General features: G+C 42.7%; 6 protein-coding genes and 1 pseudogene across 8 annotated transcripts; 4 read left to right on the top strand and 3 right to left on the bottom strand.

Moving 5' to 3' along the window:
• Window positions 1–3797: 3797 nt before the first annotated feature.
• LOC311137985 (guanine nucleotide exchange factor MSS4-like) lies at window positions 3798–5691 on the top strand. Its single transcript, XM_084172630.1, has 2 exons — window positions 3798–4309; window positions 4611–5691. The coding sequence occupies exons 1-2, from the start codon at window positions 4157–4159 to the stop codon at window positions 4857–4859; spliced, it is 402 nt and encodes a 133-aa protein (XP_084028756.1). The 5' UTR covers window positions 3798–4156; the 3' UTR covers window positions 4860–5691.
• Window positions 5692–7554: 1863 nt separating this feature from the next.
• On the top strand, window positions 7555–51922 carry LOC311137949 (lysine-specific demethylase 5B-B-like). Its single transcript, XM_084172575.1, has 27 exons — window positions 7555–7640; window positions 7741–7908; window positions 16034–16111; window positions 16715–16837; window positions 17024–17194; window positions 20212–20337; window positions 22485–22584; window positions 25435–25535; window positions 25775–25933; window positions 26243–26362; window positions 26565–26723; window positions 27123–27304; window positions 27589–27751; window positions 27892–28011; window positions 28229–28426; window positions 30418–30599; window positions 30975–31099; window positions 31423–31573; window positions 31888–32008; window positions 32388–32743; window positions 45983–46121; window positions 46411–46590; window positions 46770–46928; window positions 47233–47761; window positions 47945–48153; window positions 50564–50821; window positions 51031–51922. Exons 2-27 carry the CDS (start codon window positions 7756–7758, stop codon window positions 51163–51165), a joined length of 4497 nt encoding a protein of 1498 aa, XP_084028701.1. The 5' UTR covers window positions 7555–7640; window positions 7741–7755; the 3' UTR covers window positions 51166–51922.
• Window positions 51923–55383: 3461 nt separating this feature from the next.
• Window positions 55384–62397, top strand: LOC311138450 (negative elongation factor C/D-like). Of its 2 annotated transcripts, none has more exons than XM_084173131.1 (15): window positions 55384–55630; window positions 55826–55935; window positions 56018–56127; window positions 56282–56391; window positions 56590–56697; window positions 56840–56992; window positions 57410–57540; window positions 59483–59648; window positions 59975–60109; window positions 60313–60452; window positions 60586–60700; window positions 61241–61336; window positions 61452–61592; window positions 61749–61878; window positions 61970–62397. In XM_084173131.1, the coding sequence occupies exons 1-15, from the start codon at window positions 55574–55576 to the stop codon at window positions 62002–62004; spliced, it is 1737 nt and encodes a 578-aa protein (XP_084029257.1). In that variant the 5' UTR covers window positions 55384–55573; the 3' UTR covers window positions 62005–62397. The 2 variants fall into 2 exon arrangements, with proteins under 2 accessions (XP_084029257.1, XP_084029256.1); XM_084173130.1 differs by having other exon boundaries at window positions 55403–55630; window positions 55823–55935.
• Window positions 62398–64420: 2023 nt separating this feature from the next.
• LOC311139069 (cathepsin Z-like) lies at window positions 64421–75757 on the bottom strand. Its single transcript, XM_084173930.1, has 6 exons — window positions 75600–75757; window positions 67709–67872; window positions 66877–67056; window positions 66564–66714; window positions 65956–66121; window positions 64421–65194 (listed from the first exon to the last, which is right to left on the bottom strand). Exons 1-6 carry the CDS (start codon window positions 75713–75715, stop codon window positions 65069–65071), a joined length of 903 nt encoding a protein of 300 aa, XP_084030056.1. The 5' UTR covers window positions 75716–75757; the 3' UTR covers window positions 64421–65068.
• Window positions 75758–85103: 9346 nt separating this feature from the next.
• On the bottom strand, window positions 85104–102901 carry LOC311138625 (putative aminopeptidase NPEPL1). Its single transcript, XM_084173386.1, has 12 exons — window positions 102706–102901; window positions 100068–100253; window positions 99469–99639; window positions 99089–99178; window positions 98743–98824; window positions 96761–96903; window positions 96417–96494; window positions 96189–96289; window positions 95762–95885; window positions 86155–86331; window positions 85845–85955; window positions 85104–85434 (listed from the first exon to the last, which is right to left on the bottom strand). Exons 1-12 carry the CDS (start codon window positions 102853–102855, stop codon window positions 85270–85272), a joined length of 1578 nt encoding a protein of 525 aa, XP_084029512.1. The 5' UTR covers window positions 102856–102901; the 3' UTR covers window positions 85104–85269.
• A 203-nt stretch (window positions 102902–103104) lies between these two features.
• LOC311137955 (syntaxin-16-like) lies at window positions 103105–120589 on the bottom strand. The gene is made up of 9 exons (XM_084172584.1): window positions 120135–120589; window positions 112696–112707; window positions 112442–112549; window positions 111897–112037; window positions 110397–110559; window positions 110082–110170; window positions 109254–109397; window positions 105773–105853; window positions 103105–105645 (listed from the first exon to the last, which is right to left on the bottom strand). Exons 1-9 carry the CDS (start codon window positions 120264–120266, stop codon window positions 105544–105546), a joined length of 972 nt encoding a protein of 323 aa, XP_084028710.1. The 5' UTR covers window positions 120267–120589; the 3' UTR covers window positions 103105–105543.
• A 3476-nt stretch (window positions 120590–124065) lies between these two features.
• Window positions 124066–124876, top strand: LOC311138822 (EEF1A lysine methyltransferase 3-like; annotated as a pseudogene). The gene is made up of 2 exons: window positions 124066–124211; window positions 124479–124876. The product of its transcript is annotated as an EEF1A lysine methyltransferase 3-like (transcript).
• Window positions 124877–127671: the final 2795 nt, after the last annotated feature.

Below are 127671 nucleotides of genomic sequence, written 5' to 3'. Positions count from 1 at the left end.
AGAGCAACTGCAGAAACTTGCAGTCAAAATTTCATGACCTTTGATCACATTATTTTTGTTAAGTTCATGCAGTCGACATGTAGCCGCAAGTTGGACAATTGTATCCCCATAATGCAACACACTTTGAAGGGCGTTGGTCACCGACTTCACAAAAGTGATCCGCTCGAACGTGCCCAATAACAAGGCATTCTGCCTTATCCCAAGGGTTCTCAGCTATTAGCGCAGCTTACTGGAGGGACCAAGTGAACTACATATGGTACTTATCTTTCATATAAGCGAGAAAGAATCTTTCAAATAACAAAGATACATTTACCGTAGCAGAATTGCATAGATACATATGGCTGTGTGCCTCCAGCCGACGAACTACACTTCCACTACACTTTCTCCTGCTGACTACACTTTCTCCCCAGCGCACGCTAGGTCAGGTGGTCATCTCCACCTGAGGTCTCCCTCCAGCAGGCGGCGATTCTTTTATTGTTTCGCCCACCAAGCGAGTTCAATGAGAGTGTCAAATTTATTTGATCCAATAGAAGTTTCGTAATGGTTAAGTTGTGTTGAGTGTACTGATATAAGTAGGACACGTGACATCCCTGCAACGTTGAGAAAAAACGCTTTATATCGGAATCTCGAGATGGCTATGCATATTCATGACATGAGGCTACTAGCATAGCATCTCTCTCCATTGAATACAGGCGGTTGACGTCAACAACGCTCATCGAATATTCAAAATAGGATTACAATTATGTGATGTATCCACCAATCCAAAGAAAGCATAGGCGGGAGCTAGACAGCCTGCCGTGCCGCTTTGTAGACAACGATTCCCATTGTTAAGGCCGCGAGACATGTACACTATATATACAAAAGTATGTGGACACCCCTTCAAATTAGTGAATTTGGTTATTTCAGCCACACCCGTTGCTGACAGCCGAGTGCTGAAGCGCATAAAAATGGTCTATCCTCGGTTGCAACGCTCACTACCGAGTTCCAAACTGCAAGCTTCATGAAATGGGTCTCCATGGCCGAGCAGCTGCACACAAGCCTAAGATCACCATGCGCAATGCCAAGCGTCGGCTGGAGTGGTGTAAAGCTTGCAGCCATTGGACTAAGGAGCAGTGGAAGTGCTTGCTCTGGAGTGGAGTGATGAATCACGCTTCACCATCTGGCAGTCCGACAGATAAATCTGGGTTTGGCGGATGCCAGGGGAACGCTACCTAGCCCAATGCATAGTGCCAACTGTAAAGTTTGGTGGAGGAGGAATAATGGTCTGGGGCTGTTTTTCATGGTTCGGGCTAGGCCCCTTAGTTCCAGTGAAGGGAAATCTTAACGCTACAGCATACAATGACATTCTAGACTATTCTGTGCTTCCAACTTTGTGGCAACAGTTTGGGGAAGGCCCATTCCTGTTTCAGCATGACAATGCCCCCGTGCACAAAGTGAGGTCCATACAGAAATGGTTTGTCGAGATCGGTGTGGAAGAAGTTGACTGGCCTGCACAGAGCCCTGACCTCAACCCCATCGAACACCTTTGGGATGAATTGGAACGCTGACTGCGAGCCAGGCCTAATCACCCAACATCACTGCCCGACCTCACTAATGCCCTTGTGGCTGAATGGAAGTACAGTGAGGGGAAAAAGTATTTGATCCCCTGATGATTTTGTACGTTTGCCCACTGACAAATACATGATCAGTCTATAATTTTAATGGTAGGTTTGTTTGAACAGTGAGAGACAGAATAACAACAAAAACCCATGTCAAAAATGTTATACATTGATTTTCATTTTAATGAGGGAAATAAGTATTTGACCCCTCTGCAAAACATGACTTAGTACTTGGTGGCAAAACCCTTGTTGGCAATCACAGAGGTCAGACGTTTCTTGTAGTTGGCCACCAGGTTTGCACACATCTCAGGAGGGATTTTGTCCCACTCCTCTTTGCAGATCTTCTCCAAGTCATTAAGGTTTCGAGCCTGACGTTTGGCAACTCAAACCTTCAGCTCCCTCCACAGATTTTCCATGGGATTAAGGTCTGGAGACTGGCTAGGCCACTCCAGGACCTTAATGTGCTTCTTCTTGAGCCACTCCTTTGTTGCCTTGGCCGTGTGTTTTGGGTCATTGTCATGCTGGAATACCCATCCACGACCCATTTTCAATGCCCTGGCTGAGGGAAGGAGGTTCTCACCCAAGATTTGATGGTACATGGCCCCGTCCATCGTCGCTTTGATGCGGTGAAGTTGTCCTGTCCCCTTAGCAGAAAAACACCCCCAAAGCATAATGTTTCCACCTCCATGTTTGACGGTGGGGATGGTGTTCTTGGGGTCATAGGCAGCATTCCTCCTCCTCCAAACACGGCGAGTTGAGTTGATGCCAAAGAGCTTGATTTGTCTCATCTGACCACAACACTTTCACCCAGTTCTCCTCTGAATCAGTCAGATGTTCATTGGCAAACTTCAGACGGCCCTGTATATGTGCTTTCTTGAGCAGGGGGACCTTGCGGGCGCTGCAGGATTTCAGTCCTTCACGGCATAGTGTGTTACCAATTGTTTTCTTGGTGACTATGGTCCCAGCTGCCTTGAGATCATTGACAAGATCCTCCCATGTAGTTCTGGTCTGATTCCTCACCGTTCTCATGATCATTGTAACTCCACAAGGTGAGATCTTGCATGGAGCCCCAGGCCGAGGGAGATTGACAGTTCTTTTGTGTTTCTTCCATTTGCGAATAATCACACCAACTGTTGTCACCTTCTCACCAAGCTGCTTGGCGATGGTCTTGTAGCCCATTCCAGCCTTGTGTAGGTCTACAATCTTGTCCCTGACATCCTTGGAGAGCTCTTTGGTCTTGGCCATGGTGGAGAGTTTGGAATCTGATTGATTGATTGCTTCTGTGGACAGGTGTCTTTTATACAGGTAACAAACTGAGATTAGGAGCACTCCCTTTAAGAGTGTGCTCCTAATCTCAGCTCGTTACCTGTATAAAAGACACCTGGGAGCCAGAAATCTTTCTGATTGAGAGGGGGTCAAATACTTATTTCCCTCATTAAAATGCAAATCAATTTATAAAATTTTTGACATGCGGTTTTCTGGATTTTGTTGTTGTTATTCTGTCTCTCACTGTTCAAATAAACCTACCATTAAAATTATAGACTGATCATTTCTTTGTCAGTGGGCAAACGTACAAAATCAGCAGGGGATGAAATACTTTTTTCCCTCACTGTAAGTCCTCGCAGCAATGTTCCAACATCTAGTGGAAATCCTTCCCAGAAGAGTGGAGGCTATTATAGCAGCAAAGGGGGCACCAACTCCATATCAATGTCCATGATTTTGGAATGAGATTTTCGGCGAGCAAGTGTCCACATACTTTTGGTCATGCAGTGTATCTTGTCAGTATATCTATCATCGTATCTTCTGTCTGTCTTCCGTAAACAAGCGCTGTAATATGGAGATATGGCCGTGTGGAAACACTAACCTTAACGAACGATTTGTGCAGTATCAGACACATGCTGGCATCTTATATATTGTTGACCTTACTGGTAAACTGGGTGGATATGATTATTACTGTCACAAGTGTCTGTCAGTTGTGATCTTATCCAAAGTAAAAACAAAATGGTTTTAACTATATTTGAGCTATAGTAGACTTATTGTTTCCCTAAAATAGTATATTATAGTGATTCGATGAAATTACATTATTTAAAAAAAGTATCTCTAGATAAAGAACAATCTAGCAGCAGTTATTTAAAAAAAACCAAACGTCCTACACGACGGAGGAACGCTATAATTTAGCGATGTGGTTTTCTGAACGGAAGTTTCAGCGGGTGCACACTGTCCAGCAACGCTTGTTGTTTGATATAGCCGAGTGTTTTAAATACAATTTAGTTACATTATTTGTACTACCGTTTGAAAGTACTTTAGGCGTACTCTAGCCATTATTTATAGGGAAGGTTGTTAAGCCCAATGTACAGCAAAAAGGTGAGTTGACGCCTCGAAGTTCGCATTAGCCGATATTAGTTAGCTAGCTAGCTAGGTGGGTACTGTTTGCTCGGTAAAGCAACAAATAGTTGCAAAACATATATAGAGCAGTGGTTTGACTATAGTTAACAATCTTAGCATTCGCTTTATATGTGTACTATAGTCACATAAGTTGCCTTCTATTCGCGTTCAACATGGACAACCACGAACAGTGCTCTCCCTCTGAAGGATGCGTCGACCGGTCTACGCTGGTGTCAGAGGATGGAAAGAATATCAAGTCAGTTTTGTGCCAACGTTGTGGATCGAAGGTCCTCTGCCCAGGGATGGCGGTGTTTGCAGAGAAGGAGGTAAGGTTCACCTCAGACAGGAGTAACCCCTAAAGACAAATTACCTAAAATGACTAGTTATAGCATAAATAAGTATTTTCCTATCCGAATGGGCATTCATCATAGTTGCTTTGTTTTCAGCGTAGTGCAATGTCTAACCACCACCAAATGCACGAAATTATATTGTGCATACAATGTGAAATTTGCTATGCCAAGATGTGACTAAATGTCAGGGAGTGAAATCACTTCTGTTTATCTATTCATATTAAGGCTCATTGACATGATGAATCTTGTCTTTTATTTCCTCCCCAATATGCTCCAGTTGTTCCTGCCCTCAATGCGGAAGAAGACCACTATCACCCAATCACAGGGATCCGTGGATAGGGACAAACTGACTGCCCACTGGTTAGTCGATGATATGTACACCTTTGAGAATGTGGGCTTCACCAAGGACGTGGGCAGAATCAAGTACCTAATTTGTGCAGACTGTGAGATTGGACCCATTGGCTGGCACTGCCTGGATGACAAAAAGAGCTTCTATGTTGCATTGGAAAGAGTCAATCATGCCTAATGTGGCCCATCATAAGAACCTGGGGAAACATCAGAGGGTGTACAATTTGGAACTGAAGGACAAGACAGACCAACACGAACGTTGGCCATGTGCAGTAGATTACCTTCTGGGTTTCGGCGGACAGTGGCGTTTCAACATGTAGAACAGTTGGGAAATGAACAGAAAAGGACGGCCAATGTTCTGTGGTCAGAGGCAATAGAGCGGTCACCCGCTGGGATGGCCGACATTTGTGTTGGTCTGTCTTGTCCGTAACTCTTTACTCCTTCTCTTCCCCCTTCTGGCTGGTGCTGGATGCTGTCTCGGTTATGATGACTCCTTAGTTCAGCAAGACCAAGTGTTCACTTCTATCACTTTTTGTTCTCTACTGATAAACAATGGTATTGATGTGGTTCTCTGGACAAATGTTATTCAATCCAATACTTTAACTAACCCATATTATGGTGTTATGCTTTGGTCTGAGGTTAACCCTACAGCCTCTGCTGAATTGTATTACTTGTATAGGCCTACTTATTACTTCCTACTTCTGAAATATTACTACTAATACTTATTGCAGATGGTAATATGAAATGATGTGCAGCATTTGAACTAGTTAGTGTACTTATCCGCTTGGCACACCCTTCACCTTGCATGCTGAGTAATGGGAGTGGTTTTTTACCAGTTTGTGAGTTCTAGGATGGAGTACACCCTCGTTGACGTGATTGCATGGGAAATAGGATGTCAGTGCTGTTAACTCAAAACCCCCTGTGGTTGATGGAATTAATTATATTTATTATACTTTCATTGGACAGTCGCTTCGGAACAGGTTTATCTAACTTAAAGATGTATTCACTATTGGTTCGAGTAGCCTATTGTTTTTATTTATGGAATAGCTTGCCAATTTTACATGTACACTGAGTGCACAAAACATTAGATCACCTTCCTAATATTGAGTTGCACCCCCTTTTGCCCTCAACAGCCTCAATTTGTCGGGGCATGGACTCTACAAGGTGTCGAAAGTGTGCCACAGGGAAGCTGGCCCATGTTGACTCCAATGCTTCCGACAGTTGTCAAGTTGGCTGGTTGTGGCTCTCTACTCCAACTAGCTCATTCCATCTCATCCCACAGATGCTCAATTGGATTGAGATGTGGTTATTGGGCAGGCCACTGAAGTAAGATTACATTTTTACATTTGTAATTTAGCAGATGCTCTTATCCAGAGCGACTTACAGTAGTGAGTTCATACATTTTCATACTTATGTCATGTTTGTGGAACCATTCCAGGACAATCCTAGCCTTGTAGCATTGGGCATTATCTTGTTGAAAAAATGAAGAGATGCACCTGATGATTGGCAATGATGTTCAGGTAACCTGTGGCATTCAAATGTTGCTCCACTTTTATCAAGGGACCAAATGTGTGCCATGAAAAGACATCACACCACCAGCCTGCAAAGCGGCATGATGGCTGCATGTACTCGTGGTTTTCTCCATACCCTAGTCCTCCCATCAGCATGAAACCGCAGGAACCGTGATTCATCAGACCAGGCAATGTTTTTCCAATTGTGCAGTATCCAGTGTATTCGTTCCTTAGCCCACTGCAACCGCAGTTTCTTGTTTTTTGTTGAAAAAAGTGGAACTCTGTAAGGTCGTTGGCTACCATACCCTATTCGTGTCAAGGTACGACGAGTTGTGCATTCTTTTATGGGTCTTTGGTCACCAATGTTGCGCTGGACTGTCAGTTGACTAACTGTAGCCCGTCTGTCGCGCTGCACAATGTGTGTCAGCCTCCTTTGTCCTCTTTCATCAATGACCCATTTTCGACCAGTGGCCTGCTTTTGGTTGGATGTCCTTTCGGTGGTGGACCATTCTTGATACACACAGGAAACTGTTGAGTGTGAAAAACTCAGCAGCATTGCAGTTCTTGACACACTCAAACCAATGCGCCTGGCACCTACTACCATATCCTGTTCAAAGGCACTTACATATTTTGTCTTGCCCTTTCACCCTCTGAGTGGCACACGTACACAATCCATGTCTCAAGGCTTAAAAATCCTTCTTTAACCTGTCTCCTCCACTTCATCTACACTGATTGAAGTGGATTTAACAAGTGACATCAATAAGGGATCATAGCTATCACCTGGCCAGTCTCATGGAAACAGCAAGTGTTTCTATTGTTTTGTACACTCCGTGTATCACTTGTAAAGTCTCTGGCCCTGGTCTCCGCACCCTACTGCCACCAGAATTGAAGGAATGACACCCAATCAACGAGTCCATCGGGTCCATTTAAAAAACAAGTCCCGGTCACCACGAGGTTTTAGTATGAATGCGCTCATCTGTTTCACTGCCACTAGAGTGCATAACTCAAAAGATAGCATATACATTTGTGTACTATAGGCTGAAGAAAGAAGAATCAAAATATATTTGATTTGCTTATTTATTCGTTTTATTAACTATATAAAATACAGTTATTTTCTTGGTCGGACCAATTTTAAATGACAATCGGTAGGTTGTGTACACCATATTTTGATTACGTGTAAAAAACAAAACAATATTATTTACTGACCATTTGTTTCTTATTTGCAGCAATCAGTTGAGATGTAATCTAGTGCGTTGACAATGCGATATTTTTGTATATAAACCCCAAAAATGGCATGCCATGACTGAAGCAACGGTGGGTAGTTATTTGTAAAAAAAAAAAAAACTATTTGAATGTTTCGTAGCTAGTCTGTGTGTAGTGGTCTCTATTTTCTCAAGCGGAAGTAGGTGCTGTTCCCCGACCAGCTAATGCGCGTGAGACTTCAATGAGTGAGTGGTGATGTTCTTAATTACTGAGTTAAAGGGTGCAGTTCTTCAAAGACAGCTTTCATTTAACTTTAATTAATACTTGCAACTCGCCGCTATTTAGAACGAAGATGCAACGATGACCCAGCCTCGGCCCAACGAGTTTATTGCTCCACCAGAGTGTCCTGTTTTTGAGCCCAGTTGGGAGGAATTTGCCGATCCATTTGCGTATATCAACAAAATACGGCCTATTGCAGAGAAAACGGGCATCTGCAAGGTCCGACCGCCGAAGGTGAGTGTCTTTAATCAGGGTAATATTTCAAACTCCTGCTAAAATATTTTCTATAGGTTGTTGGTGACATTTTGTCGTTTACTTATCTTTTTAGACAGATTTTCAACATGGCGGCTTGAGTTGAATTACCAGCTTCGTCTGTGTATATTATGTGTGCATGTACACGCACGCGCCCAGTGATCTATGTGCAGACAGACGCCCGACAAAGTTCCAATAAAGTATCGCCTATGTTCCAGAGAGTACGTTACATTGTATTTGGATGGGTCTTTAGAGGCTATTGGTCAAATGAATGGGTGAAAAGGTTGGTTAACTTTTCTCTTCCTGGGAGTTGTTCATTGTAAAATGACACAGAAATAATACATTTGACCAAGTCACTTAAATGCCTTCCAGTTTATCAATGTTGTAATGTGAAATTGGAAGATATTTATAAAATAGCCTTCCATATTGCTGGTTATATCGACATCACAATGTTTTGATGCTGGATTGCCGTGTGACGGCTACGTGCATCATGACAACCTAGATTATTTGATAACTGGGAGTGGGGTTGATTTTAGAGGCCTGTATATGTTGATGTTGTAGGCGTGTCTCCTACCTTGGTAAATGTCCTCCATGTTGTCTTTGTGGTAGTGGGTGTGTTTTAAAAACTGGATTGTGTGTACAAATCAAGTAACTTTTCCTTTTGGAGTTTTAACAATGTAACACTATATTAAATAATAATCGGTGGCAGGTAGCCTAGCGGATAACGCGTTGGGCCGGTAACATAAAGGTTGCCAGTTCGAATCCCCGAGCTGACGAGGTGAAAAGTCTGTGGATGTGTCCTTGAGCAAGGCATGGTCTTCTTTGATCATGTCTGACCCCGGCCGTGACCCCACTCTTCGAGGGTGTCTCGGGGTTGTGATATGCAAAAACACATTTCTATTTCATACTTGTATAATTAAGCAATGAGGCCTGAGTGGGTGTGGTAAAAGGTCAATATACCACAGCAAAGGTCTGTTCTTAGGCACGATGCAAGGCAGCCCTTAGCCGTGGTATATTGGCCATATATCACAAACCCCCCCAGGTGCCTTATTGCTATTATTAGCTGGTTACCAACGTAATTAGCAGTAAAAATAAACGTTTTGTCATACCTGTGGTATATGGTCTGATATACCACAACTGTCAGCCAATCAGCATTCAGGGCTCGAACCACCCAGTTTATAATACACATTTGTACATGTGTGAAACAGGACAAATATAAGCACCCACCTTTATTATTATTATTATTATTAATCAGATTTTGCTAGGGATATTTGTTAATTCATCTGTGTGAATAATTTGACCCCTTTTCTAATGGTAACTCAATGGTTTTTGAAGGGCTGGCCCCTGAACATTGATTATCAAAACAATTTCCTCAAAGTAGCCTATGGTAATAACTTTTTTTACTGCGGTATGCATGCATTATTGCTGTCGTTTGCAATAAAAAGTATTACTACAAGGTTTGATAGTAGTTCATTAAACATAGTAATTTGGGTAACACTTTACATTAGTAGTTATACCTTTTTAGTAATACTGTAATTGCACTTTGTAGGCTGTTGTCGCATACCATAGTAAATGCATTCTAGCCTAATTGAGTTGAGAATTGTTTTATTAGACAACAGGAATAGGGACTGTCCCGCATACCACAACAAAATATGGTCATTTACAATCAATTACTAAAATACTATGCAATAACAATGTTGTACACCTAAAATAACCTACATTTAAAATATTTGAGAAACAACCTAGGCAACCTGTTTTTATGCATTAACATTGTTTACCAGCACATTGTTTAGTCCCCACCATTTGTTTTGTATTATTTAAACAGTTTTGTTCCCCTCTTTACAGTCAATAATGCGGTTTTCACTTTGCTTCTTAATATAATTCCACTAGCGTTCTATTACTACACTATTAGTCTGTGTTTCTTACATCAGCAAACAACTAGTTTGTCTTTTCTTAGCAAGTTAGGCTTAAATCTTGTTAATCGCTAATGCTAACTAGCTAATAAATGTACTGAGAGCAAATGTAATTAGCTATACAGCCTGATAATACCAGTGATGGTGTAGATCTAAATCAGCATGTTATTTGTGTGACAGTATCTTCTAAATCAAAGAGGAATACGCAAAGCAAGAATTTGTTAGCTACATGAAGTAGCTAAAATAAAACATTAAATGTAGCTAAAGTTTATAGGGTCCCCTAGGAAACATTTATCAACACTTTAGTTCCTATTCTGTCACAGTAATGCCTCTCTGGCATTTATGTCAAACAACACTGTATTCAAAGTGGCCAATATTATATTCTAACTATAGCATTAGAACAATCTTTATATTTCCATGATTCCAACAGTTCACCCAAGTGTTTTGCTCTAAATCGCAAGTCAAATCACAATTGCGACATTTTATAAAAGATAAGGCCTAGATTGTTTGCCCATATCATGCATCCCTACGTGGCAGTGTGGAAAGGATCTCCAAGAATGCAGAAATTGATGAAAATGCTGAAAATAATTTTTTGTTGAATTTAATAATCAGAGGGGGGGGGGGGGGGGGGTTGGGGTAGAAGGATTACTTTATCCTATCCCAGGTATTCCTTAAAGAGGTGGGGTTTCAAATGTCTCCGGAAGGTGGTGAGTGACTCCGCTGTCCTGACGTTGTGAGGGAGCTTGTTCCACCATTGGGGTGCCAGAGCAGCGAACAGTTTTGACTGGGCTGAGCGGGAACTATGCTTCCGCAGAGGAAGGGGAGCCAGCAGGCCAGAGGTGGATGAACGCAATGCCCTCATTTGGGTGTAGGGACTGATCAGAGCCTGAAGGTACGGAGGTGCCGTTCCCCTCACAGCTCCATAGGCAAGCACTAATGATGGCTGAATTTGGCTAGCTGTTCAGAGGATGGAAGGTGTTTTGCGGAATGGGAGTGCTTATGCAATGTGCAGAATGGGAGTGCTTATGCAATGGGCCTGCCTGTTGTCATAGCTCCACTACTCCACAAAGGGGCTGATGGAAATGCAACCAGAGCTGTTTTCATAAACCATGTCCCCATCTGGGCCATGCACTGCAGACAGAGCGTGCAGGGTCAAAGTGTCATCTATGGAGGCTACATTTATGGCAGTCTCATCAACACCCCTCCCCGGCCCCAGGGGATACATATTTTTTTCCAGTAATTTTTGATGACTCGAGGGCAGTTAGATTCGTCCACATCCCCAGCTGGTTCACTTCTCAGTCTGATGTGACAGTTAGGTTTTCTTGTTTAGGGAGTTGGGTTTTAGGATGGATTCTTCCACATTTGATCAAAAAGGGTTCTATGTGTTGCTTGGTCTGAATTTACAGAATTGCAGTGAAATAGTCTGAGAGCCTCTCACTTGTGTAGCCTATTTTAAAATGATACTGTTCTGTATTCCTGAGTTATCATGCACATTCAAACAGGCATGCTGGCACTCTGAGATGCCATGCAAGGTCACAGTGTAGTCTCCAAAGGTAAGGATGCTGTACTAGTGCACACTGAGTTTCCTGTTGATTCTTGTCAAACAGTCTCTCTCTCTCTGAACCCAATGTTAAATAGAAAATGAGAGGACTGGAAATACCAACTTTACTCAGAGGGCCCATATCAAAGAAAATACGTTAAAGAAAGGCCTTATGTGCATCAAATACTGTATTGCAGCTGCTGGTCCAGTGCCAAAATAAGACTTGGTGATATGCACCATGAAAGTCTATGGTTACTCAAATGTGTAGGTCTATTTGTAAATATTAACATTGTTAATCAGCATCACCTGAGTAGAGTTGGTAACTATTAACCGGGTGCCTGTGTCTATTGACATTGTACAGTTACAGTGAGGGAAAAAAATATTTGATCCCCTGCTGATTTTTGTACGTTTGCCCACTGACAAAGACATGATCAGTCTATAATTTTAATGGTAGGTTTATTTGAACAGTGAGAGACAGAATAACAACAAAAAAATCCAGAAAAACGCATGTCAAAAATGTTATAAATTGATTTGCATTTTAATGAGGGAAATAAGTATTTGACCCCTCTGCAAAACATGACTTAGTACTTGGTGGCAAAACCCTTGTTGGCAATCACAGAGGTCAGACGTTTCTTGTAGTTGGCCACCAGGTTTGCACACATCTCAGGAGGGATTTTGTCCCACTCCTCTTTGCAGATCTTCTCCAAGTCATTAAGGTTTCGAGCCTGATGTTTGGCAACTCAAACCTTCAGCTCCCTCCACAGATTTTCCATGGGATTAAGGTCTGGAGACTGGCTAGGCCACTCCAGGACCTTAATGTGCTTCTTCTTGAGCCAGTCCTTTGTTGCCTTGGCCGTGTGTTTTGGGTCATTGTCATGCTGGAATACCCATCCACGACCCATTTTCAATGCCCTGGCTGAGGGAAGGAGGTTCTCACCCAAGATTTGACGGTACATGGCCCCGTCCATCGTCCCTTTGATGCGGTGAAGTTGTCCTGTCCCCTTAGCAGAAAAACACCCCCAAAGCATAATGTTTCCACCTCCATGTTTGACGGTGGGGATGGTGTTCTTGGGGTCATAGGCAGCATTCCTCCTCCTCCAAACACGGCGAGTTGAGTTGATGGCAAAGTGCTCGATTTTGGTCTCATCTGACCACAACACTTTCACCCAGTTCTCCTCTGAATCATTCAGATGTCCATTGGCAAACTTCAGACGGGCCTGTATATGTGCTTTCTTGAGCAGGGGGACCTTGCGGGCGCTGCAGGATTTCAGTCCTTCACGGCGTAGTGTGTTACCAATTGTTTTCTTGGTGACTGGTCCCAGCTGCCTTGAGATCATTGACAAGATCCTCCCGTGTAGTTCTGTGCTGATTCCTCACCGTTCTCATGATCATTGCAACTCCACGAGGTGAGATCTTGCTTGCATGGAGCCCTAGGCCGAGGGAGATTGACAGTTCTTTTGTGTTTCTTCCATTTGTGAATAATCGCACCAACTGTTGTCACCTTTTCACCAAGCTGCTTGGCGATGGTCTTGTAGCCCATTCCAGCCTTGTGTAGGTCTACAATCTTGTCCCTGACATCCTTGGAGAGCTCTTTGGTCTTGGCCATGGTGGAGAGTTTGGAATCTGATTGATTGATTGCTTCTGTGGACAGGTGTCTTTTATACAGGTAACGAGCTGAGATTAGGAGCACTCCCTTTAAGAGTGTGCTCCTAATCTCAGCTCGTTACCTGTATAAAAGACACCTGGGAGCCAGAAATCTTTCTGATTGAGAGGGTTCAAATACTTATTTCCCTCATTAAAATGCAAATCAATTTATAACATTTTTGACATGCGTTTTTCTGTATTTTTTTGTTGTTATTCTGTCTCTCACTGTTCAAATAAACCTACCATTAAAATGATAGACTGATCATTTCTTTGTCAGTGGGCAAACGTACAAAATCAGCAGGGGATCAAATACTTTTTTCCCTCACTGTACATGCACACAATAATGCGATTATTGTGGATAATCAGATTAATGTAATAGTTTGATTAAAACGTTTACATGCTTTGCAAAACGATTTCCTTAATAATCCTGTTTACATGGACACATCTGAAATCAGGCTACCTGATGGCACTCTGATAAATGCAGAAAATCGCCAATCAAAATATACATTCTACCACAGCGACCATGTTATTTTTGCGAAGCATCTTTTATTCTGAGTTACGACATAGGAAGTTTGTATGTGAAAACTACTTCTAAGACGCATGCATTGTTGTTCCATTAACACTACATGTTAATGTTTTTAAATGTATGTAAATTGTAAAGTATGTTGTCTGTAATGTCTTTTTCGTTATGTCCGATCCCAGTAAGACTAGCTGTCGCCTTTGGCGTCGGCTAATGGGGATCCTAATAAATCAAACTGACTTCACTCGCGCTAAAGAGGGAGGCTCGCTCAGCTGGTGCTAGCACATGAACAGATCAAATACACAGCTGGAATGTTGATTTAAGGTGTGTCGTGACGTGCCTTTCATTATTGTGATGACTATTATTTATCGAATAATTACCTAATATGTTTAATTGTTACTAGATTAAATTAATCATGTAACAATTAACTCATTATGAATTTGGGGCACCACGGGAAAAGTTGTTTAACGAGTTACCGTTTCCAGAATTAACACTAAAGATATCTCATCATTTAACAGTCATTAATTAATCGTTTACCTCATATCAGTCTCATTCTGAAAGTCGTAGGCTCTTAAGTCTGCGCGAACCCGGGTCTTACTGATCATTCCGTACCACACAAATTGATTTAATTATTTACTTACTAATTAAAAATGATAACACGATACAAACACATACACAGTATAGGTAGGGATTAGAAACTTAATACAATGAAAACGGGTCCCTCGCGGACTAACACAATATGACACTTGTTACAAAAGATAGTGAGAGAGAAACACTTGGAAACACATGGACCTAAGCTCATAGTAATCCTAATACTTTGCCAGAACTGCCGCCCATTTGGTAAGAAGTAATGCATGTATTTACGTGTTTGTCTTCGTCTCTGTTGGACCCAAGCCTTCGTGGGAAGGGTCGATTGGGCCTTCTCTTTTCGGATGGCCTTTTACATGTAAGGCTCAGATGTAAGGCTCAGATTGTCCATGAGGTTTGTCGTCTGTTTACTTTCACTCGTTCTGGAAGTGGTCTTCTGAGGACGGCTAAGCAGCCGTGTTGATGATCCCCTGTGGGGTGATGAGAGCAGTGTAGTAGACGATGGTTTGAAGAGAGTGACAGGATGGTCCCACTTAAATTCACCTTCTTAGATACAGTACATAGAACAGCTACTCAGCCGTAACATTGATTGTTAGTGGAGGCAATTTTGTCGTCTTCACCTCGTTGATTTTCAGGGTCAGGACCAATATGGACAACAGCTGCAGCTTGAGGTCCGTCTAGTCTGATCTGATAATTCTTATCTCAGTCTTTTATGCACTCTGGTAAAGAGGGGCGTTTCCATCATACTGACATGCTCTCTGAGCTCCCTCTGGCGTGGCTAGTTACGAGGCAAAAGTATTATTATCACTATGATTTTGTTAGAAAGCTAAAATCACATTCCTATCTTCACGGAAACATTGTCTTCCTCCTTGATATTTTCTACCCAACATAAAGGATGCAAGCCTGATATCCACAGTGTAAAAGCTCTTCAAGTCACAATGTTTTCGTTATAACACCTTTTATACCATTTTTAATGATGTCACAAAATAGACATTAATTTTCCATATTCCATTTCTCATCATTCCCAACATTTTAGATGTTGAAATATATTGTCCCAATGTTCATTGTTGGATGTTGAAGTTTTGGGTGGCAAAAGTCTCTGAAACAAAGGACATTCCTTTCACCATACTAGAGGCCAGAGATAGATTCCCCTATCTCTAATCTATGGCAGTATTAAGGTGTCAAGACTGGCACAGCCCCCCCCCCCCCCCCCGTGATTAAGAGGGTCTGGTTGTTGTCGGCGATTTGCCAAGCTGATATGAGGCCTTTGATCCTCACCCAGGGAGAGTCATGACAGGTGTTTACATGTCCTAATAATTCGAAAGATTTCTCAGAAGTCCAGGTGTTTTAATTGGCGTATGCTTACTTTGATTTTGACCTTACGCTGATTAAGGTAAACGGAGTAAGGTGTTTACATGACTATTGCATAATCTGCCTACTGCCATAATCAGTTTAATATATAATTATTACTTTGCATGTATATGTACTCAAGTGTGTCTGTCATGCGCCCGTTTGTAAGATATGTTTCATATCCACTCCAGGTTTTTATTCAAATCCATCAGGATCAAATTGTTTTAATGTGATATTGAAATCATTTTCATATATTTTACTCAGGTTTGATTGGCATTTAGGGTAGTGTTAATTAGGAATAATGTAACCAGAGGAGATATCAAATATGGATTTAGTTTGAGGATGAACAGCCTATGTGACTTTCTGTATGGAACATAACCGGTCATGTCACAATGTTCCTAAACACTGCAGTATAAATAACATATTTAAACATGTATTCAAATACAGCATAGACTGTTGCTCAATTGATCATGATTTTCCTAAATGGAAGCTAGGAAAAAGGTTAGTGACTCCTCAGTCAGTTTAACAAGCTGGTGTTGTTTACTCCTGCAGGGATGGCAGCCACCGTTTGCATGTGACGTGGATAGTCTGCACTTCACTCCCCGTATCCAGAGACTTAATGAATTGGAGGTACGTTAATTTCCCTGCTTAACTGGTTTATCCATTACAATACTGAGTGAAAATAGCATCTACTTACCTTATTATGAACAACTGGATATGTACGTAACCAAGTTTTTATTACTTTTACAATGAGGTTCCACAGATATTTTGGGATTTGGCCTCTTCTACATTTTCTAATTATCCCACTCTTTTATAAGTGCTAAATAAATCAAATAAAATTGACAAATACATTAGTAGGCAAATGCTTTAGGCCTAATCTAAGGTGACTCGGAAGGCTACTTTGGTGCATCGAGTGACATTGTCAGTAGAACAGTGGCTTCAGCAGGCTTACAACCCACAGCAGCAGGGTGTTTATTGAAGCCAGAGTGCTGATGACATCAGGTCAAAGGTCCCTTGTGACCCCCTCCGATGAGCTAGTTAAAATGTAAATGTCCTGTCATTTGCAATTAAAAGTAGCACAGCAGGGGATGTATTATTATAAACAATGTTGATAAGGGCATATAAAACACCATAAAAAAACATCTTATCCAAGTGTGATCAATGTTATTTGTTTTATGTTGGCAATGTGTAAAATGTACCATATCTTATTATGTTTATCTTCATGTTGAGTAGGCTCAAACCAGAGTCAAGCTCAACTTCCTGGATCAAATCGCAAAGTTCTGGGAGCTACAAGGGTGCACCCTGAAAATCCCTCATGTGGAAAGAAAGATTCTGGACCTATACCAACTCAACAAGGTATGTAGCTACAACTTCTGGCACTCCCTGGATGCAGGAAACTGGCCAGCTATTCTTGGATAGGATCCAGTGTGCATTTGTGTTATACAGTCATATAAGCATGGTGCGTTCTATATGCTTCTTATGTTGACAAATTTGAACACCCACACAGTAAAAACATAATTAATTGGAGTGCTCCTTTCCCAGTTGGTGAACGATGAGGGGGGTTTTGACGCGGTTTGCAGAGAGAGACGCTGGTCTAAGATAGCCCTCAAGATGGGCTTTGCTCCAGGCAAGGCCATAGGCTCTCATCTGCGCTCCCACTATGAGAGGATCCTTTACCCCTACAACCTGTTCCAGACTGGAGCCAACCTTCTGGTGAGTGATGGGTCTTTCTCGCTCTGTCTCTCTCCCCCCTATGTATAGTCTACATTCTCTCTCTTTTCTTTCTCACTATCGCTCTCTCGCCCTCTCTCCTGTGTCTCCCAGTACTCTCTCTGCAGAGTCATCTTCCACCCCTCCCTCTCATCCTCTTTGTCTCTCTCTCTCCCGATGGGTAGCCTTGTCTTGGTCCTCTGCTCTGGGCTGTTTACTAATGTGCTCATATCTCGAGTTGAGGTCTGAGGTTGTGCTGAGTCAAAGGTGTTGATATTGTCCTTAGCGACATGGCAGGTAACAAAAAAGAGGAAAATCTCAATTTAATTCATCCATGTTTTTGCTGTTGATATAATTGTAGAGCATCACCCTAAATTAAGCTAATACCAGCCAACCTCATTAACTGCCCTAACACTGTAGAGAAGGCACTTCAGAATTGAACTGGCACTCATGTAGCCTCTTTTACACAATACTCAATAAGTTTGATATTTGGCCAGAGATGATGTCAAATTATTTGTTTCTCGGTATATGATGATGAGTTGAAGGATCCTGGGTTTTGCACACAAATTAAGTTATAGGCTAGATGAGGCCTGGGATGTTTAAAAAGCATGACTGGAATCCTGAAAATAAACCAACCATTTTCATAGCTAGCTCTCCTCCCCATTGGGTTATTTTTGTAAAATGTAGTACCGGTTGCCTCTTGTCTCCGTGTTTATTTTCATTGAAGACCTCAGTTGTCTCTTGCAGCTTCCCAGATTGTGCCTTGGGGTCAGGTTTGGGGAGGACTAACAGATTAGATGTAATCCGTTACATGTAAGGGATAAAAAAATATTTTTTTTACATTTTTAGTCATTTAGCAGACGCTCTTATCCAGAGCGACTTACAGTTAGTGAGTGCATATATTTTTCATACTGCAAAAATATTGTAATCAGATTACAGATACTTCTGAGAAACTAGACAATTACCTCGAAGATCTGCAAAGAGGAGTGGAACAAAATCCCTCCTGAGATGTGTGCAAACCTGGTGGCCAACTACAAGAAACGTCTGACCTCAGTACTTGGTGGCAAAACCCTTGTTGGCAATCACAAAGTCATGTTTTGCAGAGGGGTCAAATACGTATTTCCCTCATTAAAATGCAAATCAATTTATAACATTTTTGACATGCGTTTTTCTTGATTATTTTGTTGTTATTCTGTCTCTCACTGTTCAAATAAACCTACCATTAAAATTATAGGCTGATAATTTTTGTCAGTGGGCAAACGTACAAAATCAGCATGGGATCAAATACTTTTTTCCCTCACTAATATATATATCTTATAAATACCTCATGAGCTTAGTTCAACTGTCACACTCCATGAGAACCAGAAATATAAGCTTGTTTTTCTCCAATGTTTGTAAACATTGTAAATGTAAACAAACACTGTATAGCCTCATAATATGGTTAAAACAATAATTTTGATATCATGGATGGTCAGACCTTGCATCCATAGCTCTGTCTATTAATCTGAGAGTGGTTACATTTCTCCAGGCCCATCCCTCAGCTTTTTACCAAAACAGAGGCGGGTTGACCGTTTTGTTATTGTTTCATCTGTGGATTTACCCTTTAAACAGCTGCATATTATCAAGATATCAAAGTGTCACCAACAAAAAGGTAAACAATAGGCCTATAGCAAATTCAGCGTATGGCATTCATTTTTCACATGTAAACACAGTTTTCAGTAGTGCTCAAAGCATACCATTCCATGAGCACAGCATTTATTTTTCAACTCGAATCAATGAGCCCAATCAGTCCTCCATGACAAGAAAATCATAAACAGAGTAGGGCTGGCTAATAAGTCCTTAGTTTTGGGGTTATGCTCAGGTAAAAAATGTCTAGTCTATACTTCCATATTTCCAAGGCCTATTCTTGAAGATCAAGGTGTATAACATGTATTGGAATGACTGGAATTCTGATAGTCTTTGGTTTTTAATGTATAGATATAATTTAGTCGTATTATTATATGTAGTAGAAAGCGATGGGTTAGAAGAAGCCTACATAACCAACCCATAAAGTAAAATTTAACATCCATATATGGCCAGCTATGTAAACTTTAACATTGATATATCCTGCAATAGATGTTGTTCAATTGGTAACATACATTTTTGTCTTTCTTCTAATGCCTCTTAAGGGGAAAGTAATCTAAAAGTAACTGAATGTAATCAGATTCCATTACTGCATTTGGGTAATCCAAAAGTTACGTTACTGATTACAATTTTGGACAGGTAACTAGTAACAAACGGATTACATTTAGAAAGTAACCTACCCAACCCTGCTTGGGGCCCTGGTTGGGTTTTGTGGTTAGCAGCAGCTCATCCTCTCTGCAGTGCTGCATGCCTCTCTCGCTCTCAGCCTTCTGGCCTTGACCTCTCCTGTTCCCTCCTCCCTCTTGCCCCACACTCCCTGTAGCAAAGTTAATGAGCTAAACACTGTCCTCCTGATATACCAGAGAGCAGAGCGTCAGTGTTCCCAACCCCCACCTCAACCGACAGTGTTGCTGCCTGTCTTCCTCTTTTGTCGTGTGTGGTGTCAACAGAAAGACCAGAGACCACATGTGTTGATCTGGCAAGACAAAAACAAGTATCAACAGTTGAAGCCCGTGTGTAGTGGTGGGTAGAGGTTTGAATTGGAAGATTGTATTTATAATCAAGCCATGGTATTCAAAAACTCCATTACAATTGTTTTGTTCAAAGGCAACAATGAAAGATTTGAAATGGAACCCCCAGGGAACTGTCAGACAACTAGGCACCTAAACAACCACATGGCCCTGTTGTATATAGATGCCTGGTTTGTTTTTGGCAAATTTAATTTATCACAGCATAATAGTAGTAGGCGTGGCAAGGAGCTAGCAAAGCTCTTTCTGTTCAAACAGAATGATTGTCCTTTTCTTCTCATTTTCTGACAAACACATCAGTTTGAGATTGGTGTACTTTGTACTAGAAAGCTCTACATGCCCACTCACTCCCCCATGTCTCCCCTACAGAAGCCCACCCTGACCAACGACACAAAGGACACCGACTACATCCCCCATGACCTTCCCCAGCGACAGTCTGTTCAGCCTCTGGAGACCTGCAGCATCGCCCGCAGAGCCAAGCGCATGAGAGCTGAGGTGGGCCTCTTCCTGGGTCCCCATAAGTCACAGTTATACTTCTAGTTCCCCATAAGTTACAATAAGCCCATTCTAAAAATGTTCATGCCTCTGACATGCGGTAATAATAAAAAGTGGTGTAATAGCCTACAGTTTTCTTGACATTTTGTTTTAATTATTGTGATATGCTAATGTTTTACCGGTACAGCGTACCCCCACTATTTATTTTGCCGGGACGCCGTATCGCCTTATTTCACCCCTGACTATAACCCACAATAGTTCCCTGGTCCTCATAAGACACAGCTCTACCCGAGTCAGTGGATGAATTAACACCCTATAAAACAAAAGCCCAGTTACCCAATTTACCAATGCAGACAAGCGGTGGTTTGCAGCTTTGCATGTACAGTACCAGTCAAAAGTTTGGACACATACTTATTCAAGGGTTTTTCTTTATCTTTACTATTTTCTACATTGTATAATAATAGTGAAGACATCAAAACTATGAAATAACACACATGGAATCATGTAGTAACCCAAAAAAGTGTTAAACAAATCAAAATATATTTTATATTCTTCAAAGTAGCCACGCTTTGCCTTGATGACAGCTTTGCACACGCTTGGCATTCTCTCAACCAGCTTCACCTGGAATGCTTTTCCAACAGTCTTGAAGGAGTTCCCACATATGCTGAGCACTTGTTGGCTGCTTTTCCTTCACTCTGCGGTCCAACTGGGGTTGAGGTTGGGTGATTGTGGAGGCCAGGTCATCTGATACAGCACTCCATCACTCTCCTTCTTGGTAAAATAGCCCTTACACAGCCTGGAGGTGTGTTGGGTCATTGTCCTGTTGAAAAACAAATGATAGTCCCCCTAAGCGCAAACCAGATGGGATGGCGTATCGCTGCAGAATGCTGTGGTAGTCATGCTGGTTAAGTGTGCCTTGAATTCTAAATAAATCACAGACCGTGTCACCAGCAAAGCACCCCCACACCATCATACCTCCTCCATGCTTCACGGTGGGAACCACACATGCGGCGATCATCCGTTCACCTACTCTGCGTCTCACAAAGATATGGCGGTTGAAACCAAAAATCTCAAATTTGGACTCCAGACCAAAGGACATATTTCCACCGGTCTAATGTCCATTGCTCATGTTTCTTGGCCCAAGCAAGTCTCTTCTTCTTATTGGTGTCCTTTTAGTAATGGTTTCTTTGCAGCAATTCGACCATGAAGGCCTGATTTCACGGAGTCTCCTCTGAACATTTGATGTTGAGATGTGTCTGTGACTTGAATTCTGAAGCATTTATTTGGGCTGCAATTTCTGAGGCTGGTAACTAATGAACTTATCCTCTGCAGCAGAGGTAACTCTGGGTCTTCCTTTCCTGTGGCAGTCCTCATGAGAGCCAGTTTCATCATAGCGCTTTATGTTTTTTGCGACTGCACTTGAAGAAACTTAAAGTTCTTAATTTTCCGTATTGACTAACCTTCATGTCTTAAAGTAATGATGGACTGTCGTTTCTCTGTGCTTATTTGAGCTGTTCTTGACATAATATGGACTTTGTCTTTTACCAAATAGGGCTATCTTCTGTATACCACCCCTACCTTGTCACAACACAACTGATTGGTTCAAATGCATTAAGACAAATAAATTCCACAAATTAAGTTTTAAGGCACACCTGTTAATTGAAATGCATTCCTTGCGACTACCTCATGAAGCTGGTTGAGAGAATGCCAAGAGTGTGCAAAGCTGTCATCAAGGCAAAGGGTGGCTACTTTGAAGAATCTCAAATATAAAATATATTTTGATTTGTTTAACACTTTTTTGTTTACTACATGATTCCATATGTGTTATTTCATAGTTTTGATGTCTTCTATTATTCTACAATGTAGAAAAATGTATGCACTCACTAAAACTGTAAGTCGCTCTGGATAAGAGCATCTGCTAAATGACTAAAATGTAAATGTAGAAAATAGTAAAAATAAAGAGAACCCCTGGAATGAGTAGGTGTGTCTAAACATTTGACTGGTACTGTATTTCTGGACACCAAACCAAAGAGCTTTTGTGTGTGTGTATGCAATTGTGAGCTCATAAAAAGGATTTTGCTGTTCCTGATTTTCCTGTCGTGGTCCACATGGCATGAACCCCTCTTTTCTCTTTCTCTTTCTGGCAGGAAGGCTGTATGAAGACGGTGACCGAGGAGGACTGTGAGAACCGGCCCAACCTGAGGAGGAGGATGGGCTCCTACGTGGCCAAGCCAGAGCCACAGCCTGGTAAGCACTGACCTCTGGCGAAGTTTAGTGCAATGTGAAAGAACTGAATATTTTTCATGAACAAATGAAAATGTTTTTCTGGTTTAATTTAAGTCTTGGGAATGATTGCGTTTTGAAATAAATATTTAATGTTTTACAAGTAAAATTATGAAGAAAATGTACATTTTATAATATTTTAAATCTATACTGAACAAAAATATTAACGCAACCATTTAAACGATTTTACTGAGTTATAAACTCAGCAAAAAAAGGTCCCTTTTTCAGGACCCTGTCTTTCACAGATCTTCATTGTAAAGGGTTTAAACACTGTTTCCCATGCTTGTTCAATGAACCATAAACCATGAATGAACATGCACCTGTGGAACGGTTGTTAAGACACTAACAGCTTAGACTGTAGGCAATTAAGGTCACAGTTATGAAAACTTAGGACACTAAAGAGGCCTTTCTACTGAAAGAAAAACACCAGAAGAAAGATGCCCAGGGTCTCTGCTCATCTGTGTGAACATGCCTTAGGCGTGCTGCAAGGAGGCATGTGGACTGCAGATGTGGCCAGGGCCATAAATTGCAACGTCCGTACTGTGAGAAGCCTAAGACGGCGCTACAGGGAGACAGGATGGACAGCTGATCGTCCTCGCAGTGGCAGACCACGTGTAACAACACTTGCACAGGATCGGTACGTCCGAACATCACACCTGGGGGACAGGTACAGGATGGCAACAACAACTGCCCGAGTTACACCAGGAACGCACAATCCCTCCATCAGTGCTCAGACTGTCCGCAATAGGCTGAGAGAGGCTGGACTGAGGGCTTGTAGGCCTGTTGTAAGGCAGGTCCTCACCAGACATCACCGGCAACAATGTCGCCTATGGGCACAAACTCACCGTCGCTGGACCAGACAGGACTGGCAAAAAGTGCTCTTCACTGACGAGTTGCGGTTTGGTCTTACCAGGGGTAATGGTTGGATTCGCATTTATCGTCGAAGGAATGAGCGTTACACCGATGACCTGTACTCTGGAGCGGGATTGATTTGGAGGTGGAGGGTCCGTCGTGGTCTGGGGCGGTGTGTCACAGCATCATCGGACTGAGCTTGTTGTCATTGCAGGCAATCTCAACGCTGTGCGTTACAGGGAAGACATCCTCCTCCCTCATGTGGTACCCTTCCTGCAGGCTCATCCTGACATAACCCTCCAGCATGACAATGCCACCAGCCATACTGCTCGTTCTGTGCGTGATTTCCTGCAAGACAGGAATGTCAGTGTTCTGCCATGGCCAGCAAAGAGCCCGGATCTCAAATGCATTGAGCACGTCTGGGACCTGTTGGATCGGAGGGTGAGGGCCAGGGCCATTCCTCCCAGAAATGTCAGGGAACTTGCAGGTGCCTTGGTGGAAGAGTGGGGTAACATCTCACAGCAAGAAGTGGCAAATCTGGTGCAGTCCATGAGGAGGAGATGTACTACAGTACTTTATCTGGTGTGGCCACCAGCTGCATTCTGACTGTTCATTTTGACCCCCCCCCCCCCCCTTTGTTCAGGGACAGATTATTCAATTTCTGTTAGTCACATGTCTGTGGAACTTGTTCAGTTTTTTTTTTTCAGTTGTTGAATCTTGCTATGTTCATAAACATTTTTACAGAAAATAAACGCAGTTGACATTGAGAGGACGTTTCTTTTTTTGCTGAGTTTAGTTCATATAAGGAAATCATACAATTGAAATAAATGCATTAAGCCCTTATTTATGGATTTCACATGACTGGGAATACAGATATGCATCTGTTGGTCACAAATTCCTTAAATAAATTCCACCATTTTGCCTCATGCAGCGTGACACTTCTCCTTCGCATATAGTTGATCAGGCTGTTGATTGTGGCCTGTGGAATGTTGTCCCACTCCTTTTCAATGGCTGTGCAAAGTTGCTGGATATTGGCAGGAACTGGAGCACACTTTCATACACGTCAATCCAGAGCATTCCAAACATGCTCAATTGGTGACATGTCTGGTGAGTATGCAGGCCATGGAAGAACTGGGACATTTTCAGCTTCCAGGAGTTGTGTACAGATCCTTGCGACATGGGGCCGTGCATTATCATGCTGAAACATGAGGTGATGGCGGCTGGATGAATGGCATGACAATGGGCCTCAGGATCTCTTCACGGTATCTCTGTGCATTGAAATTGCCATCGATAAAATGCAATTGTGTTCGTTGTCCATAGCTTATGCCTGCCCATACTATAACCCCACCTCCACCATGGGGCACTCTGTTCACAACATTGACATCAGCAAACCGCTAGCCCGCACGACACCATACATGTGATCTTTAATTGTGAGGCCGGTTGGACGTACTGCCAAATTCTTTAAAATTACGTTGGAGGCGGCTTATGGTAGAGAAATGAACATTCAGTTCTCTGGCAACAGCTCTGGTGGACATTCCTGCAGTCAGCTTTCCATTTGCACGCTCCCTCAACTTGAGACATCTGTGGCATTGTTTGACAAAACTGCACATTTTAGAGTGGCCTTTTATTGTCCCCAGCACAAGGCGTGCCTGGGTAATGATCATGCTGTTTAATCAGCTTCTTCATATGCCACACCTGTCAGGTGGATGGATTATCTTGGCAAAGGAGAAATGCTCACTAACAGGGATGTTAACACATTTCTGCACAACATTTGAGAGAAATAAGTATTTTGTGCGTATGGATCATTTCTGGGATATTTTATTTCAGCTCATGAAACATGGGACCAACACTTTACATGTTGCATTTATATTTTTGTTCAGTGTTTATTAGAACAGGGTTGTTTATATTAGTACATACTGTATGCCTTAGCCTCCATTTAACAATGTGATAAATGTATTTCAGTGAAAGAGTTACCTGTTCAGGTGAAACAGGAAGCCACAGAGCATGAGGAGCCAATAACAAGTGACAAAGAAAACGTGCTGACTAAGAAAAACGACCCCACAGTGAGCAAAGTACCTTTTTTAAATGCTAATATATTTGATCTAATCAGGGCAAATTGTCTCTTCATTATTACTGTGATGATGGTAATGATTATAATAACCATAATGGATAGAATTTATACAGGTCAGGTCTCTCACAAAAGTAACTCGTCCCATCCACCCACCTGGTTGACACATGGCAGCCATTTTGCAACGTTTTAGCTGAAAAGTGTATAAGAAGCCTCATGGTCTGGTCTCCTCAGGTGGACCAGTACATGTGTCTGGTGTGTGGCAGCGGGAGCGAAGAGGACCGCCTGCTGCTTTGTGACGGCTGTGACGACAGCTACCACACCTTCTGTCTGATCCCGCCCCTCCACGATGTCCCCAAAGGAGACTGGAGGTGCCCCAAATGCCTGGCTCAGGTGACAGACATGCTCCCTCTCTCGTCCTGCCTCAATTACCATACTACACTGTCACTCTGTCAACACACTCCACCCACCCTGTCCACTGGGGAAGCTAGCTGAACACTGCAGCAGCAGTAGTCTGGAAATGGGAACTCAATATTGTTTTAACTGTTAAGGCTAACACACAGCTAGACAAAAGCATGCTCAAATTCTGCTCGTCTGTATGTTATTTTCTGTAGCTACTCAATGGAATACTTCCCTCCTGTTTAGTTTTTTGTTTACATTTGCTGTATTAGTGCTTACTTCTCATTCTTGTCTTCCCTACAGGAGTGTGGCAAACCTCAGGTAGCCTTTGGTTTCGAGCAGGCTGGGAGGGACTACTCCCTACGCACTTTTGGGGACATGGCAGACTCCTTCAAGTCAGACTATTTCAACATGCCGGTTCATGTAAGTTGGGAAGCAGATGTGGTGTTTAGTAGAGAGAAAACAGGAAAATATTCGTATTAAACAAGTTTTAGACGGAGCCTCCATTTCAGAATATTTTCTCAGTGGCTCGCTTCTGAACTCCAGTCTGATTGGCTGTATTAGATGTAGCTCATCCATGCTCAGTCAGAAGTTGAGGTAACTGTTTTTTCTCTCTGTCTATCAGATGGTTCCAACAGAGCTAGTGGAGAAGGAGTTCTGGCGCTTGGTCAGCACCATCGAGGAGGACGTCACTGTGGAGTATGGGGCTGACATTGCCTCCAAGGAGTTCGGGAGTGGCTTCCCCATCAGAGGCGGACGATTCCAAGTCTCCCCTGAGGATGAGGTACAAAGGCTCTCCTCTTACAGGTTAACATAGGCTAGGTATTGGGAGGATTCTGAAGTTTATTGTACCACAACATCATGGCAACAGTACATCATCTAAGGCCAAGAGAGCTGTTTGCCACCTGAAGATAATTATTTTATTTTAGAATCTGCTTCACAACATTCTCTATAGATCGATAATCGAGACAATTATTAGCTAGCGAGTAGCTACATCACAACCTCCCAGAAATCTATGCCCCTCAGAGACCTTGGTATAACTTGTTGCTTGTATTTATGGTGATATTGGAGTTCTAATGCAGATTAAACCCTTCCCAGTAAAGTAGCATCTCAGACCCAGTGTCTTAGACTGTCACCCTGAGGTCAGTCAAGCCTTAACTTGTGCCCTGTCTCTGACCCTTAGGATTACCTGAGCAGTGGCTGGAACCTGAACAACATGCCCGTGATAGACTCCTCGGTGCTGACTCACATTACGGCTGACATCTGTGGGATGAAGTTACCCTGGCTCTACGTGGGCATGTGCTTCTCCTCCTTCTGCTGGCACATTGAGGACCACTGGAGCTACTCCATCAACTACCTGCACTGGTACATATAGGCTGCTTCTTAAGGCCCCACAGGCCACCAGTATAGTATAATATGACCTTGTGGCTGGACCCAGGAAAACTCTTGGCCCTAGGTATAAAGCATTGTGTAGAGGTCTAAGCAAATAGTCTCTGCTTCTTTCATTTTGAGGAATCTTTTCAAACCCATATGCTTACTTAGTATTGGAGTTAGTTTATTGGTTGAGGTGGTATTAAACACACAAGAATACACCTCAAGCTTAAGTGATAACATCAGTGTTTTTGAGAAAATGGTGTCTGTGTTCTCAGGGGAGAGCCCAAGACATGGTACGGGGCTCCAGGATATGCTGCAGAGAAGCTGGAGGGGGTGATGATGAAACTGGCCCCCGAGCTGTTTGAGTCCCAGCCTGACCTCCTGCACCAGCTGGTCACCATCATGAACCCCAACACACTCATGAACCACGGCGTCCCCGTAAGTACCACACCCCAACACACACACAGTGATGAAGACCAACAGTTATGAAGGCAGGTGGGCAAGTAAAAAAATTAAATAAAAAATGTGTGTAGGTATACTATTGATCTAACCGTGACTTCATACCCACTCTTCTCTAGATTTATCGCACCAATCAGTGCGCTGGCGAGTTTGTCATCACCTTCCCCAGAGCCTACCATAGTGGATTTAACCAGGGATTCAACTTCGCTGAGGCTGTCAACTTTTGCACCATGGACTGGGTAAGATGCCTTGAAGGACCTTATCAATACCATACAGAAGCTAGTAATTAGCAAAGATGCTTCTAATGAGCAGTGGACAAAAGCCTGTATACCTTGTAGCTCTATGGATCAAGTTAGGTTATTACTGATGTAACCAGCACTGTGTACGGCTCTTGTCGATAGTGTTAAATCGATAGTAGTGTATAGTTCTAACCCAAAGCCTCCTGCTGTTTTTCAGATGCCCATGGGCCGCATGTGTGTGGACCACTATCGGCGGCTGAATAGGTACTGCGTCTTCTCCCACGACGAGATGGTCTGCAAGATGGCGTCCAAGGCGGACACCACCATGGATGTGGCCCTGGCCTCGGCTGTGCAGAGGGACATGACCGTCATGCTCCAGGAGGAAGACAAGCAGAGGGACAAAGTCCGCAAGATGGTGAGAGGCCTCTCATACCGGCACATACAGTGCATTCGGAAAGGATTCAGACCCCTTCCCTTTTTAGTTACAGCCTTATTCTAAAATAGATTTATTTATTTATTTAATCTATCTACACAATAACCTATAATGACAAAGCAAAAAACAGGTTTTTAGAGATTTTAGCACATAAATTTAAAAACAGAAATAATCTAGACCCTTTGCTATGAAACTTGAAATTGAGCTCAGGTGTATCCTGTTTCCATTGATCATCCTTGATGTTTCTACAACTTGATTGGAGTCCAACTGTGGTAAATTCAATTGATTGGACATTATTTGGAAAGGCACACACCTGTCTATATAAAGGTCCCACAGTTGACAGTGCATGTCAGAGCAAAAACCAAGCCATGAGGTCGAAGGACTTGTCCGTAGAGCTCCGAGACAGGATTGTGTCGAGGCACAGATCTGGGGAAGGGTACCAAAACATTTCTGCAGCATTGAAGGTCCCCAAGAACACAGTGGCCTCCATCATTCTTAAATGGAAGTAGTTTAGAACGACCAAGACTCTTCTTAGAGCTGGTCGCCTGGCCAAACTGAGCAATTGGGGGAGAAGGGCCTTGGTAAGGGAGGTGATCAAGATGGTCACTCTGACAGAGCTCCATAGTTCCTCTGTGGAGATGGGAGAACCTTCAAGAAGGACAACCATCTCTGCAGCACTCCACCAATCAAGCCTTTATGGTAGAGTGGCCAGACGGAAGCCACTCCTCAGTAAAAGGCACATGACAGCCCACTTGGAGTTTGCCAAAAGGCACCTAAAGGACTCTCAGACCATGAGAAACAAGATTCTCTGGTCTGTGAAAACAAGATTGAACTCTTTGGCCTGAATGCCAAGCGTCACCTCAGGAGGAAACCAGGTACCATCCCTACGGTGAAACGTGGTGGCAGCATTATGCTGTGGGGATGTTTTCAGCGGCAGGGACTAGGAGACTAGTCAGGATCGAGGGAAAGATGAACGGAGCAAAGTACAGAGAGATCCTTGATGAAAACCTGCTCAGGACCTCAGACTGGGGCAAAGGTTCACCTTCCAACAGGACAACGACCCTAAGCACACAATCAAGACAATGCAGGAGTGGCTTCGGGACAAGTCTCTGAATGTCCTTGACTGGCCCAGCCAGAGCCCGGACTTGAACCTGATCGAAAATAGCTGTGCCGTGACGCTCCCCATCCAACCTGACAGAGCTTGAGGATCTGCAGAGAAGAATGGGAGAAACTCCCCAAATACAGGTGTGCCAAGCTTGTAGCGTCATACCCAAGAAGACTCGAGGCTGTAATCTCTACCAAAGGCGCTTCAACAAAGTACTGAGTAAAGGGTCTGAATACTTATGTAAATGTGATATTTCAGTTTTTAGTTTTTAATACATTTGCAATAATAAAAATAATAAGGGTTTTGCTTTGTCATTATGGGGTTTTGTGTGTAGATTGATGGAAAAATAAATAATAATAGTAAACTCTATATATATATATATATATATATATATATATATATATATATATATATATATATATATATATATATATCCATTTTAGATTAAGGCTGTAACGTAACAAAGTGTGGAAAAATCAAGGGGTCTGAATACTTTCCGAATGCACTGTACATCCCATTTATTTATACTCCAGACTCCGACATTGCTCGTCCTAATATTTCTATATTTCTTAATTCCATTCTTTAACTTTTTAGATTTGTGTGTATTGTTAGATATTACTGCACTGTTGGAGCTAGGAATACAAGCATTTCACTACACCCGCAATAACATCTGCTAAATATGTGCATGCGACCAATACAATTTGATTTGAAATGGCCACAGTAAACTTTCCTCCACTAGTGTATGTGCACAAGTCGTCCCTGTCTCTCCTCATAGTATGGCACTAGGTGTCTGTGATCTCTTTGACACTACTAATCTGTGGTTGTGTCTATGACCTTACTTATATGATGTGTATCTGTGTGTTCCCAGGGCGTGCAGCGTTCCCAGCAGGCGGAGTACGACCTGCTGCCAGACGAGGAGCGCCAGTGTTCCAAGTGCAGGACCACCTGCTACCTGTCTGCCCTCACCTGTCCCTGCAGACCCGGCCAGCTGGTGTGTCTGCACCACGCCCACGAACTCTGCTCCTGCCCCCCCAGCAACCTCACACTCAAGTAAGTCTATCCACAGCCAAATTAGTTCTAAATGCCCACATAAGAATGTTAATATTCATCATGTCCCCCTCATTACGTACGTCCCATGTTTTACAGAAGCTCATATGCTAATATTGCCATACGTTTTACAGATCCCATGCACAAATTATAAATAAATTATTCTGTTTTTGAGTAAAATGCCCCTTTTTAAGAACATGGATGAACTTAAAGTAAGGGGCAAAGTCAGGGTGCACAGCATTGAAATGTCTAAAGGCCTACTAGACCTTCAAAAATAAAAATAAACATCACCTGGCTAGAAAATCACCAATTGTGACAGCTGTTGCTCAGCCAGGATTAGTCTTCAGAAACACACTAGACCTGTGTCTTGCACTACAGCTACAGGTTTACCATGGCTGAGCTCTTCCCCATGATGGAAGCAGTCACGGTGCGTGCAGAGTCCTACACAGACTGGGTCTCCCATGTCAGTGACATCCTGGAGGCCAAACAAGACAAGAAAAGTGGTAAGTAGGATACATCTTTGGGTTCAGGTGTCTATGGAATTCAAATTGGTCATTACGTAACAAAACTTAATGTTATGGTTGCTTATTTGCGTAACCCCAAGTAGACAGGTTGTTCTTAAATGTCTTATGGAATGTTTTGTGCTCCTAGTCACCCAGATATGTTGCCTTTGTTTAAGGATGCACACAAAATACCAGAATATAATAAAATAGATGATTATCTACCCTTTGTTAATTGTACAGCTTACTTGATCATTGGACCATGATTCTTCGAATGAATTGATGACTGTGTTTAAAGCAGTGTTTGTTTATTTATGTATGTTCAGGCTTGGAAGAGCTGCGCTCCCTGGTGGAGGAGGCGGAGGTGAAGCAGTTCCCTCCGAGTGACCTCCTGCGGCAGCTCCGCACAGTCACCTTGGATGCTGAGAAGTGTGCTGGGGTGGCCCAGCAGCTACTCATTGGGAAGAGGCAGACCAGGTAGACACACATGATTTCTGTTATTGTATTATCATGCTTTCTAATGTTAAAATCCTTTACCACGCCTGATTCTTGTATTCTTAGCCACATGGTTAGCCAAATGGTAACTAATTCTGAAAGCAATAATGTATGTAAGTAGCCTTGCGCAAGCCTTGGCTAGTGCGAGCCGGAACTGCTCATAGGGCAGGAGCCTAAGGCAGCTTTATGTACACCACCTGGACAGGACGCTAATCTATCGCAGGGCCAATGTGCTTTTATTTCAGCTTATGTGCTCTGTAGGTTAGCCGTGTCTCTGATCTAGAGTGTGTTGTCAGGTATCGTTCAGGTGGAAGGAAGTCCCAGAGCCAGAATCTGCTAACGGTGGAGGAGCTCAGGTCGTTTGTAAGGCAGCTGCACAACCTGCCCTGCAGCATCCGCCAGGCCCCCTTACTCAAGGTAGGAGTTAGGAAGGTTTTACTTGCAATGACTGTGATATGTGGTTGTCTTAACTACCTTAGTTGAATGCACTGGTTGTAAGTCACTCTGGATAAGAGTGTCTGCTAAATGTAAATGCATGGTACTTTAGGGCTGGAGGACCTACTACCGCTACAGTTTTATTTGTATTTAACCTTTATTTAACCAGGTAAGACCCATTGACAAGTACTTTGTTTCTCACTTCACTAACACCTGACTCAGCACAGTCATGATGACTTCATTGATTAGATGTGGCATTAGGCTGGGACAAAAGCCTACCTACAAGCCACAGGAGAACCAGGAGAACACTGAACATTTTTAATTGATTAACGCTTTAACCTGCTTGTATCTCCCCCCCCAGGACCTGCTGACCCGCGTGGATGACTTCCAGCAGAGCAGTAAGCAGCTCCTCTCTGACGAGGCCCCCAGCCCAGCGGCGCTGCAGGGCCTGCTGGACGTGAGCTTGGGCCTGGATGTGGCGCTTCCCCAGCTGGCCCTGCTCAGGGAGAGGCTGGAGCAGGCTCGCTGGCTGGACGGGGTTAAGGAAGCAAGCGGCCGGCCCCACAGCCTGTGTCTGGACACCATGCGGAGGCTGATAGACCAGGGGGTGGGCCTGGCCCCGCATGCCTCGGTGGAGAGGGCTATGGCCCGCCTGCAGGAGCTGCTCACCATGTCTGAGCACTGGGAGGAGCGGGCATGCCGCCTCATGGAGGCCAGGTGAGAGAGAGGCAGGGGAGGAGCAGGAGAGTGGCTTAGACAGTACTGTAGTTGAATATGCAATTTGACAGGTTCTATCCAATTAGTTATATAGACACTAGATGACTGATAGGGGGCGCTGTGTTTAAGCCACCATGCCGCCATCTTGGCACTAAGTCCCCATTGTAAAAAAATATTTTGGAAGCTATAGAAATACATTTACTGTCTACATTATTCTATTACAGACACCTTAATGCATACTTTTAAATTATATTATGTGAGCTAAACATAAATATATACATTATATAAACATTTTCTTTAGTATCATTTTTAGAGATTACTAATTTTACTGTCCCCACTACAACAAAAAATACTTAAGTACATGTGATTTTGTCCTTGAAACATTTTATTGAAATACTGTAGAATTCCATTCAGCCTCTCAATGGCCAATACATAGCATCAGCAATCCAGGGTTTATATACACTGAGTGTACAAAACATTAGGAACACCTTCCTAATATTGAGTTGCACCCCCTTTTGCCCTCAACAGCATCAATTTGTCGGGGCATGGACTCTACAAGGTGTCGAAAGCGTTCCACTGGGATGCTGGCTTATGTTGACGCCAATGCTTCCCACAGTTGTCAAGTTGGCTGGATGTCCTTTGGGTGGGGGACCATTCTTGATACACACGGGAAACTGTTGAGTGTGGAAAAACCCAGCAAATGTGCAGTTCTTGACACACAAACCGGTGCGCCTGACACCTACTACCATACTCTGTTCAAAGGCACTTACATCTTTTGACTTGCCCATTCACCCTCTGAATGGTACACATACACAATCCATGTCTCAAATGTCTCCAGGCTTAAAAATATTTTAACCTGTCGCCTCCCCTTCATCTACACTGAAGTGGATTTAACAAGTGACATCAATAAGGGATCATAGCTTTTACCTGGTCAGTCTGTCATGGAAAGAGGTGTTCCTAATGTTTTGTACACATCATTGGTTCTATCCTACATGAAACAATGTACATGGAAAACTCTTGGTTCAGTTGTCACCTTTCTTTCTTGCCCTGAGACATGGCTGTAGACGGCTAGCTGTAGTAGGAGTCTACAGCCATGTCTCGGGTTAACTTCTTTCCTGGCTTGAGTAATACATGTCTTTTTTTAAGCGCAACTGAACCGAAACAACTACTTCTCTGGTTGAAAACAGCCTATGTGGCATCGATATGAGTCAGAAAAATGTATTCTAGTGTCAAAATTTACTACGAAGTGTAAATGGTATAATTTTGGTCTTAAAGTCGGCATCATCTAAAACAGAGATTTGCGAGATGTAAGGAATCTAGTATGTAACATATATTTCCTTGGTTTGGGCAGCACCATAATGGCGCCGGAGGGAATGGCGGCCGTTTTACGGGCTCCTGACCAATTGTACTATTGTGTTTTTTTGTGCTGGTCTTAACTTTTCTTGTACATAATGTTTCCGCCATCGTTTCCTATGACTGAAAATAGCTTCTAGACATCAGAACAGCGATCACACACCTCCATTTGGATGAGGACTTCATTGAGTCGGAGGCGAAAGACATTGATTATCGCGGACCAGGCCCAAATCCCAGACACTCGGAGGAGACAGTACTATAGAGGCCGGCGTGCAGGATACCTGACGAGACTACGTCGGAGAGTGGATCAATCGCCTCTACCCTCCGTTCTATTGGCGAACGTGCAATCACTGGAGAATAAACTGGATGAGCTCCGTTCGAGACTATCCTACATTTACATTTACGTCATTTAGCAGACGCTCTTATCCAGAGCGACTTACAAATTGGTGCATTCACCTTATAGCCAGTGGGATAACCACTTTACTTTTTTTTTTTTTTGTGGGGGGGGGGGGGTAGAAGGATTACTTTATCCTATCCCAGGTATTCCTTAAAGAGGTGGGGTTTCAAATGTCTCCGGAAGGTGGTGAGTGACTCCGCTGTCCTGGCGTCGTGAGGGGAGCTTGTTCCACCATTGGGGTGCCAGAGCAGCGAAGAGTTTTGACTGGGCTGAGCGGGAACTATGCTTCCGCAGAGGAAGGGGAGCCAGCAGGCCAGAGGTGGATGAACGCAATGCCCTCGTTTGGGTGTAGGGACTGATCAGAGCCTGAAGGTACGGAGGTGCCGTTCCCCTCACAGCTCCATAGGCAAGCACCATGGTCTTGTAACAGATGCGAGCTTCAACTGGAAGCCAGTGGAGTGTGCGGAGGAGCGGGGTGACGTGAGAGAACTTGGGAAGGTTGAACACCAGACGGGCTGCGGCATTCTGGATGAGTTGTAGGGGTTTAATGGCACAGGCAGGGAGCCCAGCCAACAGCGAGTTGCAGTAATCCAGACGGGAGATGACAAGTGCCTGGATTAGGACCTGTGCCGCTTCCTGTGTAAGGCAGGGTCGTACTCTCCGAATGTTGTAGAGCATGAACCTACAGGATCGGGTCACCGCCTTGATGTTAGCGGAGAACGACAGGGTGTTGTCCAGGGTCACGCCAAGGCTCTTCGCACTCTGGGAGGAGGACACAACGGAGTTGTCAACCGTGATGGCGAGATCATGGAACGGGCAGTCCTTCCCCGGGAGGAAGGGCAGCTCCGTCTTGCCAAGGTTCAGCTTGAGGTGGTGATCCGTCATCCATACTGATATGTCTGCCAGACATGCAGAGATGCGATTCGCCACCTGGTTATCAGAAGGGGGAAAGGAGAAGATTAGTTGTGTATCGTCAGCGTAGCAATGATAGGAGAGGCCTTGTGAGGATATGACAGAGCCAAGTGACTTGGTGTATAGCGAGAATAGGAGAGGGCCTAGAACTGAGCCCTGGGGGACACCAGTGGTGAGAGCACGTGGTGCGGAGACAGCTTCTCGCCACGCCACTTGGTAGGAGCGACCGGTCAGGTAGGACGCAATCCAAGAGTGAGCCGCGCCTGAAATGCCCAGCTCGGAGAGGGTGGAGAGGAGGATCTGATGGTTCACAGTATCAAAGGCAGCAGACAGGTCTAGAAGGACAAGAGCAGAGGAGAGAGAGTTAGCTTTAGCAGTGCGGAGAGCCTCCGTGACACAGAGAAGAGCAGTCTCAGTTGAATGACCAGTCTTGAAACCTGACTGGTTTGGATCAAGGATCTTGGGGGGGGGGGGAGAAGGATTGAGCAGAGGGAAGAGATGATAGGATGGAAGAGGAGAGAGTAGCGGGAGAGAGAGAGCGACGGTTGCGGCGGCGCATTACCATCTGTGTAGGGGCAGAGTGAGTAGTGTTGGAGGAGAGCGAGAGAGAAAAGGATACAAAGTAGTGGTCGGAGACATGGAGGGGAGTTGCAGTGAGATTAGTAGAAGAACAGCATCTAGTAAAGATCAGGTCAAGCGTATTGCCTGCCTTGTGAGTAGGGGGGGACGGTGAGAGGGTGAGGTCAAAAGAGGAGAGGAGTGGAAAGAAGGAGGCAGAGAGAAATGAGTCAAATGTAGACGTAGGGAGGTTGAAATCCCCCAGAACTGTGAGGGGTGAGCCATCCTCAGGAAAGGAACTTATCAAGGCGTCAAGCTCATTGATGAACTCTCCAAGGGAACCTTGAGGGCGATAGATGACAAGGATATTAAGCTTAAATGGGCTAGTGACTGTGACAGCATGAAATTCAAATGAGGAGATAGACAGATGGGTTAGGGGAAAAATTGAGAATGTCCATTTGGGAGAGATGAGGATTCCTGTGCCACCACCCCGCTGACCAGATGCTCTCGGGGTATGCGAGAACACATGGTCAGACGAGGAGAGAGCAGTAGGAGTAGCAGTGTTTTCAGTGGTAATCCATGTTTCCGTCAGCGCCAAGAAGTCGAGGGACTGGAGGGTAGCATAGGCTGGGATGAACTCTGCCTTGTTGGCAGCAGAACGGCAGTTCCAGAGGCTGCCTGAGACCTGGAACTCCAGGTGGGTGGTGCGTGCAGGGACCACCAGGTTAGAGAGGCAGCAGCCACGCGGTGTGAGGCGTTAGTGTAGCCTGTGCGGAGAGGAGAGAACAGGGATAGGCAGAGGCATAGTTGACAGGCTGCAGCAAATGGCTACAATAATGCAGAGGAGATCGGAATGAAATGAACTAAACATCTGGGAAAGGAGAGAGCGGGGCCTCCCTCACCACAACTCCCAAATATGACTCTCCCAACTTCCACCTCAGAAACTATAATTGTTTCACTGAAACACCCGAATATAACTCTCCCAACTTCCACTTTAGAAATTATAATTGTTGTAAACTACAGCGGTTCAATGTTTCTAGGAATAGACTCTGACTTACTTTATTCAGCTAGCTAACTTGGTACAGTATTCTTCCATGAAAACCGCCCAGGGCACCGTATCCTATGACACCATAGCTAACTAGCATGCTAGCATCCAATAACACACGGTTTAGCACCAATACTTGGTTACAACAAACTACCAATAGTGTGTTAACACACTAAACAGATAATTCGTGTCCGTGTCTAGTTCCTTTCATAACGCAGCAATAATTAAACGTGATCTATCCTATCAACGTGATCTGAAGTACTGTAATATCCTATGTTTCTGAGTCGTGGCTGAACAAGGATATGCTAAATATAGATCTAGCTGATTTTTCTATACATTGGCAGGACAGAAAGGCTGCGTCTGGGAAGCTCAGACGAGTGGGTGTGTCTCTTTGTTATAAGGAAGTCTCAAGGTTCTGCTCACCTGAGTTAGAATACACTATATATACAAAAGTATGTGGACACCTCTTCAAATAAGTTGATTTGGCTATTTCAGCCACACCCATTTCTGACAGGTATATAAAATTGAGCACACAGCCATGCAATCTCCATAGGTGAACATTGGCAGTAGAATGGCCTTACTGTGAAGAGCTCAGTGACTGTCAACGTGGCACCGTCATAGGATGCTACCTTTCCAACAAGTGAATTCGTCAAATTTCTGCCCTGCTAGAGCTGCCCCAGTCAACTGTAAGTCCTGTTATTGTGAAGTATGAAAAATGTATGCACTTACTAACTGTAAGTCGCTCTGGATAAGAGCGTCTGCTAAATGACTAAAATGTGAAGTGGAAACGTCTAGGAGCATCAAAGGCTCAGCTGCGAAGTGGTAGGCCACACAAGGAGTGCTGTAGCGCGTAAATATCGTCTGCAACACTCACTACCGAGTTCCAAACTGCCTCTGGAAGCAACGTCAGCACAATAACTGTTCATCGGGAGCTTCGTGAAATGGGTTTCCATGGTCCAGTAGCCGCGCACACAAGCCTAAGATCACCATGCGCAATGCCAAGCGCTGGCTGGAGTGGTGTAAAGCTCGCCGCCAGTGGAAACGTTTTCTCTGGAGTAATGAATCACGCATCTGGCAGTCCGACGGACTAATCTGGGTTTGGTGGATGCCAGGAGAACGCTACCTGCCCGAATGCATAGTGCCCACTGTAAAGTTTGGAGCAGGAATAATGGTCTGGGGCTGTTTTTCATGGTTCGGGCTAGGCCCCTGAGTTCCAATGAAGGGAAATCTTAACGCTACAGCATACAATGAGATTCTAGACGATTCTGTGCTTCCAATTTTGTGGCAACAGTTTGGGGAAGGCCCTTCCCTGTTATTCCTCGTGCACAAAGCGAGGTCCATACAGAAATGGTTTGTCGATCGGTGTGGAAGAACTTGACTGGCCTGCACAGAGCCCTGATCTCAACCCCATCGAACACCTTTGGGAGGAATTGGAACGCAGACTGCGAGCCAGGCCTAATCGGCCAACATCAGTGCCCGACCTCACTAATGCTCTTGTGGCTGAATGGAAGCAAGTCCCCGCAGCAATGTTCCAACATCTAGTGGAAAGCCTTCGCATAAGAGTGGAGGCTGTTACAGCAGCAAAGGGGGGGAACAACTCCATATTAATGCCCATGATTTTGAAATGAGATGTTTGACGAGTAGGTGTCCACATACTTTTGGTCACCTCATAAGATGTAGGCCACACTTTATCATTTTTTTGTAGCTGTCTATTTACCACCACAAACCGATGCTGGCACTAAGACCGCACTCAACAAGCTGTATAGGGCCATAAGCAAACAAGAAAATGCTTACCCACCGGCACTCCTAACTTTAATGCAGGAAAACCAAAAATTCGTTTGACCTCATTTCTGCCAGCATGTCACCTGTGCAACTAAGGTGAAAAAACTCTAGATCACCTTTACTCCACACACAGACGCATACAAAGCTCTACATTTGGTGAATCTGACCATAACTCTATCCTCCTGATTCCTGCTTACAAGCAAAAACTCAAACAGGAAGTACCATTGACGTGCTCAATACGGAAGTGGTCCGATGAAGCAGATGCTAAGCTACAGGACTGTTTCGCTAGCACAGACTGGAATATGTTGCGGCATTCATCCGATGGCATTGAGGAGTTTACCACATCAGTCACCAGCTTTATTAATAAGTGCATCGATGACATTGTCCCCACAGTGACTGTACGTACATATCCCAACCAGAAGCCATGGATTACAGGCAACATCCACACTGGGTCGAATCCTACTACACCGGCTCTGACGCTCGTCGGATGTGGCAGGGCTTGCAAACTATCACAGATTACAAAGGGAAACCCTGCTGCGAGTTGTCCAGTTTATGCGAGCCTACCAGAAGAGCTAAATATCTTCTATGCGTGCTTCGAGGCTAGAAACACTGAACTATGCATGAGAGCACCAGCTGTTCCGGACGACTGTGTGATCATGCTCTCCGTAGCCGATGTGAGCAAGACCTTTTAAACAGGTTAACATTCACAAGGCCGCAGGGCTAGACAGATTACCAGTACACATACTCGGAGCATGCGCTGGCCATTGACATTTTCAACCTCTCCCTGACCCAACAGAGCCATTGATGTCGCAATCTCTATTGCACTACACACTGCCCTTTCCCACCTGGACAAAAGGAACACCTACGTGAGAATGCTGTTCATTGACTACAGCTCCCCTTTCAACACCATAGTGCCCTCAAAGCTCATCGCTAAGGACCCTGGGACTAAACACCTCCCTCTGCAACTGGATCCTGGACTTCCTGACGGGCCGCCCCCAGGTGGTAAGGGTAGGAAACAACACATCTGCCACGCTGATCCTCAACACGGGGGCCCCTCGGGTGAGTGCTTAGTCCCCTCCTGTACTCCCTGTTCACCCATGACTGCGTGGCCAAGCACGACTCCAACACCATCAAGTTTGCCGACGACACAACGGTGGTAAGCCTGATCACCGACAACGATGAGACAGACTATAGGGAGGAGGTCAGAGACCTGGCAGTGTGGTTCCAGGTGATCGTGGACTACAGGAAAAGGAGGGCAGAGCATGCCCCCGTTCTCATCGACGGTGCTGTAGTGGAGCAGATTGAGAGCTTCAAGTTCCTTGGTGTCCACATCACCAACAAACTATCATGGTCCAAACACACCAAGACAGTCGTGAAGAGGGCACGACAATGCCTATTCACCCTCAGGAGACTGAAAATATTTGGAATGGGTCTTCAGATCCTCAAAAGGTTCTACAGCTGCACCATCAAGAGCATCCTGACTGATTGTATTACCGTCTGGTATGGCAACTGCTCGGCCTCTGGCCGCAAGGCACTACAGAGGGTAGAGCGTACGGCCCAGTACATCACTGGGGCCAAGCTTCCTGCCATCCAGGACCTCTATACCAGGCGGTGTCAGAGGAAGGCCCTAAAAATAGTCAAAGACCCCAGCCACCCTAGTCATAGACTGTTCTCTCTGCTACCGCACGGCAAGCGGTACCGGAGCGCTAAGTCTAGGTCCAAAAGGCTTCTTAACAGCTTCTACCCCCAAGCCGTAAGACTGCTGAACAGCTAATCAAATGGCTACCTGGACTATTTGCTCCAGCTACTCACTGTTTATTATCTATGTCTAGTCACTTTGCCCTTACCTACATGTACATATTACCTCGACTAACCTGTACCCATCATTTACAACAATCGCGATGAGGCAAGCTGGCTGTGAACTCTAGCACGCTTCACACATCCAAGGTGAATGTGACTGCAGTCAAGCTCAAGTTTGTTTATTTGTCATAAACACATGATATACATGGAGTACACAGTGCAATTAAATGCTTACATGCAGGTTCACCTCTCGACAGTGCAACAACAATAGAAAAAGTAAATGGGTAAAGAAAGGGTAATAACACATTTAATTTCATTAACTAAATGGGATAGAATAGTCATTTAGCAAGAATATAATACAAGGCACTCAATGAATTAAGACTGATATTTACAACATGTGCCGGGGAATTGCACAATGATAGTAGGCAAGGCATTGTGCAGTATAATAAATAGGAGTCCAGTAACAGCAGTCTAGACGCTCATGTTCTATGTGTGTGAGTGAGGAGGTGCAGAGTCATCAAACATTGTAATGGTAAAACGTTTGCTATAATTTTTGCCTGACATGATCCCTTTGTCTACTCCTAATTCTTGCCGAATAAGTCCATGCATAATCCTTTTTTGGGGTACAAATTCGGTTATTTTCTTCAAAAATTGTCCCGGCCTTAACCAACAGGAAAAACACTGGTAATTTCATGCGAGGCCTTAAGATGCATCACTGGTGTTACAGTTTATAGTAATTTTGATTTAAAATAATTTACACTGAACAAAAATATAAACGCAACATGCAACAATTTCAGATTTTACTGAGTTACAGTTCATAAAAGGTAATCAGTCAAAATCAATTCATTAGGCCTAATCTATGGATTTCACATGACTGTGCAGGGCCGCAGCCATGGTTGGTGGGCCTGGTTGGGCATAGGCGTACCCACTTGGGTGCCAGGCCCAGCCAATCAGAATGAGTTTTTCCCCACAAAAGGGCTTTATTACAGACAGAAATACCCCTCAGCAACCCCCAACCAAATTTGAGTGGCCTTTTATTGTCCCCATCACAAGGTCCCCTGTAGCTTTGTTGGTAGAGCATGGCGCTTGCAAAGCCAGGGTTGTGGGTTCGTTTCCCACGGGGGGCCAGTATGAAAATGTATGCACTCACTCTGGATAAGAGCGTCTGCTAAATGACAAAAAAATCAAGTGCACCTGTGTAATGATCATGCTTTTTAATCAGCTGCGTGATATGCCACACCTGTCAGGTGGATGGATTATCTTGGCAAAGGAGAAATGCTCACTAACGGGGATGTAAACAAATTTGTGCACAATTTTAGAGAAAAGCTTTTTGTGTGTGTGGAACATTTCTGTGATCATTTATTTCAGCTGATGAAACATGGGACCAACACTTTACATGTTCCGTTTTATATTTTTGTTCAGTATACAATTTAACATTCGGAATGCCGGAATTCTATAACTACTAGAATGGCCTTGACGGTCATTCTGAACATTGATATTTCAATTGTGTAATATTCCATAAATAATAAATTGCTAAATTAATGCATTTATTAAGTTAAAATAGGTCATAAGAAACCTCAGGACACCAAATGTAAATTGTAATTAGTCAGAAAATGTATTGATTGAGCCAGAAGCGCATGGACTGAAAATACTAAAATAAGACGATAGTGTATTTTCTGACTGTAAAACAAGTTGCCTGCCCAACTGGCCCATCCAAACTACACCTAAACTTTATTGAAACTAATTTCACTTATTCTAATAATAATAGTGGCCTAAAGACCAGATTAAATTGACAACAGACAATATTATCAATTGTCAAATTGAGAATGAAGAGACTGATGACCAGGGCAGCGTGCATTGATAAAGACCTTTACAAAAAAGCACTTCTTCCAGATTATCCTACAGCGGTCCATGCAGGCCAGAGGTTTTATTTGCTATACCCCGTCGGAAAGAGCATATTCTAAGGTTTCTAATTAACCTAGTTTTGCCAAACAACTCTACAAATTGTGCGGATGGTCTCTGTTTCAAAATATAACTTTTTCCTTTAACAACCGCGGCTCCATGCGTTCCTCATGTGACTAGGACTACTGGTGACAATCGGCAATAGCCATTTGGGAAAAATATCCTTTCTATTTTGTTATTACATTATGTTGACTGTCTGCTAAATGAACAAGTTGATTTAATTGGCATGGTGCAGCCATATATAGCCTCGGCTACTAAGCTCAGATAAATAAAACTCAAAACATACTATTCTGTTTTTATAAATAAATAGTCTTAGTATTGTTACAGGCTTTGGTTTTTCCATTTATGTTTTGAGGTTGGGCTTCAGCACATTAGCACGTAGGGTGCACCGATTGGTGTCACCTCGTTAGTCAGTGTGTTTCACCTGTCCTGGTCCAGGTGCTATTTAAGAGCTGCTGGCCCAGTGCTCCAGGGTCTTGATAGACACGAAGGGTTAACACCTTTTTAGTTGGAGCTCCCTATTTTGATTTCTAGACAAACAATCCTTTATCTGATTTCTTTGATTTCGTTTTGCTCCACCTTTTTGGTTTGCTTCCTGTATTTAAGTTGGGCAAATTTAGTGGGCGCTCATGGTGGGTGTCTTTTAGGTTCCAGTTGTTGTTGCTAGTCAACTTTTAGTGGACACCTCCATGAGTGTCTTTCAGAACCCCTCCTAAAACCCCCACCTGTTTCATTTTGGTTGTTGGTCAGTGACTCTTTGTTAGTTCCCCCTTCTGTTTGAGCGACATTTGTTTTTTTTGCTGGGGAACGTAACAGTATCATATTTTTTATGACCTTCCTAAACCAAATATTAATGGATGTTTTTGTGTATATTTAAATTGATTTATTAGACTGGCGACTATTGGTACTCGTCGAGGCCCGACTATTCTACTGTTAAATTTGCATACGGTCATTTTGACCGTCATGTGTGCTTTAAGGATGAAATGCTAAAAGTTTTTGTCTTTTATGATATTTATGTCAAAGTACTGCTAGTGTAAAAAACACATTTAGGAAAAGTCAGGGACAGTTGGGTTCAAGGTTTTTATTGAAATGAAGTTATTGAAAATACAACATTGAAAACAGTCAGATTGACTGTCTTGGCGGTTCTAGTGTTAAGAAGTGTGGTTTGAGCTACTGTAGCTGCCATCTTAGCTATGCTATCTTGTCTGCAGATTTGTCACTGGTGTTACTGTTCCTGCTGATGTTAATAGTAGTCTTAGTGTTACTGGTCACTGGTGTCAACTTTACACAACTGTTTTAGACGCCTCCCAGGTCCTCAACTGGCAGCTTCATTAAATAGTACCCGCATAACACCAGTCTTAATGTCTACAGTGAAGAGGTGACTCCGGGATGCTGACCTTCTAGGCAGAGTTGCAAAGAAAAAGTCCAGTGTCTGTGTTCTTTTGCCCATCTTAATCTTTTCTTTTTATTGGCCAGTCTGAGATATGGCTTTTTCTTTGCAACTCTGCCTAGAAGGTCAGCAACCCGGAGTCACATCTTCACTGTAGACATTGAGACTGGTGTTATGCAGGTACTATTTAATGAAGCTGCCAGTTGAGGACCTGTGAGGTTTCTCCAACTAGACACTAATGTATTTGTCCTCTTGCTCAGTTGTGCACCGGGGCCTCCCACTCCTTTTTCTATGCCGGTTAGAGCCAGTTTGCGCTGTGAAGGGAGTAGGACACAGCGTTGTACGAGATCTTCAGTTTCTTGGCAATTTCGCGCATGGAATAGCCTTTATTTCGCAGAACAAGAATGGACTGATGAGTTTCAGAAGAAAGTTATTTGTTTCTGGCCATTTTGATCCTGTAATCGATCCCACAGTTGCTCCAGATACTCAACTAGTCTCAAGAAGGCCAGTTTTTATTGCTTCTTTAATCAGCACAACTGTTTTCATCTGTGCTAACATAATTGCAAAAGGGTTTTCTAATGATCAATTAGCCTTTTTAAAATGATCAACTTGGATTAGCAAACATAACGTGCCATTGGAATACAGGACTGATGGTTGCTGATAATGGGCCTCTGTACGCCTATGTAGATATTCCATTAAAAATCAGCTGTTTCCAGCTACAATAGCCATTTACAACATTAACAATGTCTACAGTGTATTTCTGATCAATTTGCTTTTCTTTCGAAAACAAGGACATTTCTAAGTAACCCCAAACTTTTGAATGGTAGTGTAGGTCTAGATTATTTATGAGTTGATCATATAGAAATATCAAAACATTCTTTCAGCTCCAAAGCAATTTCCTGTCTATTGCGCTGGAACCACTGACTCGCTGCCTTTTTCTATAATCAAGACACCTGCTGGTAACTCTTAACTGGGTAGCACAGCTCATGAGGTCTCCTAAATATCTGTCGACTAGGTGTGACTCTTATGACTAAAGAGGCTTCATGCATAGTTTTTATATTTTACTGATAAGAGTGAAGTCAAATGTCTCTTCTCAGCACTTATGACCAATTTTCTACTCTGAGATGCTTTGTGGATACGGGACCTGGTTAGACTGTTTCAAGTTGTATAGAAGGGTGAGTGAATAACTCTGTTTTGGCAGAGTGAATGTACAAACGCTTCCCACGTTCGAATACACATGAGACGGACGCCTCAAAGACCCAAATCTTGTTCTCAGTTGCATTTCCTAATGAGAAAGTTTGAAACCGAGGCTAAATCAGTCAGTTCATCCCCCCCTTTAGTAGTAAAGCCATATAAATAATGTTTTCATTAGGAAATGGCTACGAGATACACAAAACAAGTTAAATGAAATGGACACATAAAAAACAAAATAAGGCACACTGACACAGTACATAAATAGCACTGACACCTACCTTGCAAAAGCTGCTTAGAAGTTCAACCAGCAGAGAGTGAAAAGTGCAAGGTTTGCATTTGGAGTTGAAAGCTGCTTCCTGGTGTATTAACTGGATCAGTGGGTTGGGACAGTGCTCTGCTCTGCTGGCTTATGCCACAGTTTACACATAGATGGTAGTCGCATTGCATGGGCCCATAGCCATTAGGGTAAACTGTGGCAGTGGCAGTGGCCTGTAGTGAGACATCTTGGACCAGAAGGTCATTATTTGACAACTGAACTTCAGTCAACGTTTTGAATAGTGACATGGTGTACGGAGCACTAATTCCACTGTTTATAAGCAACATTGCTTCAAAGAGTTGTCTATTGTTTTAGTTAGCTCTTTTCAGACAAGTTGAACTCGAACTCCATATAGTGCTAATGTGTTAAGTGACTACTGTAGAGCCATATGAACTGTGAAATTAGTGACTCATTTGTACCACCTGGTTTGGGGAAGTTATGAAAAGGTCATGACAGAACTTGACACTGAAGATAAAAGCAGTACTGTGCATATTTTAGTGTTTTTTAAACCTAGCTTCTATTATCTCCAGGCCCCGTCACTGTGTGGAAACTCTTGTGGCAGCTCTGCAGGAGGTGGATAGTATCCCTGCCTATCTTCCCAACTGTCTGCTGCTGAAGGACACAGTGGACCAGGCTAAAGACTGGCTTCAGGAGGCAGAGACCTTACAGGTATGAGCCTCTTAGGTTGTGCCCCAAATGCACCCTATTCCCTATGTAGTGCACTACTTTTGACAAGGGCCCTAGGCAAAAGTAGTGCACTGCATTCTAGTTTATGATCCCATGTAATCTGAAAATCTCTGAATATAGTTATATTCTATATTGGTATCTTTTTAAATAACAATACAACTGCTTCTGGTTAGCCGGACTGAAAAGAAGAAAGGGAGAAGAGAAAAGGAAAGAAAGACAGACTTATAAGAGTGTATCTTTATGCTTGTGTGTGTCTGTTTTTTGTGTGTAGCTGGGAAGCCGTATCCCTGTGCTGGATACCCTGACTGACCTGGTGTTCCGGGCCAAGGCCATCCCAGTCTGGCTGGACCCCCTGGCTCGACTGGATTCCCTGGTGTCTGACGTGCAGGCCTGGAAGGAGAGCGCCGCCAAGACCTTTCTAATGAAGAACTCCCCTTACTCCCTGCTGGAGGTAAACTATCTACAACAATCTAATGCCAATACACATAATCAGACACTTTAGGTGTTGTCAAAAGTAGTACACTATAAAGGAAATAGTGTGCCATTTGGGAGTTAGTCTTAGAATCACTCATAATATAATATCCAGAGATCCTGAGGTTTTTGGGATGTGGCTGTCTTTTGTGTGTTTAGGTGCTGTGCCCCCGGTGTGAGGCTGGGACGGGGCCTCAGAAGTCCAAGTCTAAAAGGGCAAAAGATGCGGCCCAGTGCAGCAAGAGAAATGGCGCCAGGCTGGACTGCCTGAGTGATGTGGAGAGGGCCCTCTCAGAGAGCAAGGACTCCGCCTCTGCTGTACGTGCTGCTCTCTCTATCTCTGTCTATGTACATGTTTAAAAAAAAAAAAAGCTGACCTTTGAACTCACATATTAAGTTCCACTATATTCTAAAGACACTCACCACACCCAACTATTGCAATCAGTGAACCCCTCTAAATGAGGACCGATGATATGAAGGTGCATGACTAAATGTATGGTTTGATACAGTATTGTAATTCCATATACTGTAGCTGTGTAGGTTACTGTCTGGTTACATGTATGTTGATGTAGTGAGTATTGCGTGTTGACATGCCAACCTGTGCTTGTTCCCCTTTCTGTAGATGGCCACTCTGGCCGAGGTACGTCAGAAGGAGATGGAGAGTCTGCTGGCCCTTAGGGCCTCCAACGAGTCCAAGCTCCTCCCGGCCGGCGACTGTGGGGCATTGAGGGTGTGCTTGTGCCACAAGGCTCCGTCAGGCGCCATGCTGCAGTGCGAGCTCTGCCGTGACGCCTTCCACCGCGACTGCGTCTTAGGCTCTAACCAGGACTCCTTCCCCAACCAGGCCTGGCTGTGCCCCCCGTGCCAACTCTCAGAGAAACCCCCTCTGGACCGGGTGCTTCCCCTGCTGGCCTCCCTGCAGCGCATCCGGGTGCGGCTGCCTGAGGGTGACGCCCTACGCTTCCTCATCGAGAGGACGGTCCGCTGGCAGCACCGCGTGCAGCAGGCCTCCGCCGAGGGGGAGCTGGGGGAGGGGGTGGCCGTGATGACGTCACATCAGCGCTGGGCCTCGTCCAGTCCCACATGGGCTCTGAATCAGGAAACAAACAGCACATCGTTCTACACGGAGCACCAGTGCATTCCTCTGCAGGGTCAGTGTCGGACTAGGAACAACATCTAATACCCCAATCTCTCATAACAATTCTAATTGCTATCAATGAATAGTTCTATCAAACAAGTCACATTTCTATCATATTTATCAAATTAATGACACGTAAAAATTTTACAATTCCGGAAAGGGCTGTGTTGAACCTTGTTATTGGTGTGTGTTTCAGGACTGAGCCCTGAGCTGGAGGAGCTGATGGTGGAGGGCTTCCTGCTGCAGGTGACTCTGCCTGAGACCCAGCAGCTGTACAGGTCCCTCCTCATTAGACTGGACCCCCTCCTCCAACACCACCACACAGACAGCCCCTTTCCACAGCACAGCGCAGAGCAGGACCAACACCAGCACAACTCTCAGGGAGGGAGCCCCCCTCACAACCAGGTAACATACTAGTCTACTACTTCAAAGCAGATCTCAGGTAGCAGGCTAACCACTTGATATAATGGTTATATTGATGTATTTGTGAAGTTTCTGAAAATGTGTCCTTCATGTTGACATTAATTTTTTTGATATAATTTATTTGAGTAATAAATAATACAACAAGATGTGCATTGGATCCCAGAGGATGGCACTTAAACGCATTAATTAAACTACTTATTTCCAAAGTGGTCCTCGATGGTAAAACAAACATCTAATGATTAAAAGATGACAGTTACAAAACAAGCATTATTCAAACCAAAACATCACATTCATATGTATGACTTTAGAGATCCTATAGAAGTGGTAAAGGAGTCAATGGAATGCAGATGTTCCCTGTGTAGCTCAGTTGGTAGAGCATGGCGCTTGCAACGCCAGGGTTGTGGGTTCGATTCCCACGGGGGGCCAGTATAAAAAAAAAAAAAGGTATGCACTCACTAACTGTAAGTCGCTCTGGATAAGAGTGTCTGCTAAATTACTAAAATGTAAATGTTCCATTGACCAGATTGGCCCACATTCAACAACTCTGATCTAACAAAGTGGATATTCATCAAATCTGTCATGATTTATGTATTGTAACAGGCCCACAAGTTAGATTTGGCTGTTTTCGCTGCATAACATGTAGAAGTTGTCCCTTTTCAGGTTTAGAAGAAGTGACTGCTAAATGCTAACTCCCGCTCGTATCAGTTGGTTAGCATAGCTAGCATACAGAACTCGTTGATGGTAGTCAGTCATTTTTAACTAATGCAGTTGATTGGTAACGATGACATGAACATGTGTTGGGGTTGACATCCATACAAGCATTATACTCCAATTTTTACTTCAACATAGTGTGAAAACACATATAAAGAATAGCCAAAATGTAGACTAATTTTGCTGGGGTGCAATAGAGCAAACAGGGAAATTGTTCCAATCATTTTTCCCATAGGGAATTTTAGAAACACTTAAAATAGGAGCTGTATTTCGTGTAGGCTTACCCTGGCGTGACATTTTGATAACCATGTAAATCTCTCTCGGACAAGGTGACTTTTATCAATATATTCAGATCTATTTACTCTGACTCAAAAAACGCTAATTAGCGTCAAACTGGACATCATGCAAGACAACAAATCCCTGCAAGCTCCTGCACGTCATCTCTAGCTGACACTTTTGCTAACAGGTATTGTCAATTTAAAACTTGCACAAGACAGTTCACAGAATTGACAATTTAAAGAAATGTTGCCAATTTATGCATTACTACATTTCCAGAGATTCTTACCTTTGCCTCGATTCGGCAGTCTCGTCCAGATCATCATGGCATTTGTAGTTCTTTATGATAGCTACATTAGCAGCTAATTAGCGTTTCATTTTGGGGGGGGGGGTAAATACAGACAAATATATTGATAAAAGTCACCTTGTCCTAGAGAGATTTACATGGTTATCAAAACGTCACGCCAGGTTAAGCCTACACGAAACACAGACTTTATTTTAAGTGTTTCTAAAATCCCCTATGGGGAAAAATGAATGGTGGAAAAAACATTTCCTTGTTTGACCGCTAGGTTTTATTGGTATTATGACTCCTAATGTGGTACTCTGAGGAGACTGGCAATGAGGAGACTCGGGATCTTTACCCCACAAGATTCCATGGCATTTCCATTGTTTTGGTAGAGTTCGATTGACCTCTTTACCGCATCTATTAAATTACTAGAGGGAAATGTCATAAACCCTCAAAGTTCCATAATGGGGGCGAAAATGGCAGCCATCTTGGTCAGCGAGAAGTCCAAAACCAGTGTAATTGGAATGAAGGGCAGTAGAGGCATTGGTAAAGCATTTCCTGCTTTTACTTATGCAGGAAAATAAAAGTAAGGCATGTGATGGATCAGAAATTGTGTAATGGAATTATAGTCAACCTAAAATATTGTCATATAATTATATGTGCAGTTTGTACAGGTTTTATATACACATTTCTGTATAAATAGCCTGTAAAATATATGTAAACAGACCATAAAAGTCTGATTTTTGTTTTCTTGGAAAGCTGAGAGTGCTATTATAATGATACAATATCAGTACTTGTTGCATTTACAACATGTCTAAATCCTATCAACTGATTTCAGCCAGTGTATGGCTGTGGATTGACTGCATTGTTTGAATGGAATGTTGGCATATTGGCAGTTAATTTGAAAAATTTATGGAATTATTCCTCTAAAACTGGCTGGCTAGCTAACACACATACAGTGCAGATGCATTACTACAGCACTGGCAAATCATGGTTGACCAACTCCCTGACCAACATGGCTGACCTTTGGACCATCATAAGAAGGTTTATGTCCATTCTAGTATTCTAATTCTTAATTCTATGTGTATGACCTTCATGTGTGGTTACTGTTTTCACCAGAACGGAGTAGCCTGTCCCAAAAAGGAGGCTGTGAACGGAAAGAGGACCAAGCGGCACATAGAGGAGGAGGGCCCCGAGCGCAAGGACAAAGCCAAGAAGCCCCGCAAGAAGAAGCCCAAGATGAACAAGGAGAGGAGCCAGGAGTCCAAGGGGACCTCTTCACCCACCGCCACCCACTCTGACCTCTCCCTGTCGGACTCGGATGAAGACTTCACCCTGTGCGCTGCACCATGGTGCCGAGAGCCAGAGGGGAAACAGGTTAGCATTACACCCCCCTCCACTGCGTTATGTTGTGGGTCATTTCAATGTGTTTTCCCTCCCCTCATATCAAATTGTTTTAGAGATCGACTAAGACATATTGTAGTATATTCAAAATAGTATGTAGTATAATTTGTATAAAGTACATATACAGCAACAAGAACTCATACAGAAGCTGACCAGTGTCTATTTCCCTCTCTTTTTATCAGGTGAACTGGGTCCAGTGTGACGGAAGCTGCCAGCAGTGGTTCCATCAGGTCTGCGTGGGAGTGTCTGCAGAGCAGGCTGAAAAAGAGGACTACATCTGTATCAGCTGCACACAGCCAGACCACACCAGGGAGTGAAGACTAAAAGGAAAGGTTTTGAAGGATCATCAGTTTAGTTTAACTCACAGCTTTGGGTGCATAACCACCCAGTGAACTCCCTTTCTTCGCTGTGCTCTGGTCCCACTGCCTCCTCATTGACCTTCCTGGTCTGGCGACAACGGTGCTACTTCCTCCTTGTTCCCAGCCCAGACTGCTTTTCAGAGCTATTGAGGCTCTTCCATCACTGTTTTGTTATAGTGGCTGGCTTTACAGCCAATCAATTTCATATTTCCAATCAACTACATGATGCAGATTGTACTGCATGAGGTTCCAACTTTTTACGGAGAATAAAGTGGAGGAAACAATACTTTTTCACTTGACTGACTTGACTTGCATGTGTAACAAGATGACAATGCAGGGATTTTTCAACCAAAATAAGTCAATTGGACAACATTTTTGGAACCCAGTTTTTGTACATGCATCTGAAATGTGAACCATTTTTTTCTTATGTAGAGCTAATATTATTTATCTGAGCAAATACTGAACTGCTAAATAATTGGAGTTCAGCTTTCGTCTGAGCTATGTTTGTGCTTAGAAATGGTTCTATACTAGAACATAGAAAATACCCTCCTAGGCTGTAGGTTGAAAGTGATGCGTGTTTGACTTGCAACCTAGCTAACATAAGGAACTGTGCGAATTAACTGCCACATGGTATCATTTGACTTTTTTCCTCCTTTGGGTAAATATGAATCGTATGTTGCAGTTTGCATAAGGAATAAAATAATTTTTCCCACAAGTGTATGTTGTCCTTTTATTTTTGGAAGCTATCTAAACTCTTAACTCATAGTAAGTAGGCATCTAATACCTGTGAGTCTCTCTCATGGACAAATTATATTTAATTATAGAAAGAATAATGGGATTATAATGGCTGAGAATTATTAGAATAATCCATAGTGGCGTACTGTGAGTAGAGGGTCATTTGTTTTGGTAATATTTATTACTTTCAAGGAAATATTGGATATCGTCCAAAGACTTGAAATAAGCCCTAATATCAGTAAACATTCAAATGAATGAAAATATTACAATATGTATTCTTATGAAGCGCACGCTATGATGCTGGGCTATTTCCTTCCATATTTGTATCCCAATAAATACTTAATTTCATTCCCAGCATCTTTTCTTTAACCTCAACGGGATCGGTGTCCCGTATACGGGACGGTTGAGCTAACGTGCGCTAATGTGATTAGCATGACTGTTGTAAACAACAGCAAACTTTCCAGGACATATACATGTCTTATATAAAGCTTAAATTCTTGTTAATCTAACTGCACTGTCCAATTTACAGTAGCTATTACAGTGAAAAAATACCATGCTACTGTTTGAGGAGAGTGCGCCATAACAAAAAAACGTATCACGGCAACTGGTTTGATACATTCACCTCTGAAGGTAAATAATGTACTTACATTCAGTAATCTTGCTCTGATTTGTCATCCTAAGTGTCCCAGAGATAAAATGTAGCATAGTTTTGTTTGATAAAATCAATTTTTATATTCAAATGTAGGAACTGGGTTCTACAGTTTGAACCCCTGCTGTCTCTGGCTCCACACCCACCCCGCCCGGCCATCTAGATGTGTGAAAGTTAGTGTACAGTTGTGGTCAAAAGTTTTGAGAATGAAACAAATACTAATTTTCACAAAGTCTGCTGCCTCGGTTTTGATGATGGCAATTTGCATATACTCCAGAATGTCATGAAGAGTGATCAGATGAATTGCAATTGATTGTAAAGTCCCTCTTTGCCATGAAAATTAACTTAATCCCCAAAAAAACAATTCCACTGCATTTCAGCCCTGCCACAAAAGGACCATCTGCCATCATGTCAGTGATTCTCTCGTTAACACAGGTGAGAGTGTTGACGAGGACAAGGCTGGAGTTCACTCTATAATGCTGATTGAGTTAGAATAACAGACTGGAAGCTTTAAAAGGAGGGTGGTGCTTGAAATCATTGTTCTTCCTCTGTTAACCATGGTTACCTGCAAGGAAACATGTCCCGTCATCATTGCTTTGCACAAAAAGGGCTTCACAGGCAAGGATATTGCTGCTAGTAAGATCGCACCTAAATCAACCATTTATCGGATCATCAAGAACTTCAAGGAGAGAGGTTCAGTTGTTGTGAAGAAGGCGTCAGAGCGCCCAAGAAAGTCCAGCAAGCCCCAGGACCGTCTCCTAAAGTTGATTCAGCTGCGGGATCGGGGCACAACCAGTGCAGAGCTTGCTCAGGAATTGCAGCAGGCAGGTGTGAGTGCATCTGCACGCACAGTGAGGCGAATACTTTTGGAGGATGGCCTGGTGTCAAGAAGGGCAGCAAAGAAGCCACTTCTCTCCAGGAAAAACATCAGGGACAGACTGATATTCTGCAAACGGTACAGGGATTGGACTGCTGAAGACTGGGGTAAAGTCATTTTCTCTGATGAATCCCCTTTCCGATTGTTTGGGGCATCCGGAAAACACCTTGTCCGGAGAAGACAAGGTGAGCGCTACCATCAGTCCTGTGTCATGCCAACAGTAAAGCATCCTGAGACCATTCATGTGTGGGGTTGCTTCTCAGCCAAGGGAGTGGGCTCACTCACATTTTTGCCTAAGAACACAGCCATGAATAAAGAATGGTACCCATCCTCTGAGAGCAACTTCTCTCAACCATCCAAGAACAGTTTGGTGACGACCAATGCCTTTTCCAGCATGATGGAGCACCTTGCCATAAGGCAAAAGTGATAACTAAGTGGCTCGGGGAACAAAACATCTACATTTTTGGTCCATGGCCAGGAAACTCCCCAGAGCTTAATCCCATTGAGAACTTGTGGTCGATCCTCAAGAGACAAACAAAAACCCACAAATTCTGACAAACTCCAAGCATTGATTATGCAAGAATGGGCTGCCATTAGTCAGGATGTGGCCCAGAAGTTAATTGACAGCATGCCAGAGCGGATTGCAGAGGTCTTGAAAAAGAAGGGTCAACACTGCAAATATTGACTCTTTGCATAAACTTAATGTAATTGTCAATAAAAGCCTTTGACACTTATGGAATGCTTGTAATTATACTTCAGTATACCATAGTAACATCTGACAAAAATATCTCATAACACATTTACGTCATTTAGCAGACACTCTTATCCAGAGCGACTTACAGTTAGTGAGTGCACACATTTTCACACTGGCCCCACAACCCACAACTCTGGCGTTGTAAACGCCATGCTCTACCAACTGAGCTACACGGGACTACTGAAGCACCTACATTTGTGAAGACCAATACTTGTGTCATTCTCAAAACGTTTGACCATAACTGTATAAGCTAATGTTCCATCATGTATGACTTTCCTGGGAGTGTGTAAACTTATGTTTTGTATTACCATATCATTTTTGTATGTTCTCTATAGTTATGTACTTGAAAATGTATCAATTGACCAATTCGGCACATTTGGACAGACTTGATACAAAATAGTCCAGTATTGTGATGCTTCACTGGATCAATCTGAAACGTTGCACACACCGCTGCCATCTAGTGGCCAAAATCTAAATTGCGCCTAAACTGCAATATTATATTGTGGCCTTTCTCTTGCATTTCAAAGATGGAACCAAAAAATAAATACAAAATGTATGTTTTTTTGTTTATATTATCTTTTACCAGAGCTAATGTGTTATATAGTCCCCTGTAGCTCAGTTGGTAGGTAGAGCATGGCGCTTGCAACGCCAGGGTTGTGGGTGTATGCACTCACTAACTGTAAATCGCTCTGGATAAGAGCGTCTGCTAAATGACTAAAATGTAATATTCTCCTACATTAATTTCACATTTCCACAAACTTCAAAGTTTTTCCTTTCAAATCGTATCAAGAATATGCATATCCTTGCTTCAGGTCCTGAGTTACAGGCAGTTAGATTTGGGTACGTCATTTTAGGCGAAAATTTGAGAAAAAAAGGGTCCAATCCTTAAGAGGTTTTAACCGCTGCGAGTGAAGACAGGACATTTAATTCCCCAATGCTCTATTTTCCACCATTTTGTTTTCTCTTGTCCTAAAACCGGTTACCAAAACTGTTACATATCGTTATTTTTTTTACTCCCATTGTTTACCCCCCAATCGTGCATCTCTAGTTAAAGTAAGCGCACAACAATATGCCTATTATTTTAGAGGGCAAATCAACCGGAATTAATCAGTATTTGTGTCTCGGTCTGTCTACAGAAACATGCATTTATTCTGCCGAGCCACAAGGCGGCGTGTGTTCTATAGATCTTCAGTTATCCGACTGAGAACTTGTTTGTTTTTTTAAACTAGCCAGTTAGCTAGCTATCTTAGCCAAAGTCTAATTGTTTTGTTTTCAAAATTATTAGCGAGACTTGCTTTATTATAGCTTGCTGGGTGCTTCACATTGTAAAGCTACTCACTCTCTCGTCATCATGGACGAGGAATATTACGAAAGGAATATTGGAGACTGGGATGGTCCGGATGGCAATGTAAGTATAATCTGTACAATGTAGCTAGTGAATGTACAATGTTACAACAAAATTGTAACGTTAAGGGAGCTAGCTCTATATTGTTGCTGACTGTTGATTCATTGCTTGACAGACAAATCGCAAATGTATATGGTGATTGCTACAATCTTAGGATGTTCCTTCCTTGGCTGAAGTGATGTGACTTTCATCTAGCAGGACGACTATGTTGAAGGGGAGAACGATGGTAAAGTTCAGGAGGACTGCCTACAGAAGTTCTCCAGCAGAGATTACATCATGGAGCCTGCTGTCTTCAACACCCTCAAAACGTAAACACATTATTGCATTTGTGTGTGTCTAGTAGTGTGTGAAGAGTCAAACCATTTCCTGAAGAGACTTCTGTTTCCACAGATATTTCCAGGCTGGTGGCTCCCCTGAACATGTCATCCAGCTCCTGTCAGAGAACTACTCAGCTGTGGCCCAGACTGTCAACCTGCTGGCAGAGTGGCTCATCCAGATGGGTAAACAACACTGGACTGAGCTGCAAATGGCACCCTATTCCCTATGTTTTGGGCCGTTTGGGACCAAGGCCTGGACTCGTCCACAATCACTGAAAATGTGTTTTGGTTTCTCACACTGTTTGAGACACACAGCCCATCTTTCTGTGTATTTCAGGTGTAGAGCCAGCTCAGGTGCAGGAGCGGGTAGAGAATCACTTGAAGAGTCTCCTGATCAAGCACTTTGACCCCCAGAAGGCAGACTCCATTTTTACTGTGGAGGGAGAGGTGAGATCTCTGTCGCCAGTGATAGACAAACTACTAATGCTTTGGAAGTGACAGATGGCTGAAAAGTGGCGATCTCCTGCTTGCTTGCTGTTTTTTCCCACTCTTACTGTATTTTTTCACTCTTACTGTTGTTTCCCTCAGAGGATAGTCGTAACCCTATAGTATACAGAGTAACCCTGTCCTTCTGTGTTTGTTCAGACTCCTGCCTGGCTGGAACAGATGATCGCCCACACCACCTGGAGAGACCTTTTTTACAAGCTGGCCGAGGCCCACCCTGACTGTCTGATGCTCAACTTCACTGTCAAGGTACTGATGATCACCCAGCAGTTAATACCTTATATAATTATGGGTCAAACAGTGCCATGTTTCTCCTCTCCTTGCTGACTGTGTGTGTGTGTGTGTGTGTGTGTGTGTGTGTGTGTGTGTGTGTGTGTGTGTGTGTCCTCAGCTCATCTCAGACGCAGGCTACCAGGGGGAGATCACCAGTGTGTCCACGGCTTGCCAGCAGCTGGAGGTGTTCTCCAGGGTCCTGAGGACCTCTCTGGCCACGCTGCTGGATGGAGGAGAGGATAACCTAGAGAAGAACCTGCCAGAATTCGCTGTGAGTCTCACCCAGCCACATGCAGATTGTGGGCCTGTAGAGAAGGATTGCTGATCTCGGATCAGGTCCCCCCTGTCCATATATTTATATTGATTAGGATGTAAAAGTCAATACTGATTATAGTTCAGCACTCCTACTCTGAGTCACTTTATGAATACCGGCCCTGTTGTTCCCAAGAATAAGATCTAGGCCTATCTGTCATTCTCACTCAATACAAAATCCTTGGTTTGATGGTTTTGAAAATGTGATGTATTTGAGGTTTTGATTCATTTGAAAGCGATCCTACAATATGGAATTGCATGGACATGGGTAACACAACATGATATTACAGGCTACCTGTCTTTTGGCATGAGTGTCTCTGTTGGTGTGGTTGGTTTGGAGCTGAACTGTTCTCTCCTCCTTTTCTGCATTCCACAGAAGATGGTGTGTCACGGGGAGCACACATACCTGTTTGCCCAGGCCATGATGTCCATCATGTCTCAGGAGGAGCAGGGGGGGTCGGCCATGCGCAGGATCGGCCAGGAAGTACAGAAGTCTGCACATCAGAGGTATCCTGTCCTTTACATGATTTTTCCAGCATTGACTTATCTTGGCTCTTATAAACAGCAAAGGCCGTTGACGAATGTCATCCATCTTGGCAGCATTTTGCCAGAATTACATATTGATTAGAGGAAATGTACAGTACCAGTCAAAAGTTTGGACACACCTACTCATCCAAGGGTTTTTCTTTATTTTTACTATTTTCTACATTGTAGAATAATAGTGAAGACATCAAAACTATGAAATAACACATATAAAATCATGTGTTAAACAAATCAAAATATATTTTAGATTCTTCAAAGTAGCCACCCATTGCCTTGATGACAGCTTTGTACACTCTTGGCATTCTCTCAACCAGCTTCACCTGGAATGCTTTTCCAACAGTCTTGAAGGAGTTCCCACATATGCTGAGCACTTGTTAGATGCTTTTCCTTCACTGCGGTCCAACTCATCCCAAACCATCTCAATTGGGTTGAGGTCGGGTGATCGTGGAGGCCATGTTATCTGATGCAGCACTCCATCACTCTCCTTGGTCAAATAGCCCTTACACAGCCTGGAGGTGTGTTGGGTCATTGTCCTGTTGAAAAACAAATGACAGTCCCACTAAGCGCAAACCAGATGGGATGGCGTATCGGTGCAGAATGCTATGGTAGCCATGCTGGTTAAGTGTGCCTTGATGTCTAAATAAATCAGACAGTGTCACCAGCAAAGCACCATCACACCTCCTCATCCATGCTTCACGGTGGGAACCACACATTTTGGAGATCATCCGTTCACCTATTCTGCGGCTCACAAAGACACGGCGGTTGGAACCATACATTTCAAATTTGGACTAATCCACCAGTCTAATGTCCATTGCTTGTGTTTCTTGGCCCAATCAAGTCTCTTCTTCTTATTGGTGTCCTTTAGTAGTGGTTTCTTTGCAGCAATTCGACCATGAAGGCCTGATCCACGCAGTCTCCTCTGAACAGTGGATGTTGAGATGTCTGTTACTTGAACTCTGTGAAGCATTTATTTGGGCTGCAATTTCTGAGGCTGGAAACTCTAGTGAACGTATCCTCTGCAGCAGAGGTAACTCTGGGTCTTCCTTTCCTGTGGCAGTCCTCATGAAAGCCACTTTCATCATAGCGCTTGATGGTTTTTGCGACTTCACTTGAAGAAACTTTCAAGTTCTTGAAATTTTCCAGATTGACTGACCTTCATGTCTTGAAGTATTGATGGACTGTTGTTTCTCTTTGCTTATTTGAGCTGTTCTTGCCATAATATGGACTTGGTATTTTACCAAATAGGGATTATCTTCTGTATACCAAACCTATCTTGTCACAGCACAACTGATTGGCTCAAACGCATTAAGAAGGAAATAAATTCCACAAATTAACTTTTAACAAGGCACACCTGTTAATTGAAATGCATTCCAGGTGACTACCTCATGAAGCTGGTTGAGAGAATACCAAGAGTGTGCAAAGCTGTCATCAAGGCAAAGGGTGGCTACTTTGAAGAAACTCAAATATAAAATATATTTTGATTTGTTTAACACTTTTTTGTTTACTACATGATTCCATATGTGTTATATCATAGTTTTGATGTCTTCACTATTATTCTACAATGTAGAAAATTGTAAAAATAAAGAAAAACCCTTGAATGAGTAGGTGTCCAAACTTTGGATTGGTACTGTATTTAATTTAATTGATTCCTGCGTTTTGTAAAATTATTTTATTATTATTTGTAAAATTCAGTGTTACAATAAACATTGAGTGAGCAGCTTTGTGGAACAGGCTGTGTAATGAAATTATGGTCTCAACTATCACACTCTCAACTGAATGGGTATTGTAATATTGTATGGTAGCTAATTTTATTACAGTCTATATGTTCCTCCAGGAACAAAGCGGTTTAAGTACGTAAGTTCATTTGAGTGTTTTACTGTTCCTTGTGATGTTGTTTTAATTTCAGGGGCCATGATGCCAGTCAGATCACTCTGGCATTGGGCACAGCAGCAGCCTACCCTCGAGCCTGCCAGGCCCTGGGCGCAATGCTGTCCAAAGGGGCACTCAACCCTGCCGACATCACTGTGCTCTTCAAGATGTTCAGCAGCATGGACCCACCTCCCGTAGAGCTGGTTAGTGTGGAGCATCAAGCCACTTTATAAACTCTAACCTAGGTTGCGCCCCAAATGGCACCCTATTCCCTATATAGTGCAGTACTTTTGATCAAAAGTGGCGCACTACATATGGAATAAGGTGCTATTCTCCAAGTTAAATAGATGGAGGGATATTTTCAACGGCCTTGCATGTTGGACGTGACAATAAATGTGACAATAAACACAAACAGATGTGGGACTAGGCTAGCCTTACCAAGATGCTAAACAGAGAATTGCTTGTCTTTCAGCTGTTGCTATTGTCTTTTGAGATGGAGTGGGTGAAGTATTTTCTGTTGTCTCTTCAGATCCGAGTGCCTGCGTTCCTGGACCTGTTCATGCAGTCGCTGTTCAAGCCAGGCTCAAAGATCAACCAGGACCATAAACACAAATACATTCACATCCTGGCCTACGCTGCCAGTGTGGTTGAAACATGGAAAAAGGTACCAGAAACAAAAACATCCTTGACATAAATCCCTCATACTAGCAAGTTTATCAGATTTTCTGTCGTAGCTCATACGTGTGTGCAAAATGTGAAATGTTTTTTTTACCGGTATGTGAGAATATTTTATTCAATGACACGTTGTTTTTTCCCCAAGTAAAAACATCCAGATAACAGTATGGCTCTCTTTTCATCCATCCACAGAACAAGCGAGTGAACATCAACAAGGACGAGCTCAAGTCCACCTCCAAGGCTATTGAGACGGTCCATAACCTGTGTTGCAATGAGAATAAAGGAGCCACAGAACTGGTGGCTGAGCTCAGCACCCTGTACCAGTGCATCCGGTGAGCCCAGCAGCCAACCTAATGAGCCCATGGGTCTCCAATATGTAGCTAACAGGATTCCAAGAATGTAATTGGTTACCACTGTCGATTGAGACTTCCTTTGGGTGACCATCGTCACTATGTCCATTTTCAGGTTCCCAGTTGTTGCCATGGGGGTACTGAAGTGGGTTGATTGGACGGTCTCTGAGCCCCGCTACTTCCAGCTCCAGACAGACCACACCCCTGTCCACCTAGCACTTTTGGACGAGGTAGGGGTTGCGCTTTTCCTCTGGTTGAGGGAGGATTTTGTTGTGGTATTATGGTATACTCACAGTACCTGTGATATGTGAGTCCCAAATGGCACCCTATTACCTATATAGTGCACTACTAATGCCCTATGTGCCCTGGTCGATAGTAGTGCACTATATAGGAAATGGGGTGCCATTTGGAACGGATCAAAGTAGTGCACTATATAGTGAATCGGGTGCCATTTGGGACGCACACACAGATTGTGCCTTTAACTGTCATTCTTGGAATTGTTTTGGTGGTTAAAGACTAGGGCCAGGTTTCAATCCAATCACCCCTTTTCAACTATGCACCATTTAAAGGCAATGTTACCGCAGTCGCAGAGATCGCGTTCAAAGTAAACGCTGCAGATGTCGGCTCAATCGGAAATTACCTTTAAACATTAACCGCACTACAACGCGGATCTTCTGCAGTCCGGATTGAGTCCTGGCCTTGGACTGATCCCCAATCAGGTGTTAAGGACAGAGAGTAATGAGAACATCATGTTTGTTTTTATTCCCCAGATCAGCACCTGTCACCAGCTCCTGCACCCACAGGTCCTCCAGCTACTGATCAAGCTATTTGAGACAGAACACTCCCAGCTCGATGTCATGGAGCAGGTGTGTGTGTGTTTTGCATGCGTGCGTAGGCTTAATCTGAGCCCATGCAATCACCCCATAGACTTTCAGTGGATTACTTCTTAGCTGACTGTATGAGTGTTGTTGTCCCTGTCAGATGGAGCTGAAGAAAACCCTGTTGGATCGTATGGTCCACCTGCTGAGTCGAGGCTACGTGCTGCCTGTGGTCGGATACATCCGCAAGTGCCTGGAGAAGCTCAACACGGACATCTCTCTCATCCGCTACTTTGTAACAGAGGTAAGGCCCACTTTGAGCCAGAAATGACTGGCACTGAGGTCCCATTTAAAGAGAAGTGAAACATAAAAAAAAAATCATCCAGCACCTGATCGGTCCAACGTAGTTGCGCTTGACGAATTGGTAGTGGAATATTTATATTTCTGTTTGCCCTATCAGGTGTTGGATGTGATTGCCCCTCCGTACACGTCAGACTTTGTCCAGCTGTTCCTGCCCATCCTGGAGAATGACAGCATCGCTGGCACCATCCGCACAGAGGGAGAACACGATCCTGTTGCTGAATTCATAGGTCAGTCTCTTATACCATGTTTTTCATGGCCCAAAACTATCTACATATTGATTATATGACTAAATATAATTATCTTTCTGCTCTGTTTCAGCTCACTGCAAATCCAACTTCATCATGATGAACTGAGAATGACGCTGGTGGGTCTACCTTGGATGAGGATATAGCGGGAAGACCAGGGAGGGGCAGATGCTCTTGGTTATGAGCCAATCATCCCTGGACGTGTTCTGCTCTGGACTGGTGGACGAGGAATGGAACATTGTCAAATTTGAGGCAATTTGCATATAGACTTTGACCTTGCGATTGAGTTCTTTTCAAATGTGGCGTAAACACAAATTACTTTGAGAATTAAAAGGATGTAGTAGTGTATCATTGCTTATCACAGTTAATAAGTGTCTGGGGGTTTGAGGAGAACTTGTTTTACAGTGCAGCTCCATCATTGGTTTCATTGTAGTTTCCATTGGTATGTGCCAAGGTTTCACTGTCCATTTTCTGTTGCTTTTTATAAATGTTAAAATATGACTGACTGCTCAAAAGGTTTGTTGAAATTTGCACTCTAAAGGTTGGGCCTGTTTCATAGTTCCCCTTTTCAATTTGACAAGAATCTTGACACAAATCTTGGTTTTATTAGTGTCACACCTAGTGACAGTTAATTGTACATTGGTAAGTGTAGATCACCTGTGTATTTATACGACAAGACAATGAGTTCCATTCATCCACCATTCTGCATCATTTCCTTTGAGGTGGTTCAAGGAAAGTTAAAGTTTCAGAAAATTAATCAAATATCAAAACAAGTTTCCATCTGGCCTCTATTCAAGCACATCACTAGTGCCAACACATTGCACAATTTCTGATGTTAGTAGAGATCACATTTGCGAAAAACGCAATGGAGGAAGACAAGCGTAAATTACCTTTAAAAAGTAAAGTGCATTGAGATTGATGGAGCAATTTCAGTGCCAACAGAAATTGTATTTTAAATTCCATAATTTTGGATTTGAATTTAATATTTTTGAATTTGTAATGCAAATTCTATCATTTAATTCATAAATTGAACTTGTATTTCATGATTTAGAAGGGAGTCACAAAAACCACAATTTGGCCCCCATAAGAAAACAGTTGAATAGCCCTACTAAGGATATCCTTTCCACTCCCTATTAAATCTTGCTCTTGTGACTGACCTGGGTTTGAGCCAGTTCTCCTGCATGTCAAGACTGTAAGCCCACTTAGCTTCCTGAACTCATCCCTACGGGCTTTAGCGAACACAAGTCTTCAAGTCTCCAGCAAGGTTACTCATTAAATGAGTGTGGTTCATCAAACCACCTCACATTTCACCCCCCTTTGACCTCATACTCAGATCACAGCACCAATATAAGTGACTGGGTTCTAAAATCAGGCCTACTGCGCAACACTTTGTAGCAAACAAGCAGAAGGATCAGTGCACCTCATTTAATGAGTGCAACAGAGGTGGTTTGGTGATCAATGCATGTGATGAGCAACCTTGTCTGAGACCTGAAGACATGTTAGTTTGATGGGGTTCTAACTCAGGTCTCCTGTGTGCCAGACAATGCAACTTTTCAGGTCTCCGATATGTTATGCATCACATGATCATGGTCACCGAACCACCTGTTACACTTCAACCCCCTTTGACATTCTCCTTGAAGAGACCCATCTAAGTCACATGACCAATGCCTTTAGCTCAACAGGCTAACAGTCTTAATCCAGTCAGTCACATGTTAACCTTATGACTACCTTTGCCAGAGACGTGAAACTAACGTCTTCAGGCAAGGTTCTCATCACATAAGCTTGGATCACCAAACCACGCTCTTTTGATGAGTAACCTTGCTGGATGTTGAAGACTTGTGTTGCAGATGTGGATCTGTGAAACTCACTCAGCCTGAAGTGCCGACCCTTGCGCAACTGAAGAACGCCATTTTCAATAGTACGGTGGGTTAGAACACTTCAGGAGGGTGGTCATGCGTGTTTGTGAGGCGGAGGTCCTGAGTTCGAGTGTCGGTATGCGCTGAATCAGGGGGAAGCGGGACTCGTTAAGCAAGCAGCATGTTGTCCTTTACATTAATTTATCCCTATAGGCTTTATCTAAGTGGGCTAACAGTCTTGTGACATGCAGGAGACCTGGTTCGAACCCAGTCAGTCACAAGATTAAATAGGGAGTGGAAAGGCTATCCTTCTGGGGCCAAATTGCAGTTTGTGACACTCCCTTCTGACGCAGCCTGTGATCAGAGGGAACTAGAATGCAGGTCCATGTTCCAGAGAGTCTTAGCTTTCAGGAATGGGGTCATAATAGCCTAAACGATTCAAATGCTAGGAAGAAAATTCAACATGCCACATTGGCTTCAGAAACCGCCAGAAGTGTCAGTTTACCACAGTGAGTGTTTGAGTCGCTCGGTTCGCTACCCTTCCTGGCAGGCAAAGGCCCAGGATGTGGTCTCTGGTTTTAAATCTGAATGCATCTGAGATGTTGAACATATGAAACTGATGAACTTGAAGTGTTAGTTTGTAAACTTCACAGACAATGAAAGCAATCTACCATCTTGAAACTCAAATATTTACTTTTTAAAGCGCAATATTGACTCAACTCAATTTAAAATACAAGTTCAATTTATGATGTCAATATTTGAATTGAATGCACAAGTTGAATCATTAAAATCAATAATCTAATACAAAATTGTGTAATTCAAATAACATCTGTTGGCACTGAAGTCACACCATAGATGTCATGCCTTCCTGTGGGAATACTGATACAATCATTCAGTTAATTAGCATAGAACAAAAGACATGTGGCATCTGAATTGAGCAACACTACCACTTCACCCAACATTTACAGCATAAATTTGTTTTCTTACTGGCATTGAGATCTTTGGCTAATTGTGCACCTAATATTGTGGGCATCTGCATTTGTACTTGTTCCAAAGGCAAAGCACATAGTGGCTTGTTCTGTCACATTGTTTAAGAAAAATATCACAAACGAACATGTAAAAAAAAAAGGAAGAACTTTTCAATGCAAATATATAAAAATAAAAGAACCTGATATTTATTCCCTTTTCCTGATTTTACAGTAGTACAGTGTTAAAATGTGGACGTAGCCTGAGATAGTCATAGAAAACTGTAGATATGCATAGAATAGACAGCTTCTGGTCTTTAAAATAAACTGGTTGGCCCCACTGCCTGTGGTCTACAGGTAGGCCTTGGGAACGATGGGATCTCCGTACATGCAGTCTTCCTCCAGGGCCAGGTTGTACTGACTGCCACTTCCTCCCTTGTAGGCGCTGGTCACGATCCTCAACCAGCCCTTCTCACCCTGGCAAGAAAACAGAAACTACCTCAAATCTGGAGTTTCAGCTAGATAAATATGCTTTAAGGTACATGAGCAATAGAAAGTCAAGTTGAAGAAGTCAAGTTACCACCCCTAAATATCCCTGCACAACGTCTATTTGCGCCTCTACCGGATGGAAACTACAAGTGTAACGGCTGCGCTCAATGCAATGGCACTTACAAATGTAGATCCTTCAAAACACCCCCAAACAGGGAAACGGATCCCAATCAAAGGTGTTATTATGTGCTCCACTAAGGCTGTTACTTAGCTTATAACTTGTCCTTGTGGTAAAAATGATGTGGGTAAAACAAAGCGCAAGTACGAATCTCGGCGCATCGTAGCACCATTAGGTGCAAAAACTCGACATACCCAGTCGCTGCCCACTTTCTGGAAGCAAACCACTCAATTTCGTCCCTACGTTATATCGGCATCGAACATGTCACCCTCCCTAGGAGAGGGGGTGACCTCGACAACTTATTGTTAAAACGAGAGGCTGCCTGGAACTTTAATTTAAAGACCCTTGCTCCCGTCGGTCTCAACGTAGACTTTGATTTGAAGCCATTCTTGTGATTGTGATTTTGCTATTCATTGTAAAAGCTATAGGCTAGGTTTGTTGCCTCATCTTGATCACAATGCAATTCTGTAGCAGAACAGGATTATCTGTTGTAGTTTCCATGCAAGATCACTACAGACTACCAGATAGATATAATATGGCATGCATAGTGTTCATTTGATAAGGATCTTACCCAGGGCTCTCCCCATGAGTTGCGGACGATCCAGAATTCCACACCAGTCTCATCCATGCCCCAGCCGGCAACGGACACAATGTGGTTGATGTAGGGCTCCTCTACATACTCAGAGTACAGGCCTCCAGTGTAGGCATCCAACTTGTCCGTCGCCATGATCCCACAGCTACCAAGGACAAAAAAAAAATATGGCGACTGTATTTAGTTAAAGCGACACTTTTGTGTATGTTTTTGGAAGAGCAGGAAGGGAAAGAGAATACTTTGAATGAGTTGCATTTCTGCAGTAAGCCAATGAAAATTAAGCGCCAACTCCACACAAAATGAATGGCTCCTTCACTAACTTAAATCATAGTGCTACTACAGTCATTTTGTTTCACGTCAGACATGGGCAAACTGCCACGGAGGTAGAGGTAGGTGCCCGTTTGACTGACTTGGCTCTACTTCTCATGCAAATCCATACACCGTCCGGACAGGTGGAGCTCATGAGAAGAGAAACAGTCACAATGTTGACTCAGTCCAGTTCCAAATGGCACCCCATTCCCTACACTATATAGTGAAAAGGGTGCCTTTTGGGACACAGCCCATGTTGACCAAGTCCAGTTCCTAACCTGATCGGTCCGCCAGCGTAGATCTCAGCCATCATCTTCTCCCTCCCACTGACAGCACCGAAGTCTCCGACCTTCCACAGGGTGTAGTTCTGGATGATGTTGCAGACCCCGAATGTGGTGCAGGTTCCACACTGGTTGAACGGTTTGCACTCTGCAAGACAATATGGAGAACATGGGAAGTCTGAGAAATGGCAAATTAACCACATCAATCTTAATTGTGTGACAAAGTCTTGTGGCCAAATCTATAATGGGAAAGACTGTTCAACCAAGTAAAGTGAATGATCAGCTGGGAGATAAGTTATTGAGGCCTTACGCTGATCCTTGGCCTGGTAGTTGTTGCAGGTCTCGTCAGGGATGCCATGTTTGTTGGCGTACTCCCACACCCCAGAGTGATCACCTCCATGACAGGAGCCAGCCTCGCCACAGTCCACCACATTCTGGACTGACAGATAGGCAGAGGGCCAGGCTCCCTTCCGCTTGATGTTTATGCGATCTGACAAAAGGAGCACACCAAAAACCAGTCCATTAATTCAGTACTTGTTCCAGAATCTGCTCATTAATGTTGCAAGTCACCAAACTTAGTAGTAAGGACAACTCCAGCATTCTGAAGTCATTGTATTATGATAAAGGACTACTTGTATGTGCAAATGAGGAAATTACCTTTGCATTCTAAAATAAAAACTGATTTACAGGAAACCATGAAGCTTCAACTGCACATGCCAGCACATTCAGGGGTTGCCACAAACTTCCCTGCCATACACCCCCCCCCCCGGAATTTGAGTCAGTGAGTGAGTCGTGTTAAATGCCTGACAGGTATTCATGTTTGAACAATTGCAATATTTACTCCATCTACGTTATAAAATCTAGTTTCCAAGTGACTTTAGATTGGTAAACCATCTTTATGACAGTCATCTTGAAGATGAATTACCAAGCTTTGCAACACTGTTGTAACTTGTCAAAAGTCTGCAGACATCCATGGCCAAATAGAATAGCATTTTACAGTCTGATCTTCATCCTGTCCATTTGTGCCGTGTTCCTTTCAGATGCAAAATAATCTGTAAAGTACCAAGTAAACTGTATGCTTTGTTCATTTCTATGAGCTGTACAAGTCTGACAGCAGAAAGGCGAGCTGGAGGTTAGGCTACCTGCCATGGCGCTGGTGCTGCCGTGTGCCCAGCAGGAGCCACAGTACTGGGGGATGTGCTGGTTGCGGGTAGTGCTGACGTAGTTGGTGCCGTTGATGTTCCTCCAGTCCCAGGCCTTGGGGAGCTCATTGAGTTCAAGAAACTCGTGGGGTCGGGGCATCGTCCTGATGACATGACATCAGGGTATAAGGTTCTCTAGATAGAATTCTAAATGTAGAGCGGCACAAACAGACTCTGCAAGCATGACGAATATAAGCACTCATAAAGGCCCCATAGCACGATGGGACAATGCAAAACCTGACCAGATCGAGCTTGGCAGATCTGCCTCTCCAAGCACAAGCATTCTTTCAAAACTCAACTACCCCTGAAAAGGGCCATGCATGTTTCTGGAGACATCCAGTTTTGTCAAATTATATATTCAGGGGGGTAGTATTGAGTGCCCAATAGCAAAATGGGATGATTCACTTTAAATGACAGGTCAAACAAATAAATTCTGCCCATACTACTGTCATCTCCTTCCACCCACAGACAAGTCAGAACCCTTGTCTCCACCCTCGGCTTTGATTGCTTAATTGATTTCAAACTTTGGATAGCCTCTGAATAACACTTGAGGGGTTAACATTTTTTATTTATTTATTTTATTCAGGCTGTTGTGTGTTGGCAATATACCACAAACCAAGGTGCCTTATTGCTATCATAATTAGAGCAGTAAAAATAAAATGCTGACATACTCGTGGTATACGGTCTGATACCACGCCGCTCAGCATTCAGGGCTCGAACCACCCAGTTTATAATTCTATATAAGCTATTTTACGCTACCTTTTATATGGTTGATACTAGTGATATAGGTGTAAAACAGCCGAGGTGATAGAGCAACGACCCTGGAATAAATACAAAATGTGTGTGGGTGGCGAGAGGGTTGGTTTTACGCGCTCTGGATTGTCAGTACTGCATGTATTCTTGGCGCTCATGCCATGGCAGTCGATTGTAAGTTAAACTTAGGTATTCCTTTATGGGTAGTGTGATGGGTGGCAGTATTGAATTATGTTCTCATGGGACTGGCCATATTTCCCTCTGGCCTACGCCAATTACCTTAGGACGCAAAGGTGCGTCATGAGTCAGGGAGATGGTCTTAGTGACAGACCGAGATGATATGGGGAGGTTTACAAAGTTGCAGCTATAGGGACACTTAATCATCATGGTGCTTTTTAATGGTAAGTTTACATTTCAGTCATTTAGCAGACGCTCTTATCCAGAGCGACTTACAGGAGCAATTAGGGTTAAGTGCCTTGCTCAAGGGCACAGACAGATTTTTCACCTAGTCGGCTCGGGGATTAGAACCAGCGACCTTTCGTTTACTGGCACAACGCTCTTAACCACTAAGCTACCTGGTTGTGGTAAGTATAATTGAAACATGGGTATCATTATGGTTAGTGGGGAAATAAGTATAGGCAGTTACAATTGTAATGGCTTAGCAGATTTCAATTTTTACCTGGCTAAAAACAAAAGAACATAATATCTATTGTTTATAGGAAACTCACTCTCCAAATATAGATGAGGTAGGGTGGAAAAAGGACTGGAGGGAGAAATATATTTTTGTAATGGGCAAAGAAACTCAAAAGGGGTGATTATACCAATTAATATGGGCGGCGCACAATTGGCCCAGCGTCGTCCAGGGTAGGGGAGGGAATGGCCGGCAGGGATGTAGCTCAGTTGATAGAGCATGGCGTTTGCAACGCCAGGGTTGTGGGTTCGATTCCCACGGGGGGCCAGTATAAAAAAAAAAAATTATTCACTAACTGTAAGTCGCTCTGGATAAGAGCGTCTGCTAAATGACTAAAATGTAAATGTAATAAAAATGTTGATTCGATTGTGCAAACAGATACTCAAGAAAGAGGGATTATTTTAGATATGCTATTGGACCAAAAACAGATCTGGCTACAGTGGGGAAAAAAAGTATTTAGTCAGCCACCAATTGTGCAAGTTCTCCCACTTAAAAAGATGAGAGAGGCCTGTAATTTTCATCATAGGTACACGTCAACTATGACAGACAAAATGAGAAAAGAAATTCCAGAAAATCACATTGTAGGATTTTTTATGAATTTATTGGCATATGATGGTGGAAAATAAGTATTTGGTCAATAACAAAAGTTTCTCAATACTTTGTTATATACCCTTTGTTGGCAATGACACAGGTCAAACGTTTTCTGTAAGTCTTCACAAGGTTTTCACACACTGTTGCTGGTATTTTGGCCCATTCCTCCATGCAGATCTCCTCTAGAGCAGTGATGTTTTGGGGCTGTCGCTGGGCAACACAGACTTTCAACTCCCTCCAAAGATTTTCTATGGGGTTGAGATCTGGAGACTGGCTAGGCCACTCCAGGACCTTGAAATGCTTCTTACGAAGCCACTCCTTCGTTGCCCGGGCGGTGTGTTTGGGATCATTGTCATGCTGAAAGACCCAGCCACGTTTCATCTTCAATGCCCTTGCTGATGGAAGGAGGGTTTCACTCAAAATCTCACGATACATGGCCCCATTCATTCTTTCCTTTACACGGATCAGTCGTCCTGGTCCCTTTGCAGAAAAACAGCCCCAAAGCATGATGTTTCCAACCCCATGCTTCACAGTAGGTATGGTGTTCTTTGGATGCAACTCAGCATTCTTTGTCCTCCAAACATGACGAGTTGAGTTTTTACCAAAAAGTTATATTTTGGTTTCATCTGACCATATGACATTCTCCCAATCCTCTTCTGGATCATCCAAATGCACTTCAGACGGGCCTGGACATGTACTGGCTTAAGCAGGGGGACACGTCTCGCACTGCAGGATTTGAGTCCCTGGCGGCGTAGTGTGTTACTGATGGTAGGCTTTGTTACTTTGGTCCCAGCTCTCTGCAGGTCATTCACTAGGTCCCCCCGTGTGGTTCTGGGATTTTTGCTCACTGTTCTTGTGATCATTTTGACCCCACGGGGTGAGATCTTGCGTGGAGCCCCAGATCGAGGGAGATTATCAGTGGTCTTGTATGTCTTCCATTTCCTAATAATTGCTCCCACAGTTGATTTCTTCAAACCAAGCTGCTTACCTATTGCAGATTCAGTCTTCCCAGCCTGGTGCAGGTCTACAATTTTGTTTTTGGTGTCCTTTGACAGCTCTTTGGTCTTGGCCATTGTGGAGTTTGGAGTGTGACTGTTTGAGGTTGTGGACAGGTGTCTTTTATACTGATAACAAGTTCAAACAGGTGCCATTAATACAGGTAATGAGTGGAGGACAGAGGAGCCTCTTAAAGAAGAAGTTACAGGTCTGTGAGAGCCAGAAATCTTGCTTGTTTGTAGGTGACCAAATACTTATTTTCCACCATAATTTGCAAATAAATTCATTAAAAATCCTACAATGGGATTTTCTGGATTTTGCTTTCTCAATTTGTCTGTCATAGTTGACGTCTACCTATGATGAAAATTACAGGCCTCTCTCATCTTTTTAAGTGGGAGAACTTGCACAATTGGTGGCTGACTAAATACTTTTTTTTCCCCACTGTAATTAATCTATATGGGCCAAATAATGATGATCCACATTTCCTCGAAAATATAGATAATAATCTATTGAGCTCACAAGCAACGAATGAGTCTATTATGGTGGGAGATTATATACACATTTAAGTACCTCAATGGTTCGTAAAGGAAAACACAGTACAAACTATCACCCTCAAGCACTTTAGGAGAACACGAATACATTGGAACTAGTGGATATATGGAGGCTACCCTGACCTAGTGAGATATACATGGAGGCTTAAATCATGCTAGCAGTCTTGATTACTTCCTGGTCTCATTCTCGCTGGTATCAAAAGTAAAAAATAAAAAGGTATTAATAGACCTAACGAGGTCGGCCCACCATCTAACTCTTACAGAATTTCCACGTGAATATTGGAAATTTTAATCAAATCCTATTGATGACAATTTGTTCTTAACTAAGACAAAATAATTCATAATTGACTTTTTTCCTGCACAACATAGGTACAGCAGATCCCCTTATTGTATGGGACACTTAAAATTGTACTTTGAGGCCATACAATACTCATCATTAAAGCAAAAGCAGTTTAGAGCAAAAGGGACTAGACTAAAGGAAATAACAGCACAGATAGATGGTAATGGAAACTGTACTATAGGTACAAAATAGGGTTGAGGAAAAACAAAAAGAATCGGAGGTACTTATTCAAGAACGATCAAGTGTAATGTATTACGAAAATAATGAGAATTGGATAGAAAAAAATGTGAAGAATGCACAAAATGTCTCTGGAATCGTCATAGAAATGCTACCAAAAAGAGGAACCAAAATATTTTAAGCATACGTTTTCTTTTCAGTCTCCTCCATTTCCACTGAATGATGTTAACTGTAAGGATTTCTTTCCTAATAATAAAACAATTTACAGAAAGACCTGTGTGAAGGCCAACTTACAGAAGAGGAACTTGGAGGCAATTAAATATTTTCAGTCTGGAAAAACACCAGGGCTTGATGGTATACCAGTAGAGGTATATCAGACCTTTATTTAATGTACCCAAAAGATACATCAGCATGTTTTAATTACTCCTATAAAAATGGTAGACTTTCAGGTACTCAACAAGGTCTGATTTCATTACTACTAATGAAATCAACTGGACGCCTCTTACACTTAAAATGTTGTGATGTGAAAATCCTGGCGAAATGCATAGCACATAGAATAAAAAAAAGTTACACCAGATGTTCATCCTGATCAGACAGGTTTTTTACATGGACGATATATTGGAGATAATATACGACAATTACTTGAAACAATTGAACATTATGAAACAAAGATAGCAGGCCTGATCTTCATAGCAGATTTTGAAAAGGCATTTGATAAAGTACGACTAGAATTTATATATAAATGCCTGGATTACTTTAATTTCGGTAAATCTCTTATACAATGGGTTAATGTTATGTACAGCAACCCCAAATGTAAAATAATAAATAAATGGTTACTTCTCAGAAAGTATTGAGCTTTTAAGATGAGTAAAACAAGGCTGTCCGTTGTCTCCATATCTATTTATTATGGCCATTGAAACGCTAGCTATTAAAATTAGATTCAACAAGAACATCAAGGGGTTAGAAATCCAGGGAACAATAACAAAAAAAGTGTCAATGTATGCCGACGACTCAAGTTATCTGGATCCCTGCCCAGTCTCATTGAAGATCTTGATCACTTTTCTAGCCTCTCTGGACTAAAACCTAATTATGACAAGTGTACCATATTACGTATTGGATCGTTAAAGAGGACAGTGTTTACACTACCTTGTAGATTACCAATAAAATGGGCAGATGTGAATACCAAGTATGTCTACTTCACCATCTCAAAATATAAATGAACTCACAATCAATTTCAATAGAAAGTATGCAAAAATAGATAAGATTCTGCAACCATGGAGAGGTAAATACTTGTCCGGGTAGCCATGATTAGCTGTTCAGGAGTCTTATGGCTTGGGGGTAAAAGCTGTTAAGAAGCCTTTTGGACCTAGACTTGGCGCTCCGGTACCGCTTGCCATGCGGTAACAGAGAACAGTCTATGACTAGGGTGGCTGGAGTCTGAATGTTTAGGGCCTTCCTGACAACGCCTGGTATAGAGGTCCTGGATGGCAGGAAGCTTGGCCCCAGTGATGTACTGGGCCGTACGCACTACCCGCTGTAATGCCTTGCGGTCGGAGGCCGAGCAGTTACCATACCAGGCAGTGATGCAACCAGTCAGGATGCGCTCGATGGTGCAGCTGTAGAATTTGAGGGTCTGAGAACCCATGCCAAATCTTTTCAGTCTCCTGAGGGGGAATAGGCTTTGTCATGCCCTCTTCACAACTGTCTTGGTGTGTTTGGACCATGATAGTTTGTTGGTAATGTGGACACCAAGGAACGCAAGCTCTCAACCTGTTCCACTACAGCCCCGTCGATGAGAATGGGGGCGTGCTCAGTCCTCGTTTTCCCCCCTGTAGTCCACGATCATCTCCATTGTCTTGATCACGTTGAGGGAGAGGTTGTTATCCTGGCACCACACGGCCAGGTCTCTGACCTCCCTATAGGCTGTCTCATCGTTGTCGGTGATCAGGCCTACCACTGTTGTCGTGGGCAAACTTGATGGTGTTGGAGTCGTGCCTGGCCATGCAGTCATGAGTGAACAGGGAGTACAGGAGGGGACTGAGCACGCACCCCTGAGGGGCCCCCGTGTTGAGGATCAGCGTGGCAGATGTATTACCTACCCTTACCACCTGGGGGCGGCCCGTTAGGAAGTCCAGGATCCGATCCAGTTACAGAGGGAGGTGTTTAGTCCCAGGGTCTTTAGCTTAGTAATGAGCTGAGGTCACTATGGTGTTGAACGCTGAGCTGTAGTCAATGAATAGCATTCTCTTGGCCAGGTGGGAAAGGGCAGTGTGGAGTGCAATAGAGATTGCATCATCTGTGGATCTGTTGGGGCGGTATGCAAATTGGAGTGGGTCTAGGGTTTCTGGGATAATGGTGTTGATTGGGAGGCTCATCCTTTGTTCAAAAATGGCCTTTATACAGATTACAACTTCTCATTTCCGACTAATTGAAAATGACATTTTGTTTATAGTATCGCCCTTTCTTAAACAAGCCATACAAAGCTGGTTACAATTTCCGTTTTATCCTCCAGAAAATATCAAATAAATGTTAAGGTTAAACGCAAATATACTGATTAATAAAAACCATTGTTTATGGGAAAAAAAGTTAAATGTGTATTATATTTATTAATGATATGAAGAATATAAACTGGAGTTGTCACATATGCAGCTATCGAAAATATATGGGAATGTCTGCTCAATCCCAAACGTATAACCAACTGAGAGCAGAATTACCATACAAATGGAGGCAAGTGGAAAGAGGTACGGAACTTGTTTGCCTGCCATTTATTAAAAGATACAAACTGGCTGAAAGGAGTTAACATAAATAGAAAAATATACCAGTTTCATTTGTGGACAGAAATGTTGACAGCTGCGCCATACAGGTTGCAAAATAAATGGGAGATTTGCGATGTACCGATTCCATGGCACATGGTTTATGAAGTGGTACAAAAAACACGAGTCAACACTTCGAGTTTTTGAATCTAAATTATACAAAATTCTTGTCACCAACAGAATGATATATAGCTCATATGGGGCATACAACAATCTCAGCTCTGTAGATTTTGCTGCGAAGAGAACGAGATCATTTATTCTGGTATTTTCCCTATGTAGCTTGTTTCTGGATACTAGTTCAGGATTGGTAAAATAAAGCCATAGTCAGTCTATAAATAATATAATAATACTCGTAAGAAAAGTTGTCATCTTTAGCTCACAATCTGTGGATACTATACAATTAGAAAGGTTCAAAATGTTTGTAAAACATCACAGCACAATTGAAAAATATATGGCACATGTAAACCAAACGAGGGTGATCTATCGTGATAGGAGGGATGGGCTGAGAGGAGGGATTAAAGAGTTTGTTTGGTAATGTATTATTGTAAGTATTATGGACAACAAACTCACTCAGTGACTAACTAATAATATCAGTTGAGTGCAGAACATGCAGGCAATGTCCGCCTGAACAACACACACACAAACAAAAATCAACACTACACAGTTGAAGCCACTGGAGGCAAAAGATAAGCATGCGCTTGCCCTACTTCCCATAGATGGCTATTTTATATATATATATATAATGCAGTGTTGCGCCCATACATAATAACTGACTATCTGTAGACACAGCCGTGGGGAAAAAAAAAATCTACTACTACAATCATGTTGCAACAACTAGCTACTATTTATAGCTCGAGAGTAATCACTAGACAGCAAACATATCAAATTAGGTGATAGAAGACATCCCGGCTAAAGTTACCTGAATCCATCGTGTTTGTTCAGCTTGGGTCTATAGCAAGGCTGTTTTTCGTTAAAGTAGCGTCCAGCAAAGACACCTGACACCATAAACACGAATAACAACAGTGCTCGAGCCATGTTGAAAAAGATCAATCATATGACTTCTTAGGAACTGGGTGTGATTTTTATACTGTTTCACCACGAGGGTCAACCTGAACAAGGCGCAGGCGCGGCGCAGACTCGCTGATCTTTATGTCATAAGGATTATACTTCCCTGCCATTGATTACTGCTTTTACAGGCAGCACGAGATGATTTATAGATCAGTGCTCACTGCAGTTCGACCTAAGTGAACAACCACATAGCAAACGGCGTCCCGTGATTAGTTACTCACTACAGTACACTACACACATAGGAACAGCTGAATTGATTTTGTTTTACAAACATTGCACCTTCTAATTAATTAATCAACCAACAACGGAACACTGCCCTTGGCTTTAATCATGATTAATCGTTTCAGAAAAGTTACATTTTGGGCAGGGGGTAATATTGCCGAATGGACATACAAAATGGGCAGAACCTGCACTTGCAACATCCAGAAAGTGATACACTGATATGTTACAATTTGAGGCTTGCCAAAATATAACATTACCATTTTACAGGCTTGACAACATGTTTTATTGCAAGTTTCATTCAAGAGCACTATTGATACAATGTTAACAATTTTATAGGCTTGCCTGCATCAATGAAGCTCAAATGATCAGTGGTGGAAAAAGTACCCAATTGTCTTTACTTTTACTAAAGTAAAGACACCTTAACAGAGAATGACTCAAGTAAAAGTTAGTTACCCAGTAAAATACTACTTGAGTGAAAGTCTACAAGCATTTGGTTTTAAATATACTTAAGTATCAAAAGTAAAGGTATAAATAATTTCAAATTCCTTACACAAGCAAACCAGACCGCACCATTTTCTTGTTTTTTAGTCAGGGGCATACTCAGACATAATTTACAAACAAAGCATTTGTGTTTAGTGAGTCTTCCAGATCAGAGGCAGTAGGGAAGACCGGGGATGTTCTCTTGATAAGTGTGTGAATTGGACCAATTTCCTGTCCTGCTAAGCATTCAAAATGTAACGAGTACTTTTGGGTGTCAGGGGAAATGTATGGAGTAAAAAGTACATTATTTTCTTTAATGTAGTGAAGTAAAAGTAAAAGTTGTCAAAAATATAAATAGTAAAGTACAGATACCCCCAAAAACTACTTAAGTAGTACTTTAAAGTAATTTTACTTAAGTACTTTACACCACTGCAAATGATATAGGGCACGTTCCTCTGCCTAGGCGTTGCTGCCAGATCTTACAACGCCTGGATAGGTTTTACGTATCAGCAAAACACAATACAGCAAGCTGTCAAGTTGACGACAGTCAATGTGCCAGGCAACCATTGATGGATGCGTGCAACAACTGAGCAGGGGAACACGACCACAGCTTGCCTGCTACTTATAAAAGTATTCCACATTACCAGGCAAGGTTGTCAACTTTTGTATTTCATGCAGTTATCATTTTACAAGGAATAAGACAAAGCATATAAGATTACTCAATGTTTAATTCCAAGAAAGCAGAAGACAAATGTCCATCTCGCGTGGACTAATAAAGTATATCTTATTCCAAATATCCAGCTTTACTATTCACATGGGTTATCCCCAATGGCCAGAATGACAAGTTTGGCTCAGTGGCTAGGCTATGGATAAAAACCAAAGTATGTGTTTGCCTGTTACCTAAACAAGCTAATTTGCTCAAGAAAGACATTGAAACAGAAAAGGGAACCATCACTTACCAAACAGGATCGAATACCTTATTCAGTTACTTAACCATTTAAGACTGTGTATTTTGATTTCATTATAGCTATGGTGAATTTAGGAGAATTGTGATAATGCTCTGGTAATATATATTATGATTATTTTTTAAGGGGGTAGATCAGCTTTAATATTGCAGATAGATTGTAACTTCCATCAATGTAATTGTCTGCATCACTTCCAATTCCCCATATGTTTTTCTTTCTTGCAAATATATATATATATATATACACACACACACACATATATATATATATATATATACACACACACAGTGGTGTGAAAAAGTGTTTGCCCCCTTATTGATTTCTTATTTGTTTGCATGTTTGTCACACTTAAATGTTTCAGATCAAACAAATTTAAATATTAGTCAAAGATAACACAAAATGCAGTTTTGAAATGAAGGTTGTTATTATTAAGGGAAAACAAAATCCAAACCCACATGGCCCTGTGTGAAAAAGTGATTTCCCCCTACAACCTAATAACTGGTTGGGCCACACTTAGCAGCAACAACTGCAATCAAGCGTTTGCGATAACTTGCAATGAGTCTTTTACAGCGCTGTGGAGGAATTTTGGCCCACTCATCTTTGCAGAATTGTTGTAATTCAGCCACATTGGAGGGTTTTTGAGCATGAACTGCCTTTTTAAGGTCATGCCACAGCATCTCAATAGGATTCAGGTCAGGACTTTGACTAGGCCACTCCAAAGTCTTCATTTTGTTTTTCTTCAGCCATTCAGAGGTGGACTTGCTGGTGTGTTTTGGATCATTGTCCTGCTGCAGAACCCAAGTTCGCTTCAGCTTGAGGCCACAAACAGATGGCCGGACATTCTCCTTCAGGATTTTTTGGTAGACAGCAGAATTCATGGTTCCATTTATCACAGCAAGTCTTCCAGGTCCTGAAGCAGCAAAACAGGCCCAGGCCCAGACCATCACACTACCACCATCATATTTTACTGTTGGTATGATGTTCTTTTTCTGAAATGCGGTGTTACTTTTACGCCAGAAAATCACATTGTAGGATTTTTAATTTATTTATTTGCAAATTATGGTGGAAAATAAGTATTTGGTATTTGGTCAATAACAAAAGTGTCTCAATACTTTGTTATATACCCTTTGTTGGCAATGACACAGGTCAAACGTTTTCTGTAAGTCTTCACAAGGTTTTCACACACTGTTGCTGGTATTTTGGCCCATTCCTCCATGCAGATCTCCTCTAGAGCAGTGATGTTTTGGGGCTGTCGCTGGGCAACACAGACTTTCAACTCCCTCCAAAGATTTTCTATGGGGTTGAGATCTGGAGACTGGCTAGGCCACTCCAGGACCTTGAAATGCTTCTTACGAAGCCACTCCTTCGTTGCCCGGGCGTTGCCCGGGCGGTGTGTTTGGGATCATTGTCATGCTGAAAGACCCAGCCACGTTTCATCTTCAATGCCCTTGCTGATGGAAGGAGGTTTTCACTCAAAATCTCACGATACATGGCCCCATTCATTCTTTCCTTTACACGGATCAGTCGTCCTGGTCCCTTTGCAGAAAAACAGCCCCAAAGCATGATGTTTCCACCCCCATGCTTCACAGTAGGTATGGTGTTCTTTGGATGCAACTCAGCATTCTTTGTCCTCCAAACACGACGAGTTGAGTTTTTACCAAAAAGTTATATTTTGGTTTCATCTGACCATATGACATTCTCCCAATCCTCTTCTGGATCATCCAAATGCACTCTAGCAAACTTCAGACGGGCCTGGACATGTACTGGCTTAAGCAGGGGGACACGTCTGGCACTGCAGGATTTGAGTCCCTGGCGGCGTAGTGTGTTACTGATGGTAGGCTTTGTTACTTTGGTCCCAGCTCTCTGCAGGTCATTAACTAGGTCCCCCCGTGTGGTTCTGGGATTTTTGCTCACCGTTCTTCTGATCATTTTGACCCCACAGGGTGAGATCTTGCGTGGAGCCCCAGATCGAGGGAGATTATCAGTGGTCTTGTATGTCTTCCATTTCCTAATAATTGCTCCCACAGTTGATTTCTTCAAACCAAGCTGCTTACCTATTACAGATTCAGTCTTCCCAGCCTGGTGCAGGTCTACAATTTTGTTTCTGGTGTCCTTTGACAGCTCTTTGGTCTTGGCCATAGTGGAGTTTGGAGTGTGACTGTTTGAGGTTGTGGACAGGTGTCTTTTATACTGATAACAAGTTCAAACAGGTGCCATTAATACAGGTAACGAGTGGAGGACAGAGGAGCCTTTTAAAGAAGAAGTTACAGGTCTGTGAGAGCCAGAAATCTTGCTTGTTTGTAGGTGACCAAATACTTGTTTTCCACCATAATTTACAAATTAATTAATTAAAAATCCTACAATGTGATTTTCTGGATTTTTCTTTCTCAATTTGTCTGTCATAGTAGACGTGTACCTATGATGAAAATTACAGGCCTCTCTCATCTTTTTAAGTGGGAGAACTTGCACAATTGGTGGCTGACTAAATACTTTTTCCCCCCCACTGTATATATAAACCCCAGTTGTACTTTATTAAATGCCTTTTCGAAGTCTGCTATGAATAGCAGGCCTGGTTTCCCAGATTTTTCATAGTGTCCTATTGTTTCCAGTACTTGCCTTATATTATCTCCAATGTATCGTCCATGTAAAAAACCTATCTGATTAGAATGAATAATGTCCGACAATACCTTTTTAATTCTATGCGCTATACATTTTGCTAGAATTTTTGCATCACAACACTGAAGTGTAAGGGGCCTCCAATTTTTTTAATGGACTGGATCTTTATATTTTCCACTTGTATCCTGTTTCAGTAATAATGAAATCAGACCTTCTTCTTGAGTGTCTAATAATCTACCATTTACGTAGGAGAGGTTATGTCACGACTTCCGCCGAGGCTGCCTCCCCTCCTTGTTCGGGCAGGCTTCGGCGTTCGTCGTCACCGGCTTACTAGCCACTGCCGCTCCATATATCATCATTCCATTTGTCTTGTCAATTACACACAACTGGTTCATATCCCCTCATTGGTCTGTGTATAAGTGTTCCCTCTGCCCCCTTGTCCTTGTGGGTGATTGTTTTATGTGAGTTGAGTGTAGCTCGGTGGAGCTACTTGTACCTTGTATTGCCATGGTAGATTATTCCCCTGTGCCTGTATTTTGTTGGAACTACCCGTAACTTGTATTGCCGGGGTAGATTGTTCCCCTGTGCCTGTATTTTGTTGTCGCTATCCAGCGCAACTGTGTACGACGGAATAAACTCTGTATTCGGTGATTTACCCTCCTGCGCCTGACTCCTTCTAATCACACTCATCACAGGTTAAAACATGCTAATAACGGTCTTCTGAGTATATCAAAAAAGGTTTGGTATACCTCGACTGGTATGCCATTCAACCCTGGAGTTTTCCCGGACTTAAAGTCTTTAATTGCATCCAGAAGTTCCTCCTCTGTAATTTCACCTTCACATGAGTCTTTCTGTATGGCTGTTAATTTAACATTATCAATAGAAAAAAAATCTCTACAATTAGCTTCAGTTAGAGGAGATGGAGACTGAAATGAAAACATTTTACATTTTAGTCATTTAGCAGACGCTCTTATCCATAACGACTTACAGTTAGTGAGTGCATACATTTTCATACTGGCCCCCCGTGGGAAACGAACCCACAACCCTGGCGTTGCAAGCGCCATGCTCTACCAACTGAGCTACAGGGGAAAACAAGTACTTGGTTTCCTCCTTCAAAATAGAATTTGGTGAATCATGGGTGACTCCGTCATTTGTAACCAGTTTCAGTAAATAATTTTTTGGTAGCATTCCTATGTTGAAGATTAAAAAAGAATTTGGTGCATTTTTCCCCATATTCCATCCAGTTTGCTTTATTTTTATAATATATTGCACTTGATCTTTCTTGAATAAGTTTCTCCATTTCTTTTAGTTTTTCCTCTAATTTATTCTGAGCCTCTATGTTACAGTATTTATTGCTATCTGTTCTGTTAGACCTTCTATTTCCTTTGTTAGTATGGACTCTTTCGACCTAAATTGCTTTTGTTTTCGAGATGAGTACTGAATTGCATGGCCTCTAAAGGCACATTTAAAGGTGTCCCATACAATAAGGGGATTTGCTGTACCTATGTTATGTTGGGAAAAAATCAGTTATAAATTCCTCTGTCCTAGTTAAAAACAAGTTATCATCCAATAGGCTTTGATTACATTTCCAATATCCTCGCCCACGTGGAAATGCAGTAAGAGTAATGTATATGCCAATTATATGATGGTCCGACCGCATTCTGTCCCCTATCAACACTTTTTAAACTTTTGGTGCCAACGAGAATGACATAAGAAAGAAGTCAAGACGACTAGCTTGATTGAGTCTCCGCCATGTATATCTCACTAGATCAGGATATTTAAGCCTCCATATATCTACTAGTTCTAATGTATCCATGACATTCACCATTTCCTTAAGAGCATGTTTGTAGTGTGATTTTCTTTACGGTCCATTGAGCTATTTAAAACGGCATTATAATCTCCCACCATAATAATAGTCTTGAATTGCTTGCAGGGTTGATAATTTATTATATATATTGTCAAAGAAGTGTGGATCATCATTATTTGGTCTGTAAAGGTTAATGAGCCATATCTGTTTATGGTCCAATAACATATTTAAAACAATCCATCTACCTTGCGTATCTGTTTGGGCAATTTGCTCATTCGGATCGAAATTACTGTTCATTAATATCATCACCCCTTTTGAGTTTCTTTGCCCATGGGAGAAGTATATTTCGCACCCCCATTCCTTTTTCCACACAACTTCATCTAGAATTGTTGAATGAGTTTCCTGTAAACAATAGATATTATAAAAAAAATTAAGGGAACACTTAAACAACACAATGTAACTCCAAGTCAATCACACTTCTGTGAAATCAAACTGTCCACTTAGGAAGCAACACTGATTGACAATCCATTTCACATGCTGTTGTGCAAATGGGATAGACAACAGGTGGAAATTATAGGCAATTAGCAAGACACCCCCAATAAAGGACTGGTTTTGCAGGTGGTGACCACAGACCACTTCTCAGTTCCTATGCTTCCTGGCTGATGTTTTGGTCACTTTTGAATGCTGGCGGTGCTTCCACTCTAGTGGTAGCATGAGACGGAGTCTACAACCCACACAAGTGGCTCAGGTAGTGCAGCTCATCCAGGATGGCACATCAATGCGAGCTGTGGCAAGAAGGTTTGCTGTGTCTGTCAGCGTAGTGTCCAGAGCATGGAGGCGCTACCAGGAGACAGGCCAGTACATCAGGAGACGTGGAGGAGGCCGTAGGAGGGCAACAACCCAGCAGCAGGACTGCTACCTCTGCCTTTGTGCAAGGAGGAGCAGGAGGAGCACTGCCAGAGCCCTGCAAAATGACCTCCAGCAGGCCACATATGTGCATGTGTCTGCTCAAACGGTCAGAAACAGACTCCATGAGGGTGGTATGAGGGCCCGACGTCCACAGGTGGGGGTTGTGCTTACAGCCCAACACCGTGCAGGACGTTTGGCATTTGCCAAAGAACACCAAGATTGGCAAATTCGCCACTGGCGCCCTGTGCTCTTCACAGATGAAAGCAGGTTCACACTGAGCACATGTGACAGAGTCTGGAGACGCCGTGGAGAATGTTCTGCTGCCTGCAACATCCTCCAGCATGACCGGTTTGGCAGTGGGTCAGTCATGGTGTGGGGTGGCATTTCTTTGGGGGGCCGCACAGCCCTCCATGTGCTCGCCAGAGGTAGCCTGACTGCCATTAGGTACCGAGATGAGATCCTCAGACCCCTTGTGAGACCATAGGCTGGTGCGGTTGGCCCTGGGTTCCTCCTAATGCAAGACAATGCTAGACCTCATGTGGCTGGAGTGTGTCAGCAGTTCCTGCAAGAGGAAAGCATTGATGCTATGGACCGCCCGTTCCCCAGACCTGAATCCAATTGAGCACATCTGGGACATCATGTCTCGCTCCATCCACCAACGCCACGTTGCACCACAGACTGTCCAAGAGTTGGTGGATGCTTTAGTCCAGGTCTGGGAGGAGATCCCTCAGGAGACCATCCGCCACCTCATCAGGAGCATGCCCAGGCGTTGTAGGGAGGTCATACATGCACGTGGAGGCCACACACTACTGAGCCTCATTTTGACTTGTTTTAAGGACATTACATCAAAGTTGGATCAGCCTGTATGACCTTTCCACTTTAATTTTGAGGGTGACTCCAAATCCAGACCTCCATGGGTTGATAAATTTGATTTCCATTGATAATTTTTGTGTGATTTTGTTGTCAGCACATTCAACTATGTAAAGAAAAAAGTATTTAATAAGATTATTTAATTCATTCAGATCTAGGATGTGTTATTTTAGTGTTCCCTTTATTTTTTTGAGCAGTGTATATAGCTATTTAAAAATATATATCTATTCAAATATCTTGCATATCTTATTTTCCATCATTATCAATTAATATGCGTAATCATGTCGGCAGTTCATGTGTAGGATTTTAACCTATAACCCGGATAGCCATTGTATTACATTACATTTTTGACAAGCAATTATTATTTTAGCAAACAATTATTGTGGTTCATCCTATATTCTCCCTAACATCCTTACCCCCTTGCAACAGATGGGGATAAACACACACGCACATACTCAACCCCTTTCCTCCACAATCAACCATAAGATCAGATGCTCAACGGTTGTTACATCCCAGAGCCCAACTCAAGAAAGGACCCGATTTACGAATGCATATACAGTTACAGCTTTTCGAGAAAGCATGCAAGATTGAGCAAAAATTGACAACAATGTGAGATTTGATTAATCTATTTAATCTATGTAAAGTCCTAGGTGACGGAGATCAGATCCACCCTCTTCACCTGAGACACAAACACTCTGGTCCCCCGTTGTAACCATTTTTACCAAGCATCTCCGTGCAGTCAGACCTTTGATTATTTTGTGCCACCTGGGCCACAATAATAAGCCCCCTCTCTGATTGTCAGAGTGTGACCCCCTCCCCATGGGTTACTGCAGCTAGTGTTTCCAGCACTGCCACTACCTGGGTGGAGGTAACCCACCAGAATCCCCACCGGCTAGGTACAAGGTTGTCAAGGTTCTCATTAGCAGCTTTGAGAATTTCCTTGTATATAATGCTCTACCATCAGGGGGCTCTGGCTTTGTAGGACCAACCCTGCCAGGCAGGCTCAGAATCTTGAGGGTGCGGTGCTGCTCAAGTAGGTTTCTGACCGCATTTATTTTTCTGTTTAGGCAACTCACAGCAGGTCCATAAAACAGATTGGACTTCTCTTTGGTGTATGGGTCGCTCAGGTGGGTTTCTAGGATATAGGGTTGGGGATCGTTCCATCATGATAGGACAATAAAAAAAGAGATTAGATGTATACTATATTTTAAAATGTATATCCCTCATCTGCACAAAATTGAAAGCTCTCTCTCACAACCCTGATCACAGATACACGTTGGTTCTGGGATATGCAACCATTTCCTTTCTCACTCACTTAACGCTCTGGTAATTCATTTAAGGAAGGCAAAACCTTCAAGTGTAAAACATGCTATAAACATTTGCATATTCATCATCCCTCCCAATTCTTTGTGGGCCATCTGAGACAAAATTAAAAGACTGTCATTTAAATACAACGTGAACAAATTTGAGAGAAGTTCTAGCCACCTGCTCTTTTTTCACATTTTATTCACTGCATTGTGAAGGAGTCGAATAAGAATTGAGGATTGGAAATGCTTTCTAGGTGATCAGTGTATGTCAGCGTAAAGAGTGGAGGTGTGTGGGTCCGGTGAGGCTGTGCAGTTGGTAAGTCCAAAGGTAGCTGCTTGGAGGTTTTACACCAGTCTCCTCCTCTTGCAGTCGCGCTCCATCGGGTCCCTGGATGCAGCATTTATGCAAGCAGCCCCCAGAGGAGACACCTGGTTGAGCATGGGGTCATCTGAGGCCTGGCCGAACAGGGCCATGAGCAAAGCCACGCCGAAGCCGGTAGCGCGCTCCCCCTGCAGAGAGAAAGGGAGGGAAAACGCGAGAGAGGACAGGTTACACCATGACTCAACTATATTTTGGATCCCAGCCCCCCTTCCCTTAGCTCTAGCTCCTACACATTTTTTCACCGATCTGTAAGCACTAGATAGATAAAGTATACAGAGGAAGATCCTTTGTTTATACGAGTCAGTCGAGATCTGTGAGGGGCTGAAATTGATTTAATAGAGCATGTCTAGTCTATACTTTCTAAATATTGAATGAAACACTTTAAAGAGCGGTTTCCAGACACATTAAGCCTAATGCTGGACTAAAAAGCATTTTTTTATGTGAGGATTCTCCATTGGGTTTGCTTTTTAGTTCATGACTAGGCTTAATCTGTGTCCAGGAAACCGCCTCCACTAAACTAAAATATCCAGTCACTCACAGCATGGACGGGGGAGGCTATGTCCACATGGACCCAGACGCCAGGCCAGTCAAAACCCAGGTGAGAGCCGATGAAGAGGCCGGCACAGGAGCTCGTGGCGTTTTCCCTGTCCTTTCACAGACACAGCAAAAACATGCATTTACATTTTAGTCATTTAGCAGACACTCTTATCCAGAAAAATATATATAAATTGGCTGAAGGAAAATGATCAACAATCACAATAGGCTGTAGAAGCTCCTTGATTGTACTCAGATCCAGGATTAGGACCTGCTAGAGACTGGGCATACTGTGGAGTAGTGGTGCCACTCACAGCCACAGAGTTCTTCATGTCTGCCACGGCTGAGGTGAACTCGTTGAAGTGCAGCTCTGGGCAGTAGACCAGGGGATGAGCCAGGTCTCCACTGCTGCGGCCCGCCCTCACACATGCCGTCTCCCACTGCTCACTGTTGGTCATCACAGCACAATGGTACTTCCCTGTGGAAATCCCCTAGGAGAGCCACACACAAATTCAACCATTTTTAGAAACATATACTCATATCGTCATTTGTTATACACAAACTATGGTTATTCACTAAAGTGAAAGAAGGTGAGAAGACATAGTTGAAGTCTGAAGTTTACATGCACCTTAGCCAAATACATTTAAACTCAGTTTTTCACAATTCCTGACATTTAATCCTAGTAAAAATTCCCTGTCTTAGGTCAGTTAGGGTCACCACTTTATTTTAAGAATGTGAAATGTCAGAATAATAGTAGAGCTAATTATTTATTTCAGCTTTTCTTTCATTCATCACATTCCCAGTGGGTCAGAAGTTTACATACACTCAATTAGTATTTGGTAGCATTGCCTTTAAATTGTTTAACTTGGGTCAAACGCTTCGGGTAGCCTTCCACAAACTTTCCACAATAAGTTGGGTGAATTTTCACCCATTCCTCCTGACAGAGCTGGTGTAACTGAGTCAGGTTTGTAGGCCTCCTTGCTCGCACACGCTTTTTCAGTTCTGCCCACACATTTTCTATAGGATTGAGGTCAGGGCTTTGTGATGGCCACTCCAATACCTTAACTTTGTTGTCCTTAAGCCATTTTGCCACAACTTTGGAAGTATGCTTGGGGTCATTGTCCATTTGGAAGACCCATTTGTGACCAAGCTTTAAATTTCTGACTGATGTCTTGAGATGTTGCTTCAATATATCCACATAATTTTCCTTCCTCATGATGCCATCTATTTTGTGAAGTGCACCAGACCCTCCTGCAGCAAAGCACCCCCACAGCATGATGCTGCCACCCCCGTGCTTCACAGTTGGGATGGTGTTCTTCGGCTTGCAAGCCACCCCCTTTTTCCTCCAAACATAACGATGGTCATTATGGCCAAACAGTTCTATTTTTGTTTCATCAGACCAGAGGACATTTCTCCAAAAAGTACGATCTTTGTCCCCATTTGCAGTTGCAAACCGTAGTCTGGCTTTTTTTATGGTGGTTTTGGAGCAGTGGCTTCTTCCTTGCTGAGCGGCCTTTCAGGTTATGTCGATATAGGACTCGTGTACTGTGGATATAGATACTTTTGTACCTGTTTCCTCCAGAATCTTCACAAGGTCCTTTGCTGTTGTTCTGGGATTGATTTGCACTTTTCGCACCAAAGTACGTTCATCTCTAGGAGACAGAACGCGTCTCCTTCCTGAGCGGTATGACGGCTGCGTGGTCCCATAGTGTTTATACTTGCATACTATTGTTTGTACAGATGAACGTGGTACCTTCAAGCCTTTGGAAATTGCTCCCAAGGATGAACCAGACTTGTGGAGGTCTACAATTTCTTTTCTAAGGTCTTGGCTGATTTCTTTTGATTTTCCCATGATGTCAAACAAAGAGGCACTCAGTTTGAGGGTAGGCCTTGCAATACATCCACAGGTACACCTCCAATTGACTCAAATGATGTCAATTAGCTTATCAGAAGCTTCTAAAGCCATGACAATTTTCTGGAATTTTCCAAGCTGTTTAAAGGCACAGTCAACTTAGTGTATGTAAACTTCTGACCCACTGGAATTGTGATAAGTGAAATAATCTGTCTGTAAACAATTGTTGGAAAAATTACTTGTGTCTTGCACAAAGTAGATGTCCTAACAGACTTGCCAAAACTATAGTTTGTTAACAAGACATTTGTGGAGTGGTTGAAAAACAAGTTTTAACGACCCCAACCTAAGTGTATGTAAACTTCCAACTTCAACTGTATGGTGATATGTTTATATTGAATATACAGTTAACAAAAATATAAACGCAACATGTAAAGTGTTGGTCCCATGTTTCATGAACTGCAATAAAATATCCAAGAAATATTCCATACGCACAAAAAGCTTATTTCTCTAGAATGTTGTGCACAAATTTGATTACATCTCTGTTAGTGAGCATTTCTCCTTTCCCAAGATAATCCATCCACCTGACAGGTGTGGCTGGATAAACAGCATGGTCATTACACAGGTGCACCTTGTGCTGGGGACACTAAAAGGCCACTTTAAAATGTGCAGTTTTGTCACAACACAACGCCACAGATGTCTCAAGTTTTGAAGGAGCGTGCAATTGGCATGGCATGCTGACAGCAGGAATGTCCACCAGAGCTGTTGCCAGAGAATTGAATGTTCATTTCTCTACCATAAGCTGCCTCCAACGTCGTTTTAGAATTTGGCAGTACTTCCAACCGGCCTCACAACCGCACACCACATATATGGCGTTGTGTGGACGAGCGGTTTGCTGATGTCAACATTGTGAACAGAGTGCCCCATTGTGGTGGTGGGGTTATGGTATGGTCATGCATAAGCAACGGACAAGGAACACAATCACTTTTTATCGATGGCAGTTTGAATGCACAGAGATACCGTGACAAGATCCTGGGGCCCATTGTCGTGCCATTCATCCGCCGCCATCACCTCATGTTTCAGCATGATAATGCACGGCCCCATGTCGCAAGGATCTGTACACAATTCCTGGAAGCTGAAAATGTTCCAGTTCTTCCATGGCCTGCATACTCACCAGACATGTCACCCATTGAGCATGTTTGGGATGCTCTGGTTGATGTGTACAACAGTGTTCCAGTTCCCGCCCATATCCAGCAACTTCGCACAACCATTGAAGAGGAGTGAGACAACATTCCACAGTCCACAATCAACAGCCTGATCTATGCAAAGGAGACTGACTGGTTTTCTGATCCACATCCGAACCTGTTTTTTTAAAGGTATCTGGGACCAACAGATGCATATCTGTATTCCCATTCATGTGAAATCCATAGACTAGGGCCTAATGAATTTATTTCAATTGACTGATGTCCTTATATGAACTGATGTCCACATCTGACGCTCGTCGGATGTGGCAGGGCTTGCAAACTATTACAGACTACAAAGGGAAACCCAGCCGCGAGCCTACCAGACGTTAGCCTACCAGACGCGCCAAATGCCTTTTATGCTAGCTTCGAGGCAAGCAACACTGAAGCATGCAGGAGAGCGCCAGCTGTTCCGGACAACTGTGTGATCACGCTCTCCATAGCCGATGTGAGCAAGACCTTTAAACAGGTCAACATTCACAAGGCTGCGGGGATAGACGGATTACCAGGACGTGTACTCAGAGCATGCGCGGACCAACTGGCAAGTGTCTTCACTGACATTTTTCAACCTCTCCCTGACCGAGTCTGTAATACCTACATGTTTCAAGCAGACCACCATAGTCCCTGTGCCAAGAAAGTGAAGGTAACCTGCCTAAATGACTACCGCCCCGTAGCATGAAGTGCTTTGAAAGGCTGGTCATGTCTCACATCAACACCATCATCCTGGAAACCCTAGACCCACTCCAATTCACATACCGCCCCAACAGATCCACAGATGACGCAATCTCAATCGCAATCCACACTGCCCTTTCCCACCTGGACAAGAGGAACACCTATGTGAGAATGCTGTTCATTGACTACAGCTCAGCGTTCAACACCATAGTGCCCTCAAAGCTCATCACTAAGCTAAGGACCCTGGGACTAAACACCTCCCTCTGCAACTGGATCCTGACAGGCCACCCCTAGGTGGTAAGGGTAGGCAACAACACATCTGCCACGCTGATCCTCAACACGGGGGCCCCTCAGGGGTGCGTGCTCAGTCCTCTCCTGTACTCCCTGTTCACCCACGACTGCGTGGCCATGCACGACTCCAACACCATCATTAAGTTTGCCGACGACACAACAGGTGGTAGGCCTGATCACCGACAACGATGAGACAGCCTATAGGGAGGAGGTCAGAGACCTGGCCGTGTGTTGCCAGGACAACAACCTCTTCCTTAACGTGAGCAAGACAAAGGAGCTGATCATGGATCAGGGTCGAGAGTTTCATGTTCCTTGGTGTCCACATCACCAACAAACGATCATGGTCCACACACACCAAGTCAGTTGTGAAGAGGGCACGAAAACACCTTTTTCCCCAGATCCTCAAAAATGTATACAGCTGCACCATCGAGAGCATCCTGACCGGTTGCATCCCCGCCTGGTATGGCAACTGCTCGGCATCCGACCGTAAGGCGCTACAGAGGGTAGTGCGTATGGCCCAGTACATCACTGGGGCCAAGCTTCCTGCCATCAAGGACCTATATCCTAGGCAGTGTCAGAGGAAGGCCCAAAAAATTGTCAAAGACTCCCAAGTCATAGACTGTTCTCTCTGCTACCGCACGGCAAGCGGTACCGGAGCGCCAAGTCTAGGTCCAAAAGGCTCCTTAACAGCTTCTACCCCCAAGCCATAAGACTGCTGAACAATTAATCAAATGGCCACCTGGACTATTTGCATTGATACCACCCCTCCCCTCCTTTGTTTTTACACTGCTGCTACTCGCTGTTTATTATCTACGCATAGTCACTTTACCCCTACCTACATGTACAAATTACCTCGACTAACCTGTACCCCCACACATTGACTCGGTACCCCCTGTATATAGCCTCGTTATTGTTATTTTATTCTGTATTTATTTTTTATATTCTTTACTTTAGTTTATTTATTAAACATTTTCTTAACTCTATTTCTTGAACTGCATTGTTGGTTAAGGGCTTGTAAGTAAGCATTTCACGGTAAGGTCTACACCTGTTGTATTCGGCGCATGTGAAAAATAAAATTGGATTGGATTTGAAATTGTTGCATTTATATTTTTGTTCAGTATAGAGTTTGTTCAGTATAGATTCAAACCTTTTCTGGTGAGCAACAAAAATCAGCCCCAATTTTGTGCTGATCACACCTCAGTGACAAATGTTTCACTTGCGACTAGCTACTTCACTGGGTAGCCCAAAAAAATCTAAATGTGGTGCATCATGTGGTGTTTTTCAGAATTAGCCAAATCAGCACATCATGAGGGTTACCACAGGATGTGGCGTTATCATCAACTGCACGAGGTGTGTTTCGAGATAGGCTAGAGAACGACTGTTCTAAGGAAAATCTCAAATGTTGTAGGCCTAACAATTTTGTGTGACACAAACACCCTTGATAACCGTTGTTTTGAGTTTCTCATAGAGAATGTGGAGAGTTTTAGCTTTAGCTCACGACAATGTCAGTGAGTGCAAAGATCAACGAAAAGTTAAACTTTTGTTAGTAGGTATTATGTCGGTCACAAGCCCTGTTAACCTTTACTCTGATCAAAGTGCAGTGACTGTAAAACAGTCCCAACTGGCTTTTATGAGTGTTTCAACAATGTGATGACTAATGTCTTGTGGTGTGACTTCCTTGAGCTAACTTTTTTTATTTTTCTTCTTTTTTTTAGGGGGTAGATCAGCTTTAATATTTCAGATAGATTGTAACTTCCATCAATGTAATTGTCTGCATCACTTCCAATCCCCATATGTTTTTTTTCTTGCAAATATATACACTGCTCAAAAAATAAAGGGAACACTTAAACAACACAATGGAACTCCAAGTCAATCACACTTCTGTGAAATCAAACTGTCCACTTAGGAAGCAACACTGATTGACAATAAATGTCACATGCTGTTGTGCAAATGGAATAGACAACAGGTGGAAATTATAGGCAATTAGCAAGACACCCCCAATAAAGAAGTGGTTCTGCAGGTGGTGACCACAGACCACTTCTCAGTTCCTATGCTTCCAGGCTGATGTTTTGGTCACTTTTGAATGCTGGCGGTGCTTTCACTCTAGTGGTAGCATGAGACGGAGTCTACAATCCAAACAAGTGGCTCAGGTAGTGCAGCTCATCCAGGATGGCACATCAATGCGAGCTGTGGCAAGAAGGTTTGCTGTGTCTGTCAGCGTAGTGTCCAGAGCATGGAGGCGCTACCAGGAGACAGGCCAGTACATCAGGAGACGTGGAGGAGGCCGTAGGAGGGCAACAACCCAGCAGCAGGACCGCTACCTAAGCCTTTGAGCAAGGAGGAGCAGGAGGAGCACTGCCAGAGCCCTGCAAAATGACCTCCAGCAGGCCACAAATGTGCATGTGTCTGCTCAAACGGTCAGAAACAGACTCCATGAGGGTGGTATGAGGGCCCGACGTCCACAGGTGGGGGTTGTGCTTACAGCCCAACACCGTGCAGGACGTTTGGCATTTGCCAGAGAACACCAAGATTGGCAAATTCGCCACTGGCGCCCTGTGCTCTTCACAGATGAAAGCAGGTTCACACTGAGCACGTGACAGAGTCTGGAGACGCTGTGGAAAACGTTCTGCTGCCTGCAACATCCTCCAGCATGACCGGTTTGGCGGTGGGTCAGTCATGGTGTGGGGTGGCATTTCTTTGGGGGGCCGCACAGCCCTCCATGTGCTCGCCAGAGGTACCCTGACTGCCATTAGGTACCGAGATGAGATCCTCAGACCCCTTGTGAGACCATATGCTGGTGCGGTTGGCCCTGGGTTCCTCCTAATGCAAGACAATGCTAGACCTCATGTGGCTGGAGTGTGTCAGCAGTTCCTGCAAGAGGAAGGCATTGATGCTATGGACTGGCCCGCCCGTTCCCCAGACCCGAATCCAATTGAGCACATCTGGGACATCATGTCTCGCTCCATCCACCAACGCCACGTTGCACCACAGACTGTCCAGGAGTTGGCGGATGCTTTAGTCCAGGTCTGGGAGGAGATCCCTCAGGAGACCATCCGCCACCTCATCAGGAGCATGCCCAGGCGTTGTAGGGAGGTCATACAGGCACGTGGAGCCCACACACACTACCGAGCCTCATTTTGACTTGTTTTAAGGACATTACATCAAAGTTGGATCAGCCTGTAGTGTGCTTCACACACTTTGAGGGTGACTCCAAATCCAGACCTCTATGGGTTGATAAATTTGATTTCCATTGATAATTTTTGTGTGATTTTGTTGTCAGCACATTCAACTATGTAAAGAAAAAAGTATTTAATAAGATTATTTCATTCATTCAGATCTAGGATGTGTTGTTTAAGTGTTCCCTTTCTTTTTTTGAGCAGTGTATATACACATACAGTGGGGAGAACAAGTATTTGATACACTGCCGATTTTGCAGGTTTTCCTACTTACAAAGCATGTAGAGGTCTGTAATTTTTATCATAGGTACACTTCAACTGTGAGAGACGGAATCTAAAACAAAAATCCAGAAAATCACATTGTATGATTTTTAAGTAATTAATTTGCATTTTATTGCATGACATAAGTATTTGATACATCAGAAAAGCAGAACTTAATATTTGGTACAGAAACCTTTGTTTGCAATTACAGAGATCATACGTTTCCTGTAGGTCTTGACCAGTTTTGCACACACTGCAGCAGGGATTTTGGCCCACTCCTCCATACAGATCTTCTCCAGATTCTTCAGGTTTCGGGGCTGTTGCTGGGCAATACGGACTTTCAGCTCCCTCCAAAGATGTTCTATTGGGTTCAGGTCTGGAGACTGGCTAGGCCACTCCAGGACCTTGAGATGCTTCTTACGGAGCCACTCCTTAGTTGCCCTGGCTGTGTGTTTCGGGTCGTTGTCATGCTGTAAGACCCAGCCATGACCCATCTTCAATGCTCTTACTGAGGGAAAGGAGGTTGTTGGCCAAGATCTCGCGATACATGGCCCCATCCATCCTCCCCTCAATACGGTGCAGTCGTCCTGTCCCCTTTGCAGAAAAGCATCCCCAAAGAATGATGTTTCCACCTCCATGCTCCACGGTTGGGATGGTGTTCTTGGGGTTGTACTCATCCTTCTTCTTCCTCCAAACACGGCGAGTGGAGTTTAGACCAAAAAGCTATCTTTTTGTCTCATCAGACCACATGACCTTCTCCCATTCCTTCTCTGGATCATCCAGATGGTCACTGGCAAACTTCAGACGGGCCTGGACATGCGCTGGCTTGAGCAGGGGGACCTTGCGTGCGCTGCAGGATTTTAATCCATGACGGCGTAGTGTGTTACTAATGGTTTTCTTTGAGACTGTGGTCCCAGCTCTCTTCAGGTCATTGACCAGGTCCTGCCATGTAGTTCTGGGCTGATCCCTCACCTTCCTCATGATCATTGATGCCCCACGAGGTGAGATCCCCATAGAAAATCTTTGGAGGGAGTTGAAAGTCCGTGTTGCCCAGCGACAGCCCCAAAACATCACTGCTCTAGAGGAGATCTGCATGGAGGAATGGGCCAAAATACCAGCAACAGTGTGTGAAAACCTTGTGAAGACTTACAGAAAATGTTTGACCTGTGTCATTGCCAACAAAGGGTATATAACAAATTATTGAGAAACTTTTGTTATTGACCAAATACTTATTTACCACCATAATTTGCAAATAAATTCATTAAAAATCCTACAATGTGATTTTCTGGATTTTTTTTCCTCATTTTGTCTGTCATAGTTGACGTGTACCTATGATGCAAATTACAGGCCTCTCATCTTTTTAAGTGGGATAACTTGCACAATTGTTGGCTGACTAAATACTTTTTTTCCCCACTGTATATGATGGTCCAACCGCATTCTGTCCCCTATCAACACTTTTTAAACTTTTGGTGCCAACGAAAAAGAAAGAAGTCAAGACGACTAGCTTGATTGAGTCTCCGCCATGTATATCTCACTAGATCAGGATAGTTAAGCCTCCATATATCTACTAGTTCTAATGTATCCATGACATTCACCATTTCCTTAAGAGCATGAGGGTGATTGTTTGTAGTGTGATTTCCTTTACGGTTCATTGAGCTATTTAAAACGGTATTATAATCTCCAACCATAATAATAGAGTCTTGAATTGCTTGCAGAGTTGAAAATGTATTATATATATTGTCAAAGAAGTGTGGATCATCATTACTTGGTCCGTAAAGGTTAATGAGCCATATCTGTTTATGGTCCAATAACATATTTAAAACAATCCATCTACCTTGCGTATCTGTTTGGACAATTTGCACATTCGGATCGAAATTACTGTTAATTAATATCATCACCCCTTTTGAGTTTCTTTGCCCATGGGAGAAGTATATTTCGCCCCCCCATTCCTTTTTCCACGCAACTTCATCTAGAATTGTTGAATGAGTTTCCTGTAAACAATAGATATTACATTCATTCTCTTCGAGCCATGTAAATATTGTTATTCTTTTGTTATTATCTGCAAAGCCATTACAATTATAACTGGCTATACTTATTTCACCACATACAATAATGGGATACAAGTTTCATTATATATTATATATCATTATATATGTTTGTAAATTTACCAATAAAAAATACCATAGCGATTGAGCTAACATTTATTACCAAACCATCACTTCTGAATTTTTTTGACCGACTCAATCTTATAGAAATAAAAATATATCAAATGTAAGAGGCCTAAATCTATTCTATAAGAGCAAAATTATATAAATTGCTTGCTGCACAATGACAAGTGATTAAAGAAGTGTGTGACATCAAAGTAATGTAGGCGAATGTTGTTGCCAAAGCTGCAGTGCTGTGGCCCTAGAGGAGGCCGCCCGTCACACACCTGTGCCCCTGTCAGAGTGGCCATATCCAGGATGATGTCAGCAGAGAGGTCCTTGCTGGCATACACCACACCATCAGAGAGCACTAGCCTGCCTTCAGCATCAGTGTTGTTGATCTCCACTGTCCTTTGTGAGAAAGTTAGCAAAACAAGAGAACAAACTATTATTCAGGCCATCAATTCTTCAATCAGAAAGGCAGCAAAAAGAGAACAAACGGCTATTCAAACCATAAATCAACCACAAACAAACTAAATGTAAGCCAATAACGTAATAATGAATCCTTGCTCAAATGTCAGCCAATTGTTTCTTTCCCACACAAAGCCCATCAGAAGGAAAATCTTGAATTACCTCCCTCAGGTTGCCATCATATTAGCCCGTTTCCCATTACCTTGCCTAACTGGTTTAAATGCTCTTCCAACGGCTACTCACTTTCCAGAGTAGAGAGTGTGGATGTCATCTGGCCGCGTGGCAGTGGGTCCGACTGCATTCTCCGCCAGGCAGAATATGGCATGGAGATTGTCCTTGAAGCCCTGAAATAAAGACATATTTCAAAAGGTTTGCACACAACTTCAACAGCTCTCCTAACAGGATCTTATGTTTCAAATAAGAGGTTGATTTGAAAGAGTAACCAGGGGTAGTAGGTACAGTAGACCTCACCTGTTTAACAGTAGCTTTGAACGCTCCTAAAATGGCTGCTGCCCCACCACAGTCTCTCTTCATCCCAGGCATGTTGGTCTTGATGCAAAAAAAAAAAAAAAGTACATTCATCCTTTACCACATTGTAATTTAATAGTTATTTGGCTGGCAACTCCCTAACATCCATTTAATTGGACAGAATAATCACATTAAGGACCCGTTCCAAATGGCAGTCTATTCCCTTTATTGTGCACCACTTTTGACCAGGGCCCAGATAGGGCTCTGTTCAAAAGTAGTGCACTATAGGGAATATGGTGCTATTTGGGATGCAGCCCAACTGAACAGCCACAAGCATGCCTTTTTACCTTTCCCTTGATGCTGAGGCCTCCAGTGTCGTACACGATGCCTTTGCCCACCCATGCAATAGTCTGGGTGGCACCATCTGGTTTGTGACTCAGGACTGCCAGGGCAGGAGGGTTCACCGCTGCCTTGCCCACTCCATAGATTCCTGAGGGCCCAAACAGTCCAAAGTGATCGAGTTGATGACCACAGAAACTAATATTGTGTTATCAGTCAAAGAACCATGATGAGTGTATGTGCATCATGACAACTCATAACAAACCAGAATACACACTTTGTTCCAATGTAGGAAAACGATTTAATTTGACATTACTTTTTGCCTAAATCTCTTGGGTCCCATTAAATTAGCTAGCTTTGCTGAGAAAGTAACAAAGCAGAATAGAAACGTTGCACATTCAAAGACAAATGAAGAGGAGAACCACCGAACGAACCTACAGTGCCATGAAAAAGTATTTGCCCCCTTGCTAATTTTCTCTACTTTTGCATATTTTTGATACTGAATGTTATCAGATCTTCAACCAAAACCTATTAGATAAAGGGAACCTGAGTGAACAAATAACACAACAATTATACTTAATGTATTTCATAAACAAAGTTATGCAACACCCAATTCCCCTGTGTGAAAAAGTAATTGCTCCCTTACACTCAATAACTGGTTGTGCCACCTTTAGCTGCAATGACTCCAACCAAGCGCTTCCTGTAGTTGTTGATCAGTCTCTCACGTCGCTGTGGAGGAATTTTGGTCCACTCTTCCATGCAGAACAGCTGTAACTCAGCGACATTTGTGGGTTTTCAAGCATAAACTGCTCATTTCAAGTTCTGCCACAGCGTCTCAATTGGGATTAGGTCTGGACTTTGACTAGTCCATTCAAAAACTTCAAATGTGTTGCTTTTTAGCCATTTTCATGTAGACTTGATTTGTGTGTTTTGGATCATTGTCTTGCTGCATGACCGAGCTGCGCTTCAACTTCAGCTCACAGAATTCTCTGATACAGAGCAGAATTCAAACACTGCATTCCACAGTAAGAACCTCATACCAATGGTCAAGCATGGTGGTGGTAGTGTGATGGTTTGGGGATGCTTTGCTGCCTCAGGACCTGGCCGACTTGCCTTAATAGAAGGAACCATGAAATCTGCTCTGTATCAGATAATTCTACAGGAGAATGTCAGGCCATCCGTCTGTGAGGTGAAGCTGAAGCGCAGCTGGTTCATGCAGCAAGACAATGATCCAAAACACACAATCAAATCTACATGAAAATGGCTAAAAAGCAACACATTTTAAGTTTTTGAATGGACTAGTCAAAGTCCAGACCTAATCCCAATTGAGATGTTGTGGCAGGACTTGAAACGAGCAGTTCATTCTTGAAAACCCACAAATGTCAATGAGTTAAAGCAGTTCTGCATGCAAGAGCGGGCCAAAATTCCTCCACAGCGATGTGAGAGGCTGATCAACAACTACAGGAAGTATTTGGTTGCAGTCATTGCAGCTAAAGGTGGCACAACCAGTTATTGAGTGTAAGGAGGCAATTACTTTTTCACACAGGGGAATTAGGTGTTGCAAAACTTTTTTTTGTTATTTGTAAACTCAGGTTCCCTTTATCTAATATTAGGTTTTGGTTGAAGATCTGATTCAGTATCAAAAATATGCAAATATAGAGAAAATCAGAAAGGGGGCAAATACTTTTTCACAGCAATGTACCAAGAAAACTCCAAGGGAAGTGGAAGAAAGTGTGTAGTCCACACGTGACCCGATACATACAGTATGTATTTATTTCTGTTGTTGTTTAAACACCGCACAAGAGTATAGCAAGTTTGAAAAAGGCTTTTCTAACTGGCCCACACATTAGTCTGTGTGATGGCAAGCAAAGAACCCAACAGATTGGAGTCCCAATCCATCACTAAAATGGCTTCAAATAGAAGCATAACACATAGCCAAGGCTTTGGATGCATGGCCATTATAACAAGCCTTCTTCTCCTGATACAGTACCTCCAAATCCTTTCTGTTTCAGTTCCTCTCCACGAATGATAACAGGAGTAATGCCCAGTTCAGTCCCCACTGCCTTAATCTCCTGAAGACAAAAAGACATACCCAGTCAAATAGAGTATATATGGTTTAAAATAAGTTGTTTAAAGATGTAACTGTTGATTTTGGTGACATTATTTGGGTCCTATTGATTGCGTTGATGTCCGCGTCCTAAATGGCACCCTATAACCTATATAGTGCACTACTTTTGAGCAGAGCACATTAGGGCTCTGGTCAAAAGCAGTGCACTATGTAGGGAATAGGGTGCCATTTGGGGTGCAGATGATAATACCATTAGGCTCTCACTTGCCTCTAAGAAGTGATCAGTATTCATCTCGTTGCACGGTGCATCCACAATCCGTGCTGCCAGTCTCACTCCATCCGCAGCATTGGCAAGACACTGGCATGAACCAAAGCATACATCAGTACACATAACATGTAAAGGTACTTTAGATCTACATTAATGCATGTACAAACCACCACAGACAAATCAACACATGGGACATTTGTTCAGTAAATCATATCATAGAAGCACTCCATCTAGATCTTGGAGTCAGTTTGGTCAGCCAGCAACATAACCAGTCCGTGGCAGCAACAACAGTGGCTGATATAGGCCTGAAGCTCAAGTCCACAATGGCTCAGGCAATGAGACAGATACACACAATTCACTATTATAGAAGTTAGAGGTACCTGCAGTACAGTGAGGGTCAGAGGTCCGTTGTCTTCGCCAACAGTGATAAACTCCACAGTGACTTGAGTCTTCTCGGTCCTGCGGGAGGAGGCAGAGCGACGGGAGAATATGGGGAAGGCCCGTGAGATGGCACAGGCCGAGGCAAACACATCAGACTGCTCACACACCATCTGAACAGACAGGAACAAACACACTTTTACTGTCTGATAACAAAATGTAACAACGGTCAGTCTAAAATGATCAATACAGTGTGTCAATCACAAAGCAGGCATTGGCATATTGTCTTAGAAGTAAAACCACATGTAGGTAACCTAGATTTGTTTGAGAATTTGGAAAGCTGTAGGGGCTGATCTATGGCTTAATGATCACATTAACACTAAGGATCTAATAATAAATGTCTGGTGTCTAATGCATAATGGCAGATAAGGTCAGCAGCGCCGTAAACTCCACAGGCCTGTTTCCCGCCACATTCTCAATGTATAATTTCCATTGAAAGTGCTTTTAAATCCAGGACTAGGCTTAATCAGTGTCTGGGAAACCGGCCCTGTATAGCTCCAAATTAGCCTTTAATCCCAGTGAGTACGTTGAACTGACTGACCAGGATGCATCGGCTCGTCCCTCTAGGCAGGCAGGTGCGGACCAGACGGGAGAGGAAGTGGGCAGAGGAGGGGCTGTTGTGTCTGCTAACCCGGGAGGGCAGGGCTGCCACGGCTGCATGGCTCAAGTAAAGAGGGCAGCTGTCCGTAGGGTTAGGGTTCAGAGCACTGAGGGCATCCTGCCAGATCTGGATATAAAAAAAAACACAATTCACTTGTTAACACAGCAGCATACCATGCTGCATCCCACTGCTGGCTTGCCTCTGAAGCTAAGCAGGGTTGGTCCTGGATGGGAGACCAGATGCTGCTGGAAGTGGTGTTGGAGGGCCAGTAGGAGGCACTCTTTCCTCTGGTCAATTTTTTTAAAAATCTAAATGCCCCAGGGCAGTGATTGGGGATATTGCCCAGTGTAGAGTCCAGTCTTTCAGATGGGGCGTTAAACGGGTGACCTGACTCTCTGTGGTCACTAAAGCTCCCATGGTGCTTGTCGTAACGGTGTTAACCCCGGTGTCCTGTCTAAATTCCCAATCTGGCCCTCATACCATCATGGACACCTAATCATCTCCAGCTTCCAATTGGCTCATTCCTCTCCCCTGTAACTATTCCCCAGGTCATTGCTGTAAATGAGAACGTGTTCTCAGTCAACTTACCTGATAAAATAAGGGTTAAAAGAGTGAGTGACAATCATTGGCTACATTGTGATGATCACATAAGTACTGAATACAGTAGAACTAATGAAGGCATATGACATAAGTTGTCTGATGCTGTGTGGCAACAAATTGTTGACCAATTCACCTACAGTGCTGTGATAGAGATTTTTGCAAAGCAGAAGACCAAATAGGAGCCAAAGGCTGTGTTTACACGGGCAGCCCAATTTTTGGCAAAATATCTGATGGCGCAAAATACCAATTAGCTGCAAAAGATCTGAAGAGACTCCAAAGTCAGCTGGCTGGACCAAACATTAAGTTATGTCACGAGGAATAATAGCTAGGTTAGTCGTTGCCTGGGGACCAGGTGGTGAATTTCGAAATACACCATCTTGAACATGATAGTGTTTGATTCCGGAAATGGTCCTCTCTGGTCCTCTACAAGCCGGAATGTTGAATACAATTATTTGAACTTACTCTGCCGATTGTCTGTGTTGTTGGTCTTTCAGCTGCTTAGAATTTGAAACAAAATATCCACAGGAAAGTATTGTTTAACCGACTTTTTAGAGCATCGGTACTGAATTTTAAATTTCTATCATCTGGCACATGTGCAAAACCATATAAACACCTGCAAGACTTCGGTTAGTATGCATGGTTCGCGTGCGTGTACTTCCCTCTTGTGCATGTGCCTTCAGTCATGAACAAAAAACACAATTGCGGCCAGCACTAGCAAGTCAAACTAATGACTAAAATGAAGAATCACTCAGAAAAACAAATCAGTAGTAACAAAGTAAGTAAAAATAATTAATCAGTAATCTTGATCGCCACACACATAGATCCGTGTTTTGATAGATAGCCTTAGCCAGCTAGCTAAAATAAATATCTAGCATTCCTCTCTGTTTGAATCAGGTTGTTGAGTAGGCTAAATTAGCTGAATTAGCTAAGTAAGTGGAAAGGTAAACTAAGAAGAAAATATACAACGACATATAGCTAGCTCTCTCTATCACTCTGCTGCTTCTCCTTAATTTTTGAAGAAATGTGTCTTTCTCGCTTTTTGATTCAACTACACAACACTTTATGCATTGCAGTGCTAGCTGGCTGTAGCTTTCAGTACTAGATTCATTTTCTGATCCTTTGATTGGATGGACAAGATGTTAGTTCATATTGCAAGAGCTCTGATAGGTTGGAGGACGTCCTCCGGAAGTGGTCCTAATTACTGTGTAAGTCTATGGAAAGGGGTGAGAACCATGAGCCTCCTAGGTTTTGTATTGAAGTCAATGTACCCAGAGGACAGAAAATAGCTGTCCTCCGGCTATACCATGGTGCTAACCTAGATGGTGCTGTTGAGGCTACTGTAGACCATTGCAAAACAGTGTTTTAAATCAGTTATTTGGAGACGTGAATATATTTATTATAGTTTTTATCTAAAAAGGATAACTTTTTAAATGTATCTCAATTTGGATTCTTATTCAAATTACCTGAGTAGGATGGTCCTCCCCTTCCTCGGAGGAGCCTCCACTGGTTTTGACCAGAACGCTTCTCTCCAACGCTCCACTTTAAATTTGCATAAAGTAGAGCAGAGTTCAACTTTTGATAGGCTCTGCTAGCAGGGTTCTAATGCTCACTTTCCCACAATCACCCGCATATTTATTCGCGTGCCCTCCTTGAAAATTAATGGCGGCGACACTTCTGAAAACACACTTAATTTGTGATAGCTAAGCTAGTTAGCGAGCTATCGAACTTTGTTAGCATTAAGTTAGATTCAATGTACGGAGCAATGCATTAACCATTGAACTACTTCACAAAATACAAAGCGTAAAATTAAACATTTTGTCATAGTATAATTACTAGCTAGAAAAAAAGTTACTGATACAGGCTAGCCAGCTAGCTTGCAAAGCTAGCGCGAGAGGACAGTTGAGTGCTTGCCGGAGAACTCCAGGGACCCTCCGTTTTAACGCGATTAGCCCTGCTTTTTTTTTCTTTTTCTCCTCACCTTTTCGCTGACAGCTGGCTGCAATTTCCCTTTGACTTGGGTCCAGTTTGCTTGCTGTAGGTTATTCAGTTGACCGACAATGAGGACCGGGCGATTTTGGGGCTCCGAATCTCCGGCAGAAGCCTTGAACTCGAGCACCACATTCGCCATCTTTGGACGAAGCGATGGATTGATGCACTTTATCGCACATCCTGCTTTCCATAGAGAAGTGTCACAGCTGAGGTTGAATGGGATGGGCTTTCCATATTTATGTGAAGTGGTTATACATAGTGTGTGAAATAGATTTCTTAAATCAGTCAGTTTTGTTCATTTCCCCCGTAAAATCAAAGTGGGAAAGACTATCTAACCTTCCTTTTGCATAGTTTTCTTGGATCTCTGAAACTGCTGCAACAAACCCAATGCAATACACGTATTTATTTTTATTATTACTGCTAATATCCACAAAAAAAACAAAAACATAAGCTAATATACCATAAGGACGTAGCAGGTTTTTTTTTTTTCACACACAAAACATCACAACATGAACAATGCTGATTTACCATTGAAGTGTGTGTAAAACCAAAGATTAGGGCTAATCAACGAGGGGCTATGAGTTATATGGAAAATAATAAACGAGGTGGAAGGTGTGTACCACGACGCGCATTATTTTCCAGAGAACACAGAGCACCAAGTTGATTATTCCTTTTATACCATGGCTATAATTTAACACATTAGTCACTAGAAATGTGTTCATTTGCGGGTAGAAATGTGTTCAATGTGCGTGTACTAGATAGCGACAGTAGTTTCCGTGGTAACCAAACAAACAGACTTGCAAATTTAGCTAACCAAACCATCAGTCCTAGCTTGCTATTATGAACATCGAATTCAACAATACCAATACGGTTTTCAATTATACTTTTTCCTTTCAAAAGCAGCTCAAACAAAACATGTAAAAATTAACTATAGCCATTGAATTCTACCATGCAAATATACCGTGCATTATTTAAGCAATAAGGCCCGAGGGGGTGTGGTATATGGCCAACATACCATGGCTAAGGGCTGTTCTTAACCATGATGCAACGCAGAGTGCCAGGATACAGCCGTTAGCCATGGTATATTGGCAATATACCACAAACACCGGAGGTGCCTTATTGCCATTATTCGTTACCAACGTAATTAGAGAAGTAAAAATGAATATTTTGTCATACCTGTGGTATACCACAGCTTTCAGCCAATTAGCATTCAGGGCTTGAACCACCCAGTTTATAAAGGAAAATAATGCACGCTTTAGAATGCCCTTAAAGCCAATCAGAAAATAGTATTCAACAATGCCATGGTACAGTATATCTATATATAACTGAACTTGGGCAATGTTTTGTTAATGGACAATTCTGTCCATGATTCTTTCTCAAATGGTACCCTATTCTCTATGGGCCGTAGTCTAAAGTAGTACACTATTTAGTGAATAAGGTGCCATTTGGGACAGTAAAAAAACACTTGAGCATACATGAAATGGGTCACAAATCTTTCCAGAAAAGGACCATTCTTCATAAGAAACAGTAGTGTGAGAAAAAGGTACTCTCAACTTTTAATTGATTTTGTAGTGGAATGGGCAAAGTAATTTCTGAGATCAAGGCTTGATCACATTGTTCATCCCCATACGTTAGGCCATGGACACAATGTAGGCTACTCAATACATCTTTGTCATATTAGACAAAAACCTTTGACCTTTTATACAATTTAAATTCAAAATAAATAATTATAATTTCATATTATACAGGAGACCGTTTTACAGCCATGAAACCAAACCCATCAGTCTTTAGATATGTGCAAACTGTGAGGGATAAAAGACACAAGAATAAACTCAACTGATCCCACGGGGGGCCAGTATGAAAAAAAAAAAAAAAAACATGTATTCACTAACTGTAAGTCGCTCTGGATAAGGGCATCTGCTAAATGACTAAAATGTAAAAAAATGTGTCAGTTAGCGATATCAGACAATAGAGAGGGTCATGAAACAAAAGAAAGCAGTCATCAAGTGATCTAAATGTGCAAATTCATGAAAGATACTACTGTTGGTACAGAGACATGAACTTAGGATGGTCAACTACAGCTCTTAATCCAAAAGGTTGTTTTGGTATTCAATGAATCAGCTACTGTAGTTCTTCAGTCACTGAGAGACACGCAAACCTTTTGTCATTTCTCCCTCTTTAAAAAAGGAACCATGATAAAGTGAAAAAGGAATCAAATGCAAAAAGGAATGAAGTCTCTGCACTGACCAGGGTCCTGTAGCAACACCACGAGACACAAATGTTCCTTGTTCATAGACCTTCAATATTCATCTGTGCAGTAGCTGAGTTGTCAGAATTCTTCTCTTGAAAACACAGACATGGGAGGGCAGGGCTTACAGCTATAGCTTACAATAAAACTGGACAGATGATGTTTACTCTCACACAAGCTTGAAAAACAAGCAAAATGTGTGGCCATGACAATTAATCAGTAGTCTTCCACGAGGGAATTTGAGAGTTTTTTGTGTTTGTTTGCAGCAGGAACCATGACACATGGAGTATATGGTCATGTTCAAGAGGGTATTGGGGCAGACAGTGGGCATGTGTGCAGGCCAGTTGCAAAGTGAAATAGGAACTCACCCTGGCTGTCCTCGCTCTCTTTTAGGGAGCATGCATTCAACACATCTCCATGAGCCATACAGCGAGAGATTGGGGTGATTCTTCAGATGTTGATTGGAAAGTTGGACAGATAGTCAGCATCGTTTAAAGTACAGAGAAGACCCTCATACAAGCACATATAGATGCACACCAAACATACACACAGACATACCAAAAACAAAGGAATTAATCACTAGAACTTTGTCCCAAATAGAATAAGTATTAGAACAACAACTATAACAGTAAGAATTAAAATGACCAGCATCTTTCGGTTTTTCTTCTGATACTGTTCAGCCTGTAAGAGAACAAAGAGAGAAAATGTTATAACTAAGTTTGCGTGCAAGGTAACATCTTTCCCTTTTTCGTGGACATAATCACCAATTGGGCTGAAACATCAACAATCTTTAATGTTGTGTCCTTACCTTTTGTAACTGTTTTAACCCCTCTTCTGTTTTGACACACGATTGCTCCACATTGAAGTCAATTCTGTCAAGTACTGTGCCCTGATATTGGATAAATAAATAATCAGATTGTGAAGACATACAAAGTCATATACAGTGCCTTCGGAAAGTATTCAGACCCTTTGACTTTTTCCACATTTTGTTACGTTACAGCCTTATTCTAAAATTGATTAAATTATTTTTTCCCCCCTCATCAATCTACACACAATACCCCATAATGACAAAGCAAAAACAGGTTTTTAGACATTTCTGCTTATTTATTAAAAATACGGAAATATGACATTTACAGTATTCAGACCCTTTACTCAGTACTTGGTTGAAGCAACTTTGGCAGCGATTACAGCATGGAGTCGTCTTGGGTATGACGCTACAAGCTTGGCACACCTGTATTTGGGGAGTTTCTCCCATTCTTCTCTGCAGATCCTCTCAAGTTCTGTCAGGTTGGATGGGGAGCGTTGCTGCACAGCCATTTTCAGGTCTCTCCAGAGATGTTCAAATCGGGTTCAAGTCCGGGCTCTGGCTGGGCCACTCAAGGACATTCAGAGACTTGTCCCGAAGCCACTCCTGCATTGTCTTGGCTGTGTGCTTAGGGTCGTTGCCCTGTTGGAAGGTGAACCGTCGCCCAATTCTGAGGTCCTGAACGCTCTGGAGCAGGTTTTCATCAAGGGTCTCTCTGTACTTTGCTCCGTTCATCTTTGCCTCGATCCTGACTAGTCTCCCATTCCCTGCCGCTGAAAAACATCCCCACAGCATGTTGCCACCACCATGCTTCACCGTAAGGATGGTGCCAGGTTTCCTCCAGACGTGACACTTGGCATTCAGGCCAAAGAGTTCAATCTTGGTTTAATCATTCCAGAGAATCTTGTTTTTCATGGTCTGAGAGTCTTTAGGTGCCTTTTGGCAAACTCCAAGCGGGCTGTCATGTGCCTTTTACTGAGGAGTGGCTTCCGTCTGGCCACTCTACCATAAAGGCCTGATTGGTGTAGTGCTGCAGAGATGTTTGTCCTTCTGGAAGGTTCTCCCATCTCCACAGAAGACGCTAGAGCTCTGTCAGAGTGACCATTGGGTTCCTGGTCACCTCCCTGACCAAGGCCCTTCTCCCCCGATTCTTGATGGTTCCAAACTTCTTCCATTTAAGAATGATGGAGGCCACTGTGTTCTAGGGGACCTTCAATGCTGCAGAAATGTTTTGGTACACTTCCCCAGATCTGTGCCGCGACACAATCCTGTCTCGGAGCTCTACGGACAATTCCTTCAACCTCATGGCTTGGTTTTTGCTCTGACATGCACTGTCAACTGTGGGACCTTATATAGACAGGTGTGTGCCTTTTCCAAATCATGTCCAATCAATTGAATTTATCACAGGTAGACTCCAATCAAGTTGTAGAAACATCTCAAAGATGATCAATGGAAACAGGATGCACCTGAGCTCAATCTCGAGTCTCATACAGTGAGGGAAAAAAGTATTTGATCCCCTGCTGATTTTGTATGTTTGTCCACTGACAAAGAAATTATCAGTCTATCATTTTAATGGTAGGTTTATTTTAACAGTGAGAGACAGAATAACAACAACAAAATCCAGAAAAACACATGTCAAAAATGTTTTAAATTGATTTGCATTTTAAATGAGGGAAATAAGTACTTGACCCCTCTGCAAAACATGATTTAGTACTTGGTGGCAAAACCCTTGTTGGCAATCACAGAGGTCAGACGTTTCTTGTAGTTGGCCACCAGGTTTGCACACATCTCAGGAGGGATTTTGTTCCACTCCTCTTTGCAGATCTTCTCCAAGTCATTAAGGTTTCGAGCCTGACGTTTCGCAACTCGAACATTCAGCTCCCTCCACAGATTTTCTATGGGATTAAGGTCTGGAGACTGGCTAGGCCACTCCAGGACCTTAATGTGCTTCTTCTTGAGCCACTCCTTTGTTGCCTTGGCCGTGTGTTTTGGGTCATTGTCATGCTGGAATAACCATCCACGACCCATTTTCAATGCCCTGGCTGAGGGAAGGAGGTTCTCACCCAAGATTTGACGGTACATGGCCCCGTCCATCGTCCCTTTGATGCAGTGAAGTTGTCCTGTCCCCTTAGCAGAAAAACACCCCCAAAGCATAATGTTTCCACCTCCATGTTTGACAGTGGGGATGGTGTTCTTGGGGTCATAGGCAGCATTCCTCCTCCTCCAAACACGGCGAGTTGAGTTGATGCCAAAGAGCTCGATTTTGGTCTCATCTGACCACAACACTTTCACCCAGTTCTCCTCTGAATCATTCAGATGTTCATTGGCAAACTTCAGACGAGCATGTATATGTGCTTTCTTGGGCAGGGGGACCTTGCGGGCGCTGCAGGATTTCAGTTGTTCACGGCGTAGTGTGTTACCAATTGTTTACTTGGTGACTATGGTCCCAGCTGCCTTGAGATCATTAACAAGATCCTCCCGTGTAGTTCTAGGCTGATTCCTCACCGTTCTCATGATCATTGCAACTCCACGAGGTGAGATCTTGCATGGAGCCCCAGGCCGAGGGAGATTGACAGTTCTTTTGTGTTTCTTCCATTTGCGAATAATCGCACCAACTGTTGTCACCTTCTCACCAAGCTGCTTGGCGATGGTCTTGTAGCCCATTCCATCCTTGTTTAGGTCTACAATCTTGTCCCTGACATCCTTGCAGAGCTCTTTGGTCTTGGCCATGGTGGAGAGTTTGGAATCTGATTGATTGATTGCTTCTGTGGACAGGTGTCTTTTATACAGGTAACAAGCTGAGATTAGGAGCACTCCCTTTAAGAGTGTGCTCCTAATCTCAGCTCGTTACCTGTATAAAAGACACCTGGGAGCCAGAAATCTTTCTGATTGAGAGGGGGTCATACGTATTTCCCTCATTAAAATGCAAATCAATTTATAACATTTTTGACATGCGTTTTTCAGGATTTTTTTGTTGTTATTCTGTCTCTCACTGTTCAAATAAACCTACCAATAAAATTATAGACTGATCATTTCTTTGTCAGTGAGCAAACGTACAAATTCAGCAGGGGATCAACTACTTTTTTCCCTCACTGTAGCAAAGGGTCTGAATACTTATGTAAATAAGGTATTTCTGTTTTTATTTGTAATAAATTAGCAAACATTTCTAAAAACCTGTTTTCGCTTTTTCATTATGGGGTATTGTGTGTAGATTGATGAGGATTATTATTTTTAAAATCCATTTTAGAATAAGGCTGTTTAACGTAACAAAACGTGGAAAAAGTAAAGGGGTCTGAATACTTTCCGAAGGCACTGTATATACACAACATATACAGTTTGATAGTGATGTAAATCAGATATTATTCCTATTACTGCAGAGTCAAATGAAATGATGGATAAAAGGACTGTTGTATTGTATAGCCTAAACATTATTTCCATATAATTGTCGTGTTTCCGAACACTGAATAGGGTTTCCCTCACAGACCTGTTCCACCACCATTCCTGCCAGGTCTCGGAAAATCTCATTCAGGTCGGTGATGGACTGGACTATCTGTCGGACCTCTCTCTCGCGTTCCTCCACCATCACTGTGTTCTGCTCTACCAGGACCAGTTGGTCATCTGTAAACCCCTGGGAGAGATCAGAGATATGGGCTCAGTGAGATAACTGTCTGCTTCCCAAAATGGTGCCATATTCCCTTAATAGTGGACTACCTTTGACCAGAGTCCTATGGGCCCTGGTAAAAAATAGTGCACTATGTAGGGAATAGGGTGCCATTTGGGACAGAACCTTTGTCATATCAATGGATTCAAACTTGTGTAAGGAAACATTTCTCTAGTGTAAATAACAGTGTGATATTCATAATGTTCTCATTGCACCTTTTAAACTGATTACAATTGCATCACTTCAGTAAACGGCTTGATATTTTATTGTTTCTCACACCAAAAGAGGAATCCTTTAAAAGTAAATGTTATTTTGCCCATCTCAGGACAAAATAGAAGGTATGTAAACATTTAGGTGGTTATCCAAATAAATAATGTGGTATCAGATGAGTATTGTTAAAATGTAAGGGTGACTTCCTCTGTTACATTGAGATAAAGCACAACACCCATTGATTTTCATTAGGCTTCAACAAGTCAACTTCATGGAACTCACATTCTTGTTACATTTTGCAAAAACAAGACATACATTTGTCTATGCATTAATATATTCTATATTAATTTCACCAGGATATTATATTTTTCCTGAGAGATATGCATGAGCACCTATGCTGATCAGGTAAATGTCAAAATACACTGTCCGTTCCAAGCTCACCATTTCATATAGTGCTATGTCTTCATCCTCCTCCATTAGAGGACCAGAGTCAAAAAAGTGCTTGGATCTCTCCTCACGATTCTTCATGCCTGTAACAGAAAGCATCAACATTATGACAATAAAAAGAGACATATGATATGAGGGTGGAGGTGAAAACAAAGATAAATGTAGAGAGTGTGTGTGTGTGCGCGCGCAGGTTTGTGTAAGGAGAGAGAGAAGTGAGGGATGGAAGACTGGAAACTAATAGAAATACAAAACAATTTGAAAAGATAGTTGCAAGGTGTAGGAGTAAATACTGAGTGAGTGCTTGCTTACGTTTTAGGTAGCTGGACTGCGTGTGTCTGAAGTTGGTGGACAGCTCCTGCAGGCTCCCTGCCAAAGAGGACACCACATTTCTCAGCAGCCTCTCCTCCTGCTCTGTGCAGTGCCCACAGCGAGACTGCAGACCGGTCACTGCACGCTGACATCGGTGGAACATCTACATAGACAAAGGAGAGAGCACTCAATAAATCTTTGCCATAAGACAAAAAAACTTTGACCTTTGTACAATTTAAATTCAAAATAAATAATGATCATCATCTACACAGAACCAAGTAAATGAGAACACGGAGAAATGCTCACTGAAAAATATATATCTTATTCTACTATATAACAAGAATGGACAATAATTGTTGACATACAGTATTACATCAGCAGGCTCTATATACTGTAGGCCCTTATAAAAGCCACAAACGTTAAGTCTTAAATATAAATCAGATCATACTATCTAACAAATGACTATTCATAACAATAATAGTTAGGAACTCATAGGCGCAGTTATGGAAAAAGTACCCAATTGTCATACTTGAGTAAAAGTAAAGATAATTTGATAAAAAAATTACACAAGTAAAAGTAACCCAGTAAAATACTACTTGAATAAAAGTCTACAAGTATTTTTTTATTTTTTTTTACCCCAATTTCGATCGTCTCATCACTGCAACTCCCCAACGGGCTCGGCAGGCGAAGGTCGAGTCATGCGTCCTCCGAAACATGACCCGCCAAACCGCGCTATGGAACTCCCGATCACAACCGGTTGTGATACAGCCCGGGATCGAACCAGGGTCTGTAGTGATGCCTCTAGCACTGCGATGCAGTCCCTTAGGCCGCTGCGCCACTCGGGAGCCCCTAAAGTATTTGGTTTTAAATATACTTAAGTATCAAAAGTAAATGCAATTGCTAAAATATACTTAAGTATCAAAAGTAAATGCAATTGCTAAAATATACTTAAGTATCAAAAGTAAGAGTTCAAATTCCTTATATTAAGCAAACCAGACGGCACCAAAAATGTTTTATTGCATTTTTTTACGGATAGCCAGGGCACACTCCAAAACTCAGACATAATTTACAAATGAAGCATTTGTGTTTAGTGAGTCCGCCAGATCAGAGGCAGTAGGGATGATCAGGGAATTGGAAAATGTTCCTGTCCTGTTAAGAATTCAAAATGTAACGAGTACTTTTGGGTGTCAAGGAATATGTATGGAGTAAAAACTACATTATTTTCTTTAGGAATGTAGTGGAGTAAAAGTTGTCAAAAATATAAATAGTAAAGTGAAGTACAGATACCCAAAAAAACGATCTAAGTAGTACTACAAAAATATTTGTACTTAAGTCCTTTACACCACTGCATAGGCGTTGGCTTTTCCAGAAGGACACTTATGAGGTGTGTCACATTTTGCCTCAGCAAGTTTCCTATGTAGTAATAATAAATGTGACTTCTCTTCAAAGTTCTTTCAATGGGGTTTTTTGTATAGACTCCCATCGCTGTCACTGGCCTACCTGTGTGATCTCCTGAGTGGTGATCTCTATGGCATGCTCCTCTTCACTGCTGTCATCCAGGGTAGGACGGTTCATGTGCTTGTCATGAAGGGCAGCCAGCTCCTTCATTTTCTGCCGGACCCGTGTGATTTCATACTGAATCTGAAAGCCCACGCAACCACAGGATTAACACGAGGCACGAGAAAACAAGACATTGAAAGATCCAAAGCTCCAAGTAAAAAATCAATTTTAAAGAAAGACGACTGACATTGGATTTAGGAATTTTATATATGTGGGTTCGATCCCCGGGACCACCCATACACAAAAATGTATGCACGCATGACTGTAAGTCGCTTTGGATAAAAGCGTCTGCTAAATGGCATATTATTATTATTATTATTATTATTATTATTATTATTATATAGGCTAATACATATTAGGCTGACATTTTCTAAAGTATCTATAGCTCAATAGTTTCATTGTTTATGATGGTGAAACTAAGCATTTGAAGACTAGTAATAAACTTTTCATACTGAAGTAGTTAAGAGCATGTGATTGTTTCTTACCTCAACTACCCCATCTACCCACTTGGGCGGCAGTCTCTTGGTGACTCCGATGGCAGCTTCTGGGTCCAGACTGATCCCTGAGACCAGGGCCATGCGGTCATCAGCCAACTGACGGCAAAATCATACATATTACACAGTTATCACTACCCATTTGAAACATTGTTTGCAAACTTTCCAACCCATACAAAGCACGGTTTATAATTTTTTCCTTGTGACTGAAAGTACAGTTTGGATATGAGGAGATTGGACAGTACCTCATCAAGCTCCTAATGGGATTGGCAGACCCCAGCGAAGTCCCATTCAATGAGGAGAGAGGGAGAGGTGAGATGAAGTGAGACAGCAGTGACAGTAAGTGAGCCCCAGACAAAAAGCAGTGATCAGCTTCACACAGAGACATTTTGCATGCAATGTCACAGACACTGTTTAAAGAGGGATCATACACGTTCCAAAATGTCTCATTTTGAGTCACCAGATTCTGTGACTGACTAAAGAAAAGTCTAAAATAATTATTTATGTCAATGAATTGAGGTTCTTCAACCCTGTGAAATCCCCCTTTAAAAGGTATCTTTGAGAAATCTATAAAAATTGTGAGGAACAAATAACTGGATATTGGGCCAAAACATTAAAGGCCCAGTGCAGTCAAAAATGTGATTTTCCTGTGATATAAACTCAGCAAAAAAAGAAACGTCCTCTCACTGTCAACTGTGTTTATTTTCAGCAAACTTAACATGTGTAAATATTTGTATGAACATAACAAGATACAACAACTGAGACATAAACTGAACAAGTTCCACAGACATGTGACTAACAGAAATTGAATAATGTGTCCCTGAACAAAGGGGGGGTCAAAATCTAAAGTAACAGTCAGTATCTTGTGTGGCCACCAGCTGCATTAAGTACTGCAGTGCATCTCCTCCTCCTGGACTGCACCAGATTTGCCAGTTCTTGCTGTGAGATGTTACCCCACTCTTCCACCAAGGCACCTGCATGTTCCTGGACATTTCTGGGGGGGAATGGCCCTAGCCCTCACCCTCCGATCCAACAGGTCCCAGAAGTGCTCAATGGGATTGTTGTTACACGTGGTCTGCCACTGTGAGGACGATCAGCTGTCCGTCCTGTCTCCCTGTAGCTCTGTCTTAGGCGTCTCACAGTACGGACATTGCAATTTATTGCCCTGGCCACATCTGCAGTCCTCATGCCTCCTTGCAGCATGCCTAAGGCACGTTCACACAGATGAGCAGGGACCCTGGGCATCTTTCTTTTGGGTGTTTTTCAGTAGAAAGGCCTCTTTAGAGTCCTACGTTTTCATAACTGTGACCTTAATTGCCTACCGTCTGTAAGCTGTTAGTGTCTTAACGACCGTTCCACAGGTGCATGTTCATTAATTGTTTATGGTTCATTGAACAAGCATGGGAAACAGTGTTTAAACCCTTTACAATGAAGATCTGTGAAGTTATTTGGATTTTTACGAATTATCTTTGAAAGACAGGGTCCTGAAAAAGGGACGTTTCTTTTTTTGCTGAGTTTATATATGCACACTACCAGTCAAAAGTTTGGACCCACCTACTCATTCAAGGGTTTTTCTTTATTTTTACTATTTTCTACATTGTAGAACAATAGTGAAGACATCAAAACAATAAAATAACACATATGGAGTAAACAAAAAAGTGCCACCCTTTGCCTTTATGGCAGCTTTGCACACTCTTTGCATTCTCTCAACCAGCTTAACCTGGAATGCTGTTCCAACAGTCTTGAAGGAGTTCCCACATATGCTGAGCACTTGTTAGCTGCTTTTCCCTTCACTCTGCCGTCCGACTCATCTCAAACTAACTCAATTGGGTTGAGGTCGGGGGATTGTGGAGGCCAGGTCATCTGATGCAGCACTCCATCACTCTCCTTCTTGGTAAAATAGCCCTTACACAGCCTGGAGGTGTGTTGGTTCATTATCCTGTTGAAAAACAAATATAGTCCCACTAAGACCAAACCAGATGGAATGGCATATAGATGCAGAATGCTGTGGTAGCCATGCTGGTTAAGTGTGCCTTGAATTCTAAATAAATCACAGACAGTGTCACCAGCAATGCACCCCCACACCATAATACCTCCTCCTCCATGCTTTACGGTGGGAAATACACATGCGGAGATCATCCGTTCACCCACACCGCGTCTCACAAAGACACGGCGGTTGGAACCAAAAATCTCTAATTTGGACTCCAGACCAAAGGACACATTTCCACCGGTCTAATGTCCATTGCTCGTGTTTCTTGGCCCAAGCAGGTCTCTTCTTATTATTGGTGTCCTTTAGTAGTGGTTTCTTGGCAGCAATTCGACCATGCTTCACACAGTCCCCTCTGAAAAGTTGATGTTGAGATGTGCCTGTGACTTGAAGTGTGTGAAGCATTTATTTGGGCTGCAATTTCTGAGGCTGGTAACTCTAATGAACTTATCGTCTGCAGCAGAGGTAACTCTGGGTCTTCCATTCCTGTGGCGGTCCTCATGAGAGCCAGTTTCATCATAGCACTTGATGGGTTTTGCGACTGCACTTGAAGAAACGTTCAAAGTTCTTGAAATGTTCCATATTGACTGACCTTCATGTCTTAAAAGTAATGATGGACTGTTCTCTTTGCTTATTTGAGCTGTTCTTGCCATAATATGGACTTGGTGTTTTACCAAATAGGGCTATCTTCTGTATACCCCCCCTACCTTGTCACAACACAACTGATTGGCTCAAACGCATTAAGAAGGAAAGAAATGCCACAAATTAACTTTTAAGAAGGCACACCTGTTAATTGAAATGCATTCCAGGTGACTACCTCATGAAGCTGGAGAGAATGCCAAGATTGTGCAAAGCTGTCAAAGCAAAGAATCTCAAATATAAAATATATTTTGATTTGCTTAACACTTTTTTGGTTACTATATGATTCCATATGTTATTTCATAGTTTATGTCTTCACTATTATTCTACAATGTAAAAAATAGTAAAAATAAAGAAAAACCCTTGAATGGGTAGGTGTGTCCAAACTTTTGACTGGTAGTGTGTGTGTGTGTATATATATATATATATATATATATATATATATGTTCGGAATAATACTGTTAAATTGTGAAAATGATGATAATGCCCTTTTAGTGTACGAGCGGTTTGAAAAGACCGTCTGAAATGTCAGCTTGTTTTGGTGGGATGGAGTTTTGGCCTGCCTGGGGACATCACAAGTTGGTAAATTAGTTAAGCTGTGGCTGCGGATCTGACTTTTTCAGGATCTTTAGTCCGCCGACTAAAAGATCCAGAGCTTCCCGAAGACTCTGGCATTTGCGGATCACGTTCTACGTATGTTTATTAGGTACACTAGTCCTGGGTCAGACCTCCCTTTGCCTCCAGAACAGCTTGAATTCTTTGTGCATGGAAATGTTGCTCAATTGGTATCAAAGGATTTAACGTGTGCCAGGAAAACATTCTCCACACCATTACACCACTGCCACCAGCCTGTACCGTTGACACCAGGATGGGGCCATGGACTCTTGCTGCTTAAGCCAAATCCTGACTGCCATAAGCATGATGCAACAGGATCTGGGTTTCGTCAAACTAGGCAATGTTTTTCCACTCCTCAATTGTCCAGTCTTGGTGACTGCGTGCCCACTGGAGCCGCTTCTTGTTTTTAGCTGATAGGAGTCGAACCCGGTGTGGTCGTCTGCTGCAATAGCCCAGCTGTGACAAGGACCGACGAGATATGCGTTCCGAGATGCCGTTCTGCACGCCACTGTTGTACTGCGCCGTTATTTGCCTGTTTGTGGCCCGCCTGTTGATTCTTGCCATTGCCCTACGACCTCTCATCAACAAGCTGTTTTCGCCCCCACAGGACCGCCGCTGACAATGTTTGTCGCATCATTCTCGGTAAACCCTAGACACTGTTGTGCGTGAAAAACCCAGTTTCTGAGATACTGGAACCAGCGCGCCTAGCACCGACGATCATACCACGCTAAAAGTCACTTAAGTCACTTGTTTTGCCCATTCTAACATTCAATCGAACAGTAACTGGATGCCTGCATTATATAGCAACCCACGGCCACGAGACTCACCGTCTGTAGGAGCGAACCATTTTCGTGAACGGGGTGGTGTACCTAATAAACTGGCCACTGATTGTATATTCTCTATGTGCAGAGAACAGGCTACTCAGGCGAATTATGCTTGTTTAATAAAGTTAGATCAAGCTGAATCAATGTCAGCAAGATCTCACATAATGACCACAGTATTCTACATAACAGAACCGAATATAATAGCACAACGTTACTGTAAGACAAAAACACCACAGCGTTTAATTGTCAATGATAATTCTTTAAGTTTTACCCATAGTAACCAACCATTTGATCTCAATCAGTTTAATGGGGATATACATTTTGATCTTGAGTTAGTGTTGTTTAGAAGTAGCCTATAGTGTTGTTTTGAAGAATGTACAGTGAGCAAATTTTAGAGAAGATGTTGTTAACAAACTGTAGCATAGTCTACCTGTGTATTTTGCCTCGAGACGCACACAGTTGAGTTTTGGCCTCATGAGAGATGATATTTTTTTTGGGTGTCTTACAGTAACGTTACACTATGCTATTATATTCGGTTCTGTTATGTAGAATACTGTGATCATTATGTGATCTTGCAGACATCGAGTCAGCTTGATCTAACTTTGATCTAACTTCACGCTAGTAGCCTGTTCTCCGCACGGGGGTCACGTTCGAGCTGATCACTTTTGTCAAGACGTTGACCAACGTCGGTCTCCGCCTTTCAAAGTGTGTTGCGTTATGGGTATAAAGAAGCATGAACTTTACAAAAATCATGTGATCAAAGGTCATGACGTTTTTGATGAAGTCAGATTCAAGTCGCTGCAGTTGCTTCTTACCAACCGCACCATGCAGCCATCACCTCCATTGTGGGAGGCACCATTTGTCAACCAATCATTGGGGTGTTTTTGTTTGACCCAAGAGAACGTGGCCAAAGAAGTGATTGAAACAGGAACCAATTTTTCTGTGATACTAAAGCTACAGGGGATTCAAATGAAAGTGATATTTGAGACCTCTCTAACCAATTAATTTTACACTTTATTTACATTTTAGTCATTTAGTTAGTGGTCCTCTGTAGCTCAGCTGGTAGAGCATGGCGTTTGTAACGCCAAGGTAGTGGGTTCAATCCCCGGGACCACCCATACACAAAAATGTATGCACGCATGACTGTAAGTCGCTTTGGATAAAAGCGTCTGCTAAATGGCATATTATTATTATTATTTAGCAGACGCTCTTATCCAGAGCGACTTACAGTTAGTGTGCATATATTTTCATACTGGCCCCCCTTGGGAAACAAACCCACAACCTTGGCGTTGCAAGCGCCATGCTCTACCAACTGAGCTACACAGGGTTATGTTTTCAGTTCGTGAGTGTGTGATATGGGGGTATAGACATTTATAAAGAAAAACCTAATCAATAATAGCTATTTTGACACTGCCATGTTGATCTGAGCCTTGCTGTTGGTAAACCACTATAGTATCCATCTTTCGGCTGTCGCAGATGCACATCCCCTGACTTCACTCGCCGACTGTTGGATCCACAGCCACTGAATTAGTTAAAAGGGATACTTCAGGATTTTAGCAATGAAGCCCTTTAGCTACTTCCTCAGAGTCAGATGAACTCATGGATACCATTTGTCTCTGCATCCAGTATGAAGGAAGTTAGAGGTAGTTTCGCGAGCCAATGCTAACTAGCGTTAGAGCAATGACTGGAAGTCTATGGTATCTACTACTGTAGCATGCTAGCAGTTATCATATACTTCCAGTCACTGCGCTAACTCTAGTTAGCAAACTTCCTTCAAACTGCATGCAGAGACATAAAAATTGTATCCACAAGTTCATCTGACTCTAGGTAAGTAGATGAAGTAGATCCCTGCCAATAACAGCTAGTTTTAAGTTGTCCCCCTCCCCACTCAGACCACTCCCAGACAGTTCTAGCAAAATTATTGCTTGAGAAATGGCTCTTTGCTAAGAAACTATTTGTTTCTTTTTTACCATTTTAATTGAAAATAATCACAGTAAGGTATTTAATTGTTACCCATAAATTATTTGATATTGAGATAAAAATGGCTGCATTGGACGTTTAACCCCTCTGAGATCAATTCCAAAATGGTGACAAAAATAGTAGCAACCTATTGAGGTAAAGACGCTTATCTTCAGGAGCTAGGCCTACATACATTGGGTCAGTGAAGTGTGACATAAGAGCGTGTGTGAAGGCAAAGATATAGGGCTAGCTTATGTCCCAGATCCCCAAATGATTAGCCTAACCGCAGAACCATTTCATATAGGCCTAGAGAAAGGAAAGATGCAGGACAAAGATTAACATTATAAGAGGATTTTGATATGCAGATCACTCAGCGTGAGCATGTAGAACACCATACAAGAGACAGTGCCATAAAAACAAGGAGCACCTAAGCTATATCAATCAGATAAACTCAAAGCCTAGTAACCACCAGATTTGCTCTTGATCCAAACAAACATTTGATAGTTGGTGCTATCAGTGCCAACAAAATTCTGAGTAGCCTATCCAAGCTACTATCCACGATCAGGTGAATGAAACGAAGTCAGGAATTTCAAAGTCTGGATTGAAATCTACTAGGAAGCTGCTGCACACAATAACCGTCCCACAGCCAAAACGCCTTCGAGCCCAGAAGTAGGGTGAATTAATGAATTAATGAGGGACTGAAAGGGAAAACTACAAACAATTTAGAGTTTTGAAACTATACAAACGAAATTAGGCTACAACATATTATAGACTTACATATACAGTATTTGTAAAAGATCCTGCATCCTGGTCAATAATTTAAAATAAAATGTATCAGTCCAGGATGTTTGAAATGTAACAATGACCAACAGTGCAAACTAGGTATTCTAAATTCTAGCAAACAAATATCTTAGTAACAACCATATTAATCTAACGTTTATTAAATAAGTTTAAAAGAACAGTTTACCAAGCACAGGATCAACTAAATCTATAACTGAGACCACAGCACCATCTAGCCTAATGGGGAGGTTTTTGAGGTAGACGTGCAACTCACTAAGGCAAAGGGGCAAATACAGAGGCCACACACTATCAACAAACAACACCTCACGAAATGTAACATGTCAATTGTTACATTTGACAAAAGACCAACCAACTCATTCCAGCATGCACTGTGGTTGTGACTTCTTTATCAAGTATTGAACACTGCCCCTAAAAATGTATTTCATGTTCTACCTTGATCTTTTACTTAGTTTCTTACAATGACAAATGCATTGCTTCAATTGACTATCGTGTCAAAGGAAAATGCACGCTCTTTGATGATTGGTAGCAAACTGAGCTGGTCAAATATGTTGGCTAGACAGGAAATGCAAGTTGGGGCATCAGTATTCCAAATGCATGCCTCTCTGACATGACTCAATGCAAATGTGCGCATCTAGCTTGACAGCAACATTGCTTGACAGCTAGTTACCTAGCTAGCTGCTGCCTTCTAGATTGACGGCTAAACGCAGCATTAGCCAACATCAGGTTAATGTTTGGTAGATAGTCACTCGCCAGTTAGCTAAGAAATACTTAACCAAGTTACGTCTAACTTATGAATGTGTTAGCTATCATAACACACACAAATCAAATGTCAAATCCAGACGATTAACGTTAGACTCACCGCAGCATTGCTACGTGTACTCAGAGTACGACGGGGGTCGTATGTACTCACTTGCTCAGCCAATATCTGCCGATTTTGGATTGCATTGTTCCGCATTAATAAGAAGGCATCGGTCAGGCGCCTAGTTGCCATGATTAATTTACACAAGAAGGATGTACAGCTATCAAATAACAACCAGTGGCAGTAGCTACGACGAGAACCTAGCTAGCTAGTTTACTTTTAGTAAGTTACAATACAAGGAAAGTCAACTAGCCAGCAAAACAACAGGCACGCTCGCCCACCGGCTAATCGAGGGGTTCTTTCCTTTTCTATCTTCATATACTTTGTTCTGTATCTGTCGCTTTCACGAAATACATAAATAAAACCATAAAATATGACCGATACCGTTTGTTTTCAATGAAAAATGGAAAGGAGAGAGCGGGTCGGTGGTAAAAGAACGGCCTTCTCTAGCTACGTGGAAACGTAAATACACTTCTTTTTCTTCTTCTTCTTCTTCGGTGGGGTTTATCGGCGGTTGCCATCCAACGTTATGGTGCATTACCGCCACCTACTGTACTGGAGTTTGGGCCAGAGACGGAGAAACTAAATCCTACCTGACAGCCCCGTTGCTCTTAAAAAAGATAACAAAATATTTGAAACTATATCTAATGACGTTCTACTCAATATACTCTTTAAACTAATTTCCTGTATCCCCTTCTCCCTCATACTAGATCTCATCCTCTCTCTTTCCCTCTGATACTGCCCACACTGTAGCAATACATGCTCCAAGGTCTCTGTTTCCTGACAATAATCACACTTTCCTGTTGGATGCTTTCCTATCACATTTAATGTCTTATTCAACTGGCTGTGTCCCACCCTTAATCTTGTAAAAATAGCCTCCTCTCTTCTGTCCCTTCCTGCCGTCCTCCCCTCCCCGACTTTCCTCTGTACTTGAAATAAATGCCTTCCCTTATTATCTCTATTCCACTGCTCCTGCCATCTCTGCACCATCACTGTATATATCAGTATTTTTGCCTCTGCCTTGCTAATTGAAACTTTAACATCAACATCCCGACTACTAAGAGCTTGTTTAGCCAGTACATCTACTGCCTCATTCCCCTCCACCCCCACATGGGCTGGGACCCAAGTAAATCTTATCTGTATACCCATCTGTTTAATCCTGCCATGGGTTTGTTGCACCTCATAAAGCACGTCTTGTCTGCCTTGTGAGCTAAAGGACTGGAGACTCATTAACACTGCACATGAATCAGAGCAAATAACTACTCAGTCTTGTTTGACTTCCTCCACCCACTGCAAGGCCAACAGTATGGCCATCAGCTCCGCCATATATACAGCCAGATGATCTGTAATACGTTTCCTGACTTCCACCCCACATTCCTGCACTACAAATGCTGACCCAGTACGTCCTGTCCTTGGATCTTTTGAACCATCTGTGTAAATGGCCACAAAATCCTGATACACAGTATCCAGACATCTCTTAAACAAATCAAATGGATCAACACTCTCCCTATCTTTCTGTAGTCTCTCCAACACTTCTAGATCAACTACTGGAGGTGGGAGTAGCCATGGTGGAATTACAGAAATAGCTACCGTTGGACTGAACTCCCTTCCATACAGTCCCATCTCCTTCGCCTGGGTATTACCCACCCACCCAAAGCTTGTGTTCGGTCTTCTCTCATGTTCTCAGCATGCCTGTAAAATCCTTCTAGGTTGACCCAATAATTCATTGCCAGCCGCTGTCTCCTAATCTGCAATGGCATATCCCCCATCTCCACCTGTAATGCAGCCACTTCTTCTTCTTCTTCTTCTTCTTCTTCAATGAGGTTTAATGGCGGTTGGCATCCAATAAATGTTGCATTACCGCCACCTACTAGACTGGAGTACAACTCCCTTATATTTTGCTTTAAAAAAATGTAAAATAAACAAATACCCTACCATCTAACACTACACTCACAAAAAATTAAGAATAAAACATATATATATCACACTCCACTATTTAAATCTATTTAGTCCTACTTTAGGCCTAAGCCTGAAAGAATGGGACACCACCACTTAACACACCCTGTAACTCTTCTGAAGTCAAGTCTCGCACACCCAAAACCTCTCTGCAGCTGCCACCACAACCTCTATTTTCTGCGATTTACGTTCCATCCCTGCAGTACAGTTGATAACCATTGCTATAAATGCCAAAAATCCAATCTTACTGAAACATATCACTTGTTGGTTTATCCCTCTGTATTGCTACAGATCTACTACTCACACCACTCCTTTCAGGATCCCTCCCCCTTGACCCATCTTCCTCTACTTTCTTCACTGCCTCAGCATATATGACAACTTCTGCACTACTCTAACCCTGGAAACCTCCAAGCAGACCCGGCCGGGGTTTGGGGTTTGAGAAGTCAACGAGAGAAGTGAAAAATTATTCCTTAGTTCTTAATTTTCTCGAAATCTAAAGGCACAACCTTATGGAGGACTAAAAGTGCCACAATTAAATAAATAAATACACCATTAAATAATTACTTAAATGTGTCATTAATTAATTAAAATTAGAATTAAATACATAAATGTGTTATTAAATGTGTCATTAATTAATTCAAATACCGATTCATTTTATGTAAAATACATATATAATAATTTCACTATTTACATTTACATTTCATGGTCCTGCGTTGGAGTGCTTCCTGAATTACTTAAAACTGTCAAACTGACCCATCAAAAGTTGGTAGGCGGAACCTAACGCCTGATTGGTTACCCTCTGCATCAAGCCAAGACAAATCAATTCCGGATAATGTCAGCAGGTCCTGCTTCTACATCCTCTGCTAAGTTTAAAATGTCTCTAACCAACTCCCTGGAAAGTTCACGGAGATCCTCCATTGTCTCTATCCAGGTTGGCCTACTCTACTTCAGACCAAAGCAATGGATCAGACTAGATTCGCGTTAGCCCCGCCCACTGACTTTGATGGGTCAGTTTGACAGTTTTAAGTAATTCATGAATCACTGCAATGCAGGATCATGAAATGTAAATGTAAATAGTGAAATAATTATATATGTATTTTACATAAAATGAATCGGTATTTGAATTAATTAATGATACATTTAATTACACATTTATGTATTTAATTCTAATTTGAATTAATTAATGACACATTTAAGTAATTATTTAATGGTGTATTTATTTATTTAATTGTGGCACTTTTAGTCCTCCATACAACCTATATTGGAGACAATGTGTTAAATAGTTGAACATGTTATTACTCCAACTATGGGAAAGTGACAAACTGACACGTTTTTATTCTTGTCAAAAACAACTTTATATCGAAGGACTGCCTTTGATTTATCGTCATGCACATGCGCAGTTTGGCTCGAGACGACTGTTAGACCTGTGTTTCTGCGCATGAGCTTAGCTAGCCAACGTCGCCATGACATCGCCTACAAGTGTGATCGGGGATTTCTATTGGAGAAGCAGTTTCTGCCTGTCTTCATACTGTACTGTCTTTGGCAAGATGGTGGTGACAAAACACTTTCGGGTCAACACTTTCATAATAAAAGTCCTCATTTTCATTGAAGACCTCTATAAAGGAGAATCGTTTTTTAAACCTCGATAAAACTAAATCTAATCATCATTGATATTAATATTTTGTATATTTTCATAACATGAAAACATGTAAACGAGAACATTTTTTTTCCGGGTCAATCCCACAAGGTATGTTCTCTGTAGACGACGGTTTATTTGCTGGTTCATTTTTGACGATAACGTGCACAAATTCATCGGTCAAGAGTTAAAGATCAGCCATCCTCGGCGTGTTTACGATTGACTCCATTATTACAGTGACTGGCTACATGGACTGCAGTTTTTCAGCACATGATAAATAACGTTTTGTTGATTAGTAGTGCATTTAATACAGTAGTCTTATGCAAAGACTGCAATGAGATGCCTGTTGTGTTTACCGTACTGTTTGTTACATGCGCGCTTAATCTATGCGGCTATTTTGAGGAAAACTCTCCACCTGAAGGGAAAGCGTATCATTGAGTTGGGCGCAGGGACTAGCATTGTTGGCATTTTGGCAGCACGATTGCGTAATATGTTGGTTCATTCTTTGTCCATCCAGTAGAGGTCGGTAATGATGTTCAGTAGCAGCCACTGTTTTCAGTAGCCTGAATCATAATTGTTAAATTTTGTTATATCCATTAATATATTTTTAATAGCTGTTCCCATCACACTGTTCCATCATGTCACAAACATTAGCCTACAAATGCACTTTTCAAAGACTTTGAAACACTAAAAAAGGTTTAAATCACGCAATCATTTATGGGGTATTTACCTCATATTTCCCACTCTCACAGGAGCGGATGTGACCTTGACAGACCTCCCCCTTGTTGTCCCTCAACTGCAAAGCAATGTCTCTGCAAACATGCCATCTTCCGGCTGGCCTTCTTTCGCCCCCTCTGTCCTCCCCCTCTCCTGGGGCCAGTACCAGGCCAGCTTCCCCTCAGACTGGGACCTGGTGCTGGGTGCAGATATTGTGTACCTGGCTGAGACTTACCCCCTCCTTCTGGACACGCTGGCTCACCTGTGCAAGGACGGGGCTGTGGCATACCTCTCATCCAAGATGCGAGGAGAGCACAGGACACCTGGCTTCTACAGAGACACTCTGCCACAGAGGTTCCATGTAGAGCTGGTGCACCGCGACCCCACACAGAACATCAACATCTACCGCGCTACTCAGAGAGGGAAACAGTGACCACAATGAGACTGGATAGGGTTGGGAGACTGTGATGAACAGTTGAATAGGTTGAGACTTGGAGGGGAATAACACAACAGTGCCTGACTCTCTGAATCCTCTGGTCAAGAGGGAGTCTTCTAGACATCCTCTCTGAGACAAGTACATGACTGTTACTGAGTATTTTACTGCCAGAACACATACACCCTGATACATTACTATGGTCAGAGAGAAAAGACAGAACATGCACACATACAAACACTTTTTGTAGGTGCTGGATACCAAAGGAGAGACTTTTGAATAGACACAAAAGAGCAAAGGCTCCTCACTCTGCTTTTAGTATTCCCAACTGTTATTTTACACAATATATACACCAATAGGTCTTCATGGTCAAGTAAGAAACATAAATAAAATAATACTTTGGGGGCAGTAAAATCAGTGCACAGATACTTTTCCTGTCTTTGTCAGGTTACTACAGTCAAATCATGTGAAGTTGTGTTTGACCCGGTTTGATGAAGTGCTATATTGTGTAGGTTGAAGGGGTTGTTGATTACTGGGAAAATATTGTTTATACCATGACCATCCACTTACATAACTTTTTTGTCAACATGGACAGATCGGCCCCCACTCCCTCCGCCTGTACATACTGCATCCCCTCTCTCTCCTGCTCTCTGCTGATGTGCAGAGTTTCTGTTCAGAAAAGAAAAGCCTGTTTGTTCCGCTGGAGAGTTTCAAAGAAAGCGAGACCGGCAGTCTTTCCCTCTCCATCTCTCTCTGTGCTATAGCTCATCCGACAAAACAACAGATCCCTATCTATATTCAGAGTCTGCTCTCCACCAGTGATCCACAGAGTCCCCACATGAGAAACTGTCATTCACTGTGTGTGTAATAATCATTTGATCAACATTGATATAGACCTTAATTGTAACAATAATGCCCAATGCAAGTTGGACGAGAAGTAACTTGTGGTACAACATAAAATACAATGTTATATGCATTACTTTCAAATGCCTATTGTGTCTGTAAGATAAATACATATTTTTTAAATTGTCAAATGATTGATTGAGCAGCAAAACTTCCAAGAAAGAAAGTAAATGAAATGTTTTAAACTTTTTAGCAACATAATCTCCTTGTCTGCTTTGCCGTTATAATTGATGACCTGTTGTAATGCTTCTTATAATGCTTTTTTACTTTTTTGCAATGTTTTGCAATGTCAGTACTTTTAAGCACATCAACCATGCACACACAAAGTGAAGCATGTCAACCATCAGTGTCATTTCAGCATTGTACAAGCAAACATGACAATCAAGTTATTTAGGAAGACATCATTGGAAAGATATCATCTTGTATAGTGTCATCCTCAAATCTTCCACCCCTGCAGTCCCTAATCCTCAATCTGACCCCAATTGTTTCAGATATTCAGTCCCAATAAATTCATGGCAGACAGCCTTTGTCGCCCCCAAACAATTGAGTTCAGCCAAAAAACGCTGAAGTAAGCATTTGGGAGCAGATGTTGTTTTTTGAACTGCTGTGCCACATTGGTCCGTGTGTATGTACAGACACAGTCCATGTTCCCACTTCTCTCATCCTGCTATATGTCAGCCCAGGGAATGTGACTGTGTGGGGGATGTTTGTTGTGACCAGGAGACTGTGCCTTTTAAAATACCTTAATTAAAGAATTCCACTGTGATGTTTTGACTGGGAATGTTGGATGTGCACAAGAGGAGGAAGGCCTCTCTGGCGCTGACAGGGGAGTGAGGGTGTGTGGTATGAGGAGGGGGGGCTCAATAACATTCTCTTTTTAAAGAAGTTGCCCAGTTGGCGTGGACAGCATCAGACCATACCCTAACAGCAAGGACCTTCATCCAGACGCGCTGACCAGCGGTATGTGTGATATGACAGTCGTTGGATTATTATGTGCTATAACTATATTTTTATTTAATATTTATACAAACCCACACTTGTTGGTTTGATCTAAAGTTTGACATATGTATGCATGTCTGGACTATAAAAGTGTAGTTTTCAATAGTGAAACTGCATCTCATTTGATAAATAGAGAAAACATATTTTTCAAAATGCTAAGAGCTATTCCGTAGTTAAAAGGCATACATTAGGGATACAACAATAACATAATTTTTCCCTCTACAATCATTTCAGAAGTCAAAAGTCAGTCCATGGTTTCAAACCTGGTGTGATGGAGTTCTGGGCTGGTGATGGGCAACCACCCCTGTATGCCAAATTTGGGACTGTTCCTGGACGAAACTTTGCACATGCGTGAGTTCAGTTCACTGTAAGCTGTTTCAAAGTGAAAGTGTGTTTGTCTCTGTGAAAGCTTGTCAGGTGAGAAACCTAAACAAATAGCTATAGTCTGTTTAGTTTGTTTTGATGTATCTTTGTTTGCAAACAGAAGCAGGGCAGAATGTTCTTAAGCTGAGCAGAATGTTTATAATCCTAAGCAAAAGAAACCTGCCTGCAATAGTATCGCATAAAGATCATGTTAATAAGGTTGTTTGTATTCATACAAAAATAAATTTGACTTACAAGTAAAGATGGATTAACCAGAATTGACTATAGTATGCAATATGTTCTTTATTGCCTATATGGGTTATTAGATGTCCTTGTAACATGTTACTACACTGTGTCCTGCAATGCTCGGTATGGGGGTAATCTCCATGTTTTATTTCCTACCCTGTTATTTCCACAGATATCAGGACAAGCATCAGGCAGCAGATTTTCAACCGTACCTTTGTGAGCGGCTAGACCGGGGCAGGGAGCCCAGCTGTTGGACAGTACCAGGTTCTAGGACAGGAGGGGTC

The sequence above is a fragment of the Coregonus lavaretus genome (assembly GCF_964263955.1).
Source record: "Coregonus lavaretus genome assembly, chromosome: 12".
Classification (NCBI taxonomy): domain Eukaryota; kingdom Metazoa; phylum Chordata; class Actinopteri; order Salmoniformes; family Salmonidae; genus Coregonus; species Coregonus lavaretus.
Note: the sequence above shows the minus strand (reverse complement) of the source record. Positions and strands in the feature narration are given on the sequence as shown.

Bases quoted from the DNA above. Each gene is read 5' to 3' on its own strand.
- LOC311137955 (XM_084172584.1), bottom strand. From the start codon at position 120,266: ATGGCAACTAGGCGCCTGACCGATGCCTTCTTATTAATGCGGAACAAT. The intron at 105,854-109,253 runs GTCTGTGAGGGA...ATCCAATATCAG, and splicing joins CAGGAATGGTGGTGGAACAG to GGCACAGTACTTGACAGAAT. The intron at 105,646-105,772 runs GTAAGGACACAA...GTTCTCTTACAG, and splicing joins GGTTAAAACAGTTACAAAAG to GCTGAACAGTATCAGAAGAA.
- LOC311137949 (XM_084172575.1), top strand. From the start codon at position 7,756: ATGACCCAGCCTCGGCCCAACGAGTTTATTGCTCCACCAGAGTGTCCT. The intron at 7,909-16,033 runs GTGAGTGTCTTT...TTACTCCTGCAG, and splicing joins GCAAGGTCCGACCGCCGAAG to GGATGGCAGCCACCGTTTGC. The intron at 28,427-30,417 runs GTGAGAGGCCTC...GTGTGTTCCCAG, and splicing joins GGGACAAAGTCCGCAAGATG to GGCGTGCAGCGTTCCCAGCA.
- LOC311138450 (XM_084173130.1), top strand. From the start codon at position 55,574: ATGGACGAGGAATATTACGAAAGGAATATTGGAGACTGGGATGGTCCG. The intron at 56,698-56,839 runs GTACTGATGATC...GTGTGTCCTCAG, and splicing joins TGCTCAACTTCACTGTCAAG to CTCATCTCAGACGCAGGCTA. The intron at 60,453-60,585 runs GTGAGCCCAGCA...GTCCATTTTCAG, and splicing joins ACCCTGTACCAGTGCATCCG to GTTCCCAGTTGTTGCCATGG.
- LOC311139069 (XM_084173930.1), bottom strand. From the start codon at position 75,715: ATGGCTCGAGCACTGTTGTTATTCGTGTTTATGGTGTCAGGTGTCTTT. The intron at 67,873-75,599 runs GTAACTTTAGCC...TCATGTCATCAG, and splicing joins AACAAACACGATGGATTCAG to GACGATGCCCCGACCCCACG. The intron at 66,122-66,563 runs GTTAGGAACTGG...TGTCCTTGGTAG, and splicing joins TACGCTGGCGGACCGATCAG to CTGTGGGATCATGGCGACGG.
- LOC311137985 (XM_084172630.1), top strand. From the start codon at position 4,157: ATGGACAACCACGAACAGTGCTCTCCCTCTGAAGGATGCGTCGACCGG. The intron at 4,310-4,610 runs GTAAGGTTCACC...AATATGCTCCAG, and splicing joins CGGTGTTTGCAGAGAAGGAG to TTGTTCCTGCCCTCAATGCG.
- LOC311138625 (XM_084173386.1), bottom strand. From the start codon at position 102,855: ATGGCGAATGTGGTGCTCGAGTTCAAGGCTTCTGCCGGAGATTCGGAG. The intron at 99,179-99,468 runs GTACCTCTAACT...GGTTCATGCCAG, and splicing joins TGACCCTCACTGTACTGCAG to TGTCTTGCCAATGCTGCGGA. The intron at 96,290-96,416 runs GTGAGGTCTACT...TCTTTATTTCAG, and splicing joins TCAAAGCTACTGTTAAACAG to GGCTTCAAGGACAATCTCCA.